Raw genomic sequence first — 141,523 nt, 5'->3', positions numbered from 1 at the left:
TCAACTGGAATTGAAATTTATGAAATTATATATTAAAACATATATCTAAAGTGATGCTGTAGGAATACTCAATTTGATAGAAATAATCCTGTCAAATTGAGTACTGACAAGAGTCTAAGAGAACAATTTGGCAATATCTAGTAGAATTGGAAGTGTATATAATTCATGATCAATTTAGCAACATCTAACATAACTGAAAGAATATATAATATATGAGCAATGCTACTTCCACGTGTATACAAGTAAAGAAATTCTGGCTCACATAAACCAATGATCACGACAAGGATATTCACTGAAGTATATCTGAAATAGCGACAAACTGTTGAAACTTGAACACTAAAGAATAAAAGAAGGTTTAAATACATTATAGTACGTTCATATAAAAAACTGGGCCAAACGGGTTTTTAATTGTGTAGAAAAGTAGCAGCCCTACATTCAGAGGGCAAGCAACTGATTGCAGAGGAAGATGTGAGCAGCAGAGAAACACACCACCCATTTCTTTTCTCAACATAGCTAAGCATCTGCCATTTTATCTGAATAGTCCTTGCTTAGGGTCACCCTTTTCTGGTTATGGCAACATTTCCAGTGTGGGTTCACACCCCAAAGGCATTAGGTATTGTGAATGGGACTTCCTTAGTAAGGTTTAAGATACACTGGGATTAAACAAAGTCAAGCAAATTTCCTTTAGTGTAGGACTCAAGTCTTTCGATAACCTGATAATAAGCATTATTTTCTTAGAAGAAATTCAGTATTCAAAACTTCATAAGCCTGTGACTACAGAACATTTTTCAAGTACCATTAAATATTACTGTTCCCAGAGACATTCTTTCAGATATGTTGGGTTAAGGCACTGGTATCTATCTGTAATATTACAGATTACTGAATTATTATTAATCTCCTTAGGTGCGAAGTTATATAGTGATTAAGTAGGAGGTTGTCTTTATTCTTAGGAGTTGCATGATTATATACAGAAAGGTGAAATGTCATGATGTCTACAATTTATACTCAAACACCATAGCAAAAAATATGTAAAAAATTATATAGAAGCAAACCAAATACGACAATATAATTACAATCACCAAATCTAGAGAGGGCATACCAGTGTTCACTGTAATTTAAAAAAAAAAAATTTTCCAAATGGACAGTAGTCTTTTGGTTGTTTCTAATTTGTCATAAATTTTGGGCACAAAAAGCAGAGTATAATTTGTATGCTTTTTGGATTATGAAAAGAAAAAGCATTACAGCTCTCCCTGATTCTTCAAAAGCTTTACTCTCATAATCTTCACACTTATCAGCTCTAGAGATTCCTTTCTCACATTAGTTTTCAGAGATGAGTTCTGATATTAGAAATGGAAGTTTATTTTACTGGATTTTATCCACAATTAATTATCTCGGTTTAAGTAAAGACTGAAAGGTAATGGAAGGCTTTTACAAATTCTTTACACTCATAGGGTCTTCCTCTCACATGAAATACTAACATCACTAATGATAAAAATAACAGTGATATTTATTGAGCACATATTTTTCTAAAGGTTTTGTTGTTTTATTAACATTTCATCTTCACAAAAATACTATTAGGGAGGTACTATTATCACCATTTTAAAACTGAGGCACAGAGGGGAGAAGTTTTTGCCAAATATCACACAGGCAGAGGTGGGATTATGAGAATTATAGTAAAGATGTGCCATGGCTAAAGTCTTTTCCCACATTCATTGCATTTACAGAATTATTTTCTGTTACAGTGCTATATAAAGTGTGGTCCCTGTACTGATGCTGGTCACAGATGTTTGCTTCTGGTCTGCAATAAGTTAAGGTACAGATACTGAGAGCAAGCGTTTAGAAACCTTTACAGAAATTTGACAGAACTAATTTATGTCCATTAAATTCAATAATAAAAAAATGGTGGCTTTCATTTTGTATGTGTTTTTCTTTCCATTTCATTTTTCTGATAATCCAATTTTATTGCATTTTATAAAAGTATTGGTCAATAACCAAGTTTGAGGGGGGAAGGTCCTTTACCTTGGTCTGAGATGCATTGTACCAGTATCAGTCTGTGAAAGTTTAACCAAGACTGGGTGATGCTGTAATTTTCAACTTGTTAAATCAATATATAGTATAAAATTATTTCTGTTAAGTTTTGCACATGAAACAAAAGGGATTCCCTCACAAGTAAAAAATTTCTTAAATTATGAGTTCTCTGCTGTTATAAAAGGCATTTTCTAAAGGCCATTGTATCCTCTTTACATTATGCATAGGGTTTCCTCACTCATATGATTTCTCTGATGTAAAGTAAGTTGATCACTACGAATAAAGGCTTTCCCACATTCTTTACATTTATAGGGTTTCTCACCAGTATGAATTCTGTGATGTCGGGTAAGTTCTGAATTAACACTAAATGCCTTCCCACATTCTTTACATTTATAGGGTTTCTCACCGGTATGAATTGTGTGATGTCGAGTAAGTTCTGCTTGAAGACGAAAGGCATTCCCACATTCTTTACATCCGTAAGGTTTCTCACCAGTATGAAGTCTAAAATGTTGAGTAAGATGATACCGACGACTAAAGGTCTTTCCACATTCCTTACATTCATATGGAATCTCACCAGTGTGAATTCTTTGATGTAAGGTAAGTTGGTAACTACAAATAAAAGCATTCCCACATTCGTTACATATGTAGGGTTTCTCACCAGTATGGATTCTGTGATGTTGAGTAAGATGATAGTGACGACTAAAGGTCTTCCCACATTCTTTACATTCATAGGGTTTCTCACCAGTATGAATTCTGTGATGTTGAGTAAGATGATTGCTACGAATAAAGGCTTTCCCACATTCCTGACATTTATAGGGTTTTTCGCCAGTATGAATTCTATGATGCTGAGTAAGTTCTGTTTGAAAGCGAAAGGCCTTTCCACATTCTTTACATTTATAGGGTTTTTCTCCAGTATGAATTTTATAATGTTGAGTAAGATTGTAGCGACGACTAAAAATCTTCCCACATTCCTTACATTCATAGGTATTCTCATTGGTGTGAATTCTCTGGTGTGAAATAAGTTGATTGCTGCGAATAAAGGCCTTCCCACATTCCTTACATTCATAGGGTTTCTCACAAGTATGAATTCGGTGATGTCGGGTAAGTTCTGCTTGAAGACGAAAGGCTTTCCCACATTCTTTACATCCATAGGGTTTCTCACCAGTATGAATTCTATAATGTTGAGTAAGATGATAGCGACTACTGAAGGTTTTCCCACATTCCTTACATTCATAGGGAATCTCACCAGTATGAGCTCTTAGATGTAAAGTAAGTTGATAGCCACAAATAAAGGCCTTCCCACATTCCTTACATTCATAAGGTTTCTCACCAGTGTGAATTCTATGATGTCGAGTAAGTTCTGTTTGGAGACGAAAGGCTTTTCCACATTCTTTACATTCATAGGGTTTCTCACCAGTATGAATTCTATGATGTCGAGTAAGTTCTGCATGAAAACTAAAGGACTTACCACATTCTTTACATTCATAGGGTTTCTCACCAGTATGAATTTTCTGATGTTGAACAAGGTATGAGCCATGACTAAAGGCCTTCCCACATTCAGTACATTTGTAGGGTTTTACACCAGTATGAATTTTCTGATGTTGACTAATATGCCGTTGTACCCTAAAGGTCTTTCCACAAATCTTACATTCATAAGGTCTCTCACCAGTATGAATTCTTTGATGTTCAGTAAGTTGATAATGAAGTCTAAAGGCCTTCCCACATTCCTTACATTCATAAGGTCTCTCTCCAGCATGAATTGTCTGATGTACTCTAAGGTCTCTAACACGACTAAAGGCCTTCCCACATTCCTTACACTCATAGGGTTTCACACCAGAGTGTATTCTCTGATGTTCGGTAAGGTGATAATGAAGTCGAAAGGTCTTCCCACAATCGTTACATTCATAGGGTCTCTCCCCGGCATGAATTGTCTGATGTACTCTAAGGTCTCCCACACGACAAAAGGCCTTCCCACATTCCTTACATTTATAGGGTCTCTCACCAGTATGAATTCTCAGATGTTGAATAAGGTATGACTGTTGTCTAAAAGCCTTCCTACATTCCTTACATTCATATGATTTCTCTCTAGTGTGAATTTTCTGATGTAGAGGAAGAGACATATGTTTGTGGATTATCATTTGACTAACGCATCCCATCTGATGTTCTTCTTGTCTCTCAAATTCATGTTTACACTGCAAATCATTTCTGAAAATGGTGTCCTCATGGATGTAGGTTTTACTTTTTTCCACTGTCTGCAATTGAGATAAATGTATTTCAGAAACATCCCTTTCTGGAAATAACTTCTTGGTGACATACTTAGACTCCAAATCTGAAAAAAAAAGCAAAAAGGAAACAAATGCTGTAATGTGATTTTTCTGTGTTGGGGATGGGATGAGGGGTTAAAAATAACACACATTAGAAGTAAAGGTTTAGAGCAGGGGTCAGCAAACTTTTTCTGTAAAGGGCCAGATAGTAAAAATTTTAGGCTTTGTAGGGCATATGGTCTTTGTCACAATTACTCAGCTCGGCTGTTATAGCACAAAGGCAACCATAGACGATATGTAATTGATGAGCATGGCTGTGTTATAATAACACTTTCTTTATGGACACTGAAATCTGAATGTCATAAAATTACTTTCTGTCACAAAATCTTCTTTTGATTTTTTTTTCAACAATTTAAAAATGTAAAAACCAGTTTTGGCCTGTGAGCCATACAAAAGCTGACGGTGAGCTATTTGGCCCACAGGCCGTAGGCTGCTGGATCCTGGCTTAGAGAACTCTAAATTATTGTAATACAATTTTGAAAGAAGACAAAAAGACCTCAGAAAATGATGTGACTTTAACAGAGGGTAAAACAGGTGATTAGAGGAACAAGTCAAGTCAGTGGTCCTCCTGTTTAGGACGGATGTAGGGGAGTTCCTCACATATGCTGCTCTTCAGGCACCAGCCCAGACAAATGGAATCCAAATCTATAGGAACACGTCCTGGATATCCGCATTTTTAATCTTTTTCATCAGATGATGTTGATGCAGATCATTTTGAGAATCTGTGCCTAATTCTTTTCCCAAAGGTTTCTCTTTACCCTTAGAATAAAATCCAAACATATTACCATGGATAAACATATTACCGCCATATCACCTTGCTTATCTGTAAGACCTGTTCAAGCCAATGACATCTTTGTTCTCAGTCCCCCATCGCAACGCATCCTTTTAGATCCTATAATATGCCACAACTTTCCCTATGTCTTAAGGCTTTTTGCAGGGCTGTGTCCTTTCCCAGCAATCCTCTGACTGGGTTCTTTGTATGGCTGGCTCCTTCTCACTCTTCAGGTCTCAGGTTAAATGTCACTTCCTCAGAAAGGCTCTCCCTACTCACCACATCTAAGTCAGTCCACGTTCTTGACTCCATATTCCAGCACTTAGTTCTGGGGCTTTTCTCAACTACATACTCACTAATTTTCTCATTTGTTGTTCTGTGTATTTTCCTATACCTTAGAATTTTTGCATCGTGTTTATGAGGGATATTGATTTGTAGGTCTCTTTTCTCGTAATGTCTTTGTCTGGTTTTGGTATCAGAGTAATGCTGGCCTTGGAGAGTGAGCTGGAAGATATTCCCTCCTCTTCAAGTTTCTGGAAGAGTTTGTGTACCACTGGCACACAAATGTAAAAACCTAAAACTATAAAAATTCTAGAAGAAAACATAGGAGAAAAGCTTTGTAACCTTGAGTTTGGCAAAGATTTCTTAGATATGATCCTGAACATACAATCCATAGAAGAAAAAAGTGATAAATTGGACTTAATCAAATGAAGAACTTATGTTGTTCAAAAGACACTGTTAAGAGAACGAAAAGACAGGCCACATAATGGGAGAAAATATTTGCAAATCACACATCTGATAAAGGACTTGTATCCAGAATACAAGGGACTCTCAAAACCAATAAAGAAACAAACAACTCAATTAGCAAATGGGCAAAAGATTCTAATAGACACTTCACCAAGGAAGCTATATGAATGAGAAATTAAGCAATGAAAAGTTGCTCCACATCATTAGGCATTAGGGAAATGAAAATTAAAACCACAATGTGATATTACTGCACACCTATTAGTATAACTAAAATTAAAAAGACTGACCATAGCACGTGCTAACAAGGATGTGGAGGAACTAGAATTCTCATATACTTCTGCTGGGCAGGTAAAATGGTACAACCACTTTGGAAAACAGTGTGGTAGCTTCTTAAAAATTTAAACACGTATTTACCATGTGATCCACCCATTCCTCCCCAGATATTTACCCAAGATAAACGAAAGCATATATCTATACAAAGACTTGTACATGAATGTTTATATCAGCTTTATTTGGAAAACCCCCAAACTGGAAATAATTCAATGTCCATCAACAGGTAAATGGATAAACAAATTGTGGCATATCCATACAATAAAATACTACTCAGCAATAAAAAAAGAATGAACTATTGATACATACAACAACATGGATGAATCTTAAAATAATTATGCTGAGTGAATGAAGCTAAATTTAAAAAAATCACTGTATGATTCCATTTATACAAAATTCTAGAAAATGCAAACTATAGTGACAGAAAGCAGATTAGTGGTTGCCTGGGGAGGGGGTAGAGAGCAGCAGGAGGAAGAGTTTACTTTTGGAGGTGATGGATATATTTATTATTTTGATTGTGTAATAGTTTCACAACATACATATGTCAACTTATCAAACTGTACACTTTAAATATATGCAGTTTACTGTATGCTAATTATACATTAATGAAACTGTTTTAAAAAGTTATAGTGTTGACACTGAACATGGGTGCATTTTATATTATGTAAATTATGCCTCAATACATGTGATTGAGAAAATACACCTGTCCCATGACTCAGCAATTCCACTTCTGCATATTCCCAAGAGAAAGGAAAACATATGAACACACAAATAATTGTACAAGAATGTTCAAATCAGCTGGCATAATCTGGTTTGGGAATAAACACAGATGACTGGATCTCAGAATCTGCATTGGCTGTTTACTCTGCTTGGAATGCTCCTCCTCATCATTCACACGGCATGAGACCTCACTTCATATCTCTGTTCAAAGGTTATCCCCTCAGAACGGCCTTTGTTGAGATTATCTAAATTAGCCCCACAACCCTGCAACGTTCTGTGTCCTTACCCTGCTTAATTTTCTTCACAATGCATATCAACCTGATATTATCTTATCTGTTTGCTTCTTTACTAAATGTCTCCCTTACTACAGTATCGACACCTCCCCATAACAGCAGGAACCTACATCCATGGTGCCTAGGCTCTAGCACAGTGCCTGGCTTCAAGTCAACAGGAAATTTGTGTTGAATAAAATCATTTTAGGCAATGGAGAAATGAATATAAGTGTAACTATAAAAGCAGACTTGGAAACACAGGTAAAATGGTTGTCAATGGGGGTGAAAGAAAACAGTCCCCTCTTTGAAATGGGAGGAGGGAAAGAGCAGGGAAACGAGGAGCATGGCAGTGGGGGTCCAGGTGAAGCGCCTTTGGGAGCTCATGGTGAGGGGATCTTAATGTTTTCTGGGTCTCAGGCCTCTTCTCCACAGGCCTTGGGCCTTTGAACGGAGCTTTCCGAACAACATCTCAGGGGTGTGCATCCCCCGAGGCGGGTGCCGTAACTCGGGAGGGCCTGATCTGCCGTCACTCACCTGAGCACCATCTTCTCGTCCCCTCCCTCAGTACCATCCAGGGCTCCTTCTCTTGCTCCAATAGAGTAATCACATCTGGCTTAGGAATGCGGCACCCTGCTCATAAGAAAGAAATGCCACATGATTTACAATAAGAACAACAACACAAAAACTGTAAGCTCAAAATGACTTAATTCAGACTTGGTTATATTTATATTAAACTGGAGGTCAAAAAGGTACTTAATAAAATGAAAAAGGTCACTGAAGAATATTGACATTTAGATGGACTCATGATCATAGGACTAAACAGGACAGAAAGCGGAGGGAAAAGGTCTGCTCTGCTTTTAAAGGAGTCTAGAGAAGGGTTGAGAACACAGACTCTAGGGCCCTACAGTCTGGGTTCAAATCCTCTGCCGCCTACCAGCACTGTGACCTTGAAAAGTCACTTACTCTCCATGTGTTGTACTTTTTTTTTCTTTTTGGTGAGGAAGATTGGCCCCGAGCTAACGTCTGTTGTCAATCTTCCTCTTTTTGCTTGAGGAAGATTGTTGCTGAGCTAACATCTGTGCCAATCTTCCTCTATTTTCTATGTGGGAAAATACAGCACGACTTGGTGAGCGATGTGTAGGTCCATGCCCAGGATCCAAACCTACAAACTCCAGGCTGCCGAAGCTGAGAGTGCGAACTTAACCACTACACCACCAAGCCAGCCCCCCATGTGCTGTACTTTTATCAAATGAAAAATGGGGCTAATATTACCTGCTTCGTAGAGCTGTTATGAGAATTAAATGAATTAATATATGTAAAGATTTAAAAGGATACCAGTATACACTATTATTTTTGTCATTATTATTTTAGTAAAAGAAAAATACTAAGTTTCCTAAAACATATCCAGTTTCTTCCTCAAAATTCTTTCAACAGAAAACGCAAAATTCAGAGACTATAACTTTCAACCATGAAGTAGGTTAAAGAGAACATGTCTCTTCCAGGATGGGATGTGTTTGCTTGAATTTTCAATGGATATTGTTAACCCAATCTACCACTGTATAAACTGATGATCAAAGAAAGCCAGAACCCTGAGACTAGCTGATCTCTTTGAAGGTGGGCCCCACATTAACCCAGAGCAGCTATAGGAATTCTGAGCATACACATTACATGAAACCTGGCTTCTCTGAAAATGTTATAGAACCCAAATCTAGGAATCATTCAGGAAAACAGGCAGTTGTAGGAAGGGCCAGAGAGAGGAGTGAAGGTCACTGAAGGATGGGGAAGATCAAGGTGCTTAATGCAAGTGCCCATTCCCAACCCGATAACGCTCAAACCATTTCTTTCGAAACGGGGCAGAGATTCAGCTGGTTTCTTAAAACAGAGCTCTGAACTTCAACAAAGGAGAAAACTGATATTCCAGAAAGCAGACTGTAAATTATTTGCAGAGACATCCTCACCTAACGAGACCAAGTTGCTGTAGTTCTCTAGCATCACATCCCTGTACAGGGCCCTCTGCACAGGGCCCAGGCACTCCCACTCCTCCTGGGACAGGTCGATGGCCACGTCCCGGAATGCCAGGGACATCTGAAACGACAGAGCCACGTATCATAAACATTGTTTTAAAGGTATTTTCAAGATGGAAAACCGCTTTACAGGAAAGAGGCAACATAGCGAGTAAACTGGGGTTCAAGCCTGTGACATGTAAGGAAGAATAAGGAAATTAGTATTTCTAAAGTGGGTACCTATATGCTTTCAAAGAACACTGCTGGTACAGACAAAATGTCTGTATCCCATGGGATAATATAATCATCCAAGCATCTGGAAATGAATAAAATAATCGAAGTTTCCTAATGAAATGAAATCATATAAATAAGCATACTACCTATCATGTACCTGCATTTTAAGTTCTGAATAAATATGAGTTTATTGAATAAATAGAAATAGGCTGAATAAATAGAAATAAATATTTCTATATTAATAATTAATTAGAAATAATTATTAGAATTATTTCTAATTCTAATATTCTAATTCTAATTCTATATAATAATTCTAATAAAAATTAACAGATTAATTTTAATTAAAATTCTAAAATTTTAATTAATTTAAAAATTCATATTAATAATTAATAATATTTTAAGGAATAAATGTTATTTACTGAATAAATAGAAATAAATTCTATCTTCCTTTCAAGGAATTAAATAAAAAAGAAGCAGCAATGAATTGCTTTTCCCCAAAAGTACTCTGAAATCTCTATCTTTGAAAACAGGACTTGATTGACATTTTATTTCATCGCAACTCAGGTTCATCATTATGCAAGATAATGTCCTAAGCATTTTTCCTTGTTGTACCAAGTGACAAAGTCTTGAGTTAATTTATTTATTGGCTGGCTAATCATCCATCTTGTGGACAGATCAGACTAATCCTTTTTTCATATTTAGGCATTTCGGTTGGACAAATGTCTAAGGTCTTCCCCAGTCCTGTGAGCCTATTTCCACGCCCCATTAGGGATCTGGAGGGTCTTCCTACCTGCTACCACCACCGTCCCTCAGCAACACCTGGCTTGATCCTGAGTCAGAGGATGCTGATGGAGGATGATCCACAATGACACTGAGGTCACTGGAGACCAGCCAACTCCTCAACCACGAAACTGACCTTTGTCCTGTTGTTCGTCCCTCTGGGGACCCCCCTGGCTAGATCCCCGAAATCCCCACATGCAGGCCTCACACTCCAATCCAGTCCTATAAGCCTCTCAAGGTATGAGATCTCACCACATGCAGAACACTCAACACTGAATTCCATCTTATCAACCTGCAAACTCAGGTCCGTGGAGTCCAATGGGACCATCATCTCTGTGTCATGGAATCATGACCCTAACCAGGGAAGTTCCAATATTTCCCTCAAGGGACTTCACCTTTCACTGCTCCATCACTGCTCCTGAGAGAGACTGGCCACATAGAGAGCTGATGAATAGGTGAACACAGGTAAGAGGCAAGAGAGGTGAATGAGGAGGATGCTAGGCTGTGTGGCACCATCCTTCACTTTGATCAAAGTAACACGGAGCAGGTTCAGCAACAGGGTCGTCTTAGGAAGGAAGTCTCAGGATAATAAAAATGATCACAGGAATGCAAAACCACAACATTGCAAGGAGGAGAAATGTGAACTTACACGGGCCATGGTTTTAGAACTGCAAGAACCTGTTGGTCCTCTTTGGGCTTCCTCCACTGGAGAGGCACAGAGTCCAGCGAAGCCAGGGCTGGGGGAGGAACAAGAGGCTTTGAGACCAGGCATGTCTCTGAAATCCCAAAGTGACCTAAGTTAATATCATCCTGTTTGCCTTCTTTCTGCTTCCATCCCCACAATGCCTCATACACAAATCAGGAGAGGTAAGAGGGAGTTTGGATAAAGCCAAACCCTCCCTATACCACGGGGAGACACCTGCACAAGTACAGATATAGAGCAGAGGCCTCCTGTATGAAGCCAGACCAGGAACTCCAGCAGAAGGCTCTCTGACCCACCCCAATTTCTGATGATGCTAATCTGTAGCCGAGACCAAATTGTTGAGTCCTGCCCTGAGCAGGTCCCCTTCCATCCATGTCCACCTTCTAGAGCTGAGAAGGGGCTGCCCCATCCAAATCCGAATATCTTTCATGGCTTGGGTATGTATCTGGACTCTGCAGACATGCAGGCAGAAAACAGCAGGTGGCCTTTCCCACTGCAAAATGCACCTGCCCACATGGAGTCCTCCCCTGGCCAGAACTACAGCTCCCAGAATCCTCTGGGCTCTGTTTCCAACCAACCTCTTTCCTAATCAGGGTGATCTATCTGTTTTCCTGAAAGAAGTCATTGACCACCCAATCTCTCAATATCAAAGCTGCAGAGGTATGAATTCATGCCCACAGTCGAGAGGTGACAACAACCAAAATAGATATTTTTAGTGTCTTCTATGTGATGGGTCCTTTATCACGTTAACATTAAATCATACTGTGTAGTTACCTCCACTCAACAGATGAGGTCATAGAGGCTCAGAGTAAAGTTCCTTGCTAAAATTCAATTAGTAAGAGGTAGGGCTGTGTTTTGAATCCACATCTCTAAATACAGAGCCAATTCTCTTTCAACTCTGGCTTTTTCCCCTGTATCCCAGGATTGCTTCCTTTGAATGAAACTTGAGCACAGGTAATTCGCTAAAAAGTAACAACATATCATCCACCAAAGTTATTCAATTTCAATACAATTAAGGTATACATGTTAAATAAAGAAATATGAGTTTATAGTTATTAGATTGGCAGATTTAGAAGACTGATGATGTGCCATATGAATGAGGTCATGGGGAAATGGATATTTTGTAGATTTGTGCAACCTTTCAATAGGGCATATAGAAGTATGTGAAAGAATTTAACCACACAAAGCTCCTCTGGGACTTTGTAAACGTGTATCAAGATGTATGCAGGGAAGACAGTGTTCAGCATTTTGAGTCCAGCAATAGTTGACTGGTTAAGTAAATTACAGATCATCTATGTAATGGAATATTAAGTAGATATTAAGTACTCTACTAAATTGGAGAAAATATTTAAAGGATATGGAAAATATTCAGGATATATTCTAAATAGAAAAATCAAGTTAAAAACCAGAATGTACAATATGATTACATTGTAAAAAATACACACACACACACACATATAAAGAAAGAAAGACAGACAGGCAGACATCAAGACAGAAAAAAGTCCAGAAAGTTATCTATCTATATGTCAAAACTGCTGATCTGTTTGGCTTTTTTTTTTTTTTTTTTGCTGAGGAAGATTCGTCCTGAGCTAACATCTGTACCAATCTTTCTCTATTTTATATGTGGGTTGCCACCACAGTATGGCTGCCGATGAGTGGTGTAGGTCCGCACCCAAGATCCGAACCTGCAAACCTGTGAACCGAACCCACCAAAGCAGAGAGCACTGAACTTAACCACTAGACCACAGGGCCAGCCCCTGTATGACATATTTTTGATATTCTTTTTGCTTAGTATAATCCATAATTTTTAAAGCAATTTTAAATATACACATAGGCATATATATGTATTTATTTCATTTTTATAAGAGAAAGATCTTCCTCTTTTAAATGATTCTCTTGAACTTGGAGAAAAAGCTCAAGATAATCTAAAATCAGCTGTTATATTTTTATTGAATGTCTTTTTTCCTTTATCTCCTAACGCCTGATTTTTTGTATATGTCCATGTATATGAATGTACTGCCATGGCTTGTATGTATGGATTGTGGTCTCAATGAGGCTTCCTTTCACGTGCTCTGGACAGACGTATTCCCAACAGTTTATTTTGCTCTGAAACTGTTCTTTCAGCCATGATATCCTCCAAAGTGCTGCTAAATAATCTTGTCCTACTAATCTCACTTTGAATTTAACATCATTAGAATAAAAACTACAAGTTGTGCTATCCAATAGGATAGCCAATAGCCACAGATGGCTATTTAAATCAAATTTTACATTAAGTAAAATTAAATAAAATTACCAGTTCAGTTCCTCAGTGGCACTAGCCACACTTCAGGTGCTTGGTAGTCTCATGTGGCTAGTAGCTTCCATACTGGAGAATGCAGATATAGAACATATATTTATGTATGGTATGGCAGCACTGGTATGAAGCAGAAAATCCATTTATCGCCACAGAGTTCCCCTAAGTTCAGAATACAGTATTATCATAAGACCCAGCATACTTTGAGGCCTCATGTCTGATATTTGACTAAAATTCCATTTTTAGACAGTTCTTCTTAGGAAATGGCTATAAAAGCTCATTAAGATATAGGCATAAGATGTTTATCATGTAACAACTTAGAATAACCAAATATTATAAATACAAATCGCTACAGGAAGCAACAGGCTGAATAAATTATGGTCGGTTGTGATAGCACACTAAGGCCGTATTCATACTGATTACACTGGTCCATAGTTATTGTTGGAGAAAGACATTCATGACGAATTACTTATTGACAGAGGCAAATTAAAGAAGTATGTAAAATTATGGGAGGGATTATAATGTCATTCATAACAGATTCTGTTGTCAGACTTTCAGAATGTGAATCTCAGTCTGACAGCTACTAACTTTTCAGTTAGTTTACCGATAAACTGGGGATAAGAATAGCACCTATCTCATACAGTTGTCATGAAGATTGAGATATTACATATACACCACTTAATGAGATATAATTACTTAATAAAAGTTAGATAGTATTATTATTAAATATTGTTATTAAATAACAATATTGTATTAAATAACAAATATTGTTATTAAATAAAATTATTTTCTGTTTCTTTTTTATACTAAAATTTGAGTTCATGTCCACTCATGCCCCAGTAGATAGTTGTATGTCATAGTTGCACATCCTTCTAGCTGCTGTATGTGGGACGCGGCCTCAGCATGGCCAGAGAAGCGGTGCGTTGGTGCGCACCCGGGATCTGAACCCGGGCCGCCAGCAGCGGAGCGCGCGCACTTAACCACTACGCCACTGGGCTGGCCCCCATGTCCACTCTTATTTATAATGACATTTAAAATATTTTAGAGTCAAGCCTTGAAAATGAAATTATTTTTAACTAACAACAGTAGCAAAATAGATTCTCAGAAAGCTAACCAAGAAATCTGTCCTTGTCCCCGCAGCTGCCAGAGGAGACACCTTTCTTCAACATAAAACTAATGTCATAAACCAATGTTACTGCAATAAACAAAAAATTAAAAAAAAAAAAAAACTAACAAAAAGAATCTAATAAGGCATTAAATAGAGAACTTTAATAAGAGATTCAATCTTATTCTCCTGTCCTATGTAAAGATTTACATGAATATTTATAGTTATTACCATCTTATTGTGTTGTACTATTATAAATCTGTCCTATAAAATGTTCGTTGCATAACGGAGCTTTAAAAGATGCTTGGACTTGGGGTCCGCCTGGTGGTGGAGCAGTTAAGTTTGCACACTCTGCTTCGGTGGCCCAGGGTTCGCAGGTTCGGATCCCGGGCGCACACCGATGCACCGCTTGTCAGGCCATGCTGTGGCAGTATCCCATATAAAGTGGAGGAAGATGGGCACAGATGTTAGCCCAGGGCCAATCTTCCTCAGCAAAAAGAGGAGGATTGGCATCGGATGTTAGCTCAGGGCTGATCTTCCTCACCAAAAAAAAAAAAAGATACTTGGACAGGAGAGGGTATTGCTATGTCCTGTGAAAGCAACCTTAAAAATCTAAAAAAAGTATAATCCTGAAGGACTATCTTATTTGATAAATTGTGCCATAATAATTACTCTTTTTTACCCGGGCTGCCAGTAGCGGAGTGCGTGCACTTAACCGCTAAGCCATGGGGCCGGCCCCCATAATAATTACTCTTAATTGATTTATATAACCCTAAAAGGTATAAATACCTGGAAGGTATCAAACTAGAGGGGTTCATTGGCACTTTCTTCTTCTTCCTATATTCATGGAGGTATAAGAAACCTATGGTTGGGTAGAATTACTTTTTCTAAATAGAGGTGGCAAGTCTCTGTGTCCTTTGCCTGTTCAATTAGTACAATTTCTATTCTGCAGAAACACACACACACACACACCCATACATATACAGGTGCACAGAAAAATTTTGCTGAAATATATGCCCTGAAATATTAATAGTGATGCTGGGGCTATTTTAACTTTCTTCTTTATAAGTACCTCATACAATATAACTGAATAACTGATTTTTTTTTTTTTGCAAAAAATGAGCATTAATTCCATAATCTTAAGTATACAATAAATCTAAGTCCAATTTTAAAATATTTTAAAATCTGGAAGCAAATTGCTTCGACATGTGTGGTAACAGTAAGGAAACCAGTGTGACCATTATAGATAAAGCCTACCAATTCTTCAAGACAAGGAGAGCTTTTACTGACAAGATTCTTTTCTGAGTGAACATAAGTCAGGTGGGGGCATCTACAGACTAAGAAAATTTGGGTAAAGCAGACAGACAGTGTTTGGTTCTCTCTCTACTTCTCCACTGAATAATCAATCAAAATATCACTTTGGCTATAACCCTTGTAATATGTCTTTGAATCTCAATATTAGTAAATGAGATTCATGTAAAACTTAATATTTGAGTATTATTGTTTATCACTATGAATATTACTTTACTTACATGTACTTCTTTTTCTTTTTTTGCTTAGGAAAATTCACCCTGAGCTAACATCTGTGCCAACCTTCCTCTATTTTGTCTGTGGGTCGCTGCCACAGCATGGCCACCGACAAGTGGTGTAGGTCCACGCCCAGGAACTGAACCCAGGCTGCTAAAGTGGAGGGTGCCGAATTTAACCACTATGGGGGACTCCTACTTTTTTTCTTACGACAAACTCTTTACAAACACAAATCTCAACCCATTGATTCCTTGGAAAAATCCCTGCCTGTGATGACACAAATTTCCATGCCCAGACATCCAATCACATTCCTGCTCCTAAAAGCCTTATAAAGCAGATGTCGGGGCTGGCCCAGTTGTGTAGTGGTTAAGTTCGCGTGCTCTGCTTTGGCAGCCCGGGGTTTGCAGGTTCAGATCCGGGGCGCGGACCTACACACCACTTGTCAAGGCATGCTGTGGCGGTGTTCCATATAAAGCAGAGGAAGATGGGCACGGATATTAGCCCAGGGCCAATCTTCCTCAGCAAAAAGAGGAGGATTGGCAACAGATGTTAGCTCAGGGCTGATCTTCCTCACCAAAAAAAAAAAAAAAAAAGCAGATGTCCGTGTCACTTACTTATGACACCAGTCAAACCACACTCTGATCTTGCCTTACTTTTAAACTGAGGTTTTGGAGAAGATCAATGATGTGATTCCACCTAAACATTAATCTCAATAAAACAAGGCTTTAACTTTAGACTCCAGGATATGCATTTCTTATTATTATAAAAAGTGAGTGCAGAGGAATGATTGGAAAAGCGAGGAGAGGGGCATTTGGGGGCCAGCGAGGAGAGGGATCCATCTGCATGGCCCATCACTCACTGGGAAGGAAGGCCTAGGATAGGCCACTGGACATTTCAGGAAAAGAAAAGCAAATGTTGCCACGTACTAAAACAAAAATGCCTTTGTGAACAAAGAGGAAATACACACTCACCTGATCTGGACTTTTAGATGTGCAACAATTCTTCCCTCCTCCTTAGGCTCCTTCTCTTGGAGAATGGCAGGATTGGGGAAGAAGGAAATCATGAGACACCAGGCCTTTCTTGGAGCACAGACAGACCGAGAAAATCCCCTCCAGGGCCACATCTGCCCAGACCTCACACACATAACCAGATGTGCGAGAGAGGCTGGAAGCTGTCCTCGAATTCACAGCAGATTCCGTGGGTCAGAAGTACGGGAATGCTGTGGTTCCGAGAAAGGCAGCAGCACCCATAGCGCCTCCAAGTACAGACCCTCCCATCATTTCATCCCGGGAGTCTGTCTCAGGGACACTTCTAGCTCTAACATTCCCCTCTCAAGCCCGTCTGTGCCTTCTTGCCCGGAACTTTCATCCTAGGGCTCAATATTTGACTTGCGTCTTGGGGACACTGCTCTGAGCAGACACTCGGGGCTGTGAGCGGAGGGTGGGGAGAGCAGCAGGAACCTGGGTCAGGGACATACACCGCAGAGCCAAGCACCAGTCGCAGCCTCACAACCGCACGCTCCGTCACGGAGGCCCAACCTGGACCGGACACACACACACACACGCCCCGCCTGTCACACTCAATCACACAATCCCCCTCCTCTGCTCCTCACGCAGGCAGAGGCCTGAGGCTCCGGGCACCATGCGCCCTGGGCTCCACACTTTGGGCAGCAGCTCCATCCCCAACCCTACTCCCACGAATCCCTCTCCGCCTCACCCAGCACCGACCTCTTCCCTGCACCCGTGGTGGCTGAACCACCCAGAAGGCACGCAGAGGCCTCTGAGGGTCGCGGCTAACACTGCCCCCTGGGCTTCTGGGAAATGTAGTCCGTAGCCAGAAGCCGGCGGGCTTGGGCTGTGAATGCGCAGGCGCAGGCGCAGGCGCAGACGCGCGCGCGCGGAACTGGCGGCTCCAGCCCGGCTCCCGGGCACTGGCGCGGTAAGCTGAGCGGAGCTTACAGCCCGGGTTGTCCGTGGTCTGCCAGGCTCGGCGGCCCGCACGCGCTCGGCCTCAGGTCGCACCCACGGCTGCGCTCGGCGGTCCAGTTTTTCCCCTGAGGTAGTCCCAGCGCCTGGGCGGCGCCTGGTGCGCAGCAGGAGCTTTGTATGCGTATTTTAAAGAATAGGTGTGTGGTCCTTTGTACCTGACCTTGTGAGCGTGTGTGTGTGTGTCAGTGTGACAGTGGGGAACCGACTGCGCCTCTCTGGCTGTGGGTGGCTCGTGTTTCTGCGTGTGCGTAGTGCTTTGGGCGCGAGATGGCATCTGACGGTAGGGAGGCGCAGAGAGTACCCTGGGGGCGTGATTTGTGACTGTGAGCAGTGAGGCGACAGGCTCGGTGGGAGATTGTGGCTGTGCTGGACTGTGACCGCGGTAATGTGGGGGTGGGGTGGGCTGGGGGTCGCTGTGTGACTGGGATTGTTGAGTGGCTGGGTGCAGGCAAGGCTGTGTGAAGGCGGGTGTGTGTGATTTTGAATATCTGGGTGTGGAACACCGTGGGGGCCAGTAGAATTGTGACTGCGTGGTTGCTCATGTGCAACCATAAGCCTGTTCTCTGGAATAAAGAGAATATGTTGCATCTTCTTGCGGCATCAGCATTATTGAAAGATTTGGACCCAAGATTTGCAATTTATCTGCCAAATAATTTTGTATTTTTATATAGAACCAAATGAAATTTTTCAGAGAGAAAAATGCAAATCATAGTAACTTTTCTAGAATTTGAAAGAATTCTTTCCGCTCTTCTGTGCTGGTAGGGGTCTTTGGCAGATCAGTTGGAAAATCTTGGGCTGAGGAAATAGCTTTATGCTTGCGAAAGCAGTGTGCCATAGAATAGTGAGCCCGCAGTTAGAGTCAGAGGTCCTGAATCCTAGGTCAGACTTCGTTAGTCCCACTTTCTGAAGAGAAAACCTGGGCTCGTAAAGGCAAGGAACGTGTTTAAGACCACACACATTTAGTCCATCAGAGAATGCCTTGCTTTTTTCCAAATTATAACACATTTTGCTCCTCCTCTTCCCTTCCCTTTCTGAACAGTTCAGTCCTAATGTCATAAGATGGGCTCAGAGCAGGGTTTGGAGCCTGAGCAGGATGAGGAGGGTGTTCATGCTGAGGGTGGCTTGGTGCATGGTGACAGAGCTTACGAGGGGGCATTCCAGGTGGTGGAATGGACCAGCATGGGGGTGTCAATCCGAGCAGGGCAAGGAGGGTGTCCACACAGGAGGACTGCCTGCATGGGATTTCAGAGCCCAAGCAGGGGGAAGAGGGCATCTGGGTATGAGTGCCACCCAGCATTGGGTGTTGGAGCCCCAATAGGGGTGTCGGGGACATTCCTGTGGTTCGGGTAGGAGGTGGTGAGGGTCAGACTCCAAGTAGGGTGAGGAAAGTATCCTCATCGGGGAGAGGACAGCAGCAGAGACGGGAGTTTGTTACACACAGGGGGACGGATCAAGTGAGTAAATGTGTTAAGGGCACTGGGAGTCAGGCTTCTCCCTGTCAGAGCAAGGAATTACAGATATGGACAGGGAGAAAACGGGAATGAACCTCGTGATGTTAGGTTGGAACTAGATGGAATGGTGTGAACTCACAATCACCTATATATGGATAGATAGAAATGTAAGCAAGTCCTGGGTCACTCAGGTCACCAGGCTTACTTCTGGGGGTCGTGCCACCCTGCTGTCCCTTGCTGGTCTCTGGGTTGCAGGGTCTGCCTGGCCTGATGGGTCCCTGCTTAGGCAGGAGGAGTCACCGTGCTGAACGACTCCACTTGGGCCTCCTATCCTGTCACATAAGATAGTATATGCACCTTAAGATCCTAAAGAAAAGGTGAAACATTCCAGTAACGTTTAGGGATAATTTCTGAGGATAAGTAAAAAAAAATGGTGCAGTCATCAGGACATTGACCACCATCTTCTTCTGGCTGAAAGTTATCGTTATGCTGCTTCACGTTCCTCCTCTTCCTCTGAGGCTGATGTGGAAGACAGTATTTGAGGCATCTGGTATGGTGGTGGTGCGATCTGTGCTATGATGTGGCTTTTGGTCTATGCAGACTGTGGTGACATTTGTCATGTTGCTGCATTGGTACTTCAGGATCAACAGTCATTTCTAACTGCTTAATAGTACACACACTGTCATCTGAGATAGGCTTACTGACTGTGGGTAGTACCCAAAGGTAATATTACTAAAGAAGTCATGAAACCTGCAGAAATGATGGAAATGATGGATATGTGTCCAAAGTGTTGCTGTGTCAAGCCAAGGTGCACTCATTATTGCAATAATTGCAAAAGATATATTCAGAAAATGGATCGTCACTGCCTATGGGCAAACAATTGTGTGGGAATTTCTTTTTCAGTGGAAACCTCCCCCCAGTCCTTGGATAATGTTTACACAAATGTTTTAAGTTGTTACATTATACATTTATATTTTGGGCACGTTTATGTGTGTTGTTTTTTACAATTAAATAAACAAAAAGGTTTGCATATGTTTAAAAATTTTTTCCCCTTGTCTTTGCAGAGTGTAACAGAGAAAAGAGGTCTGTATTTCCCTTGGCAGGAAAATACTTGCTGGTGGTCTAGTGGTTAAGTTCAGCACGCTCTGCTTTGGTGGCCCAGGTTCAGTTCCTGGGCACAGACCTACATCACTCATCAGTGGCCATGCTGTGGTGGCTGCTCACATACAAAATAGAGGAAGATTGGGGGCCGGCCCAGTGGCGTAGTGGTTGGGTTCAGCATGCTCCGCTTTGGTGGTCCGGGTTCGCAGGTTGGGATCCCAGGTGCGGACCTGCACCACTTGTCGAGCCATGCTGTGGTGGTGACCCACATACAAAATAGAGGAACAGCTAGCACAGATGTTAGCTCAGGGCCGGTCTTCCTCAGGCAAGATGGGGAGGATTAGCAACAGGTGTTAGCTCAAGGCAACTCTTCCTCAGCAAAAAAAAAAGACTCCAGTTCTAAGATGTAAGAGTGCCCAGGCTATTCAGCAAACCAGCCTTATTTTTCCCCTCTTAATGCAGTAGCATATAATTAAGAACAGAAAAAGCAGCCCTGACATCCAGGAACTGGTCGGACACAGGTAGGCCTCCGTGGTGTCGAAAGCCGCCAGGTGCTCACAGCTAGGCCACGTTATTCTCCTCTTGGATATAAACGATCTCACAGTACACCAACATCAAGGTCACTCTGAGACCGTAATAAAGGGAGAGGAAGCAAGGCCACCTCATACTTTTCTCTAAGCACAGACAAAAACACGGTCTCTGGGCAACCCACAGAATAAACCAAATAGCCCCCTCTCCCAGCTAATGTGAGGGGCCACGACTTCTTACCAATTACAGCTTTAGGGCCGGCCCCGTGGCTTAGCGGTTAAGTGCATGTGCTCCGCTGCTGGCGGCCCGGGTTCGCATCCTGGGCGCGCAGCGACGCACCGCTTCTCCGGCCATGCTGAGGCCACGTCCCACATACAGCAACTAGAAGGATGTGCAGCTATGACATACAACTATCCACTGGGGCTTTGGGGGAAAATAAATAAATAAATAAAATTAAAAAAAAAAATTACAGCTTTAGCCTACTCACCCTGGTCTGCCTTTACTGTAGATAAGATTTCTTACAATGTCCAATCATAATAAAATCCCTCTTCCTGACAGCAGCCAATCCAGAGCAGAGGCCTGCTTCTGGAAACCCTCCCCAAAATCACCTAACACAAGCCCCAAAACTCGAATAAGTCTTTTCTGACACTGTCTTCCTTAGACGCCCAACAGTTTCCCATGGTGTGTTCACCCTTGTAAGTACTAAACCCAACTTGTTCAACTACAGGTGTGTTCCTGGGGGTCTCTGCAGGGCACTGACATAATAAATGTCCATGTTAATTGTAACATCATTACCGTGGCAGCTTTTGCTCTCATCGGTCTTGGCCCATGCCTACTTTCAAAATGCAGCAAGTGATTTTGAAATGCAGAGCACTGCTCGGGAGGCCTTGGACCCCTGGAGGAATTGTATTAGCCAGGTCACTCTTGACGGGTAGTTTGGGGGTCCTCTCACCTAAATGTAATGGAGAAAGGCCCTGTAAAGCGTCAGGAGGATGGATCAAGAAAAGCATGGTCGGCACCTCCGGGCTCTCCACACCTTCTCAGAGATTCTCCAGGAGCTTTAAGTCGGATGAGTGGTCAGGACAAGTGTAAAAATGACTTGAGAACCCTAGAGAACATTCTATCCTCATCGTCTTTCAGAGACCACAATTAAACGCCAGCTCCCTCAAGCAGAAAAAGTAGATCCTGTTGTTAAAAGATAATTTTGCGATTTACTTCATTGGCCTCCCCTCTGCACTGCGAGGTCTTTGACAACAGAGACTGAGACTGATTCATCTCTGAAACCTCAGTCACTCCCTCCAGAATGCCAGGGAATGGGGTGTTGAGTGAACAGTTCTCAACGCCAACAACATAAGCTAAAGCACCACATTACAACCCTGCTGAGGGAACAATCTGTTTTACAGACTGAGAGAGAGTATCTTGCAAGAGGAGAGTCCTTCACAGCTGTCGGGAAGGACCTGGGGTTTCCCTCTCCCTTGGCTGGTGCTTTATGCTCCCCACGTGTGTGTGTTGCTTCCTGTACTCCGCTACCCTTGGACTGGGGTAATATGCCCATTTCACCGTTGGGGACGCGTTACGGCAGATGCTTCAAGTGCACCGCCATCCGATGAGATGGAAAGAGGAACCCGCAATCCTGACTCCAAGAGGGATGCTCCATTCGGGTTGTGGCCATATCCTCCCCCTGTTATTTTCTTTGCTGTCAGTTCTGGCGCATGTGGCTTTCTTCTCTTTTCCCAGTCTCTTTGCCCTTTATCACTGATGTTCAGGGTGTGTTTTTTTTTCACTTTGGCAAATTTCCCTCGCTCTTAAAATATCTACTAGCTTTGAGATCATGTTTTTCCCCTGTAGTTTTGTTATTGTCGTTTTTTTACGTACCTAATTTAAAAGGTCAGCTATTGTAGAAAGCGTGTAACACACACAAGCATTCCCATGGCGCTCTCACCGCATAGTTCCATGTCTAACTTCCAAGAGGCAACTACTTCCCATCCTCTTACGTTTCTTTCAAAATTTACTTCCATATTTCTAAATTATATGCCTTTGTAGACTCATCAGTTTTAGATAGTAGCTGTTACTGTGAAAGGTGAGGACTTCAGGGGTCTCCACAACCCACTTTCCTTTTTTCTCGCATGCTGCTCAGTTTCCTCAGAAGGAAGCCTTCACCTGCCTGCCCGGGGCCCTCACTTAACCCCGTCTTCAGCACAGCACCCCGTCTCCTCCGTACTCCAGGCACGCCAGCCCCAAGACCGTGGTCCAGGCTTTCCAGAGTGAACCTGCGGCCTTGAGCCAGGCTGGAGAAGGGTCATAGGGCCTGGACTAACAATAGCTCATTTATTTACTGCACCCCAGGTTCCAATCACACTCCATGTAAGAGTTCTGATTTTTATATAGCCTTTCAGTAGTCCTCCTGTTGCAGCTGTCACCTGCAGAACCCAGCACTTGATTTCTGAAATGGGAATCTGCCTGGGTTTCCCTTTAGTTCAGGTTCATGTTTCCTCAGGTCTGCTACTCAATGAGCAGGCATCTGCCTCTCCAAAATTGTGTCGCTGCCATCTCCTCTCCTCCTGTGTCCTTGTGAATTTAGTTTACTCTCTCATCTCCTTATTCTTGTTTCAGTGAGGTTCCAGGAAGGAGGAGAAATTAACTTCTCTGCTCAACCTGCCAGGCTTATCTAGGGAGGAGTCACCCCCCTCCCTTCTAGGACCTGTGATTCCTCAACTATTTTTCCTTCTACCTTCTTTCCTTCTCACTCCCAAATATATAGTGACATTCATATATTTGTTCAAGAAACGTTAGCTGCATGTCTACCATGTGAGGCACTGGGACTTGAATTGTGATCAAGCTACAGTCCCTGACTACAGGTTCCAGTCTGGAGGAGGGAACCTGAGAAGCGCCAAGCGGAGCATGTGCGTGGCCCCAGGGGAGTGCAGGGGAAGGGCTCCTGCCCGACATGGCGCATCAGGGAAGGCTGCCCAGAGGGAGAGGTGTCTAAACGGAAGTACCTAGGAGAGAGTGGAATTGGTGCAACCAAATGTGTCTGTGCCCCAATAAGATGGTGTGGAGAGAAGCCAGAGACGTTCACAGAACCCAGGCATCCAGCCTTCCCCCTGTGCCCGCACCCCTGCTCTGGGGGACTGCGGGGTCACCTCTCTGTCCTTGATACTCCCCGACTGTGAGGAAGGCAGGAATCGCCAAAGACTCAAATGGCCTTCTACCTGTAGGAAATGAGGCTGGGGAGATGTACGGGGGCTTTATTTTGTGGTCAAGTGCTGTGGCCTGAGGTTCATTTTCCATCCCTTTCCCCAAATTTCTAAAGTCGTTTGGTTCAAATTCTTTGCTTCTCTCTCAAGCTGTAACCCAGACCATGAACCTCACCTGCTCATCTGTCAGGAGAGCAGAGGGGCAGAGACGATCCTACTCAAGGCCCAGGTTCTCCAAAGGGGTTAAATTGCTAAGAAGAAATAAATGGATTCAATCTTGTATGTTTATTGAATAAACCAATCCTGGGTAAAGAGAAAAGAACTAGGTTTTGGGACAGAGGTTGGGGAGGTGAGAGAAGCCCCAGCCCCTGTGGAGTGGGGGGAGGGGTCACTTGTAAAACTCATGCTCCTGCTCGTCCTTCTTGATGACTGTCTTGTAGGCTTTCTCGAAGTCCTTGGCCAGAACAATGTAGCGGTTCTCGCGGACGGCCAACATTCCGCTCTGTTGAGGGAGGAGAGTTAAAATCTATTCCATGCACTCCCCACCCCAGTGATGGTGGAGGAAGAGACAGACGGGGCTCAAGACCCCAGGGAGGCAATGAGGGACAGAAGGATTGCAGCAGAGTGGTCTCGAAGAGGAAGGGTCTTCATATACCCCCTGCCCAGGTCCAGAGAGAAACCAGCACTCACCTCCTGACAGATGGAGTTGATATCGGCGCCTGAAATCTTATCTGGCCGGGCCACATCTGTAGTGTGTGAGTTAAGGAAACCATTCCCCGCGTGATGGGGTGAATGCCTGGAGACGGAAGTCATCCTCGGGCTCTTTGTCACCAGCCCCCTCCCTGGACCTTGGTCCCCCATCTGCTCAATCTGGTCGTGGTGATGGCAGAGGTGGAGATGAAGATCCAATCCCCATTCCCACCCATGACCCCCCTCACTTCTCGAGCAGGATACAATCTTCCAAGTCAACCTCCTCAGAGAGATTCATTTTGCTGGTGATAGTGGAAAAAATCAATCTCTTCTGGCGGCGGTCAGGGAGTGGAAATTCAATTTTACGGTCAAGGCGTCCCGGCCGCAGCAGGGCAGGGTCCAGGGTGTCCGCTCTGTTCGTGGCCATGATCACCTGGCATTGGGGACAAGCTGGCTCAGACCTCTGTCCCCACTACACCCTCCTTCCGTCATACCTACCCCTTCACATGCCAGCCTCCACCTTTCCCTGATTCCCACACCACACCTCCCCCTGCCCATCCTGAACCCCAAACCTTGACATTGACGTTCTGGTCGAATCCATCCATTTGGTTCAGCAGCTCCAGCAGGATTCTCTGAACCTCCCTGTCAGCTGGAGAGTGAGCAACACGGTCAGTCCAGGGCACCCCGTACGACAGCCTGCCCAAGACCCCAGGCCCTGTCTGGGCATCACTCACCCCCCGTCTGGGCATCGAATCTCTTGGTGGCGATGGCATCGATCTCATCTATGAAGATGATGGCAGGTGCGTTCTCCTTGGCCAGGCGGAACACATCCCGGACCATGCGGGGGCCCTCGCCGAGGTACTTCTGTACAAACTCCGAGCCCACGACCCGGATAAACGCAGCTGACGGCAGGATGACAGGGTTAGATGAGGATGGGCCCCGCGTAGTGCCCATACTGCTGTAACTGAAACTGAGAATTCCCTGAGGACATCCCTTTCTTTGGACACCCACTCCAAGCAGCCAGGTCATTCTCTCATGTCCCGGGCTGGGTCTAGATCCAAATGGGAGGACCAGCAGCCCAATCACGAATCCTGCCCACAGATGTGTCGTTTTCCAGCCCAACATTTAAAAATCAGCACATTAAAACAAAAAAACAGATGCATCTGTGCTCTAACACGCCTGTATGGAGAAAAGCGAGAGATGCTCATGGAAACAAAGATACAAAAAAATCTGGATTTCCAGAGGGCTTGAAAAATCAGTAAGAAAACAGGTAAGTTGTCCACACACTAAGGCATCATACTGCCTCACCAAGAGCTCCGAGTTCTGTTTGCTATAACGACCCACTTATGAATATTATGCAAGAGTCAGGGACCACGGGCACATACTTCACACCTGGCTCAGGGTGTCCCCCCCTCCCCGGTACCTGCATCACCTGGGGGCTCGTTCAACATCCAAACCTCAGGGCTTCTGACTTTTCCTCTCTAAACGCATCCCGAGCACCCTGCTTTGGCCACACATTTACCTGGTTGCTCAGCAGGTGTCCACACTGTTCCATGTGACATCCCCATCTCGGAATCTCCCTCCTCTGACCTTGGCCTCTCTGTCTGCCTCTCCCACTCGGCCACTGCCATCCCCTGTCCCTCCCTCACCTTCCCCGTCCTCCCGATCTCTCACACTGTGTTTCAGTAAGTGCTTCCTGGTCACTGAAATGCAGTGTCCCACACTGAACCTATCTCCCCCTACGCCAATCTGTTGTTCCCCAATCGTGTGAAGCTCCCCACCAACCACTCGGCTGCCCAGGCCAGAAACCAGAGTGGCTCCTGACTCCTCCTCTTGCCAACCATCTAGTCATCAAGTAAATCCTGTCACTTCTACCCTTTAATTCTGCCTCTCTCCAATCCATCCCCAAGGCCTCTGTCCAAGGCCACCATTATCTGTCCCCACCCCTCCAAAGTCTTCTAACTGGCTGTCAGATTTCTCCTCTCTCCAATTCACCAACAATCTTTCAAAAAGCTAATCGGATCATATCACTTCTCTAATATGGTGGCCACCAGCCACATGTGGCTCCTGAGCAACTAAAATGTGGCTGGTCCAGGGCCGGCCCCGTGGCTTAGCGGTTAAGCGCGCGCGCTCCGCTACTGGCGGCCCGGGTTCGGATCCCAGGCGCGCACCGGCACACCACTTCTCTGGCCTTGCTGAGGCCGCGTCCCACATACAGCAACTAGAAGGATGTGCAGCTATGACATACAACTATCTACTGGGGCTTTGGGGGAAAAAAAAAAGGAGGAGGATTGGCAATAGATGTTAGCTCAGAGCCGGTCTTCCTCAGCAAAAAGAGGAGGATTAGCATGGATGTTAGCTCAGGGCTGATCTTCCTCACCAAAAAAATAAATAAATAAAATGTGGCTGGTCCAAAATGAGATGTGCTGGAAATGCGAAATACACGCGGGATTTCAATTGACTTAGTACAAAAAAAGTAAACTATCTCAATACATGTCCATCAACAAATGGATAGATAAATAAAACGTGCTATATACATACAATAGAATATTACTCAACCTTAAAAAGGAATTCAATTCTGACACACGCTACAACATGGATGAGCCGGAAGACATTATGCGAAGTGAAATAAGCCAGTCACAAAAATAAAAATATTGTATGATTCATCCACTTATACGAGGTGCCTAGAACAGGCAAATTCATTGGAATAGAGCTTACAGGGGTGGGAGGGAGGAAGAAGCGAGGAGCTACTGTTTAAGGGGTATGGAGTTTCAGTTTGGGATGATGAGCGAGTTCTGGAAATGGATAACGGTGGTGGTTGCACAACAGTGTGAATGTACTGAATGCCACGGAAGTGTACACTTACAAATGGTAAAAATGGTAAATTTTGTGTCATATGTATTTTACTACAATAAGAAAATTATAGGAAAAATCTCAAATTTTATCTGCTGCATGTTAAAATGACAATATTTTGAGGATATTGGTTAAATAAAATATACTAGGATTAAGTTCACCTATTCCTTTTAACTTATTTTTTTTAATACGAGTTCTTAAAATTTTTTAATTATATGTGTGGCTTGCATTATATTTCTATTGAACTCTGCCTATCTAAACCACCCTGCTCTCAGGACAGCATGCGAAATCTCTTAGATGAGCGCTAAGGCTATTTATAGGCACATCCTTTCTCATCTCTTCAGCCTCACCTCCTGAACTTGCGAAGCACAGCCCCTCCCTCAGCCAGCCATTCAACAAACATTTTCTCAGCACCTACCACCGTTCAGTTACTGGGAGGGTGCTGGAAACACAGAAAAGAACAAATGCACAAGGTCCCTGCCCTTGTGGAGTTTGGTCATGGTCTACTCACGACTTCCAACTTGAGTTCTTTCCCACCCCAGGGCCTTTGCACATGCTATTCCCTCTGTCTTGGATGCCCTGTCCCAACTGTGTGCCTGACAAACTCCTCACACACTTGCTTCCTCTGGGAACCCCTACCTGAGAGGCCTAGGCAGCATGCATTGACATCCTCTCCCTTTAGGGCAATCCCACTACCCTCCCTGCTTCCCTGGAGCATTTGCCACTCTGCAGGCGTCCCCACTCAACCTCACCTCCAACCATGAGCCCCCTCGCTCACTCAGCTTCAGCTACAGAGGCCTTGCTGTTCCTAGAACACAGCTTGGCACATATTAGGTCCTCAATAAACATTCACTTAATGACTGAGTTCTAAGTGTTTATTTTTCTTTTCCCCTACCACATTGGGAGATTCTCCAGCGCAGGGCACACGTCTGATTCATCACTGTACCCCAGCACAGGGCCTGGGAGAGCAGAAGCCCAATGAACTGCTAAGCAAATGAATGATCATGACCACGGCTAACATATACTGTCTAATTACCTTATGCGAGGTATGGTTCTAGAAGCTTTATATTGATTTAATCCTCTGAATAACCCAGAAAACTAGGAACCGCAGTCACAGAGAGGCTAACTCACCAAGTAGTTACATGAACTAACTTACATAAGCGGTTGCAGGGGAGCCAGATTTCAAACCTGGGCAGTCTGGCCCAGAAAACCACTGTCTTCTACTGCTCACAGGGATTAAGATTTTAAGATGTGCCAAGGCCTGTCTCTAGGCCTTACCAACAGTAATACAGTGACTTTCAGACCTTTTTGTCTGGAACCTACGAGAAATACATTCATAAACAACCACAAGCATACATGTGTGCACGTGTGTGTGCAACAAGTTTCACAAAACAATACGTGCTCTTACTATGTGGGATGGACTCTGACATTTTCGGTTCTCTCTTTTTTTTTTTTTTGTGAGGACTAGCCCTGAGCTAACATCTGATGCCAATCCTCCCCTTTTTTCTTGAGGAAGATTGGCCCTGGGCTAACATCCGTGCCCACCCTCCTCTACTTTGTATGGGATGCCTCCACAGCATGGCTTAACAAGCGGTGCGTTGGTGCGTGCCCGGGATCCGAACCTGCGAACCCCGGGCCGCCGAAGCGGAGTGCAAGCACTTAACTGCTGCGCCACCAGGCCGGCCCCGTTTCATTTTTAAAATGCTGGTTGCAACCCATGAATTTGAATTCATAATTACTAATGGGTCACAACCCACCGGAGGAAGAACGCTGCATTATTTCATTAATTCCTCACAATCACGCTGAAGTGATTCTTCACGCCGAAGTGAAGTGTGTCTTCTATTAGATGAGGAAACTGAGGCACGAGGTGGTGAAGTCACCTCCCCAGGACTGCACAGCCATTGAGAGGCGCACCGGGGCTTTGACCCCAGAGCCCGTGTTCTTAATCACTGTGCTGTGCCAATTCCAGGGGAGGATGAGAGAGCAGGGAGCGAGGTCCTCGGAAGAGCCTAGATCAGAGGTCGGGAGAGGGGCCAAGCGGCTCACCTGTCGTGTGATGAGCCACAGCCTTTGCCAACATGGTCTTCCCGCAGCCGGGCGGGCCATACATGAGGACGCCTCGGGGAGGGTCGATGCCGATCTGGAATGCAGAGGCGGAGAAAGAAGGATGAGCCAGGGAGCCCCGTCACCAACTCCAGACCCGGGGGGTCCCTCCCTTCCCCGCCACCCAGCTCCTCACCTGCTTGTAGAGTTCAAAGTGCGTGAGTGGGAGCTCCACGGCTTCGCGCACCTCCTGCTTCTGGATGTCCATGCCCCCGATGTCCGAGTACATCACGTCTGGCTTCTGGTCTGGGGGAGAGCAGAGCCGGGGCTCCCAGCCTGGCCCCCGGCGCCCCCTCGGGCCTCCCGGGCCCTGGGCCCCCGGTACCTGAGGTGAGCATCATGATGCTGCTGTCGGCCTCGGGAGGCAGCACGTCCACCAGGGCGTTGCTGTGCTTGTGGAGCGCCACCGAGGCGTTGGGCTTGAGCAGCTCCCGATCAATGGTGCTCAGGATGCGCACGTAGTAGTTGGAGCCTTTGGGAAGAGGACAGGAAGGGAGAGGGGAAAATGAGAGGTGCCAGAACCCCAGAACTCTTCCCTCCCCATGACCTCACAGTTGCACCCTCCAGGCCACCAGTGTCTCTCCCTCAGACCCCTCCTGGCCATCCTCCACATTCGCACTAACTGCTGCCTCACCTATAGCCCTGACTCTCTCTTGAGCCCCAGCCCCAGGGAACCAGCAGCCTCCCGGAATATCCCCCGCATGTCACCAAGGTATCTCTCACTCGCCATGTCCCAATGTGTTCTTGGTATCTTCCTCCAAACTCTCTCTGCAGGCACCAGCCTGAGTCCCAAGCCTCATCCTGGACCTTTCTCCCTTCCCTCCACAGCACATCAGTCACTATGACCTTCCACCCCCAGCCTCCTGAATGTCTCTCCAACCACCCTCTCCTCTCCTCTCCATGGACCCTGCCCTGATTCGGCCTTGTCCTCTCCCATCTAGGTCTCCGCACCAGACTCCTCCCCGCTCACTCCTCCAATCCACCTTCCACATTTATGGTAGTGATGCACGCACCTCTTTCTCGTCTCCATCGCTCTCCTACCTTCACACCTGGCTGCCCAGCAGCCTCCCGGACACACCCCCGTGATGCCCTAGACTACCCTCACTGCCTCCCTCCAAACCTACTTCTCTGCCCGTATCGCCACCTCAGGGCTGGCCCCACTGTCCCCCTAAGTCCTGCAGGTCGAAGACACAGGCCTCATTCTGGCTATCTCCTCCCTTCACTACCTCACTACCAGCCTTTCAGTCCAGCTCCAGGCCCAGCCACACACCTTTCCCACCTTCAGAAGAACATGGCTTGGACCAGAGGAGCAGAAGCAGAAGATAGACACGATGCAGACACAACGACCCTCATGAGGGCAGGGCCTGGACCCGTGTGAATAACAGCAGCTACCAAATACTGAGTTCTACTAGGGCCCAACCTCTTAACACTTCACCCACGGTTTCAAATTGCAGGTCCCAACTCAGGTCCCAGGTCCCAACTCAGTAGCAATCATGAAATCAATGTAGAGGGTCATAGCCAAAACACAGTTTAAAACAAAAACAGACTAGAAGAGAATGGAAAACATCGAAGTGTGTCACACATAGTAAGGCTAAATATCACTTGGTGAAACTTTTAGTACATGTATGCATATGTGTACATCTATGTATATAGACAAAACGCATACATACATGTGTGCAGACAGAGAGAATGTAAAACATATGTCTACTTTTGTGACGGACTCACAATACTATGAAAAACACCATTACGTTGTTTTGCCTCGTGTGCTCTTGTAAGAGCCCAGCACAGCTCCGGGCACACGGCGGGAGACAGTTAACAGCCGTTGAATGAACAGGCGAGTGAAGGAGGCGCCCCCGCCCTCCCACCCGCGAACCTGTGGTGGAGCCCACGATGGCTGTGTTCTGGTCCACAGCCTCCAGAAACTGCCCGATGACCAGCGGGATGCTCTGGATTCGCTTCACCTCCTCCTGGGCGTGGAGGAACTCCTTCTTCAGGTTCTTTTGCTCGTCTTTGATGTACTCCTCCTGCACCTCCAGGAACTCCAGCTCCTGCTGCAGCTTCTGTGGGCAGAGAGGGGAGAGGAAGGCAATGGCTCCAGGCCTTGCTGAGCGAGGGTGTGTGGAAGGTGGCGGGAGTATGGGGTGCGGGGTCCTGTGCAGGGTCGGGATTGGGGTTGACTGTACCTTGTAGCGGCTGTACAGGTCCTCCAGGTCCTCAGGCTCAGGCCCCAGGAAGGACAGGCCAGTCTGCGGCCGTGACACAGACAGTGCTGGGATCTCATCCTAGCACAAGGGGGGAAACTCAGCTTGGAAGAAGAGTGGCCCCTCATGAAAGAATCTAGAGCCCCCTCCCCACTCACCATGAACCAATCAGCCCCTAAGAGGCTCCTGACATCATTTGGCCCCTCTAAACAGACCCTGGAAACCTCTCAGCCCCCTAAATAGCCTCCCGATGTCACCCAGCCCCTAACAGTCCCCTTATATCAACTGGCCCCCCAAACAGATCTTTTGCTATCATATGCCACTTGTAACATGTCCCCAAAGTCACGCAACTCCCAACTAAGCCATAAATGTCCTATCAACTCCTTATGAAACCCCAATGCCCAGCAGCCCCCCTCAACAGGTTCCTAACGTCACATGGCTCTCTCATATAGGCTATTAAAGTCACCATGCCTTCAGACAGTCCTAACATTACCCAGTTTACCCCCAAAACATCCCTCATGTCACACAACCCCAACTCACGTGAGGCCCTTATGTCATCCAGCTCCCCAGGGAGGCCCCAAATATCACTCGGCCAGACCACAGAGACTCCTTAGCCCCCCACGACCGGCCAAGCCCCGAACGTCAGTCAGCTCCCCAGCCCAGCCTCAGACATCATTCGGCCCCACGGCCGAGTCCCACACATCACTCGCACCCGACACATCCCCAACCCCGCCGGGCCTCCCATGTCACGAAGCGCTCCCAGCCAGACTCGGAATCATTCAGGCCCAGAGCACCTCCAACGTCACTCATCCTCGCAGCCCCGCTTTCCGAGTGTCACTGCCGCGCTAACATCACTCGGGCACCCGGCCAGGCCTCGGCACGGCACAACGCTCTCCACCGAGGCCTCGGACATCACCCAGACCCGGGCCGGGACCCCCGCAGGCACTCAGCAGCCCGCTCTGGTCAGCCTCGCCCTCTCCCCGCGAGCCACGCGCCACCGGACCTGAGCTTTCTCGACCAAGATGCCAATCTCCTCCATAGTGACCAAGCCGGCCTCTCTGTGGCCCGGCCAGATCAAGTCACCGCTTCCGCTGACGCCGCCGGAAGCCCTGGGCCTGACTGGATACTGGGAAATGTAGTTTAACACATCACTGGGAGCGGGCCGAACGCGCCGCAGAGGATGGAGGGAAGGAAAGGCCTCACCCTGGGCTCCGCCCCCAAGACTCGCTCATTAGCTCTCCGTACCTCGCGAGCGCGCGGGCGGGCCCGGGCCGGTGCGCGTGCGCAGTGGCGCCACCTCGCGCGGCACCCTCGGGCGTGGGTTTTCTCGCCAGTAGGCGGCGCTGCCGTATTGCTCTTTTAACTAAGGAGCTTCTCAACAAACTGTCGGGGAGAGTCTGGCGGCCAAGTGCTCTTCGTTGTCATTCATTGGTAGGGCTGGAGATGCTGTGGGTCAGGGTCTGCAAAGGAGGCCTTTTAGGGCGTCTCCACGTGGGCTGCACCTGAAGATTGTCCCCCCGCGCGGGGGCGGGAAGGCCCTGGATGCCCCTGAGAGTGATGCTCGGTACCGGGCTCCACCCCGGGGGTGGGGAGCCCCAAACCCGCGCTACAGTTAGCAGCGAATCAAGTAGAACCCACGCGTCGGGGCTGAGAAAATGAGGCAGCGGGGCCAGGAGCAGGGTCGCGCAGGAGACCTGCAGATCTATGCCAGGCCCAGTGCTTTTGTCTTACATGCATCAGCTCATCGAGTCTTAGCAGACCTAGTTCCTTCTCTTACCGAGAAGGAAACTGGCTCAGAGCCATGAAGCCACTGCCAGTCACAAGGGCCGGCTATGGGGCCTCAGACCTGTCTGTCCCCAAAGCCTGAGCTTCTGGCCCCTGGGAGACACTGCTGCTCATCGCACCAGCTACAGTTTTTGTTAAGTAAACTTTCAATTGAAGTGTAAATAGAGAGAAGTGTACAAATCATTAGTGTACAGTTCAACGAATTAATGCAAAGTGAACACACGTATAACCGGTACTCAGATCAAGAAACCAAACATTAGCAGCCCCTAGAAGCCTGGCACATTCTTTCTGCCACCCCCATTCCCTCTGAAAGTTATCACTTACCTGACTTCTAACAGCATGGACTATTGTCTGTTTCCAACTCTCTATGGCCCCATAGAGTGTGTACTGTGTATTTGGCTTCTTTTACTTAACATTGTGTGTGAGATTCATAATCACATGTAGAAATAGTTCTTTGGTGTTCATTTCTGTGTGGTTTCCATTGTGTGACTATGCCTAAAACTGGATATTTTCCCATCTAGGGCTATACTGGTGCTATGAATATTCTAATACGTTTCTTTGAGAAACATGGGAATACACTCAAGAGTGGAATTGCTGGTCATAGTGTTGAGCTTTAGTAGACATGGTCAGGCTGTGCTAACTTACATTCCCACCGATTGTGCATACACTTGGTATTGTCCGTCTTTTAATTTTTTTTCCCATTCTGGTGGGTGTGTGGCAGGTTGTCACACCAGACCCCATTTGTGCGTTTACTTTTAGCCAGGCAGTTTCCAAACCATGATCTCTGAATCCTTACAACACCCTCAGAGGTAGGTCTGCTTTTCCTCATTTTCCAGGTGAGAAAACTGAGGCTCAGACAGAGGAAAGTCACCTCCGCTAGGTCACAAAGAGAATTAGTGGCTCTTGCTCAGTGCCAGCCCTATGCCAGGGGAAGCCAGAGGTTAATCAGATCGGGTCTCCGCCTTCCTTGTTTAAGGTCTCGGTATTTTTATTTTCACACACACACAAAAAAACAACGACAACAACAAATCCTTCCTTTTTTCTCTGCATTGACAACTCTTAGTTCTGTCTGCTAGATGTCCACCTAACCAACATATATACAGAATCCTTACCTTCTGCCAGGGAATCTTCAATGCTTTGTACATATCATCTGATTTAATCTCAGATTAAAGTGGTATTTGAAGTGGGAACTGTTGTCTTATTGCCTACTTTCTCAGGTCCTACATGAGAAATCAGGCTCAGAGAGGTGAAGTCACTTGCCCAAGATCACACAGCAAGTAAATGGTGGAGCTGGCATTCAAATCCAGAGCCTGAGCTCTCAACCTCTGGTGATAGTTATCAGTTAGATTTGCAGATGATCTTGAACAGGTAAGCCAGTCATTCTCAAGGAGGAGGACATCAAATCATTTAGGAGTTTTTTCAAGCTAGACCCACCTTTACTTGCACTGTATTATTATGGCCCTCCCTCCCATCTCCCAGTTAAGAACCACCCAACTAGGTCATTTAACAGATGGGAAAACTAGAGCAAGGATCAGATCAGTTGAGTAAAATTCATCCTTCCTGGTTCAGACCCAGGGCTTTCTTCCTCTCAACTCCACTGCCTTCTAATGGAAGTCCTGAGCAGCTCTTGTTTTGAGAGAGGGCGTTCCCAGATCTGGATCTTTAGAGCCCTGGGTGAGGCTGAGTGCATACAGGAGTCAACAGACGAGTAAGTAAAGACAGGTGGGCAGAGAACCAATTCCTCATCTAGAGAGCGGCTGGAACTCAACTCCAGCCACGATAGCCCATTGCTCACAAAGGTGAACCCACTGTTGCCAGATCTGATGTTTCAAGGGAAGTCAAGAATCCAGATTTTCAAGTGAAATCTTCTAATTTTTAAATGTTGACAATAAATTCAAACTCTTAAAAACACCATGCAGGCCAAACAAAACCCATCTGTGGGCTTTATACGGCAGATAGATGACCCCCTATCTAGGCTCACCCTGTCCCCAGAATTGCTGTCAAAGGCCCAGGAAGGCAGAGCTTTACTCAGTCCCAGGGTGAAGGGAGGGGTCGGAACCATTCAGAAGGCAGCAAAAATACGAGGTAATGGATGGGTAAGGATTAAACTCCGGGAAAAGCAAATTTAAATGGCTAACAATAGCTGATTGGTTAAATAAACTTTGAATCATCCACACATTATGGACTATGACATCATTTTGAAATGTGGTGTAGAGCATTTAATGATAGGCGATGTGTTCACAAAATAAGTAACACCTAAAAGAAGAAACAAATGACAAAGCAATAAAGTATAAACCCTTTTAAAAATTCTTTTTATTTTGAAATTTCAACTGCAGAAAACTTTTAAGAATGCTACCTACTCTTTTCCCAGAGTCTCCAAATGTTAACATTTTAACACATTTGCTTTATCATTCTCTTTTTCTCTATACATGCATTCTTATATATGTGTGTGCATACACATACATATTATGCATATATCCAGCTATATATGTGTATATTTTAAAAACCATTACTGGGATTTTTATTTGGATGGTATTACATCTTTGGATCAATTTGGACAGAACTGTCTTCTTAACAATATTGAGTGTTCCCATCCATGAACATGGTATGTCTCTCCATTTATTAAGTTCTTCTTTTTGATTTCCTTCTGTGGTGTTTTGTCCCTTTCAGCATACAGATTCTGCACATATTTTGGTAGATTTATACCTATTTCATTTTTACAAGCTATTTAGGATAGTACCTTTATAAAAACAGGTATAGTTGATATACAATAAATTGCACATATTTAAAGTATACAACTTGGTAAGTTTGGGCATATGTATACATACATGAAGCCATCACTAGAATTAAGATAATGAATATATCTATTACCCTCAAAAGTTTCTCACGTCCTTTTGTCCTCTCTTCCTCCTGCCTCTCCTTGCCCCCGTCCCAGAAAACTCTAATGCATTTTTTAGACTTTTATGTAAATGGAATCATATAGTATGTACTCTCTCGCTCAGCATCACTGTTCTCAGATTTATGTATGTTATTGTGTGTATCAACAGTTCATTCCTTTTTATTGCTGATTATTTCATTGTATTGATTGGCAGTCTTTGGCTATTACAGGTAAAGTTGCTGTGAACATTCATGTACCTTTGGGACACGTGCCTTCATTTCTCTTGGATAAATACCTAGGAGTGGAATGGTTGAGTCACTTGGTAGGTGTATGTTTAACTTTTTAAGAAACTGCCAAACTGATTCCCAAAGTGGTTGTACCATTTTACATTCCCAGCAACAGTAAGAAAATTCTAGTTGCTCCACATCCTCGCTAAATACTCCTTGACTTTCAAATCAGTCTTTTCAATCTTAGGCCTTCTAATAGGTGTGGTTTTAATCTGAATTTACCTAATGACTAATAGTGTTGACGCTTTTTTTATGTGCTTATTTGACATTCAAATATCTTCTTTGGTGGAGTGTTTGTTCAAATCTCCTGCCCATTTTTAATTGTGTCACTTGTTTCTTATTATTGAGTTTCAAGAGTTATTTATTTATCCTGGTGTCTTAGTCCACTTGGGTTGTCATAAAAAAATATCATAGATTGAGTGGTTTAAACAACCAAAATTTATTTCTCACAGTTCTGTGGGCTGAGAAATCCAAGATCAAGGTGCTGGCTGATTTGGATTTTAGTGAGGACTCTCTTCCTGGCTTATAGACGGCTGCCTTCACATAGCGGAGAAAGAGAGCTCTAGTGTCTCTTCATCTTCTAATAAGGGCCCCATCCCTATAGGTTTAGGGCCCCATGCTTGTGACCACATTTAACATTTATCACCTCCTCTCAGGCGATGTGTCCAAATATAGTAACTTTAGGGGTTAGGGCTTCAACATATGAATTGAGGGGGGCACACAAACATTCAGCTCATAACACTTATACAAGTCCTTTATCAGATATGTTATTTACAAATATCCCAGTATGTGGCTTGCCTTTTCATTCTCTTAATAGTGTCTTTAAAGAGCAGAAGATCTTGATTTTAAATCCAATTTGTCAATTTTTTTCATGGATCCTGCTGTTGGTGTTGTATCTAAAAAATCTTTGCCTAATGGAAATTCACAAAGATTTTCTACTATGTTTTCTCCTAGAAGTTTTGTAGTTCATATTTTACATTTAGATCTATGATTCATTTTGAGTTATTTCTTTTTTTTTTTAAAGATTTTATTTATTTATTTTTTCCCCCAAAGCCCCAGCAGATAGTTGTATGTCATAGCTGCACATCCTTCTAGTTGCTGTATGTGGGACGCAGCCTCAGCATGGCCGGAGAAGCGGTGCGTCGGTGCACGCCCGGGATCCGAACCCGGGCCGCCAGCAGCGGAGCGCGTGCACTTAACCGCTAAGCCACCGGGCCGGCCCGAGTTATTTCTTTTTTTAATCTGGAGAAAAATACTGGTCGAAGTTCACCTTTTTGCATATGGATACCCAGTTGTTCCAGCACCATTTGTTGAAAATACTATCTTTTCCCACTGAATCGCCCTGCAACTTAGTCAAAATTCAGTTGACTATGCATCTGTGGATCTATCTGTGGACTCTTCGTTCGCCTCTATTTTTCTATCTTGACATTAATACCACATTGTCTTAATTACTGTAGCTTTATAAATCTTGAAGTTTGGTAGTGGAAGTCTTCTAACTTTATCCTTCTTTTTCAAAGTTATTTTGACTATTCCAGGTTCTTAGCATTTCTATATGAATTTTGGAATCAGCTTTTCAATTTTTATAAAAAATCATGACAGGATTGTATTCAGGAAACACTGGACTGGATTCACGGAATACATATAGACTAATTCAGAGAAAATTGACATCTTAGCATTAAACTTTCCAATCTATGAATCTGGTATATTTCTCCACTTACTTAGATATTCCTTAATTTCTCCCAGCACTGTTTTTTAGTTTTTAGTGTATGGATCTTGCACACCGTTTGTTGGATTTATCCTTATGTATGTCATATTTGATGATCTTAGAAATGGTATTTAAATTTTTTTATTTCCAATTTTTGGTACCTAGTATATAGAAATATGATTTACTTTTGCACATTTTCCTGCAACCTTGTCAAAATTATTTATTAGTTTTAAGAGTATTTTAGTAGAGTCCTTGGAATTTTTTACATATCATGTCATCAATGAATAGAGATTGTTTTATTTCTTCCTTTTCAGTCTATATGCCCTTTTTCCCTTTTTCTTTTTCCTGCCTTCTTGCACCAGCCAGGACTCTCAGTACAATATTTAATAGGAGTGGTGGGAGCAAACATTCTTTCCTTGTTCCCAATCTTAGGTGGAAAGCATTCAGATTTTTAACATTAAGTATCTTTCTAGACGCCCTTTAGCACGTTAAGGAAGTTTCCTTCTTTTCCTATTTTGCTGAGATTTTTTTTTTAATCATGAATGGATGTTCAATTTTGTCAAATGTTTTCCTATATCTATTGAGATAATCATGCAGTGTTTATTTGTTAGTCTGTTAGTATGATGAATTTCATTCATTGTTCTTTGAATGTTGAATGAACCTTGTATTCCCAGAATAAACTCTACTTGACCCTTTTATATAGTACCCTTTTTATATGTTGTTGGATTCAATTCGCTAATATTTTGTTAAGGATTTTTGTGCCTATGTTCATTGGGGATATTGATTTGTAGTTTTTTCTTATAAGGTCTTTGTCTGGCTTCTGGTAGCAAAGTAATGCTGATCTCATAAAATGATTTGGAAAGTGTTCCTTCCTCTTCTATTTTCTGGAAAAGAATTTTTAAAATTCATGTTATTTCTTCTTCTTCTGTATTTGATAGAATTCTCCAGTAAATCTCCATTGGCCTGGAGATTTCTTTTTTTGGATGATATTTAACTATAAATTCAATTTCTTTAACAGTAGTAGGACCTCTCAGCTTATCTTTTTCATCTTTGGTGAGCTGTGGTAGTTAGTGTATTTCAAGGAATTGGTCCATTTTATGTAGGTTGTCAAATTTATGGGCATTGAGTTTTTTGTAGTATTATCTAATTATCCTTTTAATGTCTGTATGTTCTGTAGTGATGTCTCCTCTTTCATTCTTAATGTAGGTAATTTTTGTCTTCTCTTTTTTTTTCTCCGTCAGTCTGGTTAGAGGTTTATCAATTGTATTTTTCTATCAAAAAGCCAGCTTTTACTTTCATTGATTTTTCTCTATTGTTTTTCCTTTCTCAATTTCATTAATTTCTGCTCTTTATTATTTTTTTCCTTCAGTGCTCTGGGTTTTGTTTGCTCTTCTTTTTTTAGGATCTTAATGTAGAGAGTTAAATTTGAGAACTTCTTTTATAATATATGTGTTTACTGCTATAAATTTACCTCTAAAAACTGCTTTAATTGCTCCCATAAATTTTGATATGTTTTCTTTTCATTCAGTTAAAAATATTTTCTATTTCCTCTTAAGATTTCCTCTTTGACTCATGGATTATTTAGAAGTGTGTGATTATTTTCCAGATATTTGGGGGTATCCCAGATGTCTTTCTATTATTAATTTCTACTTCAATTCCATTGTGGTCAGAGAACATACTTTGTATGTTCATATTTTGTATGATTTCAATTCTTTTAAATTTGTTAATCTGTTTGTTTTATGACCCAGGAAATGCTCTACCTTGGTGAATGTTTTATGTGTACTTGAAAAGAATATGTTTTCTGCTCTCGTTGGGTGTAATGTTTTGGAAATATCAATTAGGTCAACTTGGTTGATAGTATTGTTCAAATCTTCTCTTTTCTTGCTGATTTCTTGTCTACTTGTACTATTGATTATTGAGAGAGGAGTGTTAGAGTCCCCAACTATAATTGCAGATTTGTCTATTTCTCCTTTCAGTTCTATTAGTTTTTTGCAGGATGTATTTTGAAACTCTGTTGTTAGTGCATACACATTTAGGATTGTTAAATCTTCTTGGTGAATTTACTTTTGTATCATTATACAATGTCTTTCATAATTTTCCTTCTCCGAAATCTACTGTAGCTGATATTAATAGGATGACTCTTGCTTTCTTATGATTAATATTTGAGTGGTATAACTTTTTCCATCCTTTTATTTTTAACCTGTCTATATCATTATATTTAAAGTGAGTTTCTTGTAGACAGAATATAGTTTTAATCTAACCTGACAATCTCTGTCTTTTCATTGGTATGCTTAGAACATTTACATGTAATGTAAATATTGACAAGTTGGATTTACACCTACCATTTCATTATTTGTTTTCTGTTTGTGCTCTCTGTGTTTTTTTCCTCTTTTCCCCCCCTTTCTTCCTTCTTTTGGATTTGAATTTTATTTCATTTACTTTCTCTGTTGGCTTCCCCCTCACACCCAGCCCCCACCCCACACACTTTCTATCTATAGGTGATCCTTCCCAGTCCTCTGACCAGAAAGAAAACGTTTTTCAGAATTTTCCAGTCTGCATCTGTTGCCCAGTTCTGGGATTTGGATCACCCTCTGGTTATAGTAGGGAGATACAGGAAGAAAAAAACCCACAGAAACCTCACCACTGTATCAGTCATTCTTCAAATTTTGACTTCCCTTCCCAATCTACCTGCACTCAATTACTTTTCAATGTCCTCAGGTAGTTGCTTTATGTATTCTGGCGAGAGCTTTTAGTTGTAATCAGTGAGAGACTACATAAGTAGGCTTAATCAATCTTTATGAGAACCATAAGCACAGAGAGTGACATGGTTTTGAGTTTCTGCAAATCTCTTTAATGTCCAGTTTAATAGAAAATAACTAGATTCTAATGTCTGCTTCTGCATTCAATGTGTTATGATATATTGTTTTGGTTGAAGTATACAAAGAAAATCCAACCTCACATGTGTAAGTAGTTGTAATATAGAGGTATATTTTAGTCTTTTCAAATAAATATGGATCTTCTTTTATTTAAATACTACACCAAAACTCTACAAATGATCATTTCTTGAAGGTTAGTTGCAATATGCAGTCTGAAACCACATCGACAAACTTTTAAAAATCCATTGATCTATCTTGCACTTTGAATGGATCTTTTACCTGTTTATAGTTTTATAATGTCATGCATCAGGCTTTTGGAAAATATTGTTCACTAAGTTATCCAGGTTTCCAAATGTTGGCACATTTCCTTATATAATATGGAAAAATCATAGTCATAAATATCTACATTGATCTCATCAGAAAAGCCGTATTTGGAAAGCTGTCAAGCTCATAGTGGCAGGTTTTTTTTCCCCTTGAAGGCTCAGATTTCATCATTTGTAACAAGTTTTTGTCAGTTATTTTCCTTAAAGGAACAGGCCACTTTGTTCATTTTTGAGAGAATATCTGTCAGATACTCAAGTCTGCATAACTACAGTTTTTTAATTGTTCTTTCAATGTAAAAAAAAAGTTATACTATGAAAAAAGCTGCTAGTACAGTTCATAACTCAAACAATCAAATGAATGCTTTTCTTCATCAATCATCATACATTAATATACAGCTTTATACATACCTTGCATTTTGTCACACAGCATATTAAAATGACATACTCAAGGCTAGAGATTTAATGGAATTAATATTTTTTACTGCTTCATCAAAGACCTTCTTAAGTGAAACTGGTTTTTGTTGTTGATGTTTGTTTTCTTCTGTGAGTGAGTGGTTGTAAAGAATACAACAACTTCTAGAATGTTTAATGCCACTGCCTTGATTTGGGACAAGGACTGGCAATTTTATTCACTATTGTTTTTGCACCATCAGTGCAAATTTCAACACAATGAAAAATCTGAATAACATCTTAGTTTCATTACGAAAATTTTGACCTCAGGTAGCCTCTGAAAGGATCGGAAACATGCAGGGGTCTGCAGATCCACTCTGAGAACCACTCTATTAAGGGCAAAGATAAGGGAAGAGTTCAGGGTTCTCCTACAGAAATAAAAACAGATGGCACTTAACACATCCAGGAGGTTATAGTCAAACAGACCTGAACAACAAGTAGAAATTAGCCACATCAGGGAAGGAGAAGGGCATTCCAGACCAAAAGAAGAAGAAGGGCAAGTGAGAGTAGGCATAGGAGACATGTAAGGTCAGACCAGGAGTGAAGGGCTGAGACGGGAAAGGAGAGCCAGAGGCATATTATGGAAAGGCTTGAATGGCCTCTAAGGAGTTTAAAATTTATCCTAAGAGTAAGGGGCAACCACTGAAGGATTTTAAGCCGGTGGATGACTTGACAAGATTTTGTGTTTGTTTAGGATGATCACTCTTACTGCAGTGTAGACATGGATTCAAAGGGGATAAGACTGAGCAAAAATCCAGAATGCTGTTGAAATAATCCAGGTGAGAGATGGTTGCCTGAATCCATTGGTAAAATGGCAGTGGACTTAGGTGAATTTGAGAGATATAATGGAAATACAAGTGATAAGATTAAGTGACTAATTAGAAGTGAGGATGAAAGGAAGAGAGAGGGATCGAGTATGATTCTTAGCTTGGGCTGCTGGATAAAGGCATATTGTTCACTGAGAAGACATAGCAGGAGGGGCAGATTTGGAAGGAGGGTGATGATGTTGAGTTAAGGTAAGACATTCAAATGGAAATGTCCCATAGTCAAGTGAAGAGATGGGACTGGAGGTTACTTACTGTCTGATTCCATTTACAAGACAAAAAGACAAAACTATAGGAACAGAGAACAGATCAGCGGTTGCTAAGGGTTATGGGGAGAGGGAGGGTGTGCCTACAAAAGGATAGCACGAGGGTGGCTTTTGGGATGATGGAACTGTTCTGTATCCTGATTGTGGTAGTGGCAACATGAATCCATACGTGTCAATTTTACTGTATGTTAATTTAAAAAATGAAATAGGCAAATTACTCTTGGGTTTCTGGCTTGGAGAACTGGGTGCCAATGGTGGCATCATTCCCCGAGATTCAGAACCAGAAAAGGACCTGGGTTAGGTGTGGGGAGATAATGAGATTTGGGTTATTCTGAGTTGGAGGTGCTTTTGAGATGTGCAGTAGGTATCAAGTAGGCAGTTAGACACACCATCTGGAACTCAAAGGAGAGCTGCATCTGTTCTTACAATTTTCAAAATCCTCACTTGGTGTAGAATCATGGATTTTTCTTCTGAACTCGCAACCTGGGTTATCAAGAGTTACTGTGTCATATTCCTCATCACTCTAGCCCCAGAAGACTTAGTCCTTCCATCTCAGCTGTTATATGGTGGTAAGCAAGGAGTAGTGGTAACTTCTGCGGGTGGTCTTCTTTACAATAAAAAATATTTAAAAAGCAGAAGGTCATTTCGAACCATCAAGGGCATGCGTCACTTTATTGGGGTATCTGAAGCCAGAAAAGAGTTTGAGAAGGCTCAGGAAGAGTGTAGAATGTAAGAAGAGGCAGCAGTGACAGAGGCTTGAAGATGACAAGTGACAGAGGATAAGGAGTTTGAAAAGTTGCAGCCGAAGGGGTTGGAGTTCCGGAAACTAGGTATGTATGTGTGTACATAGGTCTGTGCTGTCAGAGAAGCCAATGGAAGGAGACAATTCAACAAAGAGGTGTTTGTGAGAGAGAACACAAAAGCAGGAAAATGTTCTCTGGATTTGATTACAAGGAAGTTATTGGAAACCTTGGCTGGCATCAACTCAGTGCAGTGGTGGGGCAGAAGCGAGGCTGCAGGGGGCTGAAGAATGTAGAAAGAACGAGTGTAGATTGTGAAAGAATAGGAAGCTGCATCGGTGAGTGTACGTAACTCTTTCAAGACGCTTGGACGGAAAGGAGAGTCTGAGGGCTGCAGTCACGGCAGAATGAGCTGTTAGGAAGGTGTGTTTGTATTTTTTTAAAAAGAGATTTGATCATGATTATGTGATGATGTACAGAAGCAGAAATTGAGAGAATGGGGTTAATTGGTGGGCCCAGTCTCTTGACATAGAGGGAGAAGGATAGTATTCTAATTAGGGGGGCCTTCTATCTTCAGTCTCTTTAACTTTATGTTGGAGCTATTAGCCAACACTAACTAGAGGCATAAGTATTGGAAACTATTTCTATTTGGTGATAATATGATTATAAAAGAATCAATGGAAAAGCAACTACAAATAAGAGAATATAGTTAAGCAGCATGACATAAAATTAATATACAGAAATCAGCAGCCTTGAACAATATCCAGTTAAAAGAAATAATAGAAATATTCACAAGAGCAAATATTAATAATAATAGAATACCTAGACGTAAGCTTAACAAGAAATGTGCAAAACGTGTATGAGGAAAACTATAAATACTCCTGAAAGACACAAAAGTAAACATGAACAAACGGAAGGATAGAAGACTTGTATAATAAAGATACCAATTCTTTCAGAGTTAATTTATAAATGTAATGTAATCCCCCCAAAAATATCATCAGGTTTTTATCTATAATTAGAAAAGTTGATTGCAAGATTTATTTGAAAGAATAAACAAAAAAGAATAGCAAGGAGAGCTGAGAAGGAAGACCATGGTAGGCAGGCAGCATTGGCCCTAACAGATATTAAAACATATTGTAAAACTTCTGTAATTAAAACACTGCAGTATTAGCACATGAATGGAGAAACCAAAGGAACAGGATAGAAAATCCACAAACAGACCCAAGTGCACATAGAAATTTAGTAGGTGATAAAGGTTGTGTCTTAAACCATTGGAGAAAAGAAGGACTTTTTGATAAGTGGTACTGGGGTAAGTGGATAACTCTATGGAAGAAGATAAAATTAAATCCATTCCTCACACCATCCATCAGGATAAGTTTAAAAGGGGTCAGAGATCTAAATTTTAAAAAATGAAACTGTAAAAATACTAGAAGGAAACACAATGCATTCCTTTATAGCCTGGAAATGGTCAAAATTTTTCTATGATTCAAAATACAGAAGCAGTAAAAGAAAAGATTGATACATTTGACTACATAATAATTTAAAATTTTTGCCTGGTGAAAAACACAATGAGAAAAGTAAAAAGACAGAGAATTCACAGAAAATATGAGCCCTTAAACAGATGAACAGATGGTTGACCTTGTTTATAAGACTATAAACGTGAAATAAAACTACATTGACATATCGTTTCCAACCTATCAGATTAACAACATACTCTGTTGGCAAGGTTGTGGGGAAACTGGTACTCTCATATTGCTGGTAGAAATGAAAAATAGTACAAGTCATATGGAGGAGGATCTGGCAATTTCCAGAGAAGTCATATGTTCCTTTTTACGTAACAATCTCACTTCTAACAAAAATTATTTATGCCCTTTGACCTAGCAATCTCATTTCTAGGATTCTATCACAAAGATACACTGGGACAATACAAAATAGTGTATGCACAAGGCTATTTGTGGTAGCACTTTGTGTAATGGAAAAATACTTGAAACCCAAATATCCATCAGTAGTGGGCTGATTGAATAAACTTAAGGTTTATTTATACAGTAGAGTACTATTCAACTCAAAAGGAATGGAGAAGATCTCTACATTTTGTTATGGTGTGATCTCCATAATAAAGTGTTAAGTCAAAAAAGTAAAATGAAGGACAGTGTATATAATATGCTAACTTTTGTGTAAGAAAGAAGGGAAACGCAAACACACACACATATGTATATATTTGCGTATATTTTCAAAAAGAAACGATGGAAAGGTGAATAAAAACTCCATAAAAATGATTACTTATAGGGGAAGAGAGGAAACCGATGCAGAGCACAGGGATGGCAGTTAAACCTCTGTGAAGTTACCTCATTGTAAAGTTTTGGCTGTGGAACTATGCAAATGTTTTATAGAATTTAAAAAAAATAATAAACAAAAAAAAAGTTCCTCCCCTAGTGCCCAAATTATGGTCTCTAAACACAATTTGGTAATAATAGGAATTAAGGCACTTTGAGAAATGGCTGATTCTGGTCAGGAAACGTACAGAGATGAGCCTGGAACATCTTTTCATACCATAAATTAAGGACTCTTAGTTTAAGGACACTAGTTTAAGGTGTAACTGTAATGGATTGAAACGCCTCAAAAATGTTAAAAATCCATGCATTCATGATATTACACATGCACACGCAATGTTTGTTTACCTTCAGAGAGAACTGACTAAATCTGAAAACCAAAGCATTTTAGTTGCTTTTTCTGCATAACTGCAACTCAGGGCGACCAAAGAATTAATGAGGGGATGTTTCTTTACAGAGTCGTATATGTATGTAGTATATAGTAGTGTACAGATGTTTCTCAGTATAATAGTTAACAAACGAAGAAAGAACGATAAATTAGAACTCTCCATTTTGCAAAGCCCCTAATGAAATAATGGATTTGGTAGGTTGCCAGATTTGGCAAATTAATTGCATGGGACATACTTACAAAATTATACTAAAATTGCATGGGACATACTGATAATAAAAATTAATTGTTGTTTATCTGAAACTAAATTTAACTGAATGTTCTGTATTTTATCTGGAAGCCCTAGATCTAGGTATTGATCAACAATGGATGTTAACATCATTGGGATAGATGCAGAAGAATTATTTAATAAAACTAAATATCCATTTATGATTAAAAAACTGAAAATAGAAAGAAACTTCTTTAATATAATGATGTGTACTTACAAAAATACTTGATAAGCATCATACTTAATAGCAAAATGTTGAAAGCTTTCATTTCCCAATCTGGAGCAAGACTAGGATGCCCCATCACGTCTTTTGTTCAATGATGTATTGCAGACCCTAAAGAAAAGATACAAAGACGAGAAAGGAAGGAATTAAACTCATTATTCATAAACAATATGATTGTGTATGTAGAGAATCCATAAGAACCTACAACTAAATGATTAGAATAATAAGTGGTGAATTCTGGTTCCAGACAAGATGGCACAGACTCATTTCTCCCTGCCCCTCTCTGCTAAGTACAATGAAAAACTCTGGAAATAATACAACAGACATTCATAAGAGGACTCTGAAAGATAGACAGAAGGAAAACTGACTAGGGACCTTAGGACTTGAGAAACAACACAGTAAACCAGCATCTCTCAGCTCCTCACCCAATGACAAGAGGTGACACAAGCCCACTAGATCCCTAGCCCCCCAACCAGCAGGAGAAGGCACCCAGGTATGTGCTTTTCTTCTCCATGAGTGGCACCAGCAGAGATCAAGCAGGAGCCCCACTGGCACTGGGAAGTGCTCTCTATCCCGGGAAGTGCTCTCTATCCCTTCATGGCGGTGTCTCCTACCCCTAACCTAGCAGCACCCGAGAAATGCCTTCAGCTTCCATTGGTGGTACCAATAGGAATTGGGTGCAAGCCCAACCAGCACTGGGAAAATTAAGCAGACCAGAATAACACCACAAGGGCTCTGAAAACTAAATTGTCGTTGGAACCACAGCACACATAGGTAGGCCAGGACCTGCATGCTAAACCTAAACAGGGTGACTGCCTACTAAAATGGAAGAGTTAAATAGGATCCAGAGTTTCCTATCATAATATCCAAAAGGTCCAGGACATAGCAAAATAATCACACATCATACCAAATCCAGAAAAATCACAACTTGAGTGAGAAAAGACAATGAACAGGTGCCAATACTGAGATGAATTAGAAGTTGGAATTACCTGACAAAGATCTAAGGTAATCATCATAAAAGTGTTTCAAATTACAAATACTCTTGACATAAATGAAAAAATAAAAATCTCACCAAAGAAATAGAAAATATAAAAAAGAACAAAATGGAAATGATAAAACTGAAAACTACAACAACTGAAATAAAAAAACTCACTGGAAGGACTCCAGAGCAGAATGAATATGACAGAGGAAAGCGTAAGTGACTCTGAAGATAGAACAATAGAAATTATAGAAATTACCTAATCCAAAAAATCAGAGAGAAAATTGACTGGAAAAAAAAGCAAAGAAAGCCTCAGAGAAACTGCAGGACAATTATGAAATATCTAACGTTTGTATCACAGAGTAACAGAAATAGAGAAGAAAGAAAATGGGGCTGGAAAAGTATTTTTGAAGAAGTAATGACTAAACCTTCCCAAATTTGGCAAAAGACATAAACCTAAAGATTCAAGAAGCTAAACAGAATGAATGCAAAGAAATATACACCAAAATACAGCATAATTAACTCATGAAAACTAAGGCAAGAAAAAAATCTTGAAAATAGCTAGAGAGAAATGATACACTACCTCTGGGGAAATACTGATCAAATGACAATGGATTTCTCATCTAAAACCATGGAGAAGAAACCATGGCACAATATTTTCCAAGTGCCAAAAGGAAAGAACTGTCAACTGTGAATCTTATATCCGGCAAAGCTATCCTTCAGGAATGAAGGGGAAATAAAAAGGTTTTAGATGAAGGAAAACTAGCGACTTTGTCATCAGTAGAAGTACCCCTAAAGAATGATTAAAGGAAGCTCTCCAAACTCCAAATGATAACAGAGGAAGCCTCAGAACTTCAGAAAGGAAGGAAAAATAGCAAAATGGGTAAAAACAGGAGTAAATATAATGCACTACCCTTCTCGTGAGTTTTTAAAATCATATTTAGTTGAAGAAAAAATTATAGCATCATCTGATGTGGTGCTCAATGCAGATGGAGGAAAATACTTAAAACAATGATATTTTTTAAAGTGAGGAAGGTAAAAAGACCTGCATGAAAGTAGTTTCAGCACTTCAATCAAACACGTAAAATATCAATGCTAGACTTGTGATAAGTTACATACTCATATTATAATACCTTGAGCAAGTGGTAAGAAAATTATCCAAAGTAATATACCCAAAAAGAATATAAATCAAAATGGAATTCTAAAAAATGCTCATGTAACCCACAGGAATGTAAGAAAAGAGATAGAGGAATGAGAAACAGAGGGAGCAAATGGGAAATGTTCCCATTTGGGAACATTTAGCCCATTGTCAAACTTAAGCCCAAACTTATCAATAATTACTCTAGATGTAATAATCTATCTAAATACACAAAATAAAAGACAAAGATTGGTAGAGTAAATTTTAAAAACATGACTCAACTATATACTGCCTCCAAAAAAACCCACACTTCAAATATTACAACATAGATAGGACAAAAGTAAAAGGATGTGAAAAGATATGCCAGGCAAATATTAATTTTAAAAAGCCAGGAGTTACTATATGAACATCAAATTAAGTAGAATTCAGAACAAAGAAAATTGCTAAGAACAAAGAGGGACTTTACATAATGATAAAAGGATCATTCCACCATGAAGACATTGCAATCCTAAATGTATACTCACCAAACAATACAGATTCAAAATACATGAAGCAAAAACTGCTAGAGCTGAAAGGTGAAATGGACAAATCCACAATTATAGTTAGGAATTCAAAACCTCACTCTCACCAATTCATAGAACTACTAGAGAGAAAATAAGCAAAGATATAGAAGAACCAAATAACACCACCAATCAACAGGATCCAGCTGACATTTATACAACACTCCATCCAACAATAGCAGTATGCACATTCTTTCTAAGCACCCATAGAACATTTACCAAGATAGGCTATATAAATCAAACCACAACAAAATTAAAAGTATTGAGACTATATAGAGTATGTTCCCTGACCATAACGGAATAAGCTAGAAATCAATAACAGAAAGACAACAGGAAAACCTCCAATCACATGGATATTAAACAATTCACTTCTAAATAATCCATGGGTCAAAGAGGAAGTGTCAAGAAAAATTTAAAAATACACAGAATTTAATGAAAATGAAAATATAACATATCAAAATATGTAGGCGGCAGCTAAACAGTGCTGAAAGGAAAATTTATAGTACTAAATGCTTACATTGGAAAAAAGGAAAAGTCTCAAACCAGTAATATAAGCTCCTACCCAAGAAACCAGTAAAAGAAGACCAAAATAAACACAAAGAAATCAGAAGAAAGGAAATAATAAACAGCAAAAATTAATAAAATTGAAAAGAGGAACATAATAGAGAAAAATAAATGAAACACAAAGCCACTTCTTTGAAAAGATCAATAAAATTAATAAACATCTAGCAAGATTGACAAAGATAAAAAGAGAAAACACAAATTACCAATATCAAGAATGAAAGGTGGTACATCACTACAGACCCTACAGCCATTGACATGCTAATAAAAGGATACTATGTACACCTCTATGCTCACAAATTTCACAGCTTAGATGAAATAGGTCAATTCCTCAAAAACCACAAACTGTAAAAATTCAACCAATGTAAAACAGGCAATCTGCATAGTCAGTAAAGAAATTAAACTTGTAATTAAGAAGCTCTAGAGAAAGAAATCTCCAGACCCAGATAGTCCCACCAGAGAATTCTACCAAACATTTAAAGAAGAACTAGCACCAATTTTATGCAATCTCTTTCAGAAAATAGAAGAGGGAACACTCTCCAACTCATTCTATGAGGCCAGTATTGCCTTGACACCAAAACTAGACAAAGACATTACGCAAAGAAGAAAGAGGAGGAGACAGAACGGGATGAGGAGGAGGAAGAGAGAGAAAGAAAACGAGACAGTATCTCTCATGATCTTAGATTCAAAAACTCTCAAAAATATTAGCAAATCAAGTCCAGCAATGTGTAAAAATAATTATATACCATAACTAAGTGGGATTTATTCCAAGTATGCGAGGCTGGTTCAGTATTCAAAAATAGATCAGTGCAATCCACCATGTCAACAAGCTAAAGAAGAAAAATTGTATGAGCATATCAATTGACACAGGAAAATCATTTGGCAATAACCAACACCCATTTATGATAAAAAAAACTCTCAGCAAATGAGGAATAGAAGGGGAAAGCCTCAATCTGATAAAACAGCATCTACCAAAAAACTACAGCTAGCATCATACTTGATGAAAGACTGAATGTTTTCCCCTTGATTAGGAACAAGGCAAGTAGGTTCACTCTCCACTCTTATTCTACATAGTACTAGAAGTTCTAGCCAGCTAAATAAAGCAAAACAAAGATATCTATATCTATATATCTATATATATAGATATAGATATCTTTATTTTATATATTATTTTATATATATATATAAAATTCTGATTGGAAAGGAATAGAATTGTCCCTATTTTCAGATGACATGATTGTCCGCATTGACAATCCCAAGGAATCTCCAAAAAAAAACCTCCTAGAACTAATAAGTGAATTCAGCAAGGCTGCAGGATAGAAGATCAACACACAAAAATCAGTGCGGAGTGCATTTCTACAGACTAACAATGAAAACGTAGAATGCAAAATTTAAAACACAGTGCGATTTAAAATAGCTCCAAAGAAAAGTAAAATATTTAGATATAAATCTAACAGAACATGTTCAGAATCTGTATGCTGAAATTTTTTTTTTTTTTTTTACTTTGAGCAAGAGAAATTTATTGTCTCACAGTTCTAGAGGCGAGAAGGCCAAGACCAAGAGGTCCAAGAAGAGTTAGTTCCTTCGGAGGGCTGCGCAGAAGAATACGTTCCATGCCGCTCTACTAGCTTCTGGTGGTTTACTGGCAATTTTTAGTGTTCCTTGGCTTATAAATGATTCATCACCCTAATCTCTCCCTTCATCTCCACGTGGCGTTCTCCCTGTGTGCAAGATTATCTCTGCGTCCAAATTTCCTCTTTTTGTAAAGACACCAGTCATACTGGACTAGGGGCCCACCTTACTCAGTATGACCTCATCTTCTCTAATTACAGCTGCAGCAACCTCATTTCCGAATAAGGTCACGTTCTAAGGTATTGAGGTTTAGGAGTTCAACATATGAATTTTGGGGGGACACAATTCAACCCATAACATTGATCTCTTTTTTTCTTATTAGAAATGCTATATATGTGTACATATACGTATATGTATATGTACATAAAGGACTGAAAGGTACACATCCAATTGCTAACTGGGTTTACCCTCTGGGAAATGGTGGGGAGTGAGGAGGGTAGGTGGGCAATAGTTATACTTTTTATCTCCGCACTTTTGCATTGACTGAAATATATTCAACGAGCATGTATAACTATTGCAAATCTAAGCAAGCAACTTAAAAGTTTTCAGGGCACCTTATAGACATCCATCAAGATAGATATTAGGCTGCGTTGGAGAGATGTGGGAACTACTGTAAGTAAGCATAAGTGAGGCCATCTTGTTACACTAAATGGCCTCAGCCCCTCCTCTGTGTGACTACTTGCTGCTCTGCACATACTCCAAAAAATTCACATGCTCTCCTGATTTATGGCCTCCAATTATGTATGTACTCCCCAATAGCTTGATAAATTAAAAACTTTATCCTATGAGTTTCTCTCCAGGAACAGGCTGACCACTAGCAGGAAACACGAGTACAAGGTATCCATCACAGCTGACAGAAGAATGGAACAATGTGATGCCTGGAGCCCGTCACTCCTGTAGACCAACACCCCTGGACCCCCTCCTCACTGCCCATTTTCCCTATATCACTGCCTCAAGATTCTGTAATCTTGGAAGATGGGTCTTTGAGACATTAGTCACCTGTCTTCCAATTTGCCAGCTAATCTAATTAAACTTCGTTTCTCGATCTCTAACTTGTTGTGATTCATTGGCTCAGATTTCGGCGAGCAGAGTGAGCCCATTGCTCGATATCAAAATCTGGCGACCCAGGTGGGACCAGCCTCTGCTCGTGGCTAGTCGACTTGGAGGAAGCTGTTTTGGGATTTTCCCCCACAGCTGCTAGGAGGCTTTTTCTTTTTCCTTTTGTTCCGCCTGGGGAATTCCCCTTGTGGCTTCCTCGGTTGCCAACTGCTTCTAACGCTTCCATGATTGGGAAACAAAGGACTGGACCATAAGCTGACGAGCTTGCATCTGCAGCTAGGTGAGTCATCCAGAGTGCACCTCCCAAGTACTATATTTCTTTTTCCTTGTCTGGGGGCTTTGGGCAGGCCAAGGTCCATCTGGTTGAGGCGCCATTGTTTAGGGATAAAGGAAAGTACAGATTGCCCAGTACATTATCTGGAAGACGAGTCTCTGGCTTTTCTGTGGTGCGCACGCCTGTATGGTCTGTTCTCCTGTTGAGCGTGTGTGTTGTTCCACTAGTCTGTGTGCCAGTTTCTCTCTGTGTCAGAATCCCACAGCACACTTCCAGTGCTTGTGACATCATCTGTGGGGACACGAAGTTTGTGACCTTTTCCGTCAAGTGTCAAGCCAAAATCATACACCTCAATGCGGGCACTGCTGTTTGCGTGTTAACCCTTTGGAGAAAGCCGTGAGAGCACGGCCTGACCATCTTTTCCCTTGCTTTGTCTGTCTCATCCGGCACCTTCTTTGCTGTCATTGTGTGAAAGTTAAGTTTGGGCTTAAAGTAAGCCAGACTTGGACTTACTGCAAAACAGAAGCTTTGTGCCAGGCACCTGACCTCTTACACTGGCGTTGGGAAATTAGATCTTACCTCTTGCCTCTTTGGCCTGTTTAGCACTGGTGTGACAACTGTACGCTTGGGCAGAGTGGGATTTGGATAAGTCCTATAGTTATCTGGACTCCTGGAGCCAAGACTTGCACCCTTTTCCCAGTCTATTAATTACCAGACACGTGGGGCCGGCACGTGGCTTAGCGGCTAAGTGCATGCGCTCTGCTACTGGCGGCCCGGGTTTGGATCCCGGGCACGCACCGACGCACTGCTTCTCCGGCCATGCTGAGGCCGCGTCCCACATACAGCAACTAGAAGGATGTGCAACTATGACACACAACTATCTACTGGGGCTTTGGGGGGGAAGAGGAGGGGGACTGGCAATAGATGTTAGCTCAGGGCCGGTCTTCCTCACAAAAAAAAATAATAATAATAATTATCAGACGCAAAATTTATCGCTGTGGAAAACACTCCTCTGTTCCAAAAAAGGGCCAGCTAGGGTGCCTGCTGGCCAATCGGGCTGATTTCAGTTATGAGCTCATGAAAAAGAAAAGGATGATCTTTTATTGTAATGTAGCCTGGCCCCAGTACACACTGGGCTCAGGAAAAAAGTGGCCCCCAAACAGGTTGCTCAATTATGATATGATCTTGCAGCTAGAATTGTTCCCCAAGAAGGAAGGAAAGGAAAACAAATTCCCTATGTTTAAGCCTTTATGCTACTATATCTACATCAGGGAAGGGGGGACAATGGACCAAGGAGTCCCCGGCCCCTCCTCCTCCTCCTCCTTTTCCCAAGCCCACAGCTGGTCCAGCAGAAAATGCCTGAAGGATTGCCAGGTCTAAGATAGGGACTCTCTCCTTCTCAAACCCAGCAAAGGACAGAATTCAGTCAGGGGGCCCTTCCCGGAGCAGGGCAATTTCCACTGCGACAATATCCCATAGGCATAAATGGACAAGGGCAACTGGCTGGCTTCATTTGGAGGCACTCTCCTTTCTCTACCTGGATCTCTTTTTTTTTATCATTGTACTTCTATTTCTGCATAGATACCTGGATCTTTTTAATTGGAAAAATTTTATATGCCTGAATGCCCTGTTCTCCTCCTGGGACGAAACCTTCTATGTAAACTGAATGCTCAAGTGACTTTTGCTCCAGGCCAGCTAGAGGAGCAAGTACCTCCGGAACAATCATCCTTATGGTTCCAGATGGCACTGCTAGGGGTTCAAACACCACTGCCGGACCCACTGCCACCAGAGATTCTCAAGGAGGTAAGACCGGATGTGTGGGCAGAAGGGAAGCCTAGGAAAACAAAAAATGTCCAGCCAATACATACACCCTTGAAATTTTGAAAGACAAAGCCTAGCCTGAAACAATACTTGCTCAAACAGGAAGCTCAGAGGGGCATTCAGTGAGTTCTGCAGAAATTCCTGGTGGCAGAATTAATCAGACCCGGCCGGTCACCATATAATACTCCCATCCTCTCAGTCAAAAAAAGAAAAAAACCCTATTCAGAGGAATATCAGTTTGTTCAGGACCTTTGTGCCAGAAATGAGGTGGTTCAAGACCTGCACCCTGTGGTGCCCAGCCCCTACCCCTTGCTAACCAACATTTCAGGTGAATACGACTGGTTTTCAGCTTGGGACTTAAAAGATACATTCTTCTGCATACTGCTCACAGAAGAATCACAACAACTCTTTGCCTTTGAATGATGTGACCCAGACACTCAGACCAGTCAAGAATATCATTGGACAGTGCTCCCCCAGGGCTTCAAAAACTCCCCTACACTATTTGGGGTGCCCCTAGCTAAAGACTTGAGCCACTTACAATTACAAAAAGGATTACAGTATGTGGATGACTTGCTGATAGTGAACCTCACTTATGAACAGTGTCTGGCCAATACAATAAAAATTTTGAACCATCAACAAAATGAAAAGACAACATAACAATTGGGAGAAGATATTTGCAAACCATGTATCTGATGAGGGGTTAATCTCCAAAATATATAAAGAACTCATACATCTCAACAACAAAAAAACTAACCACCCAATTAAAATATGGGCAAAAGACCTGAACAGACATTTCTCCAAAGAAGATATACAGATGGCCAACAGGCACATGAAAAAATGTTCAACATTATTAACTATCAGGGAAATGCAAATCAAAACTACAATGAGATATCACCTCACGCCCGTCAGAATGGCTATAATTAACAAGACAGGAAACAGCAAGTGTTGGAGAGGATGTGGAGAGAAGGGAACTCTCATACACTGCTGGTGGGAGTGCAAACTGGCGCAGCCACTATGGAAAGTAGTATGGAGATTCCTCAAAAAATTAAGGATAGAACTACCATACAATCCAGCTATTCCACTGCTGGGTATTTATCCAAAGAACTTGCAAACACCCATGCGTAAAGATACATGCACCCCTGTGTTCATTGCAGCATTATTCATAATAGCCAAGACTTGGAAGCAACCTAAGTGCCCATCAAGGGACGAATGGATAAAGAAGATGTGGTATATATACACAATGGAATACTACTCAGCCATAAGAAACTATGAAATCCAGCCATTTGTGACAACATGGATGGACGTTGAGGGTATTATGCTAAGTGAAATAAGTCAGAGAGAGAAGGTCAAATACCATATGATCTCACTCATAAGTAGTAGATAAAAACAACAACAAACAAACCCATAGAGACAGAGATTGTCTTGGTGGTTACCAGAGGGGAAGTGGGGAGAGAGGAGGGCGAAAGGGATGATTAGGCACATGTGTGCAGTGATGGATTGTAATTAGCATTTGGGTGGTGAACATGATGTAATCTATGCAGAAATAGAAGTATAATGATGCACACCTGACATTTATACAATGTTATAAACCAATGTTACCACAATACAAACAATTTTTTTTAAATCACGTGGGCATTAAAAAAAAAACAACTTTGAATCATTTGGCTGAATGTGGGTATAAGGTCTCGCAAAAGATACCACAGATCTGCAAACAAAAAGTTACATACTTAAGATTTATCTCATCAAAAGACAACCTAGCAGAAGGAACTGCTGCCAGACCAAAAAAAAAGGGGCTATAACATGCCTAAGCCCTCCCACCACCTGGTGACAGCTACGAGGATTCTTGGGCATGGCTGGTTTCTTTTGGATCTGGATTCCTAACTATGGTCTCATAGTAAAACCCCTCTATGAGGTTCTAAAAGGCCTAGACTGTGAGCCACTAAAATAGACAAAGGAATGTCAGGTGGCCTTTGATACCGTTAAGACGAAATTAACTTCAGCCCCATCCTTGAGGCTTCCTAACTTGGACAAGCCCTTCAGCCTATATGTACATAAAAGGCAGGAAATAAGCTTGGGGGTTTTAACTCAAAAACTAGACTTGACCTCCCAGCCAATGGCTTATTTTTCCAAGCAATTGGATCAGACTGTCAAAGGCTGGCCCCTCAGGGCAATGGCTGCTACCTGCGACATCCTGCAGGAAGCTAAAAAATTCACTCTGGGCCAACCCACCATGGTATATGAGCCACATCAGATACTTACACTATTAAAACAAAAAGGGGGGATACTGGCTCACTTCAGGAAGGATGGGAAAATACCAGGCCATCCTTTTGGACAATCCAAATGTACGGATGCAAGTATCATCCTCCCTAAACCCAGCCACCTTGCTCCCTAATGAGACATCAGAAGCCTTAGAACATGACTGCTTACAAGTTATGGAGACGGTGTATTCTAGCCGACCTGATTTGTTGGACTGTCGGCTGGAAGACCTGGACTTGGAACTCTTTACAGACAGCAATAGCTTCATGGATCAAGGTAACAGATACATGGTGTACGCGGTCATAACTTCACAGGAGACTTCAGGGTCTAAAGCCCTACCCACAGGGACATCGGCTCAAAAGGTGGAAACCATCGCCCTCACTCGGGCTCTACATCTACCTTGAGGGAAAAGAGTAAATATATACACAGATTCCTGTTATGCCTTTGCTGTCGTTCATGCCCATGGGACAATCTGGAAGGAAAGGGAGACTCAACAGCAGGAAAAAAGGAAATCAGACCTGGCCCTAAAATCTTAAAACTGCTTGGTGCTATTAACGAGTCTGCCTGGCTAGCAATCATATATTGCCCTGGCCACCAGAGGGAGAATCTTAATGGGTCCAGAAGTACATCAGAGGGCCCCACCTACAAAAGACTGTACAACAGGTGCAAAGAACAACCCCAAGACCACTTGCGGTCCTCAACATCTGGGCACCCAACATAAAAAAAAGTGGCCTACTGAAGACCAAAAAATAGACGTTACCCAGATGCTCCAGGCAACTGAAAATTTCAGGTTTTTGTTAGTGTTTGTGGACACCCTCACCGGGTAGGTAGAAGCCTTTCCCACTAGGTCTGAGAAAACGTCAGAAATCACTTACGTGTTGCTAAAAAAAATCATCCCTAGGTTTGGTCTGCCTAATACCTTACGGAGTGATAATGGACCAGTGCCAAAATCTGTCAGGAAACACAACTAACTTGGGATAAGACACTGCCCCTTGCCCTGCTCTGGGTTAGAGCAGCTCCCCGAAGTGGACTTAAATTGAGTCCTTTCAAAACTCTATATGGGAAATTCTTTCAGGCATCTTCCCCTGGGACTGAATCTCTAGATATTTTAAGGAATATTATGATTACTAATTATGTTAAATCATTAAGCTCTGTATTAACTTCTTTCCATGGTCTGCACATCCTTCTGACGTCCCTCCACACACCTTCTGATCTGGTGACCATGTTTTGCTGAAAACTTGGAAAGACCAGGGAAGGGCCTGAAAATCAGTTGTCACCCAAGTGGACGGGCCCCTTTAAGATTTTTCTCACCACTCATTCATCTGTAAAACTTGCAGGCGTGAAACCCTGGATACATCACTCTCGGATCAAGACAGCCCCCAAATCACAGGAAAATATCCCACCTGCACCAAGGAATAAAGAGGTGGCGAAACCCCTTGAAGAGCTACAGTATATCTTTAAAAGATAACTTTGATCTCTTCTATCTAATCCTTCTTCTCACAGTTCTATTTATTGGGGTCAAAAGAAAAGTAACTCTTTTCTATGCTATGGTCCCCCTATGAAGTCCTGATTCAGCAGGAAGTAGCTAGAGGAATTACGACATCCTGTCTCCCCCTTGACCATAAGATTATGGGTTACTACCCCTAGTGGGGAAAATTGTAAGTGAGCATAAGGGAGGCCATCTTGTTACACTAAATGGCCCCAGCCCCTTCTCTGCGTGACTACTCACTGCTCTGCATGTACTCTAAAAAATTCACATGCTCTCCTGATTCATGGCTTCCACTTACGTATGTATTCCCCAATAGCTTGATAAATTAAAAACTTTGTTCTATGAGTTTCTCTCCAGGAACAGGCTGACCACAGGTGGGAAACACACCTACAAAGTATCCATCACAGCTGACAGAAGAATGGAACAATGTGATGCCTGGAGCCCATCACGCCTGGAGACCAACGTCCCTGGACCCCCTCCTTACTGCCCATTTTCCCTGTATCACGTCCTCAAGATTCTGTAATCTTTGAAAATAGGTCTTTGAGACATTAGTCACCTGTCTTCCGATTTGCCGGCTAATCTAACTAAACCTCATTTCTCGATCTCTAACTCGTTGTGATTAATTGGCTCAGATCATGGCGAGCAGAGCAAGCCCATTGCTCAGTATCACTACAACAATTGAGTGATCCAAAATTGTTGGAATACTTTTCAGATATCAATGCGCAAAACAGTAATATTTTATATGTCCCCCCCCCCAACGAAAAAAGGGCATTCAAGTCAGTGGCAGAGTGGAAACAGCACTGTACTTGGAGTCCGGAGAGCCAGATGGAGTTCTGTTTCTGGGGAACTGGCTATGTGACCTTAGGTGCTTAATCATCCTGGCATTTTTATTTTTTATTTATTTATTTTTTATTTATTTATTTATTTTTTTGTGAGGAGATCAGCCCTGTGCTAACATCTGCCAATCCTCCTCTTTTTTTTTTGCTGAGGAAGACTGGCCCTGGGCTAACATCTGCACCCATCTTCCTCCACTTTTATATGGGACACCGCCACAGCATGGCTTGCCAAGTTGTGCGTGGGTGCATGCCCGGGATCCGAACCGACGAACCCCAGGCCGCTGCAGCGGAGTGCGCTCACTTAACCGCTTGAGCCACCTGGCCGGCCCGGCATTTTTATTTTTATCTTTAAATATTTCTGTAAATTTCAGATATGCAGTCCCTTGGTCGACGTTGACTCAGATCTGGGTCATACCTGTATTTGGGCATTGCAGCAAAATTTGACTAAGGCTAAAAATAGCCAGCCGTCACTTCTAGACAAAGATCTGAAAACAGAGACCATTGATCCGAGCTGTGCACTTGAAGTACAGCACATCGATGTCATACGATCAGGCAGCCCAATTCTTCCAACCTGCCTCTGCAAAGTGTCTATGCCACCCTCCACTATGGCTATGGGAGGGACAACTTCCATTGCAGGATTGCAGGCCCATACAACAGACGGAGCTGAACCCTGCAAACTCGTGTCGCTCCTTCAGAGCTTCTCTTCACTCCTCCGTTCAATCAGGAAATAATTACTAAGTACCCACTATGAGCCAGGACTGTGCCAGGCCCTGGGGATTCATTGATCTGCAAAATAAACAAGGTCCCTACTCAGTTCAAGGAGGTCAAGAAAACAAGCAATCATAAGACACTGTGAAACGTGTTTTGGTAAAGGAATTACAGGATGCAGGGGGGAGCCCAGCTCTGTGAGTTAGGGGCCCCTAACTCAGACTTAAAGGTTTTCCAAAGGCTTCTTTTCATAGAATTGCATCAACTCAGCTTTGAAATCATGAGTTTGGTAATTTTGCCCACTATCCACTGGCTTTCCAAGAAGTCTGTGTTTCAGTTGCATCTACGGCTGCTGGGGAGGGACACATCTGGGGTAGGGCGTAACCAAACCACGGTGCTTCAGCTACTCAAAGAAGAGAAACAATGGCATCTCTGACTGGGAGGCCTTCTTTCCGCCTCCTGGGTGGTGCCATGTTTTCACTCTAGGTAGGAGAATCCACTCTGGCATCCAGGTACAAAAGGCTTTCAATATCTGATCACAAGTCCTGAGAATAATGAGGAATACTTATTCATTCCTCATCAGAGTCAACATCTACCATTGCCCACTCCTCACTTTCACTAACCATCACATCAAATACAAAATGTCCCCTTGAAAATCTTCAGAATGCGCGTTTATTAGTTTCTTGAGGCACAGCACATGCCAAGGTGACAGGGCTCATGTCCCTCTTCTGTTTTCTCTAAGTCTCCTCAGAATTCTTGTTTCCTGTCCCCATAATGTTTCTGAAAAATTTTAAGTAGTGATGAAATAAATCCAAGAAGATCTAAATAAATGAAAAAAATACAATGTTCACGGATTAGAAGACTCAACACAGTAAAAAAAAAAAAAAAGCCAGTTATAAAAACAATACAGATTGATAAAGTGGACTACCTTAGAATTCAATTTTTTTTTCATCATTAAGAAAGTGAAAAGATAAGTCAGTGGGAAAAAAATTTGAAAACATGTAACCAAAAAATGACTTTTATCCAGAATATATAAAGAATTTGTACAGATCAATAAGAAAAAGATAGACAACCCAAGAGAAAAATGGGCAAGAGACTTGAATAAATGCATTACTAAAATCTCAAATCACAAAGAAGAAATCCAAATGGCCAATAAATGTATGAAAAAGTGCTCCACCTCACTGATAACCAAGGAAATGCAATTTATAACCACAAGTTAATACCACTATACCTCTAGAACAGCTAAAATTACAAAGTCTAACGAGACCAAGTATTGGTGAAGCTGTGAAACATCCAGAATGGCCATACGCTGATCGTGGGAGTTGAAACTGAAATGTTTGGCAGCATCTAGTAAAGCTGAGCCCAATTACCCAGCAATTCTACCACTAGGAACTACACAGCACACCCCAACAGAAATTGTGCTCGCGTGCACCAAAAGATAGTATCCATTAGCCCAAACTGGAAACAACCCACACATTCATCAACAGTAGAATGGGTAAATACGTGGTGATTTTTATACAAGTGAGTACCATATGGCAATGAAAATGAACTATAGTTGCGTGCACATGGATAACACTGAGTCGAACAAGCCAGTCATGAAACAATACAGATGTATGATCCACTTATGTAAAATTCAAAAAATAAGCTAAATAATCTGTGGTGTTAGAAGCCAAAATAGTGGCTCCCCGTGGAAGTCAGAAGTGGATAGTGATTAGGAAGGAGCACAGAGAGGGCTTCTGGGATGCTGGAAATGTTCTCTTTCTTGACCTGGGTGAAGGTCACAAGGATGCGTCCATTTTGAGATAATTCAATGAGCTGTATACATTTGTTATCTCTGCACTTATTCATATGTGTATTTTATTTCAATAAGCCTTTTAAAAATATTCCCATGAATCATCTTAGAATGGTTGCTTATAAGGGGGCAATAGGAATGGAAAATGGGTATAAAGGAAAATAAATAGGTAGATAGGTGGGTAGTAGATAGGCAGCTACATAGGTAGATGAAATGGGGCTTGTGTTAGCAACAGCTCTAGAGTTTTGTCCTGTCTAATATGGACACAAGTTACAGGTGGTTATTTAAATTTAAATTTAAATTGATTACGATTAAATTAAATTAAAAATTCAGTTCCTCCCTTACATTAGTCACATTTCAAGAGCTCGATAGCCGCATGTAGTTATTGCCTACCAGGAGATACAGAAAATCTTCATCACCACGGAAAGTTCTATTAGACAGCATCGGCAGACGTGGACCAGATCTCCTGGAGAAAAGAGGGAGTGAGAGAAAGTAGCAAAGAAAGAGAATCTGAGAACCACCAGTGTTAAAGGGGTTCTTGTAGGAAACAGACCACAGCAACACAAGATCCAGAAGAGAGTGATATCACAGAAGCCCAGGCACTAGAAATTTTCAAGGAGGAAGTGTTCATGTCAAATGTTCCAGAGAAGGAGCTGGAACAAAGCGGCAAATAAGAGGTCATTGGAGAGTTTACCAAAATGGTTTCAATGTGCATGGGAGTCAGATTGTAGTGGGTGGGAGAGGGATTGGTGGGGAGATACAGAATCGAAACATAGATGTAGCAAGACTCTGTTTCGAGTGGCTAAAACAAAAAAGGGAACTTCCATTAAGTGAGAGAGCAGATAGCCAGTTCCAAAGAATAGGAAGAAAGAGATTAGCCTCAGCTTGGGTTCTCGGGAAGTGACTCAGACAGAAAGTGATGTCTGGACTCCAGCCACGAAGCTGGCAGGCAGAACATGAAGAAGGGTGCTCCAAGGGAAGGAACCGCATAGATAATGGCAGGTGGAAGGGGCAGGAAATGGAGGATTAGGGTTTGAGCTAATCCTGCCAAAATTAGGGATTTGCTTTCAAAGATCAGGGAAGCACGGAATGTTCTTGGGCAGAGGGAAGAACAAGATCAAGGTTGAACCTCGGGGAGGTTAGAGACAGCTTATGCAAGATGGAGGAGTTCCTCAAGGAGGTGTAGAGACCCCTTGTGGGATCCAGAGTTTGAAGGAATGAAGTTAGGAATGGCCAGCAAGTACGAATGTAGCTGCAGAGAGTAACTTCCTCTGGCTGCGCCCTGGGTCTATAAAGCTCAGACAAGACAGAGGGTCCCAGGGGTCTCAAGTGGTACAACCAGTGCCGATCTGCCCCCTGCAGATCCTGCTGGCAGGGATAGACCAGAAGGCTCAGATACACAAACACCCCTTGTGAGGCGAGGCTGCCAGTGGTGGGATGGATGTGGTTTCTCTGACGGTAAAGATGTGTCCCCGCAGGTTATCTCGGGATGACCAGTGGGGCTTCTGAGAGTAGATATGATGTGGAGTAAGGCACAGGCTGTGTCATACCACAGGCACCCACACACCCGCAGCACACGCCCACAGCTGGGGCCTTGAAAGGAAGGAGAAGAGGGTCCAGGCGGTGTCAAATCCAAAGTATTAAATTGTGAGATCTCCTACCCCATTGCTGGGGACTCTGGCTGCAGAGAGCAACGACAGATTTTGAGGGTGGAAGGCTTCTCTCTCGAGTCAACCAGGGGAGACCTCAAGGCTTAGAGGATATTGAGGGGCAGTATCACCCCTGCAGCTGATCCTAATTCTCTGCCCCCTCACCCCTCATTTCTCTGAGTGTCTCAGGCTACAAGAGGGCTATCTGACACAGAAGCTTTTGACATCTCGGTTTACAATAGCTGTTTCCTCCTCAAAATCCCAGCAGCCCCTCCTCCCGGTCCTTCTTTCCTTCAGGGACCCACATGTCCCCTCCTCCCACCCCCAGACTCCTCAGGGACCCACGCACCCCTCACCTCAAAGCTCTCACTCCCTGTGAGCCCCCTACCTCTGCCTGTTTCTTGGCATCTCTGGCTTTCATCCAGTCTCCTGTTTACTCACTTCATTTTCCTTGTTGACTTTGGGTCCCAGTCAACTTTGAGCCTTTATCTCTCCCTCTGAGGACCTGCCTGGGGGGTGTCAGAGCCCCCGCCCACCCTGGCTGCCCAGAGATCCAGGCCTTGGTGATAAGAGAGGAGGAGTCCTGGGGGCAGCAGCTGCTGGGGTGTTGTCCAAGAGGGCACCCAGGCTTTGCAGCTGCTGTTTCCAGAATAGGCTCCTCAGCAAATAATGAGTCCCAAGATTGGGAGGAGAGGAGCAGGGCATGGGTCAGGCCAGCCCCTCGGGAGAAACAAGCTCCATCTCAGAAAGCTCATACCACCTCTCAGCTGTCTCTTCTGCTCCCGTGTGTGTAACTAGACCCCGATCTCCCATCCCACACAGGTTCTGGGGTGAGGGTGGGCACAGAGTCACCCAAAACCTGTTCAGCCAGTCCCTCTCATGCCAAAAAAAAACTCTCAGAAAACAAATAAATCTCCAAGAAGGGGCACCTGGTGGCGTCTGAATGGAACCAGGAAACAGGGGCCTCCATCCTTCTTCACACACAGCTCCAGCCCCCCTGTTCTCTCTCTGCTCCCCACCTGAGACCACACCGGAAGAGCCTGCCTCCCCCCTACAGTCCTGGAGAGTCTACACAGCACCGTTTGGGAGGCAATAAGCCCAATTAGACTAGGTTTGATGTTCCCATTTGGCAGACGAGGTACCTAGGAGGTCCTGTGGGACTGGGGGTGGAGGTCTTGTGTCCCACGCCTCAGGCCTGGCTCAGGTGCTCAGATTCCTGCCCACCCCAGACACCTGCCCCCTAGTGGTAGCTGGGAATAGGATGTGGGTGGCCAGGGGCCAGGGATCAGCTTGTGGGGACTGAGGAGCAGCCAGGACCCGGATGTGGGTCCATTGCTGTTATTCCTGGCAGGAGCCAAAGAAGGGAATCTGGCCATCAAACCAGCAAACAGACCAAATGTCACCTTCCACCCCGGCTCCCCACCCCTCAGGGATCCAGGCCCTTAGCACCCTGCTTCCCAGCTGTTTCCCTCAGGGTCACCACCCCTTCCAGGACTGAAATTTCCAGCAAGCGACCAGGGCACAGCCACCAGCTGTTCTCACATCCCTCTCAAGACCCAGGCATCCAGGCTTGCCCTCCGCCCTTCCCAGGGCTTCCGTGTCCCCATCCCACCTGGCCCGGGAATTAGCAGCCTCCTCCGGGAAGTTGGCATCCTCTGCTTGGCAGGCGGCCCAGGGTGTGGCCGAGGAGCCAAGAAAGTCCACTATATAGCCCAAGGCAGGAGCTCGCCCTGCAGCTCCGGGGACCTGCAGGTGAGAGAGGCCGGGGTCCCCTCTGGAAGTGGGACATCCGGTCCCCTGCTCTTGCCCCTGGCTCCAGGCTTCCCCAACCCCCCCCCCCAGACCCACTTGGCACCCAACTCTCCGATACACACACACACTAGCCCTTGGGTCCAGTCCATCTCAGCCTTCCTGGTGCCCAGGTGGCCCTCGTCCTGAGACTGGGCCCTCCAGGACAGTCCCCGGCAGGAGGGGCAGACCAGCCTCCTATGACCCCCTCTCTTTCTCCTCTGCAGACATGGGTTCCCTGTGGAGCTGGTGGACCCTCTGGGCCGGAGCAACCCTCCTGTGCGGTAAGTCAGACCGAGATCCCCTCTGCGTCCTTGTTCCAGCCTGGGGAACCCTGCCCACCTGGGCCAGCACCCTCCATTTGTGCCCCCTCCACAAACCCATCTCCCAGCACCACCTCAAGCTAGCTGAGATGGTAGAGAGGCCCCTCAGGTTCTGAGGAGAAAGGAGGTAGAATTCACCCATTCTCTCTCTGTGCTGGAGGGAAGCGGGTGAAAATCTTAGTCTCCAAATTCAAGTGTGCAAGAACCACCACTTGATTTTCTGCAACTTTGCCAAAGTTTTGACTCTGAGCCTCATTCTGCTGAGGTGATGGGAAGCCTCACTAAAGTCATTCTTGGAGGGCGTGGTGCCCAATTCTCCAGGATTATGTCCAGGACTCGAGTCTTAGGTAAAGCTAAAGTACTGGTAGAAGGATGGAACATTAGTCACCAGTCTACATCTGTTTAGGTGACTTCTGAGTCGCTCATTGTCTTGATCCCTTGGCCCCGTGGGACACTGGGATAGCCTTCAAGGCTCCCCTTATTCGGCAAACAGGCCTTCTAGATCCCCACACTCTCTCCAAGACCCCTTAGATCGCTCTGTCTCTCCTAAGCCCTAGGAATCTCTTCCTAGTTGGGGGTGTTGAAAAGCCCCCACTCTCCTCTATTTCTAGGAGACATTTTGTCCAGACTTCCATAATCCTTTTCTTTCCTTTACCCTCTTCACACATACCCCCAAGTCCTACTAAGACAGAAATCACAAACCGGCAGCTGAATCCAGCCAGTGCGGGCCCCACAGTGCTTCAGAGAATTTTGGGTTGGAGATTTCACAAGGAAATTCAGAGAGCCAGTTTCTCTTGAAACATAGTAAGATCTGGCATAAAAAAAAAAAAAAAAGTAGAGCCCACAAGCCGTGATAATAACAACAGGCTAGAGCTGGTAGCAACACCCCACTTTTGTTGGTGTGTGAAGGCTCCAGCTTACTGCCACTACCTGGACTGTTTCGCACATTTATATTGCTTGCCTGGCGCCCACCAGCATTTGAGTTTGAGACCTCTGTCCAAAGCTTTGGAAAACAGAAGCCAGAGAGGTTTGTGGGTGAAAGCTGCATGGACAAGGAGAAAGGAAAGAGAAGAGAGAAAAAAAAGCCCAAGTTAATATTTCAACCTGTTATCCAGACACGGGGCAAGGGGTTGGTTCTCTGCTGGGGAGGACTGGATAAGTGGACCCACAACTTCATTTTCTTATCCCAGGGTTGACCCAGGAGGCCTCAGTGGACCCTCAACGGGACACTGAGGGGGAGGAATTCCTCACGGCCTTCCTGCAGAACTACCAGCCGGGGTACAGCAAGTCCTACCTCTACCTCCTCCTCTCCAGCCTCTCGGACAGCCCCGCCTCAGTCTCCATCCTCAGCCAGGCAGACAGCACCTCGCAGAATGTCACAGTGAGGCCCGGGGAGTCGGTCATCGTCAACATTAGCGCCAAGGCTGAGATGGTTGGCAGCAAAGTCTTCAAGCACGCGGTGGCGGTCCACTCTGACCGCACCATCTCCGTGCAGGCCGTAAACTTTAAGCCCAACACAGTGGAGGTGACGAGGTTGCAGCCGGTCCGTGCCCTGGGCACCGAGTACTTTGTGCTCACACCGCCCGGCACCTCAGCTCAGAATCTCAAAGAGTTTGCTGTGGTGGCTGGTGCAGCGGGGGCCTCGGTCAGTGTGCAGCTGAAGGGGGCAGTGACATTCCAGGGCAAGATCTACGCAGCGGGCAGCGTCCTGAGTGTGACTCTGGAGTCCTACCAGGTAGCCCAGGTACAGAGCATGGCTGATCTCTCAGGGTCAAAGGTCACAGCCAGTAGCCCCGTGGCTGTCATCTCCGGCCACAACTGTGTCCAGAAACACACGAACTGTGACCATGTGGTGGAGCAGCTGCTACCCACGTCCGCCTGGGGCACTCAGTATGTGGTGCCCACTCTGGCCTCCCAGGCCCGCTTCGATCTGGCCTATGTCGTGGCCAGCCAGACCACGAAGCTGACCTACAACCACGGGGGCACCCCTGGCTCCCGTGCGCTCCAGGCGGGTGACTCTGTAGAGTTTGAGATCCGGCCAACCCAGCCGCTCTACCTGTCTGCAGATGTGGGTATCCAGGTCGTGCTGTTTGGCACGGGTGCCACAAAGGGGGCAGTGACCTATGACCCCTACCTGGTCCTGGTCCCAGACGTGGCGGCCTACTGCCCTGCCTATGTGATCAAGAGCATACCAGGCTCTGAGGGTGTGGCCCTGGTAGTGGCACAGACGAAAGGTGCTGACGAGGTGACCGTCGATGGGCACAGGCTGGGGGCCAGTGTCGTCTGGACAGCTGTACCAGGCACTGAGTTCTCGTATGCCGAAGTGGACCTCGGCACTGCTGACGTGACCCACACGGCCGAGGCCACCACCAACTTCGGGCTGCTCATCTTCGGGCTGGGCCCAGCTGTGGGCTACGGAACAACAGCTGCCTGTGGCCATAGTGAGTGATGGGAAAAGACCCCTGGCCCTGTCCTCCTAGTGACCACTTTGCCAACGCTCTCACCTTTTTCTCTTCCCCACCCACCTGTTCCTCTGTGGCTTCCTGGCTCTGCTGGGCTGTCCCCGCTCACCTCCATCCTCCCTGCCATCCTCCCTTTCCTTAAGGCTTCCCAGCCCCTCCCTACCCACGCCCCCAAGAATAATAAATATTTAGCAACAGGTGTGACCCAGGGTCCCAACCAGTCAGAAGAGAAGCCAGCCCGAGCACTGCAGCAGGCTCCCAGAAGCCCCCGTGGGGTCTGGCACCAGCCTTTTGTCTGTTGCTTTTGGGGGAGTGATGGGGAAGGGGTCCTACGGGAGACCCAAGGTGCCGAGAGGGGGGACTTGAGGGGGTGGGGTCAGGTCAGCAGCTTCTTACCAACCAGTTCGGAAATATTTTGATATTTTAGCAACTGATACACAGCTATACCAGTTGGTAACTGCTAACTCATGTAGGAATGTTTATGCCCAAATTCAAGAGGTCTCACAGTCTCATAATAATGATGGCTACCATGCTGTGAGGGCTCTCTCTCAATATACAGGGACCATTCTAGGCGCCTTGCACATGTTAACAGAGTCATCTCTAGGACCTGGCCCTATGTGTCACCCCGGGCTCAGCACATTGAGGAGCTGCCCCCAGGCAGTGCTGCGTGGTATCTGAGGGCACAGATGCTAAGGCCAGACTTCCCAGGTTCCAATCCTGCCTCCACTTGTGTGACCTTGGGCATGTGACTTCACCTCTGTGGGCCTCAGTTTCCACACCTGTAAAATGGGGATGATCACTGCATCCCCTCACAGGGCCGTAGGGAGGGTGTCATGAGTTGACAACTGGCAAGTATGTAGGGCTATGTAAGGGTGAGCTGTTATGAGCAGAGAGAAGGCACGAGCTTTTGAAGACAGGGATGCAGGCGAGGAAGAGTTGTTTCTTCCTATGTGGACCCCCCCACCCTCAAGCTACGACCCTAGACACTAGGGTTCCCAGCACTGGCAAAAATGCCCCTCCCACCCACCTTCCGGGACCTGGAAGCCACCCAACTTCCAAGGACCACTCGGGCTTGAAGAGTAGAATGGGGAAGGAGTAGGTGATTAATGGTGACAGGTAACACTCAATTAACACCTGGAAACACCCCCCTCCCCAAATATCCCTGTCAAGAAGGTATTATTATCACCCCATGTTACAGATGAGGAAACTGAGGTCCAGAGAGTTTCAAATTACTGGCCCACTGTCACACAGCTCATTGGTTGAGCCAGGATTCTAACCTAGGCAGCCTGACTCTTCCTCCGCCCTTTCCATTCCTTGAACAGTCAGTCTCTGCCTTTCATTTTCTGTCCTTGAAAAAGATCCCTTAGCCTTTCGACCTGAGTGGGAAGGTAGAGGAGAGGGGGAAAGAGAAAAACCACAAATTAGCTTTTCCACGATTGTTCCTGCCCGTCCTACGTAACTATCTTCCAGGTCTTCTGGGCTGAGCTGTGTTAAACTGGGGAGTCAGAAAAGCAGGGATCGGGTCAGGTCTGAGGGGCTCTCTCCCTATGAGATTCCAGATCTGTTTCCCCACATCTAAAATGAGCGAACTGCCCAAGCTCCCCACGCGGGGGCGCTCCAAGACTCCCAGCGCGGGGACAGTCCTGACTGTTTCTCCGTTCTCCATCCTCTTCCCTCCCCAGCCCTGGTGAAGGCGCCGGAGCCCTCCTGCGAAGATGTGCAGTGCTCTCTGGGGCAGGTCTGCCAGGTGGCGGGTGGGCAGGCCAAGTGCGTGGCGGTCCCCGTGGGCACCTGCCGCGCCCAGGGTGACCCCCATTACACCACCTTCGACGGCCGTCGCTACGACATGATGGGCACGTGCACGTACACGATGGCAGAGCTGTGCAGCGAGGACCAGACCCTGCCCGCCTTCAGCGTGGAGGCCAAGAACGAGCACCGGGGCAGCCGCCGCGTCTCCTACGTGGGCTTCGTGACCGTGCGCGCCTACAGCCACTCGGTGGCGCTGGCCCGCGGGGAGGTTGGCTTCGCCCGGGTAAGTAGGGCTGCAGGGTTTCATACCGTTGAGCCGCCAGTCAGAAGGAGGAGGCCAAGCCTGGGTATCAGGCCTCAAACATGAGCCCTTTGCCATGGGGTGGAGGGTGCACAGAAGTGGGCCAAGGGAGCCAGGGCTGGGGAAGGGGATGTGAGAAATCAGTGGCAGATCCTTAAACTCCTTTGGTCCAGCAATTCCACTTCTAAACATTTGAAGGATGCTCAGAGATACTGTTAGAAAAAAAAAAGTTTATGCCAATGTGGTTTATAATAGCAAAAGAAAGGAAATAAAATGTCCAACAATTGGGAATTCCTTTTTTTTTTTTTTCCCTGCTGAGGAAGATTTGCCCTGAGCTAACATCTGTGCCAATCTTCCTCTATTTTGTATGTGAGTCTCTGCTACAGCAGGCTGACAAGTGGTGTAGGTCTGTGCCTGGGATCTGAAGCCCGGCAACCCAGGCCTAACTTAACCACTATGCTACCAGCCAGGGAATTCCCCTACCAGAGAATTTCTTAACAGACCAAACACTAAATTTAGTGAGCGCCAAATTGTTTGTGCTGAATTTGTTTCTTAGCACTTTCTGTGTAGAAATGCATTTAATGCTCCCAGCAATCCATGGGAGTAGGCATTATTATTAACACTTGTTGATGAGAAACTAAAGTCCCGAGAGATGAGTGACTTCCCAAGCGCTTAGAGCTGGTAAGAGGAGGAGCTGGGAACACAGGCAGGCTGGCTCCTGTGTCCCTATTCTTAGCCTCTAGTCCGTTCTGCCTCTGGTAAATGGATTACTACTCAACCGATACAAATAACAGCGTAGAGCAATGATTTCCCTTTTTTCACCATGTTATTATGAAAATGGTCAAATATCCAGAAAAGTTGAAATCTTTGTACAGTGAGCACTCATATGCTAATAACCCCGATTCTAAACATGTCGCTCTTCTTGACTGATCACACGTCTATCATCTGTTCATTCCTCTGTTCGTTCAACAATCCCTCTTATTTTTAACGGGTTTCGAAGTAAGTTCCAGACATCAGTACATGTCACCCCTAAAAACTTCAACATGCCTGTCATTACCTAGAATACACTTTTTTTACATTTCTTTTTGCTTACTTTTGAGATAAAATTTGTGTATAATAAAACCCACAAATTTTAAGTGTACAGTTCACTGAGTTTTGACAAATGTGCAACCCAAGCCTCCATTAAGATATAGAATATTTTCATCATTCTAGAAAATTCCCTCATGCCCCTTACCAAACTGTCCCCAACTCACCCCTCGAGGCAATCACAGTTCTGATTTTTGTCCACCATAGATTAATTTTGCCTGTTCAAGAACTTCAAATAATGGAATTGTACAGGGTAAGGAGCCTTTGTGTAAGGCTTCTCTTGCTCAGCATAATACGTTTGAGGTTCTTCCATGTTGCTGTGATTAATTTTTTTTTTTTTTTTTTGCTGAGGAAGATTCACCCTGAGCTAACATCTGTTGCCAATCTTCCTCTATTTTGTATGTGGGTCGCAGCCACAGCATGGCCACTGACGAGTGGTGTAGGTCCACGCCCAGGAACCAAACCTGAGCCACCAAAGCAGAGCACACTGAACTTAACCACTAAGCCACGGGGGCTGGCCCTGCAATTGATTTCCTTTTAATAGGTTAAGGCATTCACATAGCTCAAAACAAAAAGAGCATGTTGTGAAAGGTCTTGCTTTTGCCCCATCTTCATCTGCTTTTCCCCCACTCCCCACAGGTAACCACTTTTACTGATTTCTTGAGAATTCATCTAGGGTTTCTTTATGCCAATACAAGCTAACATAAACATACGTTCTTACCTTTCCCCTGTCTTAACGAAGGGTCCTGTGCGGTATGTTCTGTTCTGCTCTTTGCTGTGGCACTGAACAGTACATTCTGGAGCTCTTTGTGTATCAGGGTGTAGGGAGCCCCCTCTCTCTTTTTTACAGCTGCATGGTTCCCCCGTTGGATGGCTGCATCATAGCTCACTTAACTCAGTCCCCTGTGGATGGACACCTCGTTCACAATGGCAGATAGTACCTAAGTGAATATTCCTGCACCTCCCTTGTTTCTTGAGTGTGCAGGGGGATCTATGAGATTAATAACCAAGTGGATTAATGTAGGTGCTCTTGATTGAGGGATTGAGCACAAGCTCAGGGGGACTTCAGATCTCTTTAAATCGTGTGCAGAATTTTGCACACGCTGTGCAGTTTTTCAGGGAGGGGGCCCACAGGCTTTTGTCGGATCCTTACAGAGATGAGTGACTTGACAAAGGTTTAGAGCTCCTGGTGGAATCGTGACAGGTTGTCCACAAGACGTTGTTAGGAGAAAAGAGGAGTTCATGAAATGGTGACTTCAGCATGGTCTCGTTATTAAAAAAAAAAAAAGTATAAATGTATTTAAAGGTAGGAAAAAACCTGGCAAGATTTATAAATGTGTGTGTGTGTCTATAGCAATGTGGACTATTCCTCTTCTCTCATTTTTGCTCAAGCGCATTTTCTAAGTTTTCTGTAATGAACAAATATTACTTGTGTCATTTAAAAATGGAGATCACTGGTCTCAGGGGAGACACATACGGGAACAGTGGTCCCTGGACTGAGAACCTGTGAGTGTGGGGCGCTGGGCTGTCTTGGTCACTGCTGTGTCGTCAGCACGGCTGCCACAGACCTGGACACACAGGAGGGCTCGTGGAGGCGTTGCTGACCGACTGAATGAATGATCTGTCTTACCTTCAGACCGTTGCTCCTGCTGCCCCCTCTGCCTGTTACTCTTTTTTCATCCCCCATCCTCTTGGATAAGATGAGGATGTGTGAAGAAAGATGCTCAGGAAGAAGAAAATGGGCCCGGGGGACAGAGAGACACATTCCTTATCTCCTGGCCAGACTCTTTCTCCACTGAGGCATTTGCAAAGGAATACCCTCCCCCCTCTTTTTTTTCCTGGCTATCTCCCACTGAACTTTTACAGCTCAGCTCACCTTCTTTCCTCCAGGAAGCCTCTCCCGGCCTGCAAACTTGCATCTGGTCCTTTCTCTAAGCTCCCACAGCCTTCTGTGCCTCCACTATCCCAGCCCTGACCACTCTGATCTGTCACTGTCTAGTGACAGGTCTGTCTCCCCCATTGGACTGGGAGCCCCATGAGAGCAGGGTCTGGGGTTGTCTCGGTCGGTCGTCGCTGTATCTCCAGCATCTCCCAGCCCAGGACCAGCACAGAGTGATTGCCCAGGGGGTGTTTATGTAATGCAGCAGCCCCTGCACTCACTTACTGAGTGCCTGCTTTTCCACCAGGCACTGTTCCAGTCACTGGAGATGAAGCAGTGATCAAAACAGAAAAAATCTCTGTCCTCGTGGAGCTGACTGTCTAATGGAGTTAGATAGATGATACACATGAGAAATTTGCAAATCATATTTTAGAAAGCTAGAAGCTATAGGAACAAATAGATCAGAGCAGGGGATGGGGAGTAGGGAGGGGGTGCCACATAAAATAGTGTGCTCAGGGGTGGCCTCAGTGAGATGGTAACATTTGAGCAAAGCTTTCGGGAGAGGTGAAGGGGTGAGCCACGTGCACATCTAAGGGAAGCACATGTCAGCCCTCAGGGATGGCAAGTGCAAAGGTCCTGAGGCTTAGTCGGTGGCGGTAATGGGAGGAAGGTATCCCAGGGCAGCTAGAGCAGGGGAAGCGAGTGGGAGGAGATGAGGGGCTGATGGCCAGACCACCCGGGCTCTGACTACCCCGTCCTCACCCGCTCTGCAGATTGACAACCAGCGCTCGCGCCTGCCCGTCTCCCTGGCCAACGGTCGCTTCCGAGTGTACCAGAGCGGGAGACAGGCCGTGGTGGAGCTGGACTTTGGGCTGGTGGTCACCTACGACTGGGACTCCCAGCTGGCCGTGAGCCTGCCCCAGCGCTTCCGAGCCCAGGTGTGCGGACTGTGTGGCAACTACAACGGCAACCCCACCGATGACTTCCTCACGCCTGACGGGGAGCAGGCTCCTAACGTCGTGGAGCTTGCCAGTAGCTGGAAGCTGGACGACGGGGACTACCTGTGTGAGGACGGCTGCCAGGACGACTGTCCCTCCTGCACCCCGGGCCAGGCCCAGCACTATGAGGCTCAATCTCTCTGCGGCCTGCTGACTCTCTCCAACGGGCCCTTTGCCGCCTGCCATGACGCCCTAGCCCCCCAGGCCTTCCTGGAGGAGTGTGTCTACGACCTGTGTGTGTTCAACGGGGACCGGGCCAGCCTCTGCCGGAGCCTCAGCACCTACGCCCAGGCCTGTCTGGAGTTTGGCATCTCTGTCGGGAACTGGAGGCTGCCAGCCAACTGCCGTGAGTGGTGCCCCGGTGGGGGCTGGGGGCACATGGTGGGGGGCAGGGGACCACTTGCATCGGCTCCATATCTGAGCACTTATTGGGGGTCAGCCTGGAGCTGGACCACGCCAGGGACACGGAGATGGCCAAGATGGCCGGGCTCTGCCCACACTGAGCCTGAGGCTGGGACAGACGTAGCACTGGACACCGACAGGCAGAGTGGTCAGGGCCGGGATGGGGGAAGTTCAAGCAGGCTATGGGAGACCAGAGAAGCTTCCTGACTCGGCCTGAGGGGGTCAAGCTTGCTAGAGGAAGGGCTGCCCAATCCGAGACCCGTAAGTGGGCTTAGAATTAGACAGAAAAGAAAGGGAGCAGGAAGTGAGTTCCAGGCTGAGAGAAGAACATGTGCAAAGCTTGCATGAGAGGTAGTCCTCAGAGACCCAAAGCAGACATGTGAGCCTCTCTTCATTTCTAACCCTTCCCTGACTCCCCAGTGCCCTCTGGGTAAAGTCCACAGTCCTCAGCCAGGTGTCCAGCCACTTAGTCATTCATTCGCTCATTTATTCATTCATTCAGGAAGCATCCCCTGAGGCCCTGGCTGGCCCCATCCCTGTGCTGGTGAGAGACACACACCTGCCCCCGCCCTCGTGAGTTCCCAGAGAAATATTCAGGAAGCTGAAGGCTACGGGAGAGAGGGGAGGAGGCGTCCAGGCCCAGGGCTTGAGACAGGGACTCTGGAGGAGGAGTCTGGGGGAGACAGGCCATTTGGGGCTTGTTTTGGTCACAGCTGTGTCCCCACTGCCCAGTAAACACCCCCCCGCAGAGTTCCCCTATGCCTGGTGCAGAAGGGGAAGCAGTGAGTTCATTCACCCACTGGTTCACTTCCGCAGTAGATACTGCGCATCTCCCGGGGGCCAGGCCCTGTCCTTGGTGCTGGAGGTTCAGCCGTGACTGAGGTAGAACTTATATCCCACCTGGGAGCCAGAGTAAGCAGTAAACTATGAAATATCTTCAGAGAGCGAAAGAAACAAAGTTCACGTAATAAGAGCAAATGGGAGACTTGTGAAAAGGATGCTCAGGGAAGGCCTTCCTGAGGAGGTGAATCGGAGCAGAGACCAGGATAAGGCAAAGGAGTCAGCTGAGTAATAAGGATGCTCATGGGGTGTCTCTCATAGATGAACTCAGTTACTCCTCACAACAACCCTGTGAGGTCGGTACTGTTATTGTCCCATTTTACTGATGGGGAAACTGAGGCACAGGGAGATTGGAGTCATCTGCCCACCATCGCACAGCTAAGAAAGGGAGAGCTGGGATTTGAACTCAGGCCGTTGGGCTCCTCCTAACTACATGCTGCCCTGCTTTCTGGGGAAAGGCCAATACGGGCAGAGGGAACCGCCAATGCAAAGACCCTGAGGTGGGAGTGTGAGGACCTGGGAGGAGGCCACTGTGGCAGAGGGAGACCGAGAGGAGATGAGGACAGGGAGGTGATGGGGGCAGATGGCGGGGAGCTTCAGGGGCCACCGGGAGGATACTGGCTTTTACGTGGAGCAAGACGGAGCTTCAAGAGGGCTCTGAGCAGGAGAGGGAGGTCATCGGACTCAGGTGTTCCCAAGGCCCCTCTGGCTGCAGTGAGGAACAGCCTGTGGGGGCAGGATGGCAGCAGGGAGACCAGACAGGAGGCTGCTGGGGTGGATAGGACCAGGGTGGGGACTGTGGTGAGAGGAGAAGGGGGCAGATTCTGGATAGATTCGGAATATGGAGCAGGCAGGATGTAGTGACAGATTGGTTGCCCAGTGAATGAAGGGGAGGGGGATCAGCTATGTAGCTGAGGTTTGGGGTCCTAGCACCCAGAAGGATGGAAGTGCCATTAACTGAGATGGGGGCTCTGAGGGAGGCGCAGGGTTTGGGGAGGGAAGTCCTGGCGCGCCTTCCGACGGCGCGCCCCTCCGGCCCCCGCTGCGCTGGCCTGACCCTCCCTGCCCTCTCCCTGCAGCCCTGTCCTGCCCCGCCAACAGCCGGTACGAGCTCTGCGGCCCGGCCTGCCCGGCCTCCTGCAACCCCGAGGCGGCGCCGGCCAACTGCTCCGGGCGCCCGTGCGTCGAGGGCTGCGCGTGCCTCCCGGGCTTCGTGGCCAGCGGCGGCGCCTGCGTGGCGGCCTCGTCGTGCGGCTGCATCTACGAGGGCCGCCCGCTCGCAGCCGGCCAGGCGGTGTGGGCGGACGAGCGCTGCCGGCGGCGCTGCACCTGCGACGGCGCCACCCGGCAGGTGCGTTGCAGCGACACGCAGGGCTGCCCGACGGGCGAGCGCTGCGGCGTCCAGAACGGCCTGCAGGGCTGCTACCCCGACCGCTTCGGGAGCTGCCAGGGGTCCGGGGACCCGCACTACGTGAGCTTCGACGGCCGGCGCTTCGACTTCATGGGCACCTGCACGTACCTGCTGACCGGCTCGTGCGGCCAGGCCGAAGCGCTGCCCGCCTTTCGGGTGCTGGTGGAAAACGAGCATCGCGGCAGCCAGACCGTGAGCTACACGCGCGCCGTCATCGTGGAGGCCCGCGGCGTGAAGGTGGCCACACGCCGCCAGTACCCGGGGCAAGTGCTGGTGAGGACGCGGCGCCGGGGCCGGGGTGTGGGGCGGGGCAGGAAATCCCCCCTAAAGGGTAGGGAACCTGGACCCCGGGAGCGGCTGGGGTCTGTTAGCAGACCTATGGCCAGTGGTCAAGGTTGCGGGGCCCCCAAGGCAGGCGGTGCTGCCCCTCGCTGGCTGTGTGACTTTGTCTCCCAGGGTCTCAGTTTTGTCCTCTGTCAAATGGAATAATAAGAGGGTCCCTTCCCAGTGGGAGCCGCTTCACAGGGTGGCTGTAGGGATTTCATGAGTTAATATTTGCAAGGCGCCCAGCAAGTGTTCAGTGAATGCTGACTTCATATTTTATTGTTGTGAACCCTCTGCAGTTACAGATTTGTGCCTTTTCTGGAGGACATTGATTTTCAGAGTCAGGGGACATGTAAAAGGTTGGGAACTAGAGATGAGGGGGCTTACAGATGGGCCCCTCTCTCAGACGGTGGCAGGTTTCTGGGTAGAGCGTTCCTAGAGGGCCCAGCACCCAGCAGAAGAAGTTGAGAACCACTGATTTTCTCTTTAAAGAAAAGATGAAAATCAAGAGGCAGGTGGTTGTAAGATTCACAACAATAGTTAATTATTATTATCGGGCAGTTTGGCAGTGGCCCATGCCTTGGGGAGGAGGATGAATTGGAAATGGAAAACCCAGAGAACTTTCCATGGTCCAGGCACCACGCTGAACCCTTTCCAGGCCTTAACTCATAATCCTCAGAACGACCTTCAGGTAAAGGAAATTCTGCCAAGGAAGCCTGGTGTTTGGCATAGAGAAGCTTCTCAATAAACAGAGAGCTTGATTATTCATATTTACGTTTCCACCTCTGTGAGATGACATTTAAACTGAGGCTCGAATAATGATAGTCAACACGGATTAAGTCACTTCTGGGTATTAAATGCTTGACATACAGTAACTCGTTTAATCTCTGTAACAACTCTGGGAAATAGCTAATCTTGTTAGATGAGGAAACTGAGGCACAGAGAGGTCAAGTTGCCTATGCAAGGTCACATAGCTAATGAGCAGCAAAGCCGGGATTTGAAGTCAGGCTGTCTGGCTCCAGAGTCCATACTCTTAGCCACCATATCCTATTGCCTCTCCTGAAGAGAGAGTTGGAAGCAGGGAGAGAAGAAGATGGAAGGGTGTTCCAGGCAGAAGGAACAGCAAGTGCAAAGGCTCTGAGGCAGGAACAGACATAAGGGGTAGGGCCAGTGGGGCTGGAATGGAGTGACGGAGGGGAAAGCGAGGTAAGGGATGATATAGGGAATGGCTATGATAGAGCCTTTTGATTTAAGCTGAGAGGACAAGGAAGAGACCACCAGGTGAAGGGTGGTGGTTCCTAGGCAGAGGGAACAACAGGTGCAGAGGCCGAGGCTGTACTGAGCTTGAAGCGTGCACGAGAACAGCGCGGGGCTGCCCTGAGAGAGTGAGGTTGGAGAGATGGGATGGAGAGATTGGTAGGAGGTGAGGTCAGAAAAGGGGGAACAAGCAGGGTCTGGTGGGTAGAGGGGTTCAATTTTCAGCTGAGACGTGAAGGATGATGGAAAGGCAGCCAGGCGAAGAATAGGGATGTGGAAGAGGGTAGGAATGCCACAAGCAGAGGGAACAGCAAGTGCAAAGGCCCTGAGGCTGCGCTGAGCTTGGTGAGTTCAGGAGAATACCCAAATTCTTGCATGGCTGGAGTTGCAAGGGTGGGGAATGGGGTGCTACCGGAGAGTTAAACTGGAGAGTAGTGAGGCTCAGATCATCTAGGGCCTTTTAGGCCATTACAAGGGGTTTGGATCAAGGCTGACAGCTAGCAGATGAAGTAGAGGTGGCCAAGTGAAGAGTGATGGGTGGTAATCCAGGAAGAGGGCACAGCAGGTGCAAAGGCCCTGAGGTGGGACCACGCATAATGTGCTCAAGAGAATAGCAAGGAGCCCAGAATAGCGGGAGCCGAGTGAGTGAGGGCTGGGCCACAGAGCCGTGAATCCCCTGACCCCTGACCCTCCCGCATCTCTATCCAGGTGGACGGCGTCCTTCAGTACCTGCCCTTCCAGGCGGCAGATGGCCAGGTGCAGGTCTTCCGCCAGGGCCAAAAGGCCGTTGTGAGCACGGACTTTGGCCTGACTGTCACCTACAACTGGGACGCCCACGTGACTGTCAAGGTGCCCGAGAGCTATGCTGGGGCCCTGTGCGGGCTCTGCGGGAACTTCAACGGGGACTCAAGTGACGACCTGGCTCTGCGGGGCGGGGGCCAAGCTGCCAATGCTCTGGCCTTCGGGAACAGCTGGCAGGAGGAGACGAGGCCGGGCTGCGGAGCCCCGGAGCCGGGCGACTGTCCCAAGCTGGACTCCCTAGTGGCCCAGCAGCTGCAGAGCAAGAAGGAGTGTGGCATCCTCGCCGACCCTGAGGGGCCCTTCCGGGAGTGCCACGACACACTGGACCCACAGGGTGCCGTTCGCGACTGCGCCTACGACCGCTGCCTGCTGCAGGGCCAGACGGAGCCTCTGTGTGACGCACTGGCCACCTATGCTGCTGCGTGCCAGGCTGCTGGGGCCACCGTGCACCCCTGGCGGAGTGAGGAACTTTGCCGTGAGTACTGGGAGTGACAAGTTGGGGTGGGGCTCAGCCTTGTGTATATTCATTAACATATAAGTATCATTAACTCATTTGATTCTTACAGCAGCCCTATGATGGAGAGACTGTGGTTATACCCATTTAACAGATGAGGAAACCAGGGCTCGGGAAGGTTCAGTTACATGCCCTGATCACACATCTATTCCTCTGTCCACCCCTCCCTTTTGTTCATGCCATGTATTTATTGGAAAAAACAAGTCATTTATCCTGCAGAACTTCCTACTTTACGAATTTGGCTAGTTGCTTCTTTGTAGCGTTGTTTATCTTGTCCCTCTGTCCCTCAGATTCTCTTGTAAACTGAATATTAGATCTAGAACAGTGCTGTCCATCAACTTTGGTGATGGTGGAAATGTTCTACGTCTGAGCTGTCCCATGTGGTCGCCACTAGTCACACGTGGCTCTTGAGCCCTTGAAATGGGGCTAGTGTGACCAAGGAACCAAATCTTCAATTTTATTTCGTTTTAATGAAGTTACATTTAAATGGCCCCAGTGGCTATCATATTGGACAGGCCAGATAGAGGCTTGATTGGGCTCAGTTTTATTTTATTTTATTTTATTTTATTTTATTTTATTTTATTTTATTTTATTTTATTTTTGAGGAAAGCATCTGTCTTATAGTCTGGAGTGACTGGAGTTTGGAGAGAGGAGCAGAGATTCTTTTTTCTTTTTCTTTACAACACTGGCCAGATATTTTAATTTACTATAGAATTACTATTATGACTACTATGTTACTACTATAGAATGCAGAAGCTAAAAATACTGCATTCGCACATACCCTGTATAGATTACACACGCACTACATATGAATATGTACGTTTAAAATATGTACCACAGGGGGCTGGCCCAGTGGCACAGTGGCTAAGTTCACATGCTCTGCTTTGGTGGCCCGGGGTTCGCTGGTTCAGATCCCGGACGCGGACCTATGCACCGCTCATCAAGCCACGCTGTGGCGGCACCCCACATACAAAATAGAGGAAGACTGGCATAGATGTTAGCTCAGCGCCAATCTTCCTCACCAAAAAAAGATGTGTACCACACGTCCACAACTTGTTACCAAGTTGGGTAAGGTCATTAAAGACATTACAGATAACCCCAAACCACGGTTAAAGTGGAAGATAATCTTAATCATCAGGATCAGATTCACTGTGATATATTCTGTTCTCCAGGCCTCACTGAACAGAGGGGTTTCTTGGAGCCGGACCCCTCATGTGTGAGTGTGTGTGAGCATGTGTGTGCACGTGCGTGTGTGCCGGGGCGGGGGGGGGGGGGGTCAGCTGTGTCCCCGGGGAGCGGGGCTCTGGATCCTGATGGCCGCTCTCCCTGCAGCGCTGAGCTGCCCGGCCCACAGTCACTACGAGGCGTGTTCCTACGGCTGCCCGCTGTCCTGCGGAGACCTCCCCGTGCCCGGGGGCTGCGGCTCCGACTGCCACGAGGGCTGTGTGTGCGACGAGGGCTTCGTGCTCAGCGGTGAGTCCTGCGTGCCCCTGTCCTCCTGTGGCTGCGTATACGAGGGTGCCTACCACCCACCAGGCCAGACCTTCTACCCCGGCCCGGACTGCGATTCCCTCTGCCACTGCCAGGAGGATGGCCTGGTATCCTGTGAGTCCTCCTCCTGCGGCCCGCACGAGGCCTGCCAGCCATCCAATGGCGTCCTGGGCTGTGTGGCTGTGGGCTCTGCCACCTGCCAGGCGTCAGGAGACCCCCATTACACCACGTTCGACGGCAAACGCTTCGACTTCATGGGCACCTGCGTGTACGCGCTGGCGCAGACCTGCGGGACCCGGCCTGGCCTGCACCAGTTTGCAGTCCTGCAGGAGAATGCACCCTGGGGCAATGGGAAAGTCAGCGTGACCAGGGCCATCAGTGTCCAGGTGGCTAACTTCACCCTACAGCTGGAGCAGAGTCAGTGGAAGGTCACGGTGAGAGCAGGGGCAGAGCACGAAGGGGAGGGCGCCTGGAATAGAGGGCGATCTGGGCGTGGGACACGGGGCAGGGAGCACAGAGCTCGGAGCGGATGTGGGAGGCATGGGGTCCCCAGGAGTGGAGGTGCCCGTTAGAGCACAGAGAGGGGGGCCGAGGAGGAAGGAGGCCTTGGGGACCTGGGACCTGCTCCCATGTGGCTCAGTTTCCCCTTCTCTCTGCTTTGCAGTCTCCCCTCTCCCTGCCCCTTGGCTATCCCCGCTGAACATCTCTCCCTTGCACTCCATCTTCCCCTGCACCTGGTTCATACTCCAGCCGCCTCCCTGGTCTCCCAGCCAGTGGCAGAACGTGATGCAATCAGAGGTTGGGAAAGTTCAGGCATGGGAAAGGTTCAAGCGCAGAGGGCCATCTATGGGTGACCCCATCACCCCTTAACGACATAACAATAGCAATAACGGCAGCCAGTTTTTACACAGCTGACCCCAGATCTTCTTGGCCGCTAAGCACTTCACATCCACAGCGTCATTTTATCCTCGCAACAGTCGCCGGAGGTGCCATGATTTGCCTTGCTTTTAGAGGAGGAGGGCCCATCGCTGGCTCAGAGTTCCCCAGGGAAGGCAAAACTGGAAGCAGAATGGCGTGCCGCGAGACGGCCCGCTGGACCCTGGGCGCCCCATGGTGCTTTCCCGACCCAGAAGGATTTGGTCTCATGTGGAAACTGGCATTTCCCTTATGCTGGAGGGATTCCCCGAGACCCCACTAAAATGCAGGCACATGGCTGTTGTACTAGTCGCAGTATTGCCGATGAGGATGCTGTTGAATAGCTGACTTTTTCAGGGCTCACTATGCACTAGACACGCATTAGATGCTTTAATATATATAGTCTCTGATGTGGCGCAGCCCCTAGAACAGCGCCCGATATATAGTTGGCTCTCAATACATATAAGTTGTTGGTATTCTTGCTATTTGCCTCTCACTGAATCCCTCAGCTTCTCTATGAGGTGGAAACTATTATTATCCCCATTTTACAGATAAGGAAACTGAGGCACAGAGGTTAAGTCCTTTCTTAACCACTTCCCGTCCCTGCTTGGGAAGTATGACGGTTGACTATGTTTTTAGGTGATCTGGACAGGGGCGTGTCTTTCTCCTGCCTCCTCCTCTGGGTCTCACTCTTCCAAAAGAATCTAACGCTCATCGTGTCTGCGTTCCGGAAGGACGATTGAGCCGCGTTTATCAGGGGTGGAGTGATAAGGTGTTGTGGGCGCCCAGCAGCCTTCAACTGAAACCACTTGTTCTTGGCTCACGGATTTGAAGTTCATTTCCCCAGGAATTTAGCCTGACTTCCCACAACTGATGCTTAAAGTGAAAATCCTTAGCACCCATTCACTCCTCAAAATAAAGACTTCCAATCAAAGCTAATAATAATAGCGAAGGCTCCCAGAGCACCCATTCTGTGCCAGACACAATCTCAGCACTTTACAAATATTGATTTATCTAATCCTGATGTCAGCTCTCTGGGGTAGGTACCTCATTCCCGCTCAGGAGATGAGGAAACAGAAATACAGAGAGGTGGCCTGTCTGCCCAAGGTGACAGAGAGCCAGGGCAGAGCTGTGTTTGAACCCAGGCTGGCGGCTCTGGAGTCCCTCCCTGCGTTATTGATCCCTGCAGGAAGTGAGGGATGAAGGAGAGCTGGGCAGGTGGTTACCCACGGAGACATGTCTTAGTTTCCTGTGGCTGCCGTAAAACGTTGGCTTGTGGCTGCATCACTCCAATCCCTGTCTTTGTCTTCACATGGCCTTCTCCTCTGTGTGTCTCTGTCTTCTCTTCTGCCTCATATGAGGACACTCGTCATTGGACATGACCCACCCTAATCCAGGATGATCTCATCTGGAGATCGTTACCCTAATTACATCTGCAAAGTCCCTTATTCCGAATGAGGTCATTTTATGCCCATTTTACAAATACGGAAACTAAGGCCGAGAAAGGTGAGGTCGCACAGATGTTCAGTGTCAGGCAAGGGCTTGAGCTGGGTCTGCCCTCTCAAAGTGCACCCTCTGAAGCATGCCACCTCCCGCCTCCCAGGTGAACGGTGTGGACATGAAGCTGCCCGTGGTGCTGGACCAGGACCTGGTCCGCGCCTTCCAGCATGGCTCCGATGTCGTGATCGAGACCGACTTTGGCCTGCGCGTGGCCTACGATCTCTCGTACAACGTGCGGGTCACCGTCCCAGGCAACTACCACGGGCAGCTGTGTGGCCTGTGCGGGAACTACGACGGCGACCCCAAGGACGACTTCCAGAAGCCCGACGGCTCGCAGGCAGGCAGCCCCAACGAGTTCGGCAACTCCTGGGAGGAGGTGGTGCCCGGCTCTCCCTGCCAGCCACAGCCCACCTGCCCGCCGGGCGACAAGGACTGCAGCCCAGTCCCGGAGTGTAAGCCAGAGCTGCAGGAGAAGTACGAGCAGGAGAAGTTCTGTGGGCTCCTCACCAGCCCCACGGGGCCGCTGGCCGCCTGCCACAAGCTGCTGGATCCCCAGGGTCCCTTGGAAAACTGTGTCTTTGATCTCTGCGTGGGTGGTGGGAACGAGAGCATTCTCTGCAACAACATTCACGCCTATGTGAGCGCCTGCCAGGCAGCTGGAGGCCACGTCGAGTCCTGGAGGACCAAATCTTTCTGTCGTGAGTGAGGGGCAGACAGAGGGGGAGGCTCAGGGGCAGGGAGAGGGGAAGGTGTGGGCCCAGCAGGGGCAGACCCTGGGCCCCGCAGCCCCTCCCTCCCAGGGGCTCTGACGGACACCCCGTCTTTTCAGCATTGCAGTGCCCCCCCAACAGCCACTACGAGATCTGCGCAGACACCTGCTCCCTGGGCTGCGCTGCACTCAGCGCCCCCTCGCAGTGCCCGGACAGCTGTGCCGAGGGCTGCCAGTGTGACTCTGGCTTCCTCAATGATGGCCAAGCCTGCGTGCCCATCCAGGAATGCGGCTGCTACCACGACGGTGCCTACTACGAGGTAGGAACCCGGTCATCCCGGGCAGAGCCAGGCCTCATCCTGGACCCCCCTCCCACAGCCTGTCAGCCCCACAACCTGTCCACTGGCCTCCTGAATGTCTCTGCCACTTACCCGGCTTCCCCTCCTCGTGGCCCCACCATGGTCTCATTTGTCCTCTCCCACCTGGCTGCCTCCCAGCCTTCACTTTTGCTCCCTCTGGTCCACTGTCCCCCGGCAGCGGGTAAGACCTTTCTTAATATGACCATGGGTCCTGCAACCTTAAGTTCTGCCTGGCTCCCAGGCCAAGTTTTGCCTTTGTCTCCCAGGTCTAGAGTCATCTGTGTTACACCAACGGCTCTCTCCGTCCCTCTCCCACCCTCTCACTTATGCCTTTTCCTTTGGTTTGAGTGTGTTTGTCTAAAATCTATCTCCCTCACAGGACTGCGAATTCTGTGAGGGCAGGGACCTCCTGCTGTTCTCCTCATCTGAATAATAATAGTAATAACAGCAAATAGGGAGATGTGCTTACTATGTGCCGGCTACTGCTTTAAGTGCTATATATATATTATATGGATATAATATATATTACATATATATAGACACATTACAATATACCCACACGTATAATGTATATGCATTACAATATACATATATATTGCATTATATATAAACTTTTTATTATGAAAATTCTTAAACATGCAAAAGTCAAGAGAACAGTATAATAAATATCCATGTACTCGTCACTCAGCGCTTTTTTTTTCTTTTTTTTGTGAGGAAGATCAGCCCTGACCTAACATCCATGCCAATCCTCCTCTTTTTGCTGAGGAAGACCGGCCCTGAACTAACATCTATTGCCAATCCTCCTCCTTTTTTTCCCCTTTTTCTCCCCAAAGCCCCAGTAGGTAGTTGTATGTCATAGCTGCACATCCTTCTAGTTGCTGTATGTGGGACACGGCCTCAGCATGGCCGGACAAGCAGTGCATTGGTGCGCGCCTGGGACCCAAACCCGGGCCACCAGCAGCGGAGCGCACGCACTTAACCACTAAGCCACGGGGCCGGCCCTGTCACTCAGCTTTAAAAATAATCAACATTTTCCCAATCTTGTTGCGTCTCTACCCCCATTTCCTCTCCAGTCCGGATTATTTAAAGGAAATTCCTTTCCATTTTATCTGTACTTTATATGTCTAATGAACTCAGTTATACTTACATAGGTAGGTGCTGTTATTATCTACAACTTACAGATGAGGAAGCCGAGACATAAAGAGGTTTAGTAATGTGCACAGAGTGATACAATTTGGAAATAGCAGAAACAGGCTTCAGACCCAGCAATCTGCTCCAGAACCTTTGCTCCTAATTATATGTTGCACTGTTTCTCCTATACAGCAAGTGTTTAGTGGATATTTTTGAATGAAGGAATGAATGAATGAATGAATGAATTGGATCCCAAGGCCACGCTGTGCCTTAGTTTCACAGACAAGGGGCCACTCTGCTGAAAGAGGTCCCTTTCATGTCTTTCGGACCGCTCTGTGCCTGGGACACTGGAGATGCTCGAGTGAGCTCCCATCCTGACTTCTGTGCCCTCTGTCCCCACAGCCGGAGCAGACGGTACTCATCGACAGCTGCCGGCAGCAGTGCGTGTGCCACGCTGGAAAAAGCCTGGTGTGCCAGGACCACAGCTGCAAGGAGGGGCAGCTGTGCCAGCCCTCCGGAGGCGTCCTGAGCTGCGTCACCAAAGGTGCTGGGCCGGGGCCGGGGCCGGTGTGGCTGAGAACAGAGAACAGGGACTCTGGAGCGGAGGGCGGTGTGGCCTGAATCTTCACGATGGGAGGCACAGAGGTCTCAGACCTGGGATTCCCAGGGTCAGGGGCAGAGACCCTCCAGGCTGGGAGGCAAGGACCCTTACGGTGGAATCCGGGCTGTGGGGACCTTCAGGGCAGATGTCAGAGACCCTCAGCATAAGGCAGGGTCAGGCAAATTTCTTCTCTAAAGGGCCAGATGATAAATATTTACACTTGCAGGCGGTATGGTCTCCATCACGAGGACTCAACTCTGCCATTGTGGCATGAAATCAGTGTAGACTATGTAAGTGAGGGGGCGTGGCTCCGATAAAACTTTATTTACAAAAACAGGCAGCTGGTGGAGCCATAGTTTGTGGACCACTGGTATGCGGGATTAGACTCAGGGCTTCAGACACCATCCCCAAGGGCTAGGGGAGACTGGGACCCCCAGGACAGAGGCAGAAAGCAGAGGTCTGAGGTCTCAGGCAGAGACCCCACCAAAGCCAGGGTCCTGGATACAGGGGCCCTCCTCAAGTTGGGGATCAGGATTTATAGGGATACAGTCTCAGACATGGGACACCCCCCCTCTCAGATTAAGTCTATGACACAGAGCCACCCCCCAGGACTGGTTTCTTAGGGTGAAAGACAGAGAATAATTCCCTTATTCCCAAGGATAAGGGAATGGGACCTCCAGAACTGAGAGGTGGGGGACTGAGACCCTTAGGGCCAAGGGGCAGGATAAGAGGGACTTCCAGAGATGGGGGTACACCGGTCAGGGTCCAACCAGGACACAGAGACCACACAGTAGCTTGAGTAAGGAAATTTTAATATAAGGAATTCTTTACTTGTAATAGACTATTATCTGCTAAGGAGTAAAAAGAACATGACAGAACACAACATGAGCAGATACAGGGAGCAGCCTCTGCCCCTCAGGCAAAAGCAGAGCACCCAAGGAAGGGGGGAATTGGGAAGAGGGCCCCCACCCCACGGCTGGGAGGCAGATCTCACTGGAGGGTGTGGCTGTAGCCCGCTGGACAGCAGAGAGGTTGTGCAGGCTGGAGCTGACACGTAGGAAACCCCCACTGGGGTGCTAGCAAAACTGATTGAGAAGCCGCCCAGCAGGGCGCCTGATTGACTCACTGGGGAGCCAGCTGGGGCCAGTGGACCTCGCTGAGTGAGTGTCCTACATGCCGCTAGCCTCCCTCGCCTGCAGGAGGCCTGCAGGAGCCGGGAGCGCAGAGCACACTGGAAGGACAAGGAGCCCCTTTCTCCTGCAGTGACCCTCCCGCGCCCTCTACTGACCAAGCCGAACTATCAGTGGGTTTGGAGTTGAGAGGCAATCAATGGAAAACGGCAGAGGAGGAAGTTTTAAGGCTGGGGTCTTGGGCATAGGGGTTCCAAAAACTGGGGTCCCAGACAGAGTGGCCCCAGGAACAGAGTCTTGGACAAAGAGACCCTCCAAGTTAGGGCAGAAATGAGATCCCCAAGGCAGGGTCTCAGATGCAGCAATTCCAGGAATAGAGTCTTGCATGGCCGTGAGACTTAGATCTGGAGACCCCAGGTTCAGGGGCTCAAATGTTGGGACTTCTGGGGTTAGGTTCTCATCAGAAAGTTCCTCCAGTACCATGGTCTTGGGCACAGAGACCTCCAGGACCTGGGTCTCAAATGTGGTGGCCCCCAGGAGGCTGGGAGCTCAGGCATGAGAAACGTGGGGCCCAGGTCTTGAACACAGAGAATGCTGGGGCTGTGGGTGCCCTCAGGGAGGCCCTCTGGGCTGGCATCGCAGATGCAGGGACCCCTGGGGCTCTGGTCTCGGACCTGAGTTCCTTGGGGCTGAGATCTCAAGCAAGGGGACCCCGGGGCTAGATGCTGATTTGGGATCTCTAGGCCTGGTTCTGGCTGGACAGACCTCGGGTCCTGGGTCTCAGATGTGGGGACCCTGGAATCTGGTCTCACGTGTGGCAGCCCTCAGAGCCAGTATCCCTGGCACATACTGGGGCAGATGCTGGGCAGCCCCTCAAAGTCCTCTCTCCTCTGCCCCAGACCCCTGCCACGGTGTGACATGTCGGCCACAGGAGAAGTGCCAGGAGAAGTGTGGCCAGGCCGTTTGCGTGCCCAACTACGAGGCCACGTGCTGGCTGTGGGGCGACCCACACTACCACTCCTTCGACGGCCGGGACTTCGACTTCCAGGGCACCTGCAACTACGTGCTGGCGACCACCAAATGCCCTGGGCTCAGCGCCCAGGGCCTGCCACCCTTCACTGTCACCACCAAGAATGAGAACCGGGGCAACCCCACTGTGTCCTATGTGAGGCTCGTCACCGTCACTACCCTTGGCACCAACATCTCCATCCACAAGGGCGAGACTGGCAAAGTCCGGGTAAGTCCCATGGGATGGTCCCCTGAGCCCCCCGTAGGGCGGGAGGGGTCCTACCAGCCACAGGTAGGAGCTCAACGTGTTCTCTCTTCATCTAGGCCTGAAACAAAAGGGCAGCCAAAGCAACAATAATTACAGCAAAAACATCACCCCTTTATTGGGAATTAAACGAGCCTAGCCCTTTAAAGGCTAAGGGCTTTAACACAGGCCTCTAGCATTTGCCTTATGGAGACTGGGGTTTGAATCTAGGCTCTCTTTATGCGCTGTGTGATGTTGGGCACATGACTTTACATGGCAGGCCTCAGTTTCCTCATCTGTGAAACTGGGATCATAGCAGGCCCTGCCCCACAGTGAGGTGGCGTATGTAAAGTGCCAGCTGAGGGTCTGCCCGGGTGAGCCCCCGTGAATGTTTGTGAGGGAACAAATGAGAGGCCCAGAGACCTCGATGTGGCGCAAAATTCAGGGAGGTGGAGAGAGAGAGGTGGGCCACCCCTCCTGCTCAGGATCGTGGAGATGCAGATTAACGGTAGCTCACAGGAGAGAGTGAGGTATGGAACAGGGTGGGCACTCAATAAAGAATGGTGAGTGAGGGGCCGGCCCGGTGGCGCAAGCGGTTAAGTGTGCGCGCTCCGCTGCAGTGGCCCGGGGTTCGCCGCTTCGGATCCCGGGCGCGCACTGACGCACTGCTTGTCAAGCCATGCTGTGGCGGCGTCCCATATAAAGTGGAGGAAGATGGGCATGGATGTTAGCCCAGGGCCAGTCTTCCTCAGCAAAAAGAGGAGGATTGGCAGATGTTAGCTCAGGGCCGATCTTCCTCACAAAAAAAAAAAAAGAAGAAGAATGGTGAGTGAGTGGAAGCGATGTCCAGACACAGAGATGCACAGGGAAGGAGAAGGGAGGGAGGGAGGGAGAGAGACGCAGAGAAAGACCCAGAGAGATGGACCCAGATAAAGAGAGACCCAGAGAGTGCACACACACAGATGCAGAGAGAGAGAGTGCACGAGTGAGGGAGACCCAGAGAGGGGAGGGGGATCCAGAGAGAGAGAGACCCAGAGAGAGAGATACAGAGTGAGAGAGACTCAGAGAGAGAAAGGGAGATCCAGAAAGAGAGATAGATCTAGATGTAGAGAGAGGGAGAGACAACAGAAAGAGACAAGGAGAGAGGGAGGGAGGGAGATGGAGATCAAGAGAGAGACCCAGAAAAAGAAGCAGAGTGAGGTTTCATTCCCCGAGGCCTGGACTAGAGCAAATGTTTATAACGTTTGTCAAATGACTATACAACCGTCAGATGAGAGGAAGGCCTTGGCAGCTCCCAGCCATGGCAGGACAAGAGCTGGGGCCTGCCCACCTTGAGTGACCTCTGTTTGCCTCTCTTTCCCCACCTCCCCCAGGTGAACGGTGTGCTGACAGCATTGCCTGTCTCTGTGGCCGGTGGGCGGCTTTCAGTGATCCAAGGCGCATCAAAAGCGGTGCTGACAGCCGACTTCGGGTTGAAGGTCACCTACGACTGGGATTGGCGAGTGGAGGTGACGCTGCCCAGTAGCTATGACAGCGCAGTGTGTGGGCTCTGCGGGAACATGGACCGAAACCCCAGCAACGACCAAGCCTTTCCTAATGGCACACTGGCTCTCTCGACCCCGGTCTGGGGTGGCAGCTGGCGAGTCCCAGGCTGGGACCCACTGTGCTGGGACGAATGTCACGGGTCCTGCCCAACGTGCCCCGAGGACAAGCTCGAGGAGTACGGGGGTCCCGGCTTCTGTGGACCCCTGGCCGCCGGCTCGGGAGGCCCCTTCGCCACCTGCCATGCCTACGTGGCTCCCGATAGCTTCTTCAAGGGCTGCGTTCTGGATGTCTGCCTGGGCGGTGGGGCCCGCGACATCCTTTGCCAGGCTCTGGCTGCCTATGCTGCCGCCTGCCAGGCCGCTGAGGTCGCCATCAAGGACTGGAGAGAGCAGACCGGCTGTGGTGAGTGCCGGGGCAGCCGAGCAGGAGCTGGGGGCCGGGGTTCTGTCCCTGAAGGGCTGCTTGGGTTTCACCCCAGTCCTTCTGGTCTTTTCGTTTGTTTCTTTCTCTCTCTGTCTCTCTCTTTGTTTTTGTCTCTCAGTCCCTTGGCACTTATCTCTGTGTCTCCCTTTGATTGTCTCTCTGTCTATTTCCCATTCTCTCTCTCCCTGTCTGTTTGGGTCTTTTTCTTTCTGTCTCTCTGTCCTCTGTGTCTCTTGCTCTGTCTCTCTCCATCTCTCTGCCTCTGTCCTATCTCCCTCTCTCTGTCTGTCCCTCTAAGTCTCTCAGTCTGGCTCCTCCCACCCTATCCTCAGACCCCACCCCCTAACACCATTCTCTCTCTTTCTCTCCCTCCCACTCCTTCATCCACCCACAGAGATCCCCTGCCCTGACAACAGCCACTATGAGCTCTGTGGCCCGCCTTGCCCGGCCAGCTGCCCATCCCCTGCATCCCCCACCACCACAGCCACATGTGACGGCCCCTGCGCCGAGGGCTGCCATTGTGACTCTGGCTTCGTATTCAGTGCCAACCGCTGCGTTCCCCTGGATGGCGGCTGCGGCTGCTGGACCAACAACACCTACCACGAGGCAGGCAGCGAGTTCTGGGCTGACGGCACCTGCTCCCAGTGGTGCCACTGCGGGCCTGGGGGTGGCTCACTGGTCTGCAAGGCTGCCAGCTGCGGGCTAGGAGAAGAGTGTGTCCTGCTGTCCTCGGGCCAGTATGGCTGCCAACCTGTCAGCACGGCTGAGTGTCAGGCCTGGGGTGACCCCCATTACATCACCCTGGACGGGAACCGATTCGACTTCCAAGGCACCTGCGAGTACCTGCTGAGCGCGCCCTGCAATGCAACACCCACGGGAGTTGAGAGCTTCGCGGTCACTGTAACCAATGAGCACCGGGGCAGCCAGGCTGTCAGCTACACCCGCAGCGTCAACCTGCACCTCTACAACCACAGCCTGACCCTCAGTGCCCAGTGGCCCCGGCAGCTGCAGGTGAGGGGTCTGTGGGCCAGGCGGGAGCTCGTGCCAGCCCTGGGGTTGCCTGGGACAGGGAGGAGTCTGCCATTGCCCTGATTACCTTTCACAGGTTAGCGGGGGCATGATGGGGGGTGTGATGGAGCCGTTAGGGTATAGACCTTGGAGCCAGATGGCTTGGAGCAGTGGCTTCCCCACCTCTGAGCTTTAGTGTATTCTCTGTAACATGGGTCTAAGAAAAGAACCTGCTGCAGAGGGTAGTGTGAGGAGCCAGGTACACCGTGTCTATAGATGCTCATTACTATTATTATTATTATTTTTACAAAGGGGGAGGTCACGAGCTCAGGGTTCCACCCCTAGTAGGTAGTGGAGCCCGGATTCGAACCTCTGTCCGCTCCGATCACTACCCCCAGCCCCACCCCGCGCCCGCAGGTGGACAGCGAGTTCGTGGCGCTGCCCTTCCAGCTGGACTCGCGCCTGAGAGCGTACGTGAGCGGCGCCGATGTAGTGGTGACCACGGCCGGCGGGCTCTCGCTGGCTTTCGACGGGGACAGCAACGTGCGCCTGCGCGTGCCGGCGGCGTACGCGGGCGCCCTCTGTGGCCTGTGCGGGAACTACAACCGGGACCCGGCAGACGACCTGAAGGCGGTGGGCGGGGACCCGAGCCGCTGGCAGGTGGGCGGCGCCGCGGGCTGCGGGGAGTGCGTGCCCGCGCCGTGCCCGGAGCCCTGCACGCCCGAGGAGCAGAAGCCCTTCGGCGGCCCGGACGCCTGCGGCGTGATCTCGGCCACTGACGGCGTGCTGGCGCCCTGCCACGCCCTGGTACCGCCCGCGCAGTACTTCCAGGGCTGCTTGCTGGACGCCTGCCAGGCTCAGGGCCATCCCGGAGGCCTCTGTCCCGCCCTGGCCGCCTACGTGGCAGCCTGCCAGGCCGCTGGGGCCCAGCTCGGCGAGTGGAGGCGGCCGGACTTCTGTCGTGAGTACTGATGCGTGCATGCATGGTCCGCATAGTGGGGGTCCCCCCGCCTTCCCCTTCGCAGGACTCTCCTCCTCCGTGGGGCTTAGGCTCCACGCTGCATCCCCTGAGTCAGACATCTCCTGTCAAAGAAACATCTTTGCAGCCACACACTGAAATACACCAGGTCACGTGGTATGCAGTGGGAGAGACTCAGATACACCTGGCCAGAAACCAGTGGGTCCAGTCCACTCTCAGGGATGCATGCGGCTCAGAGATCCTAGTCAGATAGACAGGGGTGGCTCACACTGTCAAAGCTACACGGCGAGATACACCTGGTCAAGAAGATTCTGTCAGGTACCCCTGGTCAGAGAAACCTAGTGAGTTACATCGGATCTGGTGCCCGTAGGCTGTCACTCACTGAAATACACAGGGTCAGATAGAATTGGTGCAGTAACCTCAGACAGGCACTCTTCTGGTTAGAGACACTTGGTTGGATTTACACTGAGACACGCCTGGGCAGGTATACCCACGTAGAATCATGACCCTGACATAGCCCCAGGCAGATACATACAGGTTCATGGTCACATAGTCCTGGGCAGATCTCCTCCGTCAGATTTATCCTGTCAGCTTTCCCTAATGAGATACACGTGGTCAGACTCACACACGGACACAGACCCTGTCAGAGAGACTCCATCAGAGGCTCCAGGTCAGGCATCCACAGCCAGGCACACTCGGGCGGGTTCATACCCCAAGATACATCCAGCCCCACACCCCAGTCAGATTCACACACGGTTGGTTCTAATCCTTCGTCTCTTGGTCAGATATACATGGTCAAATTCGCCCCATCAGAGTCACTTGATCTTTAGAAATGCTCCATCAGGTTGACACACAGCCTGGTCAGAGAGACCTGGTCCCCAGATCCCACACTAAGTCCCCCAGGCAGATGTAGTGGATCAGACGCCGGCTCAGATCCCTGGGCAGATTCACTCGTGGAATATGCTCAGGCAGAACATACAGACCCACCGGGCAGGTTCTCCCTCTTGTGGCTCCCCCTGCCCCCACCCTCACGCCTGCCTGGCTCACTCCCGCCTTGTCCCCACAGCCGTCCCGTGCCCTGCCAACAGCCACTACGAGCTCTGCGGGGACTCCTGCCCTGTGAGCTGCCCGAGCCTCTCGGCACCCGAGGGCTGTGAGCCGACCTGCCGTGAGGGCTGCGTCTGCGACGCCGGCTTCGTGCTCAGTGGTGCCACCTGCGTGCCAGTGGGCCAGTGCGGCTGCCTCTACGACGGCCGCTACTACCCGCTGGGCGAGGCCTTCTACCCAGGCCCTGAGTGCGAGCATCGCTGTGAGTGCGGGCCGGGCGGCCAAGTCAGCTGCCAGGAGGGCGCGGCCTGCGGGCCCTACGAGGAGTGCCGGCTAGAGGATGGTGTCCAGGCCTGTCATCCTACTGGCTGTGGCCACTGCCTGGTCAATGGGGGCATCCACTACGTCACGCTTGATGGACGTGTCTATGACCTGCATGGCTCCTGCTCCTATGTCTTGGCCAAAGTCTGCCACCCGCAGCCTGGGGACGAGGACTTTGCCATCGTGCTTGAGAAGAATGAGGCCGGAGACCCCCGACGCCTGCTAGTTACTGTCGCTGGTCAGGTTGTGGGCCTGGCTCAGGGGCTGCAGGTAAGTGAACATGGCCCTGCCCTGGGGACCTGAAGGGGTAACCGCCCACCCTAGGGGTTTTGAAGGAGAGATGTCCCCCCCCAAGGGGACAGACCTGTCCTGGGGATCTGAAAGCAACATGGCCCTGCCTTTGGGGGTTTGAGGGGACACAGCCCTGCCCTGGGGGCTCTGAGGGGAACAGGACTCTGCCCTGGGAAGTCCGTGGAGGACATGGCCCACCCTGGAGGTCTCAGGGGGACATGGCCCCGCCCCAAGGGCACTGAGAGGGACGCAGCTCCACCCTGAGAGTCCGAGGGGACTGCCTTACCTGTGGTTCTGAATCGTGACCCACCTGACCCTTTCACCCAGGTCACTCTGGACGACGAGGTCGTGGCCCTGCCTGTGGCTGTGGGCCATGTGCGGGTGACCACTGAGGGCCGGAACGTGGTTCTGCAGACGACCAAGGGGCTGCGGCTTCTCTTTGACGGCGATGCCCACGTCCTCATATCCATCCCCAGCCCCTTCCATGGCCGGCTCTGTGGCCTCTGTGGGAACTTCAACGGCAACTGGAGCGATGACTTCGTCCTGCCCGGTGGCTCCGCGGCCGCCAGCGTGGAGGCCTTTGGGGCCGCGTGGCGGGCAGCCGACTCCTCCGAGGGCTGCAGCGAGGGCTGCGGGGCCCAGGGCTGCCCCGTGTGCTCGGCGGAGGCCTCGGCGCCCTATGAGAGCACCGAGGCCTGCGGGCGGCTCCGGGACCCCCAGGGCGCCTTCGCGGCCTGCCACGCGGTGCTGAGCCCCTCCGAGTACTTCCGCCAGTGCGTGTCCGACCTGTGCGCCCACAAGGGCAGCAGCGCCTTCCTGTGCCGCAGCCTGGCGGCCTACACGGCGGCCTGCCAGGCGGCCGGCGGGGCCGTGAAGGCCTGGAGGACAGACAGCTTCTGCCGTGAGTGTCCCTGGGCCCTCAGAGGACCCCAGGCCGGGCTGGGGGCGCCCCTGGCCTGCTCCCTGTCCTGCCCGCATCGCAGGAGCAGCGCCTCCTCGTGGAAGGGCTCCCCCCGGCTTCCCTCCTGCCCTGCTGACTGGGCCTTTCAGGGCCCCCTCTCCTGAACTCTCAGATGCAGTTCTTCCTCAAGGCTCGTCCTGGCCCCTTTCTGTGGTGACCTGGGAGGGCGGGTCCCGCGGGTTGGAAGCTCACACAATAAAGCCTGAGCCTGTGGCTCACCCAGACCCCCCAGGATGCGACCATATCCCCTCAGATCCTCCAGGACAAGGCTGCAGCCCCCTCAGACCCCCAGCCCAGGACTCTCCCTCTCAGATACCCGTCACAGGGGCTATCTGTTTCCTTCAAACCCCCAGGGCAGGGCCATGTCCCCTCAGACTCTCCAGGACAAGGCAGTGGCCCCTCATGCCCCCAGGGCAGGGCTGTGTCTCCTTCATTCTCCTCAGGGCAGGACTGTCCAGGGCTGTCATCCACCTCCTCGGCCTTAGATTTGTCCTCAGTGCTGACAGTGGATGGTGTCTGTCTCCAGCTCTGACCTCTCTCTCGACTGCCAGCCTCAGGGGTCCAGTGGCCTCCTGGACACCTTCCCCTGGGTGTCCTTAGGGTCCCTCACACCTGCTGTGTTCCCATATGATGTCAGCATTTCACCCCAAATCTGATCCTCCTATTTCTCGACTCTGGTCCTCATCTCTGGGCAGGGACAGCCGTACTGTCCACTCAGCCAGAGCCCAGGGCCTCCTCCTGGGTGCTTCCCCTGGATCCGCACAGCTCCCTGTTTTTGCCCCATCCCAGCCCTGACCCTTCTGCCTCTGCTTGCCCCATCCTGTCTCTAATCACTCTGTCTGCGCTTCCCCAGTGCAGCCCTGATCACGCTGGGCCGTCACTGGCTGTCCCGCTGATATGAGCTCCATAGGGTGGGGCCTGGGGCCGTGTTCATTGCTGGTGTCCCCAGCACCGCCAACCCAGCGCTGAGTGTGCGGTCGCCCCACTCACTATTCAGTGCCTGCGTGTCTCCTGTCTCCTCTCCCCGCAGCGCTCCAGTGCCCTGCCCACAGCCACTACTCCCTCTGCACACACTCCTGCCAGGGCTCCTGTGCCGCTCTCTCTGGCCTCACGGGCTGCACCACCCGCTGCTTTGAGGGCTGTGAGTGCGACGACCGCTTCCTGCTCTCCGATGGTGTCTGTATCCCGGTCCGAGACTGCGGCTGCACCCATGATGGCCGATACTTGCCGGTGAGCAAGGGCTTGAGGTGGGCAGGGAGCGTGGAGAAGCTTGAGGGAGACTCAGAGCTTCTGTGCAATGCCCTCAAGGAGGGGACAGAGGAGCCGCCACCATTTCCCACCTGTGTGACTCAATGCTGGTAACGTCCCTGTGTTAGTTTTCTGTGGCTACTGTGACAAATGACCATAAAGTTGGTGGCTTAAAACAAGAGAAATTTATTCTCCCAGTTCTGGAGGCCAGAAGTCAGAAATCAGTATCACTGGGCCAAAATCAAGGTGTCAGCAGGGCCACACACCCCCTGGAGGCTCTAGGGGAGAAGCCGTTCCTTGCCTCTCCCAGCTTCTAGTGGCTGCTGGCACTCCTTGGCTTGTGGCCACATCACTCTAGTTTCTTCTTCTGTGTCACATTCCCCTTCCTCTTCTGTGTGTGACATGAAATCTCTGTCTGCCTCCCTCTTATAAGGATTCACGTGATTGCATTTAAGCCCTGCTCAGATAATCCAGGATAATCTCTCCATTTCAAGATTTTAATTTAATCACATCTATAATCAGCCTTTTTCCATATAAGGTGACAATTCCTGGTTCCAGGCATTAGGACCTGATACCTTGGTGGGAGGGTATTATTCGGCCTACTGTAGTCCCCTCCCTCAGCCACATTTTCTTCATCTTGCACCATAAGTGTCTGAGGATCAGGTGTGGTTGTGCATCAAAGGCAGCCACTGAGCACTGGGCCTCGCCCTCCATGTTCATCACACTCAGTAAAAATAATAGCAATTTACAATAGTGCAGTGTTAGCTCAGCTAACAATTGTTTAACAATGTGAATTGCAAGTTAATAGCTGATTCATTTTTGTTGTTATTTTTTGAGCTCTTACTGTGCACCACGTTTGTTACAGATGTTAATTCATTTCATAATCACAGCAATCCTGTGAGATGGGTACTGTTGTTATTTTCCCCATTTTACAGATGAGGAAATTATGACAAAGAGAAGTCAGCCCGAGGCTCCCCATTAGCAAGGGGTGATGCTGGATTCTCATGCCAGCAGCCTTGGGTCCACCCTCTGAACTACCAGGCATCCTATTTCTTCAAAAGCACATTTCTCAGATCAAAGAAAGACAGGTTACCACATCCCATCCTCATTCATCCCAGTTTTATTAATGGGCAAAAGGTGGACTAGAAGGTCTGGAAGTCCAGGACTTCTGGCGAAGGAGATGCCAACTTCTGCTCCTTCCTTCAATCTCACCACCTCCAGGAAGCCCTCCTTGATCCCCTAGGCTGGGTTAGGTGCCTCCTCTGGATTCCCACAGCCCTGGGCCTCCCTAGCCCAGCCCTGACCACCCTGGCTGTGCTAGGAGCTTTCTTGGATTTGTGGGCCTGGCACTCAGGGGAGAGGTCTGGGCTGCAGATAGAAGTGTGGAAGTCATCAGTATTATTTGTTTTATTACATTTATTCTTTTAAAGTTTTCAAACTTTTATTTTTAAAGAATTCAAACTTAAAGAATACAAGAATAGCGCAAAGAGCTCCTACATACCCTCCGCTCGGGTTCTTCAGCTGTTGATCTTTGACATGTTTACTTTATCATCCTCTCTCTATACGTATATGTGCATGTTTTTTCTGAACGATTTGAGAGTATGATGTGGACATAGTGCCCCTTTACTCCTAAAAACTTGAGCGTGGTTTTCTTAAGAATAAGGAATTTCGGGGCCGGCCCTGTGGCGTAGCGGTTAAGTGCGCGCGCTCCGCTGTGGCAGCCCGGGTTCAGGTCCCGGGTGTGCACTGACGCGCCGCTTGTCAAGCCATGCTGTGGCGGCGTCCCACATAAAGTAGAGGAAGATGGGCACGGGTGTTAGCCCAGGGCCAATCTTCCTCAGCAGAAAGAGGAGGATTGGCATCAGATTTTAGCTCAGGGCTGATCTTCCTCACCAAAAAAAAAAAAGAATAAAGAAATTCATTTATATGACCACAGTACAATTCAAAATCAGGAAATGAACATTGATTCAATATTATTATCTAATCTAAAGATTTTATTCAAGTTTCACCAGTGGTCCCACTAACGTCCTCTCAGGGTCCAGTTGAGGATAAGACACTGCTTTTAGTTTTCAGGGGATTTGATGAGATCCCCAGGTAGAAAATTTAGATAGAGAAGAAAAAGGCCTGAGGACAGAGCCCTGGGCAAGGTAGCGTTAGGATTTGGGAGATGAGGAGGGACTTGAAAACGCATTGAAGGAAGGGCAGCCAGTCAGATAGGAGAAAACCAGGAGAAAGTCGTGTCCTGGAATTGGGTTTCCAGGGCTCTGTGTTGTGGGCTTTGGGTGCCAGGACTCTGGACTGTCTCCAATGCTCACCTCTACCTGTATCGGTTAGCTTTGGCTGGGTTACAAACTATCCCAAAACATGGTGGGTTGAAAAAACTCCTTGTTCAGTTCACAATTCTGTGACTCCACAGTTGGGCTGGGCTCCGCTGGGCGGCTCTTCTTGTCCCCTGGGCTTGCTCACATATTTCTAGGAGCCCTGGGTCAGCTGAGAGCTGGCTGGGGAGGGGTGACATCAGCTGGGATAATTGTCTCTCTTCCACCGAGTCTCTCATCCTCCAGCGGGCTAGCCCCCCTAGGGTGGGGGTGCGGGGCAGCTATAAGGTCTTTTGAGGTCTGGGCTTATCTGGGGAAGGGGAAATCATCTCTCATTTCTTAATGAGAATGGTTGCTGCCAAGTGGCTCTGCATGGTTCCAGAGGTTGAAGGCCACTGTTGCAATCCACCGCAGCCCCGTAACCTGGCCCCTTTCTGTGCACAGGTGAACTCCTCCCTGCTGAGCTCAGACTGCAGCGAGAGCTGTTCCTGTTCCTCCAGCACCGGCCTGACATGCCAGGCAACCAGCTGCCCGCAAGGCCGCGTTTGTGAGATTCAGGCCGGGGTCCGGGACTGCTGGGTCCCCAAGGGTGTCTGTTCTCTCTCTGTGGATGCCAACCTCACCACCTTCGATGGGGTCCACGGTGCCATCAGCGACTCTGGCGTCTATGAGCTGTCTTCCCACTGCCCAGGACTACAGGACACCGTCCCCTGGTACCGTGTGGTCGCTGGCGTCTGGGCCTGCCATGGCAAAGCTGAAGCTGTGGGCCAGGTCCACGTCTTCTTCCGGGACGGGCTGGTGACTGTGACCCCAACCAAGGGCGTGTGGGTAAGCCTGGGCACGGGAGCATGTCTCCTCTGGGCCTTTCCTCCCCATGGCAGTGTCCCTACGTTCTTGACTGCGTGTCTAGCTTGCTATCTGTTTTCCGTATCCAGATCTCTGCAGTTTGGTCTCTGGATTTGTATTTGTCTCAATATTTCAAACTTAGTCTCTCTGTTCTGGCTGAGTTCTTGAGGAGCAAAAACACACTCAAGTAACTTACTAGTTTTGATATTAGTATTAATCAAGACTCTAGTGGTTGCCAGTGACAGAAAACCAAATCCAAGTTGCCTTAAGCAAAAACGAATTTATTGACCCACATAACTAGAAAATTTAGGGATGGAGCCTCAGGAATGGCTGGATCCAGGTGCCCTGGCAGTATTATCTGGATTTGTACCTCTGTCTTTTAGACTTGCTGTTTACCAAATCAGCTTCATTCTCAGACAGGCTTTCCCCTCACAGGGGCAAAGACAACCCCCAGCTACTCCAGTCCTATATCCTGTCACTTAGCTACCTTAGCAGAAAGTGATGCAACAAAAGACCCAGGATTATACCTCACTGGGCCAGTTTGGGTCACATACCCATCCCAGGAGCCAATCAGTGTGGCCTTAGGTATGGAACTCGGTGATGTGTCAGGGGTCCCCAAGACCGTCCCCAGGTTCAGTGACTCACCAGGAGGACTCACAGGGCTCAGCATATCATCGTACTGATGGCTAAGATTTATCACAGCAAAAGCCCACAAAGTAGAATCAGCAGAAGGGAGAGGTTTGTGGAGCAAAGTCCAGAGGATACCAAGTGCAGGCTTCCAGGTCCTCTCCCCATGGAGTCACACGGGATGTGCTTAATGCCTCCAGCAAGAAGTTGTGACAAAACATGTGAAATGTCTACCAGGAAGCCCGTTAGAGTCAGCGCCCAGGGTTTTAATTGGGGGCTAGTCACATGGGCACGCTCTGCCTAGCACATACCAAACTTTCAGACTCCAGAAGGAAAGCAGGTGTTCAGCATAAACCATATCCATTATATAAACAATTCAGGTTCCCAGATCCCAGCCAAGGGCGAACGTTGCAAGCAATCTTTCTAAGGACACAGCCTCAGACCTGCTGTGTTAACACTTTTCCGCACATATACCCAACACGGGGCTGGGCTGAGAGTGGGAGACAGCTGGGTACCCACAGGAAGGTCAAAGGGAAGTTCTCTTACCGGATGAGAGTGGTGTAGATGCTGGATGAGCAAAAACAACAGCTGACTACTTCAACAACAATATGAATAGTAATGATAACTGATGCATCAGTTATTTATTGATGCCGAACAAGTTATCCCAAAACTTATCAGCTAAAAATAACAACTAATCTCAGAAGTGACGGTCACGCAGACCAAACCCCACACATGTGGGAGGGGACCACGCGAGGGCTCGAATACCAGGAGGCAGGATCGCGGGGGCCATTTTGGAGGCTGGCAACCGCAGCCCACAGCTACTGGGCTATTAGGCTTTGCCAGGCTCTTCTCTAAGCCTTGACACACTCGAGGTTGGTGATTCCCCACAACATACCCACAAGACAGGAACAGTTATCCCCATTTTACACGGAAGGGAAACTAGGGCCCAAGAAGGTGAAGCCATTTTCTCAAGTCGCTCCGAGAGTGCCTGGGGCATCCAGGCTCTGAACTGACCAGCACCCATGCTTTTAACCCTTTGATGGGAACGGGGTGCTGGTGGTAACTGTGTGGACACAGGGACCAACATGGATTTCAAGTGCAGGGCTAGGTGGGAACTTCCCCTGGACTCTGCCAACTCCAAGCCACTTAACCCTCCCCTCAACTGTCCTTCAGCCTTCTCTTAGGGACCCCCCTCAGGCCTGTCATTGTTTGCCTCATGAGTCCACACCAGCCCCAGGGCCCCCTCCCTTCTGCCCCTTGACTTCCTGTCACTTACAGCTGCTTTGCATTTCCCAAGCCCCATGGTTCTCACCACCCCAATTCCAAATTTCAGAGAGAGAGAATCTGTTTGGCCTGACTGAGGGCTGATGCCAACTCAGCCTAATCACCTGTGGTCCATGTGGTCGAGCCTGAGACCCAAACACAGATGTCAGGCTGCACTAAATTCCCCAGATGAGCCTGTCTCTATTTCCATGACCTGTTTATTGAATGCAGAGACATCCATTGGTGTCTTCTGGGTCCAGCGGGGAGATACAGCCAATGTTCCACATACTCCTCCCACGTGGATAGTCTACATCCTCCCACCAGTGCATGGAGATGGTCCAAGACTCTGCCCTGCTGGGAACAGGGAGCCTTGAGTTCTCTCTTTAGTAATCTGGACCAGTCACTCCTTTTCTCTGGCCATCTGCTTGATCCATAATTCAAGTTAACGGACTCCTACTCTTGACCTCCCCTTGCCCCTCTATCAAGAAACGATTCTCTACTCGGCAGATAGATCTTCTAGAAATGAGAATCAGATCAGGTCAGTGGCTTCCCAGAACAGCATTCCAAACTCAACCAGCTCCCTTCCACGGCCTCCAAGGCCTTGTGTGATCTGACTCCTGTTGGCCTCTCCAGCATCGTTTCCTACATCTCCTTCCCTTGTTAGCTGTGCTGAGAATAGGCCAAGCTGGCCTTTGTACTCTTTGTACAGCAGACCCAGCATGTTCCCACCTTGGGGCCTTCACATTTGCCGTTCCCACTGCTGCAATGCTCTTCTCCCAGATTTTCTAAGAGTTGGCTCCTTCTCACCTCTCAGGTCTCAGTTTCAGCACTGCTTCTGCAGAGAGGTCTTGCCTCACTGCCTACAGAAGCTCTCCCTCTCCATCCCAGGCCCAGTGCTCTCACTCTCTGAAGTTACCATTGTTTCTTTGTTTGTGTTTGTTCCTTTCTCCATCACTAGAGTATAATCCTCTGGGGGCAGGGATCCTGTCCGTCTTGGTCATCACTTTGTCACCAGGACCCAGATCAGAGTCTGGTACCTAGAGGGTACCCAGGAAGAGTTTGGTTTTGTGAACACGTTCAGCCCTGTTCCCTCTGCACCAGGCCGTGTGCTGGGTAACACAGATGACTCAGACTCAGTTCTCAGACTTTCGAAGCTTGGAGCCTGGTGAAACTCTCCATCCACCTCTCTAGCTACCCTTCACTGCATCCATCCTTCCTTCTTCTCTCCCTCCTTCCAGCCATCTATTCTTCCACCTCTCTTTCCTTTTTCCCCTCTCTCCCTCCCTCCTTCCCTTCTTCCTTCCCTCCTTTCTTTCACCCACCCATCCATCCATCCACCCACCCACCCACCCATCCACCCATCCATCCACCCACCCATGCATCCATCCATCCACCCAGCCACCCACCCATCCATCCATCCACCCACCGACCCATCCACCCACCCAGCCATCCACCCACTGACCCATCCACCCACCCATCCACCCACCCATCCACCTATCCATCCACCCATCCATCCATCCATCCATCCATCCACCCACCCATCCATCTATCCATCTTTTCAGATCTATCCACCTATCTTTCCTATCTATCTCCTTATCTCTCCAATCATCTGGCAGAGGAAGACTCAGATACAAAAGCATTTAGAAAAAAAGAACTCTTCTTTCAAAGAAGGTTAGCTAGGGAGTCTAACTTTAGAAAGATTAACTCATCAATGAAAACAGACAACAGTTATTTAAAGGAAAAAACTCACAAGGTTACCAAGGTTACTGAGTCCACAGCCTATGATAGAGAAACGGTAATTTTCTCACATGGTTATTATACTTGCCAGGCCATTACTTGTCTTCAGACATCAGCATTGAAAAAATAAGGGCTGAAGTTGCTTTTGTTAGGGAACCAGTAACTTACAGGACATGCTCAAGGTTTCTTTTATTTTGAAAGCTAGAACCAGAGGGGATTACACTGGAGTTTGTTTGTTTGTTTGTCTGTCTGGTACTAAGCGCTTCCTCCAGGCCCCGGCCGACCTTGGCATGTTGTGTGCATGTCTGTTTATCCACTGATCCGTCTCTCCATCCATCCACTCTCTGTCCTTCTATCCATCCGTCCAGATCTGCTACCATCTTATATATCCATCTCTCCAGGTCTTCTTCTCTTTCAGCGCTTGCCTCTCTGCTTTTGCCCCTCAAACTTGTTATCTTGCCTGGAGTCTCCATCCCGGTAACACCCCAGCTGTTCTGTGGCTCTGGCCTCACCTCTGTGTTTCCCCCGCCACCACCACCAGGTGAATGGTCTCCAAGTGGATCTCCCAGTCGAGGTGTTAACATCTGTGTCCGTGAGTCAGAATCCCGATGGCTCCGTGCTAGTCCATCAGAATGCAGGAGTCCGAGTGTGGCTTGGCACTGATGGGCAGCTGGCTGTGATGGTCAGCGACGAGCATGCTGGGAAACTGTGTGGGGCCTGCGGAAACTTTGATGGGGACCAGACCAATGACTCCCAGGGGAAGATAACACTGGAGAGCTGGAGAGCGCAGGACTTCTCACCATGGTAAGGGGTGTAGCATGGAAGCCAGGCTGCTTGGGGCAGGGTCACCTGGGTCCTCGTGGGAAGGGGGCAGTCAGGGTGGGTGCTCAGTCTGCAAGAGGAAATGCTAAGTGTCTGACTCTTGCAGTCACAACTGATCAGTCATCCACTGGGAATGAAGACTTCAGGACCTGATCCCCCTGGAGGCTGCAATAACTGAAGGATGCACTCTGTCACTGTGTGTCCCTACTCTGCTCTACCCCTTGGCTGAGCCACTGAGGCCAACTGTGAGAGCACTGAATAAATATCTTAAGCTAAGCAACGTGCCAATGTGTTTGTCTTATGCCTTCTCATCCCTGACTTTCCTTCCTGCATAGCAGGTGTCATATGTCTGAGGAATCTGGCACATGATGTGTATTTATTAGTGGGTGAGAGGATGGATGGATGGATGGATGGATGGATGGATGGATGGATGGATAGAGACATAGATGGGTGGATTGAGAGAGGGATGGGTGGGGAAATGGGAAGATAGGGAAATGGATGATTAGAAGCATGGATGGATGAGAAGATGAACTATTGGTTGGAGGGAAGGAGTAGAAAATGGAAAGAGAGATCAATAGATTCTAGCTTTATCATTTATAACCCTAGCAAGTTAATTTCTCTGTCACTCAGTTTCCTCATATATCTTAGTCCATTTGGGCTGCTGTGACAAAATACCATAGCCTGGCTGGCTTATAAACAACAGAAATTTATTTCTCAGAGTTCTGGAGACTGGGAAGTCCAAGATCAAGCCACCAAGGCTCTCTGGTGAGAGGCTGCTTCCTGGTTCATAGATAGCTGTGTTATGTGCCCTCACGTGGCGGAAGGACAAGGATGTTCTCTGGGACGTCTTTCAAGGGCGCTAATCTCATTCATGGAGGCTCCACCCTCATGATGTAATCACCTCCCAAATACCTCAAAATACCATCCAGGTATCATCACATTGGGGATTAGGTTCCAACATATGAATTTTAAGGGGACACCAACATTCAGTCAATACATCATATTTAGAGTTAATGACCAGACCTACTTCATGGAGTTGGAGTGAGGATTGGAGTGTTCATCCAATCCTCAAGTCAAAAATTGACTTCCAAACCTGTCCCCGCCCTTCCCATGATGGTCTTCTCCGTCTCAGTGAATAGCACTACCAGTACTCAGTCTAGCAGCCAGAAAATGGGGAATTCTTCTGATTCACCTCTCCCCTTTGCCTTTCATTCAGTTCATCAACGAATCCCGTTGGATTATTATGAAAACATACCTAAGCTCTGCCTGCCCTTCTTATCCTGCTCACGTTGGCACCTGGTGCAGCCGTCATCCTCTCTCATGTCGATGACACCAGTAGCCTACTATCTACTCTTCCCCTCCTGTGATCCATCCTCACCACCACTAGACGACTCTTCCTAACGTATAAATAGGACTATTAGCTGTAAATTTCTCTTATAATAAAATCAAATTCCTTCACCTTGTCCGACAAGTCCCCTGCCAACCTCTTCTGACTCATCTCCTATCCCTGTCCTTCCTGCCAGTTAGGATTTGGGAAACTGATCTTTCAGCTTTCAACTGTGTTGAACCTGCCAGGTTTTCCCATTTCAGTCCTTTGCCGTATGATGTTCCCTGCATTCATTACGTGACTAGCTGCTTCTCATCCTTCAAATGTTAGCTTTCATGTTACTACCTTAGAGAGGCCTTCCACGACCACCTCACTTAAAGTGGGTTCCCTCTGTTACCCTCTATCCCAGACCCTTGCTTGCTTTCCTCCTCCCTTCGTAGCATTTATTACACTTTAAAATTACTTTCATTTGACTTTCTGCCCAATTAGAAATAACTCAAGAGCAGAGACTGTATCTGCCTCATTCACCACTTTATCCCCAGCACCTAGCAAAGAGTAGATGCTCAGTATATATTTGTTGATTGAGTAAATGACCAACAACAAACTTAGAGGAAAGATTTGCAACATACCTAATAAAGGATTAATATCCACCATATGCAAAGAGCTCCTTCAAATCAATAAGAAAAAGACAACAGCCCAATTAGAAAAAATGGGTTGAGGATATAAACAGACAATTGACAGAAAAAGAAATCTAAATATGTTAAATGCATTCAGTATGTCAAGTTATTCATGTACGGTATTTCTGAGCTTCACAACAACCCTGCAAAATGAGTATAGATATAAAGAAATAGGCTTAGTGAGGATAAATAACTTGCCCAGGAGCAAACAGCTTGTAATGATGGAGGCTAGATTTGAATCGAGATACGTCTGTCACCAAAGCCAGTCTCTTCCCCTGATTCTTGCTGTTGAGTCGCACCCAGGCTCAATTTCCTTTCAAGAAAGAGAATCGAGAGGTCCTAAAAATAGAGAAGAAAAAGCAAGAATCCAATAGAAAAATAGGCAAAAGATCTGACTATTTCATAGAAAAAGAGATACAAATGGCACTTAAATAAAAGAAATGCTTAATCCTGCCCACAGTAAGAGAAATGCAAATTAAACTACCCCAAGACACCACTTTTCACCTATCAGATAGGCAAAAATACAAAAACTCGACAATATAATTTATTGACAAGGCTCTGAGGAAGAGAATACTTTTGTATGTTACCAGTGGGGATGCAAAATGTATAAATCCAATGCAGGGAAATTTGGCAGTATCTGGCAAAATTACCAGCAGTATTGACCCAGCAGTCTCTCTACCAGGAATCTAACCCAAAGATACAATGGCAGTAAAAGGATGTAAGCCCAAGGCTGTTCATTGCAGCGCTCTTCATAATGGACAAGATTGGAACAACTCAGTTGTCTGTCAGTAGGGGACTGGTTGAATAGACGATGGTTCATCTACATGATGGACAACTATGCAGATGAATGAAAAATACCAAAGCTCTCTATACACTGTTTTGGAGGGATCTCCAGGATATATTATGAAGTGAAGAAAGCAAAGTTAGAACCGTGTACATAATAAGAGAGCTACGAGGAGAGGCACAAGGGGGCTTGTCGGGTACTGGTAATGTTCTATTTGTTGACCTGGGTGGTGGTTAGGTGGATTGTTCCCTTTGTGATTAACTCATAAACCTGCACAGTTACATATATTTTTCTGTAGGTGTGTTGTACTTCCAAAAAACCGTTTAAAACAATGAATTATACTCTCTGAAGATTCTTAGCCAAAAAATGAGTGTGTGTGTGTGTGTGTCTGTGTTTGTGTGTGTGAGAGAGAGAGAGACGGAGAGAGAGACAGAGAACAATCAAATGAGGGGAACTTGTTTGGACTCTGATTTGAACAAGCAGCAATTTTTAAAAATCACATTTTTAGACCATTGAGTAAATATAAATATGGACATGTTATTAGATTATATAAAGGACTCCTTGTTAATTTTGTTAAGTGTAATAATGTAAGAAAACATCCTCTTCTCTTTTCTTGAGATACATGCTCTTCTCTTTTCTTGAGATACATACTTAAGTATATGAAAGTGAAATGGCATAATATTGAGATTTGCTTTAAAATACTCTAGCAGAAAAAAAAAAGTGGGGCCATACATAAGGCTGACAAAGTGTTGACAGTCATTGAGGCTGGGTGAGGAGTAAATGGAGTTTCTTATATTCTCTACTTTTGGATTTAAAATTTTGTTATAAATTTTTTTAAATTAATCAAGTCGTAAAGGTCTCAGTCATAACAGCCTCTGAAGAGTTCTGCATACTTGGTCCTAATCTGTTTTTTCACTGAAAGATGTTTGCAACACTAGCCCTCATGACCCCGCCGTGGCCATTCCTTCATTCATTCAACAAATGTGTTTGAGCACCTGCTGTACGTTAAATTTGAGATGTCTTGTGTTAAGCTGAAAAATGCTCCAGAAAGACCAACCACGTGATTAGAGGGTTGGAACTTTCAGCACCACCACCCCCACCTCTGGGAAGGGGAGGTAGACTGGAGATTGAGTTAATCATCAATGGTTAACCATTTAATCAATCATGCCTTTGTAATGAAAGATCCATAAAAATCCTAAGCAATTGGGTTTGGAGAGCTTCTGGGTTGGTGAACACGTTGAAGTGCTCAGAAGCTGGCACGCCCAGAGAAGGAATGGTAGCTCCGCGCTGCTTCCCCCATTCCTTGCCCTTCGCATCTCTTCCATTTGGCTGTTCCTGAGTTGTATCCTTTTTCCTGAATCTTATAAGCTGTTCCAGCAAATTGTTGAACAGAGGAAGGGGTCGTGGGCTCTCCTGATTTATAGCCAGAAGTATGGGTGGCCTGGACTTGCCATTGGTGTCTGAAGTGGGGGCAGTCTTGTGGGGCTGAGCCCTTAACCTGTGGGGTCTGCGCTAACTCCGGGTAGTGTCCAAATTGAACTAAATTGTAGGACGCCAGTTGGAGTCTGCAGAGAATTGGAGAATTGCTTGGTGTGGTAAACTCATGCATTTGGTGTCAGAAGTGAAGTGTGTAAGTACAGAAACACTTTTCTTATACAGCATATGAAGTAACAGGGACAGTTGGATGGCAGATATGGCGATGGGAGGATATTAAAGTTTTCTTGTGATTACTTCTATCTTCTCATTCAAGTGGGAAGCAAAGTCATCATCTAAGAGTAAGAAAGGAGGAGAAGGTTCTGAGGTTTAATGAGAAAGGAGAAAGTGTAAAATAATCCTTCAAGCAAGTCCAACCACTTTGGAAAATAGTGTGTCAGTTTCTTAAAAAGGTAAACATACTCTTACCATATGACTCAGCCATTTGACTCCTAGGACTCTTCTCAAGAAAAATGAAATCACATGTCCACACAAATATTAACACATGAACGTTCATGGCAGCATTATTCATAATAATCAAAAACTGGAAACAAATCAAATGCCCATCAATAGATGAATGGATAAACAAAATGTGGTGTATCCATACAATGGAATCCTCAGCAATAAAAAGGAATGAATGACTGATACATGCAACAACATGGAACATGATGCTAAGCGACAAAAGCCAGACACCAAAGACTACATATTGCATGATTCCATTTGTATGAAATGGGATAATGGAATTGTTCTGAAACTGGATCGCAGTGATGGTCGCACGACTGTATGAGTTTACTAAAATTCATTGAACTGTGCACTTAAAACAGGTGGATTTTATGGTATGTGAATTATGCCTTAACAAAGCATTTAAAAGTTAACACATGTTACCAATACTACCAATTGGGAAAAAAATAAAATGGGAGACTGAGTGGATTAGGGACATGTGATAGGATGGCTGGGCAGCACTAGGGCCCATCGGGTTTGTGGTCATGAATCCAAAGTGAGACCAGCCAGAGTGGGTGTGAGTTTTTCTCCATCCACATCCAGCTGCCAGGGTGCAGGTGCAGGGGAGGTGGACAGTGGACTCAACTGGGTGAAAAAGACAAAGTTAGAAAAGAGCACATATTGTGAAGGTGTGAGCAAGGGAGTGGTGATCATGATGGATGGGGACTCAGGCTGGGTGGTGGGAGTGGTATGGTCATGGGGAGGTGAGGGACAGGGAAAAGGCAGTCAGCTAAATGAACTGGTGGAGCTGAAGGATCATTGGAGCAATAGCTCTAGAGGGAGTGGGCTAGAGAGACAGGAGGCAATGGGCAGACAGTGAGATGCATGGATCTGAGATTCTGCAGAGTGTCAACCTAAAAGGAAAATTTGGCTGTTATTTTACCCTCAAAATGAGTTTATTCAGGAATAGCCAAAAGAATTGCAATTTGGGATGTGCACACTATGGTGAACCATAGGCAAATCCAGAAAACAAAGGAAAGAAGCTCACTTTTGTACAGAAAAAGGAGTGGGGAGGGGCTGTTCTAAAGGAAAGTCCATTGGGAGAAAGTAACAGTTCAGGGTGGCAATGGCTTCTCACTGGCGGTTCTCATTGGCTGGGCTGTTGCCGGGTGGGGAGAAAAATCTTCCTTCAGTAGTACAGTAATTGTACTTCCTGTCGGAGATGCAAGCTAAGCCATTTCCTGTTTGAAATAATTAATGATATATGCTAGGGCATGAGAGCGCCCCCTGCAGGCCTTCCAGACTCCAATTTAGTTGAGGTTTCCTTTCTTATTTTGCACAAAGGGCTGCAGTTTTGGAGTTGTCACTATCTGGGGACTGGTCTTTCTCCCTCATCGTCACCATTGTGTCCCCAGCACAAAGTCTAGGTGTGACCGTGGGAAGGAAGGGTTGGGTGGAGGACAAGATCACTAGAGGAGAGGAGATTAAGGCATAGAGAGGCCAGAACCGTCCCAGAAGCATCAACCTGAATATGGAAATCACCAAGAATTATGATCAGAGCAGCTTGAGTGGCAGTGAGCCTGGAGCCAAAATGATGAAGTGAGCTGGGAGTTGATAGAGCTAGCAGCAAGAATGAGAGCAGGTGCTATAGTATAAGGTTCAAAATTAGGGGCTTAGGGAGGAGGCAGAGAGAAAGGCAAAGAGCAAGGAGGAGAAAACAGCTCCTGCTTGGAAGGGCTGCACAGAACGGCATGTCTTCAGGGGAGAGCTAGGTTGTGGTTAGAGCAGGAAGGTAAAAGGAAGGCTCAGAGGGAGCTGAGGATATGAGAGATATAGGGAAAAGCCCTCAATGGCTCCCCCTCCCAGCCCTGACCATTCTGCCTGTACCTCCCCCATTCTGGCCCTCACCACTCTGGGTTGACACTGTCTGAGACCTGTCTGTCTCCCCCACTGGACTGGCAGTTCTAGGAGGGCAAGGCATGGGACTCTTTCAGTCACCATTGTGTCCCCAGCACAAGACCAGCTGGTGGGGCCAGCCTGGTGGCATAGTGGTTAAGTTCACACACTCTGCCCCAGCAGCCCGGGGTTTGCGGGTTCAGATCCCAGGCACAGACCTACACACTGCTCCTCAAGCCATGCTGTGGCGGCGTCCCACATACAAAATAGAGGAATACTGGCACAGATGTTAGCTCAGGGACAATCTTCCTCACACACACAGGAAAAGACCAGCCGGCACCCACTAACTACTCACTGATAGTGCCAATTTCAGGTCTGCAGAGCAAGTTGGCAGGTGAAATACCTCAGAGCCAGGAAATGGTGCCAGGATTCCAGAAAATAGGGCTGGCAACCCTAAATCTGCACTGTAGCCTGACTGTTTTTGTCCTTTAGAAAAAAAAATGTTTTAATTGGAAGGCAAACAGTAAAAGCCATAAGAAGTAGGTAACATCCTCCTGAATTGGAGCCATTTGAAGTACTATGCAGCTCCTGGATATCCAGAATAGACTCAGCAGATTTTCCATCTTAATATTTAAACAAATTTTCAGGAATGTTTCTGTACGGCTGGAACACCCTGCACAGAGAATGTAAAACAGCATGGGTTCATTCATTCATTCAACAGACATTTACTGAGCACTCACTCTGTGCCAGGCTCTGTTCTAGGTACTGAGTGATACAGCAATGAATGGAACAGACTAGTGGACTCTCCTGGAGGTTTTAAGGAATTTTTCATAGTAGCATTTGTTTTGCTTTGTGGAATGAATATAGGCATGAATGTTAATTTATAAAATTACAAATCACAAAATTCTCAATACTTATGCAGAATCTGCTCACTCCTTTACCTCCTTTTAGCTCTTTGCTCAAAAGTCACCTGATGCGTTCCTTGACCACCCTACGAGAAATGTCACTCCCTCCACACACAACACACACCAGTCCCTATCTCCCTTCCCTGCCTTCTAATAACTTGTTTGGCGTCTGTTTCTCCCATTAGAAGACGAGCTCCAGGAGGGTGGGGATTTTTATGTCTTGTTCACTGCTGTATTCCCAGCGCCTAGCATAGTGCCGGGGACATACAAGGCGCACAATAAATGCTTTTCGAGTGTATGAATGGGAGCCCAGAGTCGGTCGGTCCCTGTTCTTGGGGAGTGGAAATGGATCACAAAGGCTTTTGGGTGTAGAGGGGACCTTTGGGAGCTAACGAGGAATAGAGAAGAGGGGCCGAGGGCACGGCCCGTGCGAAGGCTGGGAGATGATCCCTCTTTACCGGGGTGCTCGAACCGGTGATGGGGAAGCGGGAAGTGTGTTTAGGGTACCGATCGCTGCACAGGTCAAAACAGCGTGGAGAGCGACGAGGCTCGGGAATCCCCGCCCACAGCACAGGCGCCGGGCTCCGGGCGGAGCTGGCCTCCGAGGGGCGGGGCTGCGTGGTTGCGTCACGCCCCGTACGTCGCCGCGCGCGTGCGCTCTTTTCCACGTGCGAAATCCCCGGGCTCGTGGAGTTCCGGACGCGGCAGGCTCGTGAGCCGGGCAACTCCGCTCTCGCCATGAGGCCAGGTGCGGCCAGGGTTGGGGTCGAGGGTCAGGGACTGGGGCCTGGCGGGAATCGGGGTCCCAGGCCGGAATCGGAGTGGGGGGTCCTTGGCCTCAGGGCAGGGGTTCTGGGCTCGGATCCGGTCTCGTGTGGGGAGGGGGAGGTCACGGTCGTGAGTCCCTGGAACTGGAGGGTCCTGAACTGGGATTCATCTCACTGAGGCCGTCGTTAGGGGTCTTGGACATTGGGCCGGGGGCGGCAGTCGGGGATACTGACCCAGAGTCTGGATCCAAGCGTTTGGGGTCTGGGATCTCTGGGCATGGGTTTGGGAACATGTCTTGGTTTGGAGGTGGCGAGTCCCTCGTGCTGGGTCTGCGAGGCCCCCGTTTGCCTCCCGTATCGCCGCCGCTCCCACCGTCCCCTTAGCCCCCAACCCAGCTTCTCAGAGAGGGCCGGAGTGGATGAGGACTCCCGCCTTATAGCGTGTGGCCCTGTCTGGCCCACGTTCCCGCTCTCGACTCTTCCGAGGAGGCGGGTCCCTGAGGATGGAGTAGAGATCCTGGGCCTAGTGATTCTCAACTCAGCGGTGAGATGAAACTTCACAAGCCCAGGATAGGATTAGCGTGGGGGAGGGGGGAGGTAGTCACAGGGCATAAGTGCTTTTATCCTTTCGATTTTCCCTGAGATTCTGATGAACCCACCCCACCTCCCTCATGGTGTAATGATGAGAGCCTTGGCTTTGACAGCTGAAGGGTCTCGGTTCAAAGTTTCAATCCTGGCTCTGCTTCTTAACCTACTGTGTGACCTTGGGCAAATGGCTTTACCTCTCAGAGCCTCAGTTTTCTCAGCAATAAAATGGCTCCCAGTTATAATTTAGTGAGATCATGTTAACAAAAAATAATACATGGTGGTAATCATTTCACAGTGTAGAAGTGTATCAAATCAACAGGTTGTACATCTTAAACTTAGACAATGTTGTATGTCAATTATGTCTCAATAAAGCTGGGGAAAAAATAGCACAGGGCTTGCCATATAATAGTATTGGCTCTAATTGTTATCTTTATCTTCTCAAGGGGAACAAAATTAGGGTCTTTCTCCCTGGTGTCTCAGCTCTTCCTAAGTCAGGCCATACCCCTCCCCACAACTTTCTCCACTGGAGCTGAGGAAATCTTCCACTGTGATCAAACGGGTCTATTTTCCTAGTACAGGTTTTCTTTTTTCTTTTTTTTTTGTTCTGGTGTGCGGAGAGATGGGGTCATTGCGGGGGTGGGGTTTGTGAATCCATGCCCCCTCCCAGGCTCTCTTTCTCTTCAATGTTCAGGGAGCTACTGATGAAGTGGGGTGGGAGGTGCCAGGCTCTGTATGTCCTGAGACCCTGGTATCCCTGCAGGCACCCTGTGGTCTGATTCCCCCCAGGAATGGAGGATACACCTTCCTCCCAACCCTTCCTCCGTTGCGTTAGGATATGAAGTGGTAAAAGTAAATCTACCAGGTTTCAGGAATCGGCTCTGCGGGAATGATTTTAGTCTGAATGAGAGGAAGCCTTTGGGAGATGTTGAGCAGGGATGCTGTCAGTTAGACTTGATTGACACTTTTAAAAGGATCCCTCTTGCTTCTGTGTGTATAAGACTTTTGGGGAGCAAGAGTGGACATGGGCACATGGGTGGAAGTTTGGTGCTGTAGTCTACTAGGAGATGATGTGGCCTGGACCAGGGTGAGAGCAGTGGACCTGATTGACAAATCGTCATGATTTGGGAATATATTTTGAAGACAGAGCCAACAGCTTGTATGTGGGTGTGAGCTAGAGGAATTAAGGATAACTAAGGGCTTTTGCGTGTGTAGCTGGAAGGATGGAGTTGCCGTTTTTGAGATGGGCACAGCTGTGGGAGGAGAGCAGCTTTAAACCAGGGGGTCTGTGGACCCTCCACCAAAAACTTCTAGAAAAATGTGTGTGAATATGTGTTTTTCTGAGCAATGGGTACTTTGAGTACCTTTTTCTAAGAGCCCCAGGACCTGAAATGGATTAAGCTATGCTTTGAGTATCTGGGACTGCAAATTTACCTTCGTGCCCATTGTCCCCCATGCCGTGCCCACACTTCCCAGGTCTCTGTTCCTCGGGCCTGGGTTGAGAACCTCTTAGGCCTAGTGGTTTCTTCCTAAGTAGGAGGGAGGGGGGACTCATTCCCCCGAGTTTGAATAATTCAAACTGTGTGCCAGGCAAACTGTGTGCCAGGCAGTGTATTAGGTGAAGTGCTTTGTGTGTATTAAGTCATTTACTCTTGACAACTCCCTGAGGTGAGCACTGTGTTATCTCCATATCTCCGTCTTATAGGTGAAGTTTTCAAGACTCCCACAAACCTTCCCTGCTCTCTAGGGTCGTGAATTGCGTGGCCATCTCGCTGGATGGACTACATGAGCTGCTTGAGGGGAGGGGCCAGGGCTCTGGTCACCATCTGATCACCTGCTTTCTGAATGAACAGAGAGGGTGCTCTCTGCAGGAGCAGAGCCCAGGGATCTAAGGGTTATCACAGACAGCTCATTGAATGTTTACCAAGCCCCTGCTTGGTGTCAGGTGTTGCGCACGGTGCTGGGGATGCTGCGCTGACCAAAACAATTAAACATGCCTGTCTCTTTGGAGCTTGATTCTGGTGGAGGAGGCAGGCGGTGATAATATTAAAAACGCCGTGTGTGGTCATCGATAGGAAGAACGAGCAAGCACGGGAAAGGTGGGGTAGCAGAGAAGGCCTGTCTGAGGAAGGAACATTTAATCAGAGACCTGAGTGCAGGGAAGGAGGTGGGCCTAGCACGTGTCCACAGGAGCCAGGCAGGGGGACAGCAGATGTTAAAGCTTTAGATGCCGGAGAGCGAGTTTGTTCTTGGAGAGGAAGAGCGTGGGGCCCAGGATAGAGAGAGCGCAGTCAGAAGTCAGCAGAAGCCAGGGCCTTGTGATGGAGTTCACAGTTTGGGCCACACATTAGAATCCCCGGGGGAACTTTAAGAAGCCCAGGCCCCGGCCCCTAGCCCAGACAGTTCAATCAGAATCTCTAGGTTCCAGGGATTAGCCAAAGGGGAGACCCACTGATATAGGGTTTTGGAAGCCAGGGAAAGGAATTTTGATTTCATTTTGAATGTGATGGAAAACCATGGAAGGGATTCGGACAGGGGATGCTGAGATCTGATTTGCTGTTTGCTGTTTTAAACAACTCCGTCACTAGCTGCTCCGTGGACAGTAGGCTGTAGAGGGGGAGACGATAAAGGCAGACAGCTCTTGGTTACGTGAGGAGTTTGAAACTGTTCATTTTTAACAATCAAATTAGGAATAGCGATTAGAAATTCCACCTTTTCATCTTTAACGCCATTCAGATGCATGAAGCTTTCAGAGTGTGAATACAATGCACCTTTACAAAAACTTGAGCAAGTGTACTAGTGACTAGTTTACATCAGGTGAGATCATTTTAAACCATCACTCATTTTCACGCTATTGTCTTATAACTCGTAGTTTTTCTGAATGGTACTGCAGAGCTTTTGAAACCCACACAGAAAAGTCACATATTCAATCTGTTAGCACCAGAATTCTGTCTGCTCCCAACATTGTTTTGTGCTCCGTGAAGTGAACAATGTTTGCTTTCTCCTGAAGTGATGAAAATAAAGTCTCTCCAAATCTTTTTCTTTTTCTTAAACTTTACATCTTGTTGACAAGCCCTAAACTGCTTAAGAACTGTTGCCCATCCATGAAAGACAATTCAGGTTTTTTTCTTCTTTTTCCCTGAGCTGTGAGAGACTTCTGCAGCCTTGGAAGCCGAGAGATCAGTTAGAAGGAAAGACATCATTCCAAGCTCCTCCCCCCTGTTTGGGAGTGGGCGCTTTTCTTCCAGGCATGAGGTCAGGAGTGGGAGGGCACGAAGATGTTTCCAGAGTCTGGAGGACCCTTCTGCCACGGTGCATGCACACATGCAGTGTTCGCTCTTTTTCAGACTAATTAATATGGAAAATAGAATGACTTCTGCGACTCTGCTATCCAACCAAAGAAAGCAGGATATTGACAGTAACCTACGTCGACCTATATACTCTTCCCCATCCTAACCCCATAATTTCTCCCTCCCGCCACCCAAGGTCATGAGTTTCGCAGTTATCATTCCCTTGCCTCTTTTTGGGGGGTGGGTGGCATGGGTTACCGCATATATCAATCAATCCAGCATAGCATCGTTGAATTTTAGTTGTTGCCGAACTTTATGAAAAGGATATTATGTGGATGTGGTTTTCTTGCACTTGCCTTTTCACTGAATGTTATGATTCTGAGATTTATCTGTCGTGTGTAACTATTGATCCTTTTCATTGTTGATTGTGAATTTTCCCCATATTATTTGTCCACTCTGCTGATGGACATGTCTCCTGGTGCAACGTGGACGTTTCTCCAGTTTCCTGAGTAGAGGTGTAGGAGTAACTACTTGAGTTCATTGTCCTGATTCCTGGTTCTGTTTTCGCCACAGGTTTCAGCCCCCGTGGGGGTGGCTTCGGTGGCCGAGGGGGCTTTGGTGACCGTGGCGGTCGCGGCGGAGGCCGAGGAGGCTTTGGCGGAGGCCGAGGTCGAGGTGGAGGCTTTAGGGGCCGTGGCAGAGGAGGAGGAGGAGGAGGTGGAGGAAGAGGTGGTGAGTGAGGTTGGGGAGATGTGATGGAGGAGGCTTGGGCTTGGGGAACAGGGAGGGAAGAGATGTGTGGTCTCCCTCTCTCACTGCATCTCTGCCTTGTAGGTGGAGGGTTCCATTCTGGTGGCAACCGGGGTCGCGGTCGGGGAGGAAAAAGAGGAAACCAGTCGGGAAAGAATGTGATGGTGGAACCTCACCGGCATGAGGGTGAGTGAGGAAGGTAGGGAACCCGCTGAGGGTAGGGGTGGGGTAGGGTGAGGTGCAGCCCGGAGTCTTCACCCCTGCGTTGGTCGTCTCACTCAGGGGTCTTCATTTGTCGAGGAAAGGAAGATGCTCTCGTCACCAAGAATCTGGTCCCTGGAGAATCAGTTTACGGAGAGAAGAGAGTCTCGATTTCGGTGAGACCTGGGCCCCTGTCCAAGCCACAGGGCCCCAGCCAATGGTGTGACTGGCAGTCTGGTCTCCCTGTCCCCACCATGTGTCCCACACTCGACAGCCAGAGGACCATCTTAATACATAAGTCATATCATGTGCTCCCCTCCCCAATGCCTTCAGATTAAAGTCCCAAGTCCTCAGTGCGGCCTGGAAAACCCTGCGCCTTCTAGCTCCCCTCCCCACTGGCCTCGTCTCCTCCCACTGGCCCCCTGGCCGAGTGTCTTCTAGCCACACTGACCCCCCCTGCTGTTCCCTCTGCCTGGAATACTCTTCTCCCAGCTCTGCGTGACTGGTTCCCTTTCATCACCAGCATCTCTGTCACGTATCACCTTGTCTTTCTCCCAAGGCCACCTGGCACCACCCTGTCTGTGGAGAGCAGCCCTCACCGCCCACCCCCCGCCCTGTCATCCTGCATCATTTCTTTAGGGCCAGGCACGCTCGTGCCTTGGGGCCTTTCTGCTGCCTGCAGTGCGCTGCCCCAGATAACGAATGGCCCCTCACCTCCTTCACCTCCACGCCAGGTGTCTCCTCGGCTCTTCCCTTGCGCATTTTCACCTGGCCCTCGCCCTGCTCCCCACACTTCACGCTTCTTGCCCACTTGCTCTTTCCCCTGGCACCTGTCACTGGCTGCTGTGCTGTCTGTGTCAGGCAGTTCAGTATGTACTTACTCCTTGAGGGCAGGTCTTTGCCTCGTTCCCTGTGTGTCCCCAGTGCCTGGCATAGGGTCTGGCACACTCATGTGCTGGCACAGTGGCTGCTTGGTGAATGAATGCGTGGGTCTTGCCGTTACTGGTATGATCTGTCTCTGTGTTGACTGTCTTGTCGCTATGCCTTCTCCCTGACAGTCCCCTCCATGAGAGGGCAGACACTGCATCTGTCCTGGTCACTGCTGTATACCCACGTTCATTTCTTGTTCTCTGATTGAGCGCCCAGTCCGTTTTGAGGGCCCGAGGGTTAAGGGCGGTGGGGTCTTGCAAAAGAGCCTGGCACTGACTTTCATCCCCATCTCTCCCGGCCCAGGAGGGAGATGACAAAATTGAGTACCGCGCCTGGAACCCCTTCCGCTCCAAGCTGGCAGCAGCGATCCTGGGCGGTGTAGACCAGATCCACATCAAGCCAGGGGCCAAGGTGCTCTACCTCGGGGCTGCCTCGGGCACCACCGTCTCCCACGTCTCTGACATCGTAGGCCCGGTGAGTGGACGGAGGGGCCGGAGGTGGGGGCCAAGTATGGGCTGGTGGTGCCGTAGGAGGCAGGGAAAGGCCCAGGCTGCTTCCTGCACTCTGTGGCTTGGAGCCAGGCCCTTCCCTCTCAGAGGGCCTGTGAGTAAAAGGAGCAGCTTGAACCACATGGTCTCCACAGCCTCATTCAGCATCACTCCTGAGTTCTTGGCCCGGAGGGAAGGGCTTTGGGCATCCAGGTGACTATGTTAGAGGGGCCCAGAGCTGAGAGTACAGATACCAGACTCTTTGTTTTGGTTGCCCTCTTTAAAAATGTATGCCCCTAAAATCTGGTCTCCTGGTTTCTCCTGAAAGAACAGGAGGTCTCAGTTTCTGGACCTGCATTTCTGTGTGGCTATACCGGTTCCCTATTTAGAGGGCCCCCGTGGGTCTCAACTTCATGACCCCCAGCTCATCTACATACCTATAGGCTGTGTAATTTAGTGGTGAAAAACCCCAGGCTCTGGGGCAGGCATTTAATAGTGAAGTGGTTCTCAGCAAGTTACTTAACCTCTTTGGGCCTCAGTTTACCCCTCTGGAAAATAGGGTTATTGTGAAGCTAAAGGAGTTAACTCCCGTAAAGTGCTTAAAGCAGTGCCTGGCCCACTGCAGATATTCTTAGCTGTTAGATTTCATCTCTGTGCCCTAGCTTCCTGGTATTAAGCCTGTATTGGGGCCTGGGCTCTCCGATCAGGCAAAGTGGAATTGAATAACCCTTGGCCAGTGACTTCACATCTCTGGACCTTGGTGTATTCATCTGAAAAATGGACATAACAATAGTTGTTAAATGGTAGGACTTTGATTTGGAGATTTGGAGAGATGCTGCGTGCAGTGAATGGGCCCAAAGTAGGTGCTCGATACATGAGAACTGGTATCATTGATGTTATTATTTGATGTATTTTAGGACGGTCTGGTCTATGCAGTTGAGTTCTCCCACCGCTCCGGCCGTGACCTCATTAACTTGGCCAAGAAGAGGACCAACATTATTCCTGTCATTGAAGACGCTCGGCACCCGCACAAATACCGCATGCTCATCGGTGAGGGGTCCAGGGGTTGGCCCAGGTAGGGTAGGACAGGCCACTCCAGGTTTCCTGGAAGAGGCCGCCAGAGCCCTGAATCAGATGGAGCTGAGTGGATGAGCAGGCCTCTTGCATCTGCAGCGGTGCAAAGGGTAGGGGAGCCAGCTGAGTTTGTGGAGGTGGTGGTCCCAGTTCAGGGTCTCAGATGTCTGACGGCTAGCCTCCTTCCCTCCAATCTCCTGCCCCTCTCCCTAGCCCCCCGTACTTCCTGGTACTGGTGCTTTTTACACTGGCTTATGTAGAAAAGCCTTCTTCAGAGGTCCTCCTCATCACCTGGAGAGAGCATAACCCAGGAAGCACAAACTGAGGCCCGGAGGGGCCCACTGTGAATATTAATGACTTTGTTTTTTAAGAAATTCAAAAGCATAATGTAAAAATGGAAGGCCTTATAAACTACCCCCAAAGGTAACTGATAACAATTTGATGTCTGCTTTTCCCAGTTTTAAAAAAGTCAGTTTTCATTACATCATCTTTTCCTTTTTTTAAGTTATTATTTTTTTAAATCACACTGCCTTAAAAATGTTATGTTGTATTCTGCTGGTTTTTCTTTCTGTGCATTTTTTTTCCATGCACTCATACCATATCCTTTGTCCTACTACTTGTTTTCATTTGACAAACCTGCAGACACTCTTGCCTGTAAGTGCTCACCTTTACTTGCCTTTTTGATGACATGTCTGTCTCCCCCCCCAGACCCGGGAGCGTCTCGAGGGCAGGGTCCGGGTCTGACTCGTCTCTGTGTCCCCCACGCCCGGCCCGGGGCTGGCCACAGAGTAGGTGGCAACCATGATTTACAAGAGGAATGAATGAATGGTGTGACTGTGGGTTTTGGACCCATCTTGGAGGCACCGCGGAGGGAGGGGGATCAGTGGGGGTAAGTGAGACTGGAGGCAGGAGACTTTGCCAGAAACCTGCTGGTGATGGGGCGCAGGCCCCACGAGAGGAGCTGGGAAGATCCAGTGGATCTGGCTCTTAACTGCCGCTTCTTTCTCCCTAGCAATGGTGGATGTGATCTTTGCCGACGTGGCCCAGCCAGACCAGACCCGGATTGTAGCCCTGAATGCCCACACCTTCCTGCGTAATGGAGGACACTTTGTGATTTCCATTAAGGTGCGGGGGCTTGGAGGGGTCTAAGATGGGGTGCTAGTATCTTTCTCGCTCTCTAACTGGCAAGCAGCCAGTCACTACAAGGGGGTCTCCACCCCTCTTAATCCAGTCAGTCTGTTCCCAGCCTCTATCCCTACCCAGCTCCCTACAAGCCACCTCTGCCCCAAGTCAAATAGCACATGATGAAGAACATCTTCAAAACTAAAAATCTTTGGATTTAAAAATGCAATAGAATGTAGTGGTCACGTGAATGATCGCTGGGTCTGACCATCTGAGTTTGAATTCCAGCTTGAATTAAGTGACTTTGAGTAAGATACTTAACCTGTGTGCCTGTTTCTTCACTGGTAAAATAGAAATATTAGTCCTATCTCTTTTAGTGTTGATGTAAGGATTCAATTTATCAATATATATGAAGTGTTTAGAACAGACCCTGGTATAAAATAAATTCTAGGTCCATGCTAGGTGCATTTTAAAAAAGGTTTTATTTTGAAATACAGAGAAGTCGCCTGTGTATCCTTCAACCAGATTCTCACCATTTGTTGGCCTTTTGTGACATTTGTTTTTGTATTCTCAGCTGCATTGTTACTATTGTTAAAGAAGAGGAAGTAGACGAAAAAACTCCTCGGTGTAAAATTTAAACACTGGCTTGTAGATCCATAGGGCTCTGTTGAAGGCTTCCTATTTCCAAGTCCAAACCAAATTGAAAACTTCTCTAAGGAAGTCTTTCCCTACATTTCCAAAACCTGAGTTTCACTGAGTTGCCAATAAAAAGAAATACATCTGGTTTAAAAAGCACAGAACAGGGAAAACAGCCTTGCCACAGACTTCAGACCCTCTCTCCTCTGCAGGCCAACTGCATCGACTCCACCGCCTCGGCCGAGGCCGTGTTTGCCTCTGAGGTGAAGAAGATGCAGCAGGAGAACATGAAGCCCCAGGAGCAGCTGACCCTGGAGCCGTACGAGAGAGACCACGCCGTGGTCGTGGGTGTGTACAGGTGAGCAGGGGCCCGGGATCCACCAGGACAGACATCTCTGTCCCCGCTGGGGGAGCCGCACAGGTAGTGCTGGAGTGCCCCAAAGTGGTGACAGGCTCTGAATATCCTCGTCTCCTTCCTCTCGCAGGCCACCCCCCAAGGTGAAGAACTGAAGCCCAGCGCCATCGGGATTGCGAGATTGTGTTGCTACTGTTAATACGTGTGTTTTCTATTAAAAGACTCATCCGTCGCTCCTGTCTGCTGCTGATGGCTTGACGGCCTCTCAAGACAAGGCGCATGCGCCCTTGGTCAACTTGCGGAGTGGTGGGGTGGAGTGCGCCTCCGGTCACACAGCGCATGCTCCTTTCCTAGCGGCTTCCTGCGCAGCCGTAACCCGGCTGTCGGCGCTTGGGCGGGGTTGGTAGCTCACTGCGCATGTACAGCGGTAAGCGCCGCTGAGCGCAGGCGCGGTGTGTTGCCCTGGGTCACGTGAGAAGGACAGATGGGGGGGCTGGGGGCGGAGCCCGAGGCTGGGGGGGCCGGTTTGTTGTGGTCGCCATTTTGCTGGTTGCATTACTGGGTAATCGGGGCCCTGGCTCGCCGCGTCCGCCGGATACCTTCAGCCCGTGGGCAGGTCTGGGCTCGGGCTTCCCGAGCAGTTTGAGTCCCCTTGCCCGCGCCCTCAGGTAACGACGCGGCTGCGGGCGGGGCGGCACGCGCTCGCGGTGAGGGGGGGCAGTACGGGACCCGCCCTGCCCGCGTCGCTGCGAGACTCAGCACGAGGCCGAGGGAGGAGAGGAGGGGGGTGGCGGGCAGGTGCAGGCCGTGCCCGGCTATTCATAGTCGGATTCCTGGAAGGGGCCGAGCCCGAGGCAGCAGTCTTAGCAAGGAGGCCGGGAGGGGGTAGCGGGGCCCCGCTCCCGCCCTTTGTTTGGGCTCGGCACCGCCGGCCGCTTCGTCGTCGCCTAGCAACAGCTGCCCTGGGCTGTGATTGGCTGAGCTCTTGGCAGCAGCGACCAATGGCACGGTTGTTGCCATGGCAGGTGCGGACTGCCAAACTCAGCCCGGCCCCGCCCGCTGGGGCTCCGTGGGCCGGGGCGGGCCTCTAGGGTGGGGGGCGGGACGCCGGGGTCCCCAGGGGCGGGGCCGGCGGGGCGAGGGTTAACCCGCCCCTCCCCCGTCCACCTGCTTTCTCCTTCCCCCGCGTGCCCCGGGCTGACCCTCGTCCCCTCCTCTCCCCGCCCCCGGCGGCGGCGGCGGCTGCTGTTGTCACCCACCGGGCCGCCTGTCCCGCTTGCCCTCCCCGCCGCGGGGCTTGCCGGGCCGGCCGGGCCGGGACAGGCGGCCGTCTCCTCACCGCCGCCACCGCCGCCATGCTGGCCGCTCGCCCACCCCACTGGGGGCCCCACCGCGCCCCAGCCCCCCGTGGGCCCCGCGCCAGCCCTGACCCGGGTAGGGGGTGGGGGCTGGGAGAGATGGTCCTGGTGTGGGAGGGCCCCGGAGAAGAGGTTGTTTTGGTGGGGGAGCTCCGAGAGAGAGGAGGGGTCGTGGAGTGGCAAGGCTTGGCATAGGAGGAGGATTGACATGGGAGAAGTGGCAGATACTCTGGGAGGGGAGACCTCTATGTGATATTTGGGGAATTTGGCTATGGGGGCCTTCTAGGAATGGGCACAGTTGTGGATTGACCCTGGCGAAGAGAGGAGGGACTGGAGAAAGGGCCCTGGTAGGAATGTTGGGGGAGGGGGAGGGGAGTAGGGTCCAGTGTAGGGTTGAGAAGGCCGAGTACTCTAAACCCAGCGTGGGAAGAGACGCCTCCCCTTTGCTCCCATCTGGAGGAGTAGGTTTTGATTGGGAGGGGGACCTTGGAGTAATGTGGGGAAGAGCCCTGTTTGGGGAACTGGAATATGGTATGGGGAAACTACTTGAAGGGGTGGTCCCTGATGTGGGAGGAAATGATATAGGGAAGAGGTCTTGGCATGATATGGGGAGGGTCCCCTGGGAATGGTGTGCCCTGGTGGATGAGAGTGCCATAGGGGTGGGACTCCAATGTATAAGGGTTCTCAGATAACCTTGGTGTGGTCAGGAGATCCCTAAGGACCCTGCTGTGATTTTAGGAGCCTGCAGAGGACTCTGCTGTGGTTTGGAGGGGGCCCAGAGGACTCTCATGTGGTTTGGGGAGGATCCTAGAGTTCTCTGGATTGGGGTACCTACAGGGAAGGGTAGATCTTGGAGTGGGGGGACCTTGCTGTGACAGGAAATGAGATCCTGAGGTTCAGGGAGGACTGCAGGAGGGCAGCATCTTGTGTGAGGGGCCCTGGGAAGGGCTAGGAGTAGAAATGGGAAGAAAAGAGTGAGCCCTACTCCCTATACTGTCTGTGGTTTCTATCTTTTTCCTCTCTTCCTTCCCCTAATTGTTGGTATCTTTCTGTCCTTTCCTGTCATGACCCATATCCCTGCGTGGCTCCCAATCATTCCCTTCACATGTCCCCCTCTTTATGCCACTTACTTCATTTATCCGGTAATCATTTGTTGAGGGACTCCGCTGTGCCCCTCCCCCCCCGCCACTTCTCTCTGTCCCCTCTCTTCATTGCCACCTGTTGCTCTCTTGCACCCTTTTTCTCCTCCCTCTGTGCCCTGTCTTCTCTCTGATGTCCACCTCTTTCCCGCCTGGCACTGTCCCACACATCCCCTTGTTCTCTGTTGTTCCCCTGCCTCCCGCCTGCTCTCAGGTCTCAGCGGCGGTGGCAGCCGAGGTGCAGGATGCGAGAAGGCGCCCCCCGGCCGGGCTCCCGCTCCAGGCCTCACTCCCTTGCGGCCCTCTGAGCCCACCATGGCCATCCCACCGGGCCATGGTCCCTTCTCTGGCTTCCCGGGGCCCCAGGAGCACACGCAGGTACGCGGTCAGCTGGCTCCTCACCTGCCTGGGGTAGGGGGAGGATGGGAATAGAAGGGGGCCAAAAGATAATGTGGTTGCCCAGGACAGTCTCCTGGGGACATGACGGGCCCTAGGAGAGTGGGAGGTAATAGAGGAGTTGCTGGCAGAGTCAGGGTTTGGAGAGCCTGGGTTCAAATCCTCACATGGTGGTTAAACGACTTCGGTTCTCCATGCTTCAGTTTACTGTAAAATGGGACCAGTAACGATACCTCCCTCACAGGATTGTTGTGAGGATGAAATGAGCTAATGAAATGCCTGTCAAGTGCCAAGAACAGTGCCCGGCACTTAGTAGACACTCAATAAATGTTCACCAAGCAAAAAAAGTCCAGAGTGAAAGATCTGGAGAGCGTGAAAGTGGAGGAAGACTAGGCCTGCGGGGTCTTGGAGTCAGCAGAGCTTGAGGGTACAGGGTCAAGACCTTCAAGGGCAGAGACTGTTAAGGTTCTGATGTGTAGAGCCTGAAGTGGGATGGAGTGGGAGGTCCAGGGGGCTGGATGCAGATCCAAGACCCTTGGGGTGAAAAAACTGGCAAAGATGCACAGAGGAGGTGAGGGTGAGGGTTGGGAAGGCCCACAAGATGGGGGCCTCTCAAGATGGGATACCCAGAGTGGCCAGTCTCAGGCCAAAGGACTGGGAGGGGCAGAGCCCAGGTTTCCTATCTGATCTCTCCCACTGAGGTTCAGAAAGGAGTGAGGTGTGGGATGAAAGGTCAGGGGTGAAGAGTCCACCCTTCAGTCACTCAGCGAGTCTCTCATGGACACCCCCTGCGTGCCAGGCCCCGCGCCAGGCTCTAGAGCTGCGGCAAGAACAAGACGACGTCCCTGCCCCTGGGGAGTTGACATTCTGTGGGGTTGTGAGACAGTGACCAAGTAAACATGTGCGTGCTAATGATGAGCCAGCCACCCATGTAGTTCTCCCCCTTGAGGTGGGAGGCAAAGGCCTGTCCTCAGTGTCCACCCCCACCCCGCCCCCCAGGTATTGCCTGATGTGCGGCTGCTGCCGCGGAGGCTGCCCCTGGCCTTCCGGGACGCGACCTCGGCCCCGCTGCGCAAGCTCTCCGTGGACCTCATCAAGACCTACAAGCACATCAATGAGGTGGGCCGGGGGTGGGGGGCCCGGGCTGGGTGCTGCGGGGTCCTGGCTGCTGGCACGGTCACTCACCAGTCCTTATCTCGGCCCCCCTGCTGGGCAGGTATACTATGCGAAGAAGAAGCGGCGGGCCCAGCAGGCACCACCTCAGGACTCGAGCACCAAGAAGGAGAAGAAGGTCCTGAACCACGGTTATGACGACGACAACCATGACTACATCGTGCGCAGTGGCGAGCGCTGGCTGGAGCGCTATGAGATTGACTCCCTCATTGGCAAAGGCTCCTTCGGCCAGGTGCGGGAGGCCCCACCCCACCCTGATCCAGGGACTAGGGGGCACGGGCACCCACTGGCATTGACGCCCACAGCCAGTGGGTCAGTGGCTTTAAGTTCTGTGCTGGGCCACTCACCCTAGCCCAGTCACTAGGTGTCCCTGTGCCTTAGTTTCCTTTTCTGTAAAACAGTGCAGATAACAGGACTCCGCACATAAGGTTGTATTATTTCATGTCCAGTGCCTGACAGCTGGTGAGCACTCAATTTTGAATTATCATTAGTATTATTGACACTGGTGGGTCTCCTTGGCTGGAGGCAGCAGAGTGGCGCCTGGCTCTGTCCCGCCCCCCTCCCCTCCCCTCCCCTCACTTTGTGACATGCCCCACCCCGGCAGGTGGTGAAAGCCTATGATCATCAGACCCAGGAGCTGGTGGCCATCAAAATCATCAAGAACAAAAAGGCCTTTCTGAACCAGGCCCAGATCGAGCTGCGGCTGCTGGAGCTGATGAACCAACACGACACGGAGATGAAGTATTACATCGGTGAGGCCTGGGGCAGTGGGACCGCTTAGGGGTGGGTCACCCCCGGGACAGGGGGCTGGAGTCTTCAGGGCAGGGTTTGGTGTGCAATCCCTGACATCAGTGACTCTCCCGCCACTTTCGTGATGTCTGCCCTACGCACATGGTAGTGCTGGTCAGAGTTTCGTGGGTGCTCACTAAGGGTCAGGCTCTGGTGTAAGCACTTTACGAACATTAATTTGTTGAAGCCACCCCACAGCCCCGCGGAGGAAGGGGCATGGAGATGAAGAAGGGGAGCCATTTGGGTGTTGTCATGGCATAAGGTGGCAGAGTTTGTGCTCAGTATGGCTAGAGTTGGACCAGGCAGTGGACCCCAGAGCCTTTCCCCTTGACGCCTGGGCCAGTCTTTTCCCTCTTTCCTTCACTGATTCCTCGTAGAAAAAGCAAATGGATCTAAAGATTGTGTTCCTTTGAATATACATCCTTACAGTAAATGGAAAATGAGTATAAACACAAAAACCACAAAATAAACAGAACTGAGACTAAAACCATGTGATAAAATTAAATGAGAAAGTGTAGGATGGTGTGAGAGCCCTGTCAGCACCGAATGGAAACTTTCTCTGGTTTAATCAGAAAGTTTGACAGAGACTTGAAAAGAATTAACTTTTCTTAATCAAGAATATCAATCAGTCCTTTTCTTGGTGGGAATCGAGTTATAGACCATCTAGAAACATCTCGACTAGCACGCCACCGTGGGGCCAGTGCTCCAGAAGCAGACACAGACCTGCTTCCAGCCTCTCTCTATTACTGCGCACCGCAGGCCGCCGCCGGCGCTCTCTGAGCGTCAGTGTCGTCTCCTGGGCCATTCCCCTTTCCTTGCCCTCTTCCCCGCAGTGCACCTGAAGCGGCACTTCATGTTCCGGAACCACCTGTGCCTGGTGTTCGAGCTGCTCTCCTACAACCTGTACGACCTCCTGCGCAACACGCACTTCCGCGGCGTCTCGCTGAACCTGACGCGGAAGCTGGCGCAGCAGCTCTGCACGGCGTTGCTCTTCCTGGCCACGCCCGAGCTCAGCATCATCCACTGCGACCTCAAGCCCGAGAACATCCTGCTCTGCAACCCCAAACGCAGCGCCATCAAGATCGTGGACTTCGGCAGCTCCTGCCAGCTGGGCCAGCGGGTGCGGCCCCTCCCGGGGGCGTGGCTAGCGGTGTGGGCGGGGCTGGGGCGGGGCCCGAGGGGCGGGCACGGCTGGGACGGGATTGTCCTGCAGCCCGAAGTGGCTGATGCTGAAGGATAGTGCTTGGGTTGGGGTGGCGGCAGTTACGGAGAGTGGGCCCAGTGGGTGAAGGCGGTAAAGGAGAGGGCCACAGGGAATCCTGCCCAAAAGGAAAGGGAAGCGTGAAGCCTGAGGCGGCAGGGTGCAGCTGGGTGGGCTGTGAGCCTTGGGTGGCACTTTGCTGAGTTTGGTTTGCCCCGCGCTCTTAAAGCTGGGGCTGGAGGGCGGGGAGCGCTTCAGCGTTGCAGCTTCGCGTAAGCTGACATTTGATGGTGATGGTAGTGGCTTGAAATAGGTCCGGATCGAGAGGGCGAGAAGGGCCTGGGCTTGCAGACTGCCAGCCTCTGACCGGTGACCAAGAGGGGCCCAGGGTCAAGCCTGGGGATGGAGATCAGGGTCAGACCAGGCCAGCAGAGACTCCTGAGGCCGATGAATAAGGTGGTGGTGGTGGCTCCTGGAAAGTCAGTGCTGATAACATCAGGGTTTGGAGCCCCCGTCCCTGGTTTTGGGGGCAGGAGGCTTGTCCTAGCCTTGGGGGTGTCAGTGGCAGCAGTAGGGGACGCTGGGACCTCTGACTGTTGCCCTTTCTCCTCCCCCAGATCTACCAGTACATCCAGAGCCGCTTCTACCGGTCGCCCGAGGTGCTCCTGGGCACGCCCTACGACCTGGCCATTGACATGTGGTCCCTGGGCTGCATCCTGGTGGAGATGCACACTGGAGAGCCCCTCTTCAGCGGCTCCAATGAGGTGTGCTCCCGAGGCCGGGGCATGCGGGGTGGTGGAGGCCTGGCCGGTCTGCTAACCCTGACGGCCCGCCCACTCGCAGGTGGACCAGATGAACCGGATCGTGGAGGTGCTGGGCATCCCCCCAGCCCCCATGTTGGACCAGGCACCCAAGGCTCGCAAGTACTTTGAGCGGCTGCCTGGGGGTGGCTGGACTCTACGCAGGACAAAGGAACTCAGGAAGGTGCGGCCCCGGCCCCACGCCGCTCCTCCCACCCCGGGGGCCCCTCACTCTCTCACACTTGGGGCTCCCTCTTCCCCCGCTTCCTCTCCCGTGTCTGTCCCTCTCCCCCCGCTTCCTTTCCCTTGTGTCTGTCGCTTCCTCCCTCTCTTCCTTGTCTGTCCTTTCCTTCCTCCCCAGCCCACCCCGTCTCTCCTACCCACCCCACAACTCTTCTTAGCTTTTCTCTTTCCACTTTCTCTCCTGTGCCTCTGTTTCCCCGTGTGTGTCTCCCTGCCCCTCCCGCCCACTGACGGCCACTCTCTTGCCCCCCCCCACCCCCTCCCTGCCAGGATTACCAGGGCCCTGGGACACGGCGGCTGCAGGAGGTGCTGGGCGTGCAGACGGGCGGGCCCGGGGGCCGGCGGGCGGGGGAGCCGGGCCACAGCCCCGCCGACTACCTCCGCTTCCAGGACCTGGTGCTACGCATGCTGGAGTATGAGCCCGCCGCCCGCATCAGCCCGCTGGGGGCTCTGCAGCACGGCTTCTTCCGCCGCACGGCTGATGAGGCCACCAACACGGGCCCGGCAGGCAGCAGTGCCTCCACCTCGCCCGCGCCCCTCGACACCTGCCCCTCCTCCAGCACCGCCAGCTCCATCTCCAGCTCTGGTGGGTGCCCAGTGCCAGGTGGCATAGAACAGGGGTGAGGGCAGCTCTGGTTGGGCCTGATCTGGGGGACCCTGCCACTGGGCCTTCACCTAGGGCTTTGAAACTGCAGGATCTGAACTCCAAAATGTGTGGGGCAGGACAGCTTGGATTGGCCCTGACCTGGTCTCTGAAACTGAGCTTGGGCTCAGACCCCTAAAACTGGTTCTGACTCTTGACACCCAGAACTGAACTCTGACCCCTAATCACAAAATTGAGCCCAATCCTTCAAGTGAGCACTAGTTACAGAGCCCAAATCTGGGCCTGGGCCATGGACCAGACTCAGCTACCCGAAAACCCAGCCACCGTCTCTCCTCACCTAAGGCCTCTTCTCTCCTCCCCTGGCACTTCAGGAGGCTCCAGCGGCTCCTCCAGTGACAACCGGACCTACCGCTACAGTAACCGATATTGTGGGGTCCCTGGGCCCCCCATCACTGACTGTGAGATGAACAGCCCCCAGGTACTGGGGCCTTGGGGACTTTGGAGGTGGGTGGTGGGGCATCTGGGGCTTCAGGACCTGGGTCTCCATCACCCACTGTTCCTTTGCTCCTTTAGGTCCCACCCTCCCAGCCGCTGCGCCCCTGGGCAGGAGGTGATGTGCCCCACAAGACACATCAGGCCCCTGCCTCCGTCTCGTCACTGCCAGGGGCCGGGGCCCAGTTACCCCCCCAACCCCAATGCCTTGGCCGTCCCCCGTCACCAACCTCACCACCACCCCCGGAGCTGATGGATGTGAGCCTGGGGGGCGGCCCTCCGGACTGCTCCCCGCCTCACCCAGCGCCTGCCCCCCAGCACCCGGCTGCCTCAGCCCTCCGGACTCGGATGACAGGAGGTCGTCCACCCCTCCCACCCCCTGATGACCCTGCCACTCTGGGGCCTCGCTTGGGCCTCCGTGGTGTACCCCAGAGCACAGCAGCCAGCTCATGACCCTGCCCCCTCCCTGGGGCCCCTCCTGAAGCCATACCCCCCCCCCATCTGGGGGCCCTGGGCTCCCATCCTCATCTCTCCCCTTGACTGGAATTGCTGCTACCCAGCTGGGGTGGGTGAGGCCTGCACTGATTGGGGCCTGGGGCAGGGGGTCAAGGAGAGGGGTTTAGGCCTACCCTCCCCACTAAGGACTGGACCCTTGGCCCCCTTCCCCCCTTGTTTTCTATTTATTGTACCAAAGACAGTGGTGGTCCAGTGGGGAGGAGAGCCTCCTCACCCCAGGGCCCTAGGAGGGGGTGGGGACAAGTAGGGGGAGATGGCCTTGCTCCTCCTTGCTGTACCCCCCAGTAAAGAGCTTTCTCACATGCCCGCCTGAGCGTTTGCAGGGCCTCGGCTCCCCTCACCTGGCCCTCAGAGGCATGGTGAGGAACAGTGTTTGGGGAGGGGGTGCTGGAAGAGCTTTGTTGTATGGGATGCATCCCTGGGGAAGTTATGGCTGTTGGTGCAGACATGGGGCTGCAGGAGGTCTGGGGGCTATGGAGTCCTAGACAGAGATCCTGGGTAGGACCCTAGTCCACATTTGCCTTTTCCAGGGTAAACTGAGGCCCTGAAAGGGTAAAGGCCCAGCTCTGGCCTGTCTCTGGGAAACATCGGGTTCTGCCGTAGTAAGCCAGGGCCTGCACAGAGTCTGCCCACGAGTGGACCAGTAGGCCAGGCAGACATCCAGAAGGTGCTGATTGCATGTCGCAGGCCTTACTGGTGCCATCTGGGGAGTGGCAGGTGGGCCATTACAGACTTTACCCCCCACACGTCTGGTCTCACCCTTTGGAACCCTTACGGAGCAAAGCGTTTTGAGATGCTTAGGCAAAAAGATAATCCCGAGGTTCCAGGTAAGTGGGCCTGTTTCCATGGCATTTGGAAACTTCTGTCTCTCAACCGGCCAATCAAGAGCCGCCTGATTCAAAGGGTACCGCCTCCTAACACTGGGGCGCAGCGCTTCTTGGGAAATGGAGTTCTGCGCCTCAGTCCGGTTTCTCTCTCTTCGTTGGCGAACTACAAAGACCAGAATTCTTTTCGGTCACGTGTTAGGGGCGGGTTCTCAGCCAATCAGCAGTCAGAGGCTGCCCGGGGCCCGGATGCTCGAGGCCGTCTGTAGAGGAGGAGAAGGCCGTGATTGGGTGGTTTTGGCTAGACTGCTCAAGTGTCGGGTTCCTTGGGGCGTGGGGAGGTGGGTCGCCGGGCGCTGTCGGGGGATCGTGAGGGTTAGGCGTTCGTAGGTACGGGGCAGAAGGTAGGCGCTGAGGCCTGAAGCGGCCGCGTTAAGCGAGGCATCGCTAGCCGCTCTGGCCCGGCTCGCGGGAGTCGCCAGTCGAGAGGAGACACAGGCAAGGGCCCTGTTACAGACCTGCACATGTGCGCTAACGGAGGCGTCGTGGGACGCGGAGGGAACCGGGACGGGGCCCGGGTAGGGAGACTCCCGGAGGGGAGCTGTCTGAGCGGAGACCTGGAGACCGAGGGTTGTGTGGGGTGGCGGTGGTGCGGCGGCATGGCCTGCGCGAAGGCAGCGATGCGAGACAGCCTGGTGGGTGAATGTGGACTTCAGGTGATCTAGTGTTGGTGAAGATCTTATTGCAAGTTCTGTATGAATTAGAGCGTGGGAGGTTTTGTTGGCCATTTAGGGGGCTTGGACTTTGTCCTGATGGTGATGAAGAGCCATGGGAGGATTTCTAGAGGGAAGGGGCCTGGCCCAGTGGGCTGCCGTCTGGGAATAGATTGACTGGAAACAGACTAGGTCTGGAAGCGCGGGGTGGCGGCTGTGGCAGGATGCTGGGTAAGAGATGTCGGTGATGGACCAGGGCAGAGGTCTTAGTTGGGAGAGGAGGAAGAGTGTGGGTGGGAAAGACGCCCAGAAGGCTGAGCTGACAGGCTGTGTGAGACGAGGAGGCGGAGGGGGGCGGGGAGGAATATTTCCAGCACGTAGAACAGTGCCTGGCATATTGTAGATGCTTAATTTAAGAATATTTTTGAATGAACAGTCCTAGGAGGCAGGTACTATTATGATCATCCTTTTGCAACTCAGGATACTGCGAGTAGAGAAAGTTAAGTAACTTGCCCAAGATCACACAGCTAGGAAGTGGAGGGCTCAAGATTTGTGTGTGTGTGTGAACCATTGACTTAGCAAGGTGCAAGATGTCCTCAAGACATCAGCAGGAGCCACATCATGTAGGTTTTGTAAGAAATTTGGGATAAGCATGGAAATGTATATCCTCAATTTCTGTTTCCAGCCCAGAATCTCTCTCCTGACCTGCTGGCTGACTGCCTATGTGATATCTGGTCTTGGATATCCAGAGATGTCTTGAGAGTAATTTTGGCCAAACTGAACTCCTAGTCTTTTCCCCAAAACTTGTTTCTCCCATATTCTTCTTAGTAAATGCCACTTCCATCATTGTAGTTGCTCAGACCACAAGCTTTGGGGTTGTCCTTGACTTCCCTTTGTCTTATTTCTGTATCTGGTCCACTAGCAAATACCTTCATCCATTTCCTCCCACCTCATTCCTGCCACCCTGGTCCTGTCCATCCTCTTCTCAGGCCTAGACCATTATGGCAGCCTCCTTGATGATCTCCCTGTTCCGCACAGTCCTTTCATCACATGCAGTCAGAGGGACGCTGTGACCTGCATCAGGTCACATCTCTGCCCTGCTCAGTACCCTCCTGTGGCTCCATCTCCCAGAGAGTAAATGCCAGAGTCTTCTCCATGGCCTGCAAGGCCTTGCATGATCTGTCCCTCTTATCTCTCTGACATCATCTACTCCTCTCTTCTTGTTCACTCTGCTCCAGCCACACTGGCCTCAGGGCCTTTGCACTTGCTGTTCTCTTTACCTGAAACACTCTTCTCCCAGATAGTTAAGGCTCACTTTCACGTCTTCAGGTCTTCTCTCAGATGTCACCTTCACTTTGAGATCTTCCCTGAGCATCTTTCTAGAATTGTACCACTAACATTCATATGTTAGCTTCCCTTTAACTTTTTTCTTAGCATTAATCATATCACTACTTAACATGCTATATAATTTATTTATCTTATTGTCTGTCTTCCCCCGCCCCCAGCAGACCATAGACTTCATGAGGGCAGGGGCTTTTGTCTACTTCCTGGGCTTTTGTCTACTTCCTGCTTTATCTCCAACACCTAGAAGGCTCAATAACTATTTATTGGATGGATGGATGGATGGATGGATGGATGATCTCAGAGCACAGATCCTGATCCCAGCATCCTAGGGACTCTATTGATCCCCTTTCCACAGAACTTGAAGGGGCTGCCTTCAAGTTTTCTGAGGTCTCAGACATTCAACAAGTGTTTCCTGTCGCCTCTGCTTTGTGCTCAGAACTGGGAACACAACAGAGAACAAAATAGTTTCCCTGTCCCCAAAGAGCTCTCAGTCTCAGGGTTGGGGGTTCACATCATCGCTCATCATCCAAACATGAAATTACAAAGAGAGAGGGAGAGCACTGGAAGAGCACTTGACAGGGAGTCCAATCTGGACCCCGGGAAGTGAGGTTTGAGGTATGAAGGAGGAGGCTTTAACTCCATTAAGAGGTAAGAGGGTGTGTGGGGGGGGGAGGTTGGAACCTAGAGGCTGGGGGGAGCAAGAGGCCGCACCACGTAGATCCTGAAGGAGTCTGAGTGCTTACCCATGTGGAGCGGGAAGTTGTGGGAAGTTGTGAGCAGCAGCAGGAGGCATTTTCAGTTATGTATGTTGAAAGACCCCTCTGGCCGTTGTGTGGGGAATTGACTATAGCAGATTAAGGATTGAAGTAGAGACCAGTGACAAGGCCATTATCATGAGACTAAAATAGCTGCTGCTAAAGAAGGCGACACATCCTTTGCTGTTTCTCCCATCAGTAGGTGGCTTCCCTTCCTCGCCTTTCGTCTGGGCTGGCCTGTGATTTGTTTTAACCAATGGAATGCATTGGGAGAGATGCTGTGCCGGCTAGGGGGCTGGGGGGCCTGGGCCCTAGAGGCCTGGCAGCTTCTGCTTTCACTCTCTTGGAGCCCTGGGCTGCCGTGTAAACAAGTCCAGCTACCTAGCTGGAGAGAGATGTGGAAAGAGAGCGGCCCAGCCAGCCCCCAGCTGTCCCACTGTTGTAGCTGAGGTGCCAGACACGAGTGATGCCATCTTGGGTATTCCGGCCCAGTTCCCAGCTGACATCATGTGGAGGAGAGCCGAGCTGTCCTGAGTCACCTCACCCTCTGAGCCTTTCCCAAATTACAGAATAGTGAGCAAATAAATGGTTGCTGTTTTAAGCCACCGTGTTTTGGGATAATTTGTTACCCAGCAATAGCTAACTGAAACAAGCTAATAGTTTTTGAGATCTTACCATTTTATGTATTAGCTCACTTAATTCTCGCAGTCATCCTATGTGGTAATGCTATTATTGCCATTTCAGATGAGGAAACAAGGGTGCAGAGAAGTTAATGAGGTACTAGCTAGATAACCTAGCCCATAGTCAGTGCTGAATATGTGATAGCTGCTATTATCAGCGTCATGTTCATCAGCAGTACAATGTCCATAATTGTTACAGAAGTGGTAGCAGGATGAATAAAAGCATTATTAACCCACCTACAAGTGGTATGTTTTAGATAAGTGACTTCACCTCTCCGAGGCTCAATTTCTTCACTGTAGAATGGAGACTATAATATTCATCTCACAGGGTTATCATGAGGAGACAGGGTCTGAGAGACAGCAAACACTAATATATGGCAGGGAGGATAATTACTATGAATGATAATTAGCATGGAGGATAATTACCATGAAGCATACATCCAGGTCGTGTGGACAGCGATGTTAGGGCTGCAAGGAGGAAGCCGTTTTCTTGGAAGGCCTAGTGGAGAGGCAGAGACATCAGGTCCTTGGTAATGATGGAGAAGTGCTGGCTCAGGCCTCACCTGAAGTGGGCTGACTTCTGGCCTTTGTCGTTAGGGAATCCAGTAAGTCTTTCTTTAGCGTGTAAGCCAAGTAGAATCGGGCTTTCTGTTACCCGGAACCAACATCCTACCTGATTCAGGGTTTTATTCACTTATTTGTTGATTCATTAGATACTGAATACTTACTCCAGGCCAAGCACTGTTTTAGGTGCTGGTGTTATAATAGTAAACAAGACCCTCAGAAGCCCTGTCCTAGTGGAACTTACATTCTAGTGGCGAAGGTGGATGATAAAAAAATAAATATTGGCGATCAGAGCTATGCAGGTTGAGGGTAGGAGGGATGGCGAGAGACAGAGCTGCTGTTTTAGGTGGAGGGGTTTAAATAGGATATCCTTGAGGAAATGTTGATGGAGAAGGACCTGACAAAAAGGGAGGAAGCCAGCTGTGTGTATATTTTGGGAAAAAGGACATTCCGAGTAGGAAAAAACAGCAAGTTCAAAGGCCCTGAGGCATGCTTGGTGTGTTGGAGGAGTGGAAAGGTGTGAACTGGAGCAGAGGGAACCAGTTGGGAGGGAAGGAGCCGAGGGCTAGGGCAGGCAGGGCTTGATGGGCCGCGGTGAGGACTTGAATTTGATTCTCAGTCATTTTGCAAGCAATGGAAGTATTTTGAACTCAAGAGCAGTGTGGTCTAACATCTTAATGGGATTTCTCTGGCTGCCACGTGGGCACCAGGATGGGAGCGGGACTCTAGTGAGGCCACTGCACTAGTCCAGCCGAGGGACGGTGGTGGCCTGGCCAGCGTGGTCGCAGTGGAGGTGGGGAGATGTGCTTGGATTCTGGATATAATTTGAAGGAAGAGTGGACAGGATTTGGGGTAAAGGCGTGGGGTGAGAAGGAGTCAGCAACTCTAAGGCTTCTCGCCTGAGCGGAGGCAGGAGGGAGGCCGGTAACCGTGGGAAGACAGAGAGAGGCCGTGGATGTGTCAGGCGTCCCAGGGGACCCTCCGAGTGAGCAGCGAGGTGTATGAGTCTAGCGTTCAGGGGCGCGATCTGGGCTGGAGACGTAGATTCGGGGGTCACTGGCATCTTTGTGGTGTTAGGCCCAGGGTGAGATTACCGAGGGAGGGAGTGTAGGTGGAAATGAGGTCTGGGAGTGAGAGCAGTCCTGTGAGGCATGGCTGCAGGAATCTAGGTGAGCGATGGCGGTGGCCTGGACCAGGGCAGGGGCAGGAGTGAGCAGTCACCCGGATACCTTGTGAGGGCAGAGCCCACGGTGGATTGATTGTGGGTGATGACGGACAGAAGTAGACGAGAGCCTCGTGAGAACAGGAGAGGGTCAGAACGTGGGGCGGAGACTCTGCGTTCCTCCTTCCCTGGGCCCTGTGCTCTCTATCTCTCTGCATCTACTGCTTCCTCTGTTTGCAGGCACTGGGCTGGCCCTGGGTGGAGTCTTGCCCCGACTCTGTGCAGCCTTCCAGTGCAGTGCCCCACAGCCCCTCTGTCCCCATTCCAAATTCCCCAGACAGGAATCGGGTCGCTGGGGCCCAGCGTCCAACCCTGCTCAACCTGCCATAGCTGGAGGATTCCTACTGTGAGCTTTCAAATAGTCACGGTTATAAAGTATTGCTGACAGTTGTACTGGGGGCAGGCGTGGGGGGTAGTGATTTGACCCTATTTTGGTAGGTGGGTGGGACAGACTGTGTGTGTAGCCTCAGATGCGTCCTGCGTTGGGTGAATGGGGCAGGGGAGACCAGGAAGGTGGGCTCTGGCAGGCTCTGGGCTCAGAGGGTTAGGGTCAGGTTGGGAGGAGTGACGGGGGCCCAGCACAGCTTCTGTCTGCTCTAGGTTCTCCCAGAGTGGTCAGGGAGACACTCATCACTCCTCACTTGGAGAGACACAGTAGTGACCGAGACAGCCTCCACACTGCCCTCAGAACACACATCCGGTGGGGAGAGCCTCACCAGATGGGTCAGGGCGGGAAGGGGAAGGCAGGGAGCCGTGGGAGCCCGGAGGGAGCACCTGACATAGTTTAAGGTATCAGGAAGGACTTCCTGGAGTAGAGAACGCTTGAGGTGAGATCTGAAGAGTCAGATGCAGGGACTTAGGGGCTGCACACGTCCCTACTTGTAGCCGAGTCAGTAGATACTTAAAAACAATTTTTTTATTTAATAATTTTAGATTCACAGAAAAGTTGCAAAGATAGTACAGAGACTTCCCGTATACCCTACACCCGGCTTCCCCTAATGTTTACATCTTACATAATTATAGTACGTTCGTCAAGACTATTAACACTGATTAGTATTCTGTGAATTAAATTCCAAACTTCATTTGTATTCCACCCGTTTTTCCACTCATGTTCTTTTTCTGTTCCAGGGTCCAGTCCAGGATGCCATGTTGCATTTATTCGCCATGTCTCCTTGGTCTCCTCCAGCCTGTGACAGTTTCTCAGTCTTTCCTTGTTTTTCATGACCTTGACAGTCTGGAGTACTAGTCAGGTATTTTGTAGAACGTCCCTCAGTCTGGTTGGTCTAAGGTTTTTCTCCTGGGTAGACTGGGCTTATAGGTGTGGGGAGGAATACCACTCGGGTGACGGTGACCTGGCTCTTCATTAAGGTGGTGTCTGCCAGGCTCCCCGACTGTAATGTTGCTGTGTTTCCCTCTCCTTACTGTGTTGCGAAATCCAGGCCACACTCGGAGGAGAATTAAGCTCCAGTTCCTGGAGGGAAAAATATCAAAGAATTTGTCTGCGTATGTGAAAACCACCACAGTGATTAATAAACACGGGAAGATACGTGGAGGCTGTGCAAAGGTCCTGTTTCTCCTCAGAGTCCCACCCACTCATTTTAGCGTTGGTCAGTGGCTCTTGCCTGTGGCGATTATTACTGTGGTGTTCTAGTGATGATTTTCTATTTCCCTCATTTCTTCTACACTTATTATTTGGAATTCGTCTGTAGGAAGATTTGTCCCTTCTACCCCATTTATTTTATTTGTGCAATCATTAATTTATATCAGTATGGACTCAAGCATATTTATTTTATTCTGTGAGTATAACCCAATACTATCGTAATTAATTTTCTCACTCAAATTGTTCACGTTTGGGCATAAGGGCTCTTTCAGGTTGGCTCCTGTGTTCTTTGTTCCTTTATTTTTTTTTTTTTCCTCCTCGAGCACCTCCTTACTTCCTGGCACTGTAAGATGCTCCAGGCTTATCTTGCATCTTCCCTGCCCCAGCCCTAGAATGGGCCATTTCTCCAGGGAGTCCTGGTTCCTTTGGTTGGAGATGGTATTAGACACCAAGGTCTGGGCTCTGAGTGTGGTCATTGCTTCTGGGCGGTCACTGTTTCTAGTTCCTCTCGGTTGGCAGAGCTGGGAAATGTCTGGTACAAACCCCCCGTGTCTGTGCGGGTCTGTATTCTGTGTCTGTGTGTGGATGGATACAGGTCTGTGCATAAAGAGAAACACTGAGTTCATACTGACAGCTCTGACCCTAACCCAGCCCGAGGTGCATTCTCACCTCCCCCCTTGCTTGCTTTATGACTTCCTTCTCTGCCCGTGAGAAGCCTGGCTCTGCGGGCGCTTTTTAGTGCTCGTCTCATTGGCCATCTTGGCACACGTTGGCAGTGCTGGCCGTTCCCGCCTTCTGTGAGGACACTGTCCCCTCGGTTTCTGTGAAGATGCTGCTCACTGAGTTTTCTCCTATGTCTTCTTTGCAAGAAGCTCCTGTGTTCACGGGTCCCTTAAATGCGGGGCTCTTCTCTCCTCCCCCCTGGGCCACTTTCCCTTCTTTTGTGATCTGTTTTCTGACTCTGCTGATGGCGCCCACTCTCTGCCCTCGGCCCCGACCTCTTCCCTGGGCCCCAGACCTGGGGGTCCTGAGGCCTCATGTAGCCCCCCCTCCTGCCCTCAGCCCTGGGTGCCCTGGGCCCCTAACGCTCACTGTGTCCCAAATTGCCAACTGCTCCTGCTCTCGGTCCTTGTCTCAGGGGTGGCCCCTCCGCACCCCAGGCTGCCGAGAGAGCCCCGGGCTTCATCTTTGATGCCTCCCTCCCCACGCCCATCCCCAGCCCCACCTATCAGCCTCCATGCTTGTCCGCTAGGACTCCTGGACGTCTCTCCCACCTGCCTGCTTCGCGCCTTTCACGGCCCGGCCTTGCTGCAGCCCTGTCCTCTCCCACCTTATCGGCCTGGCCTCCTCCCCTGGGCCCCTGGCCTCCCATCTCTCCCTCTCACCCACCTCCACTTGGCAGTTAGAGGGGCTTTTGTGAAACACAACTCTGATCAAGTCCTCCTGCTGGAAGCTTTTCCATGTTTCTCCAGTGTCCTTAGGACAAGGTCCCAACTCCTGAGCCTGAAGGCTTGATGTGACCCGGCCCTGACCGTACCTCAGCCTGTCTCCCCGACTGCCTGAGCTCCAGACACACGGCACTTCTGTGTCTCTGAACACGACCCATGCGCCCACCCGGGCCTCTGCGTGGACCCTCGCCCGGCCAGTCCTGCCCCGTCCACCCACCCACTGTCTTCCCACGCACGTTATTCTGAAACAGTCCCAGGCACCATCAGCTGTAAGGATGATGAATAAAATGTAGCCAGGGGTTATCTCTGAGTGGTGGAGGTAGTGGGGAAGCTTTACTTTAAAAAAATTTTTGCAATGAACATGTTTTCATTGAATACTAACATAACACCAGTAGCTGTTGTGGGAGAAAAAGTTAATTAAACAAGAAAAAATCACATTGTGTTTAAGAGGAAAAAAACTTTCAGGAATCATTTAAAGATTCTGCAGCAGCATAAAGAGAATCGAGGTCTGTTCTCTGTACACCGTGACAGTCACAGGCAGCTTTGAAGGAGTGCTTGTAAGCTTCCTTTTGAGTCACGTCAACTGAGGGAATTTTCTACTGTTAACTTGCACAGTTATTGTAGACGTGACTTATGTAATTGATCTAAATGGTGGCTTACGAGCATTTGCAACAACTGAATGCTGTAAAAGGATTTTGTCCGTGTAAATGGAGGTTACTAAAAGATGGGCAGTGGGGAGTCCTTGGCTTCTGCTCTGACCTCACTGTCTCTTGGGACAATGAATTCCGTGAAAAGAGCCACGAATGCATCCGCTTTGAGGCACTTTGCGGTTTCAAATCTGGCTGGCTGGCTAGTTTTGAATCTAATTTGCGTGGCCTTCTTCACGCTGGGCACCCTTCTCAGCTCTTTCCATATGTCAATTCCGTGATCCTCACGCAGCCCTTGGAGGGAGCCGCTGTTATTATCCGCTTGTCAGTGAGGCAGTTAGAGCTTCAGTCAGCTGCTTCAGGTCCCATAGCTGGTCACTGGCGGCACTAGCGTTTGAACCCAAGAGTTCTGGTTGGTTCCACTGTCTGTGCTTTTCACCACCTTCCTCCTGGATTCCATTCGTAAAGGAGATGCTCACATTTCTTTTTTTTTTTTTTTTACCATTAGGATATTTTCTTCTTTTTTAAAAATTTTTATTTATTTGTTTAATTATTGTATTGAGGTCACATTGGCTTATAACATTGTATAATTTCAGGTGTACATTATT

The 141,523-nt window shown here is 48.6% G+C and overlaps 5 protein-coding genes across 10 annotated transcripts in view; 3 read left to right on the top strand and 2 right to left on the bottom strand.

The window, feature by feature from the left end:
* Window positions 1-17,551, bottom strand: part of LOC131396852 (zinc finger protein 546) — a 17,618-nt gene extending 67 nt beyond the window's left edge. The window contains exons 1-6 of one of the 2 annotated variants that reach the window (XM_058529324.1): window positions 16,810-17,551; window positions 11,688-11,875; window positions 10,860-10,947; window positions 9,152-9,278; window positions 7,728-7,823; window positions 1-4,357 (exon numbers count right to left, since the gene is read on the bottom strand). The exon at window positions 1-4,357 is cut by the window's left edge and continues 67 nt beyond it. In XM_058529324.1, coding sequence (XP_058385307.1) covers window positions 2,241-4,357; window positions 7,728-7,823; window positions 9,152-9,278; window positions 10,860-10,947; window positions 11,688-11,710 — 2,451 coding nt within the window. In that variant the 5' untranslated portion in view covers window positions 11,711-11,875; window positions 16,810-17,551 and the 3' untranslated portion in view covers window positions 1-2,240. The remainder of the gene's footprint in view (window positions 4,358-7,727; window positions 7,824-9,151; window positions 9,279-10,859; window positions 10,948-11,687; window positions 11,876-16,809) is intronic. The other variant, XM_058529323.1, reaches the window with a different exon arrangement.
* A 6,822-nt stretch (window positions 17,552-24,373) lies between these two features.
* PSMC4 (proteasome 26S subunit, ATPase 4) lies at window positions 24,374-33,057 on the bottom strand. The gene is made up of 11 exons (XM_058529322.1): window positions 32,954-33,057; window positions 31,933-32,031; window positions 31,623-31,809; window positions 30,075-30,221; window positions 29,886-29,995; window positions 29,693-29,786; window positions 25,528-25,695; window positions 25,366-25,442; window positions 25,058-25,226; window positions 24,794-24,849; window positions 24,374-24,605 (listed from the first exon to the last, which is right to left on the bottom strand). Exons 1-11 carry the CDS (start codon window positions 32,987-32,989, stop codon window positions 24,492-24,494), a joined length of 1,257 nt encoding a protein of 418 aa, XP_058385305.1. The 5' UTR covers window positions 32,990-33,057; the 3' UTR covers window positions 24,374-24,491.
* Window positions 33,058-57,749: 24,692 nt separating this feature from the next.
* Window positions 57,750-104,982, top strand: FCGBP (Fc gamma binding protein). Its single transcript, XM_058531067.1, has 21 exons — window positions 57,750-57,849; window positions 66,063-66,119; window positions 67,349-68,599; window positions 70,303-70,652; window positions 74,409-74,979; window positions 76,955-77,559; window positions 79,576-80,143; window positions 81,515-82,107; window positions 84,192-84,786; window positions 84,918-85,117; window positions 86,690-86,831; window positions 88,918-89,255; window positions 90,644-91,217; window positions 91,633-92,249; window positions 92,664-93,207; window positions 94,292-94,863; window positions 95,212-95,785; window positions 96,876-97,075; window positions 99,856-100,239; window positions 104,426-104,688; window positions 104,813-104,982. Exons 1-21 carry the CDS (start codon window positions 57,750-57,752, stop codon window positions 104,820-104,822), a joined length of 9,108 nt encoding a protein of 3,035 aa, XP_058387050.1. The 3' UTR covers window positions 104,823-104,982.
* Window positions 104,983-112,848: 7,866 nt separating this feature from the next.
* Window positions 112,849-122,639, top strand: FBL (fibrillarin). Of its 2 annotated transcripts, XM_058529320.1 has the most exons (9): window positions 112,849-112,957; window positions 117,425-117,583; window positions 117,686-117,787; window positions 117,884-117,978; window positions 119,036-119,206; window positions 120,138-120,270; window positions 121,307-121,419; window positions 122,265-122,410; window positions 122,538-122,639. In XM_058529320.1, exons 1-9 carry the CDS (start codon window positions 112,948-112,950, stop codon window positions 122,560-122,562), a joined length of 954 nt encoding a protein of 317 aa, XP_058385303.1. In that variant the 5' UTR covers window positions 112,849-112,947; the 3' UTR covers window positions 122,563-122,639. The 2 variants fall into 2 exon arrangements, with proteins under 2 accessions (XP_058385303.1, XP_058385304.1); XM_058529321.1 differs by lacking the exons at window positions 121,307-121,419; window positions 122,265-122,410; window positions 122,538-122,639 and adding an exon at window positions 121,003-121,114 and having other exon boundaries at window positions 120,138-120,295.
* A 315-nt stretch (window positions 122,640-122,954) lies between these two features.
* DYRK1B (dual specificity tyrosine phosphorylation regulated kinase 1B) lies at window positions 122,955-138,777 on the top strand. Of its 4 annotated transcripts, XM_058529317.1 has the most exons (12): window positions 123,604-123,841; window positions 125,119-125,282; window positions 126,300-126,419; window positions 126,517-126,705; window positions 127,078-127,225; window positions 128,096-128,382; window positions 129,081-129,227; window positions 129,307-129,447; window positions 129,777-129,812; window positions 129,897-130,092; window positions 130,482-130,588; window positions 130,684-138,777. In XM_058529317.1, the coding sequence occupies exons 1-12, from the start codon at window positions 123,763-123,765 to the stop codon at window positions 131,053-131,055; spliced, it is 1,986 nt and encodes a 661-aa protein (XP_058385300.1). In that variant the 5' UTR covers window positions 123,604-123,762; the 3' UTR covers window positions 131,056-138,777. The 4 variants fall into 4 exon arrangements, with proteins under 4 accessions (XP_058385302.1, XP_058385300.1, XP_058385301.1 ...); XM_058529319.1 differs by lacking the exon at window positions 123,604-123,841 and adding an exon at window positions 122,955-123,075 and having other exon boundaries at window positions 129,777-130,092; XM_058529318.1 differs by lacking the exon at window positions 129,777-129,812.
* Window positions 138,778-141,523: the final 2,746 nt, after the last annotated feature.

Source organism: Diceros bicornis, chromosome 34 (genome assembly GCF_020826845.1).
Source record: "Diceros bicornis minor isolate mBicDic1 chromosome 34, mDicBic1.mat.cur, whole genome shotgun sequence".
Taxonomy (NCBI): Eukaryota; Metazoa; Chordata; class Mammalia; order Perissodactyla; family Rhinocerotidae; genus Diceros; species Diceros bicornis.
This window is presented reverse-complemented; position numbering and strand designations above follow the sequence as displayed.

Coding starts and splice junctions, on each gene's coding strand:
- PSMC4 (XM_058529322.1), bottom strand. CDS start 32,989: ATGGAGGAGATTGGCATCTTGGTCGAGAAAGCTCAG. Junction 29,787..29,885: donor ACTTTGAACTCTACAAGCAG/GTGAGGAGCTGG, acceptor TCTGCATTCCAG/ATCGGCATCGACCCTCCCCG. Junction 25,696..29,692: donor TGTGGCTCATCACACGACAG/GTGAGCCGCTTG, acceptor TCCTGCCGTCAG/CTGCGTTTATCCGGGTCGTG.
- FCGBP (XM_058531067.1), top strand. CDS start 57,750: ATGGAGACGGTGTATTCTAGCCGACCTGATTTGTTGGACTGTCGGCTG. Junction 77,560..79,575: donor AGTACCCGGGGCAAGTGCTG/GTGAGGACGCGG, acceptor ATCTCTATCCAG/GTGGACGGCGTCCTTCAGTA. Junction 80,144..81,514: donor GCGGAGTGAGGAACTTTGCC/GTGAGTACTGGG, acceptor CTCTCCCTGCAG/CGCTGAGCTGCCCGGCCCAC.
- FBL (XM_058529320.1), top strand. Junction 117,584..117,685: donor AGGAGGTGGAGGAAGAGGTG/GTGAGTGAGGTT, acceptor TCTGCCTTGTAG/GTGGAGGGTTCCATTCTGGT. Junction 117,788..117,883: donor GGAACCTCACCGGCATGAGG/GTGAGTGAGGAA, acceptor CGTCTCACTCAG/GGGTCTTCATTTGTCGAGGA.
- DYRK1B (XM_058529316.1), top strand. CDS start 123,763: ATGCTGGCCGCTCGCCCACCCCACTGGGGGCCCCACCGCGCCCCAGCC. Junction 127,226..128,095: donor GGAGATGAAGTATTACATCG/GTGAGGCCTGGG, acceptor TCTTCCCCGCAG/TGCACCTGAAGCGGCACTTC. Junction 130,589..130,683: donor GTGAGATGAACAGCCCCCAG/GTACTGGGGCCT, acceptor TTGCTCCTTTAG/GTCCCACCCTCCCAGCCGCT.